Source organism: Ostrea edulis, chromosome 2 (assembly GCF_947568905.1).
Source record: "Ostrea edulis chromosome 2, xbOstEdul1.1, whole genome shotgun sequence".
Taxonomy (NCBI): domain Eukaryota; kingdom Metazoa; phylum Mollusca; class Bivalvia; order Ostreida; family Ostreidae; genus Ostrea; species Ostrea edulis.
Window position 1 is genome coordinate 55,518,880 of NC_079165.1, and position 131,728 is coordinate 55,650,607.

Sequence of the window (131,728 nt, forward strand, 5' to 3'; positions counted from 1 at the left end):
TTCAGTGAATGCTGTGAGTATAATGTTCTTTCACTTTTTTTTTTTTTTAATGCTTTCAAACAATGACAATTTGATGTGTGACTAGGTGGGTCCAGCAAATTCCAATGTGAAGTTTATATAAATTCTTTCTTGTGACACAAATGCCGATAGAACTTACAATACAATGTGACTGTGATATATTTGTTTATAGTACCAAAATTTGTTTGATACTCAATATTCTATTTGTTTTAAAAATGTATATCTATATATTTTGTGTTATTATATATATACTGAAAATCTATAATCAGTTACTGTAATCATATATGTTTATATCAGGTTTTTTTCCTTGTTCGTATTTTGTTTCATAATCAACATTTGATTGAGGAATTATGGAAAAGCAGATGATATAGAGTTGTTACCTACATATATGTTTCTGTTAATTATTTTGTATCTTATTATTTATGCTTTTGTCATTCCTGGGGAGTTTATATGAAGTTCATTTTTCTGTGTTCATAAGAACTTTTATTACATGTACATGTATTCTGTAATGTAAGGGAGGTGATATGCAAGCAAGTCCCTATAAAACAAGAAAATACATGCAAAGAGAACAAAATTCACATGCATTCCTGTTCAGGAGCATAGGAAGCAATTTGAGAAAAAGGGCAACAAAAATTGTAAGGGGTAGGGGCAAAACATATCAGTACTCCTGGACAAATTCTTCTGTGTGAATTTTAAAAATTAAAAAAAGGGAGGCAAGGGACCCCAATCTTAGAAGAAATTATTTGCAGCTATTGGTTTGGTCTTTTTTAAAACAGAAATTTCATTTATTTCTCTAGTTTCGATGCTTTGTTGAATCTCTACATAGATTCTGTCAATTTTACCTCATCTTAAGGTAGCTCCATCCTCATGTGAATTATCAATACTAATGGTTAAAAGTGGAAAAACTTGATTAATTTCCACTCAATATAGTTTAATTTAATTAATAACCAAAGAAAATGTATATGTTGCCACCTTTTTAAAGATGTCAGATGTACAAAAACAGAAGTACACATTAACATAATAAAATCACACATTTTCGTTAAACAGAATAATATAAATTGATAAAAACTTGTTGAAATGACAAGATTTAAATATCAACAGTTTTAAAAAAAACTGCTAATTCATAAATATGTATAGATTGATTGTGGATATTAGGGAAACCAATAATAGACATCCAGTAAAGAAAATTCCAGCATAGGAGTTATTGCCCTTGACAATATTTTTAAAATCATAATTAATTGATTATCAATGGGAAATATAAACTTTTTCAGTATTAATGGTTTATCAGATTTTTTTATTATATCCAGTGAATGAAATTCCTCAGAAAGATATATTTCTATCATGCGCAAAGTTTAATAAATTAAGATTTTTGCAAAAACCTATGACATCACATGAGGATCGATCAATCTTAAGTTAAAGGAATGAATTTGAAATAGAACCATGCTTTGTGAGTGATATTTTGCCTCATGTTAGTCAGTTTTGTCTTGTTTGGATTTCATTTTTCCGGTGACGGAACATAAACATATACTAACCCTGGTGGTATATGTTTATGCTTTGATTGACAGTTTATGGCAATAATTTCAGAGATCATTTGTTTTAAATCAAATACATACATACAGTGCTCGTTTTTCACCCTGTAAAAGTGACATTCAGTGTATACAGGTATAACAAATTTGATTAATAAATAAAACATGTTATAAAAAATTCTTACTTTTGTTTGTATTTCAAATCCTGATATTATATTCTATCATAGAGCTGTATCCATGCAAGGTTGTGCCATTTTTATGACTGTTTTACACGAAGATTTCGAGTAAGTGTTTTGGATAAGTTAGCAAGTAAACTTTAGCTTGCTATGAAGTTTTATGCATGTAGTTGGATAACAATGTAATTAAAGTTAGATCCCCATGCAGACTTGCTTACTACTGACCTTGTATAGAGCAGATCAAAGTATCTTCATCTCATTGACAAGACAATAATTGGTTACATCTGGAAAAACTGAAACATCCAGCAATTGATAATGAATTGGAATGTTCCGTGTGAATTGCAAGAATTGCACATGCTAATTATGAAAGTCATCTTTCTTACTGTTACAAATACAGATAGTTTATTATCAAATAATTACAAATTAACATACAATGAAAAGGTGATGATAACAAACAGTGATCAATCTATTAAATACCATAAAGAATGCAAAATTGATAGAAGGGCAAGATCTACTGCTGGCACTGGCTAGGCTACTTGTAGGTGAATGGGAAAGTTGAGTGCGTAAATCTTGCCCTGCCAGTACAAAACCTCTACACTACCAAGTCTCATTCAATACCTTCCCGTGGAAATGCACGTTATCTTGGATCTAGCATCACAGGCTGAATTGCAGGGGATCTCAAAGTAGCAAAGACCCTTAAAAGGTGCAGAGTGCAGGCCCACCGATGTGTGGACATGCCCTAGCTCTCACTATCCTTGCCCTGGCTATGGGTCAAATAGCCCCACTGTCTTAAAGACGACTTTGGATAATCAATGGGTATGGAAGTAAATCCAGACAGAAAATCTGGGTAGATGGAACTCTTTAGCAGAATCTACAGAAAAACCGCTGACCCTTCAAGCCCAGGGGGTTAAGTGTAGGGTTCTCACCCTGCCTTGGAAAAAAATATATAGATTACAGAACCGATCACAAAAAATAAGAAGGAAATGGACTGGGTTTGAAAAAGAACACCAATGTGACGCGTTATGCTTTGGACTATAGCCCTCAAGGTCACCAAAAGAGAGGCAGGCCAAAAAACACCTGGCGAAGAAATTTGACCTCTTATTGGCCTTTAATCTGAAATACAGAAAATGGGAAAGACGTGGGGAGATATAAAGACATTGGCCAAAGACAGAAAAAAAATACTGGAAAACAAATCGTCTTCCCCCTTGAATTTTTGAAATTATTGGATAAGGCATTGGTATGAGAAATGGTACTCGCAATAATTCGACTGGACATCTCTCTCTCTTGATTGTATTAGGGGGTACCAGTGTTACCAAGTTTGATGTATGTCAAGCAATATGGAGCGCCAAATTAACATAAACTCAAATAATTGAAGATATCTTTAATTATTTGAAGATATCATCAATTCAATTGAGATCATTAATTCAATTGAAGCGCGCATCAATTCAGTTGAAGAAATAATGCTATCATCAATTCAATTAATGCGCGCAATAATTCAGAATTGAAGATATCATTAATTATTTGAAGAGATCTTTAATTCAATTGTTGCGCGCATCAAATGAATTGATGATATCTTCAAATAATTGAAGATATCTTCAATTATTTGAGTTTATGTTAATTTGGCGCTCCATAAAGCAAAGAGTTCTGAGATAATGATCAGACAATATCTCATGTCCAGAGTAGTTTGATAGGGGTTGTCTATTTTTAGGTAGAGGCAAGTGTACCAAGTTTGATGTCAGTCAAGAAAGGAGTTCTTGAGATAAAGAGCACACAATATCTTACTATGTACAGTTTTACCTTTGACCTTGTAATCTCAAAGTCAATACGGGGCATCTATTTCCTAACGGTAACCAGTTTGACCCTTGAACTTTGACCTTCTGATCTCAAAATCGTGAGTGGTAATATACAATTATGGACTGTTTAGCAGGGAGACATCACAAATTATCAGGTCTTAGTAGGGTTATCACCCAAGGGCGCCTGTGCGCCCGAAGGTGATAACCCTACTAAGACCTGATAATCTGTGATGTCTCCCTGCTAAACAGTCCATAATAGTTTTATTATCCTGAAGAATCTGAACGTTAAAAAAACTATCATTTATTTATTGACTTGTATCATGTACCTTTTTTTTAAATTTAAAACGTGAACAAATTCGTAATAACTTTCTCTGCAGAAAATTCTGATAACTTTTCAATAGTTTTCGAAGGGTGAGATAAATATTACCCTTAACTACATGCATTATTTTGTTTTACACTCAATGTCATACATTTATTAGATATACATATGTTAATGATATACAATTATTGCTGTTTTTGAGGTCAATACGATGATTTAGACACCTGATGAGTACAATATTCATCAAGCCCGAAGAGCGAGGTGAATATTGTACTTCGAAGGTGGCTAAATCATCGTATTGACCTCAAAAACAGCAATAATTGTTTTATTACATGATTAACTGATTAAAAACAACTTCAAGATTGTTCTTTGCTTTAATTGTAAGTTTCTTAGCCGAACCCAGTGAGAAACGCGGAATTTCATTGGACGGCAAAAATAAGTATAATCGATCGCGTCAAATTGGAAGTTCCCGACCTATTTTTGGTCCTATGTGGAAAAAATAATTCCTTATGTTCACCTGGAAGGAAGTTAAAATTAGTGTGCCAAGAACAGCCTAGCAATCGGTATGAAACAAGTCAGACACCATTTGGCCCAATGATAGGTTGTATTGGCAAACTAGATTGTTATAACGACCATAGAATTTGCGAAATGCTGACTTTAAAGGAGACTATTCAAACCCCTGCACAATCAACTTGTTTGTCAGTAGCCTGCCTCGATTTAAAAACTGATCATACGCAGAACAAGCTCTTGCGTATCTAATCAGTTGAGAGATGTAAGCAACATATGCAGGTGATAATGGAATATTTTTTTGCTACATAGATATGAGAAGTTGACGATGGAGAAGCTGAAATCATCCTGTTTATCATAAAACTGAGTTGTTAGTTTGCCGTTAATATCTAGTATATTGTACATTGTCACAAGAAGTGACGCCCATCTTGTATATTATCTAGAAAAATCTATTAGCCACCGCAGTAACATATCGTGTGTGTTTTCAGAATTATTACGCAATTTGGTATGTCCAGCTAGAAACATTACACCAATTCTTGTCCCATACAACAAACGTGTTTAACAATTTAATAATAAAGAGTCCCAGACACGTATCGCGTTCACATTGTATCTATGGTAAGCTAGGGAGCTTCCATCCAAATTTCCCGTGTAATGCCGGTGTTGTATAGCAGTCTTCCCACATAGTAACACCACCACCGACCCCTACCGGAAAAATGGCTATATAGCAGCCTTTCCACGTAGGGGGAGGGACTACTATATCTTCGATTTCGATCTTCCCCATAGCACAGTTAATTGCCCTCTCACGTTTTTGCAACATACAATGGAACGTCATTCAGGCTTTGTACAACAAATACTGATGTTTTTGCAACATACAATGGAACGTCATTCAGGCTTTGTACAACAAATACTGATGTTTTTGCAACATACAATGGAACGTCATTCAGGCTCTGTACAACAAATACTGATATTACATAGATCTGAGTACCGAAAAGTGTATATTGTCGATAATTTGAATGTAGATACATGTATTGTAATAGAGACAAGTTTTTAGATGAATACTTTGTACGAAATTATTTTTAAAAAATGAAATTTATTACAACATTAAAGCCCCATGGGTTGGTGAGTAGTGGCATTTTTTGGTCCCCTCATACAGATGCTACATATCAAAAGTGGTAAAAATTAGCTCAGCATTTTTTGAAGTTGTTGACGGACGATGGACGACGACGGACACAGACAAATAACAATAGGTCACCTAAGTGACCCAGGTGACCTAAAAACCAATCTAATTATTATTCTTTATTGCTGAAGACATACGTCTTATGGCATACATGTTTACAAAAATAATAAACAAGTTAACAATTGTATAGTATGGCATGGCATGACATTATATGGTATGTTACACAATACTGATGTGAATTTATAGACAGAGAATGCTACATAAGTAAATCATTACGTAAATTAAAGGCACAGTAAAGATATTTCCCCAAATTACACAACTCTTTGAAATTTTTTACACTTAATAATTGTATAAGTTTAAAAACAGATGGGTTTTTCCAATAATACTTCTTGATATATTTCCTGCGTAATTCAATAAAGTAAGGGCATTTTAAAATGAAATGAAATTCATCCTCAATATCTAAATTACAAAGTTTACAATAGCGGTTATTTCTTGCTACATTAAAATGACGTCCACTCTCAATGGCAAGATTATGCGAAGACATTTTAATTCTACTAATATGTTTTTTATAAACATGTGGTATAGCCTTCATCAAGTAAAATTGCAATGAAAAATAGTCATAAATGTACATATAAATTTTACATCTTGGTGAGGAGTTGATTTGTTCAACAATACTCTGCACAAAAATATCAGAAATTCTTTGCTTAATTATTGGGAAATAAGTATTACAATATACGCCATTATATTCTTGATTACACCAAATATGACCCAAACCTATATCAAATAGTTTGTTTTTTATATGGATAGCCCAATTAATCACACGATTTCCACCCTTGTCTGCTTCTTCACGTAAATTTTTGTAACATGTTTTCAAAATACAATTTTCACTTTGTAATAATTTAAACCAAAATTTAAAAATTCTAAACCAGCGAACAATGTTCATGGGCAGTCTGCCTGTTTCTATATACACCATACCATTATTTGTATTTTTCCTGACACCCAGTACAGACTTCAAATATTCCAAGTGCACTTTTTCAACATCTTTTGCACTATGGCTACCCCAAACTTCACAACTGTAATTAAGTATACTTGCAACATATGTATCAAATAAGGATAACATTGTTTCTGTGTTTAAATACATTTGGCTGACTTTAGATTTCAAGGAAAACATTGCTTTTCTGCCCTGGCTGGCCAATTGCTTTTGTGTGGTGCTAAACTTTCCATTGTAATTCATTAAAACACCCAGGTATGTGAATTTATCAACAATTTCTATAGGCTCCCCATTCAGATGCCACCTTTCATTACTGCTAATTTTACTCCCATTTCTGAAAATAAGTATTTTTGTTTTTTCTACATTCACTGAAAGATCCCACTTTGTGGTATAGGTAATAAGTGTATCCAGCATGCTCTGCAAATCATTAGCACTTTCGGAAAAAATAACCATGTCGTCTGCATACATCAAGACAAACAGATTTAATTCTTGTATTTGTACAGGGATCATCCCTTTTGTTAAGAATTCGATCTCAAAATCATTAACATATAATGAAAAAAGTATGGGTGACAATACTTCCCCCTGTAATAAACCGATATCATTTTTGAAAACCTCAGACAACATTTAAAATCAGTCTTCTTGGATCCGTTTCGTATATATGCATGTACTTACGCAGAGTATACGGTACAGATCTAAGAAGTCTAATTTTAATTAGACTTACCTAAAATATTTATTATAAATGGTGTTTATAAGATGTTATACTGAGTTAATTTATTGGAGAACAGTTACGTAATTTATGTTCAGAAAACGGCTCGTTTTACAAGACAAATTAGAAAGAAAATTTGTGAAACTCTTATATTCACCTTCAGATGATTATTTTTAGGATTTCCAGTTGTATTTTAGAAACATTTAAGAATAGTCGCTTTTTCATTTTACCAAAATAAAATCCACAAATCAGAGAGAAACGCATATGGATGCAAGTGCAGCACTTGAATGATTTTATCACAGGATTAAAAAAAAAAAATGCTTATATGAAACTAACAAGAGGCCCATGGGTCACATCACTCACATGGGTAGGAGTTCCTAGCAATAAACAAGCTTGGGCAAAACTATCAATGTACCAGCACTTTGATTCATAAAAAAAAATCAAATGCAACATATTGAAGATCTCTTTAATTCAATTGAAGATATCTTTAAATAATATTCTATACTGCTTTTGTACAAGGAATTAACGAGCGCAGCAGATGAATTAGTGGTATCAAGAATAGTTGGGGAGGGGGGGGGGGGTGTCACTCATTATATCTTTATATTCGCATATGAAAATAACAAATCATGATCATTCAGACACCCCTCTGCTGTGCCATAGTTACGAAGGAGTAGGTTTATGTACATCACAAAATTCATGGGGCGCCACCTGACGACTGTTTACGCGTTCGTTATTAGGTCTCGCGCGTTTACGCACCTTGATTTCTATGGAGCGCCAAATTAACATAAACTCAAATAATTGAAGATATCTTCAATCATTTGAAGATATCATCAATTCATTTGATGCGCGCAACAATTTAATTAAAGATCTCTTCAAATAATTAATGATATCTTCAATTCTGAATTATTGCGCGCATTAAATGAATTGGTGATAGCATTAATTCTTCTGCTGAATTGATGCGCGCTTTAATTGAATTAATGAGCTCTTCAAATGAATTAATGATATCAACAATTGAATTGATGCGCGCTACAATTCAATTGAAGAGAGCAATAATTGATATAATGCGCGCATTAAATCAATTGATGAGAGCATTAATTGAATTGATGCGCGCATTAATTCATTTGATGAGAGCAATAATGGATTTAATGCGCGCATTAATTCAATTATTGCTCTCTTCAATTGAATTAATGATATATTTAATTCATTTGAAGAGAGCAATAATTCTTTTAGAGAGAGCAACTAAATAATTAAAGATATCTTCAATTCAACATATCCACAATTGAATTAATGATCTCTTTAATTGAATTGTTGCTCTCTTTAAAAGAATTGATGCGCGCATTAATTCCTTATACAAAAGCATTGTAAATAATTAAAGATATCTTCAATTGAATTAAAAGAGATCATCAAATTATTTATACCGAGCACTAAATCAATTATTGCGAGCAATATTTCTACGAAATTAATGCTCTCATCAATTGAATTGAAGAGAGCAATAATTGAATTAATGCGCGCATCAAATCTATTATTGCTCTCATTAATTCAATTGATGCTCTCATCAATTGAATTGAAGAGAGCAATAATTGAATTAATACGCGCATTAAATCAATTATTGCTCTCATTAATTCAATTGATGCGCGCATTAATTCAATTGATGAGAGCAATAATTGAATTGAAGCGAGCATTAATTCATTTGATGAGAGCAATAATTGATTTAATGCGCGCATTAATTCAATAAAAGAGAGCAATAATTGAATTGATGATATCTTCAAATAATTGAAGATATCTTCAATTATTTGAGTTTATGTTAATTTGGCGCTCCATAGATTTCATTATTTGTATTTGTGGTTAGAAACCGTTTATTTTGATTTTATTGTATTTCATTTCCAAAATGACAGTTTGTTGTGCATATAAAATGACTTGCTGTGTATGAAGTGGTTTGTTTTGTTTTTATGTATTTTTCGTTTTGCAAAGAAAACCGTTTGTTTTGCAATTAAGTCTGTTCGTTACGCGCCATATCGTTAATAATTTTTATGGTCACTGAAATTATATCAAGTGTTTGTTTTCTCTTATGGGGTATTTTTGGCCCTTTCTACTGCCCATAGACACCGACAATCGTCTCCCAAAAGATGAGTTAGCTACTGCATAAAGTGTAAGAGTTCTGGAAACCTGTAACGCCATTACTCGTGGGCCCAAATCGGTTGGATAAATATTCTAATTCTAATTATTGGCCCCTACGGTGAAAATGAAAATTCTAATAACTTCTTGTACATCTACAGGTCACCAATTATCTTCCCAAAGAGGATTTGGCTACTGCGTAAAATCTAATAGTTTTTGTAGCCCTCCACCCACATTTTGCCCCAAGATCAAATTGAAAGTTCCAAACCTGCAGGAAATCACCTACATGTATCATATTCCAAAAGATGAATTGGCTACTGATTAAAATAAAAGAGGGGGTTAAGGAAGACGAAAGTGTGACAGGTCCAGGGTAACAACAATATGTACCCGAACTTTCTTTAGAAAAAAAAAAACCACGTGAGTTTCAGGCGGCGTGACAATCCTAATTTTTGTGTTTAATTGACACTGACAGCAGTGTGGTTTGTCCCTTGTGTTAGAAATTCAGCGCTATCGCCGCACTTTGTATTTTCTTACCCGTGATACAATTTACAGATTCACATTTTACTGTTTACTGAGGCATTGAATATAAACGTTACGCATCTTTACTGTTTACTGAGGTATTGAAAATAAACGTCACACATTTTTAATGTTTACTGAGCACACTCCCCGTCGAGGCCTCATTACGTCACCTACGAATAGACCTCTCCTATGTGACGCAGCACAATATACAGATTTGTATATTGTGAGTCCGCGATTATCACGCAGGCAAATAACATTAAAGAAGTAGTTCGCAGTTAAAAGTTTGAAGATATTGATATTAAGAGCATTAATATAAAAGTGTGGATTTTATTTTAAACATAAAATGATCAAAAAGATCATTAAAAGGTAGGGAGACTCTGTTCAAATTATTGTGTAAAGTAATGAACTTGATGTTTACGTTCTTGTTTTGAAAGTTGTTTACGTTTGACGTTATGTTTTTTCGTCATTCTACAGTGACATTACAGTATACGCGGGCTAAGAAATTGCTATCCCATAATGCCTAAGTGGAAGAGTTTGGTTTGTGAGCAAACGAACTCTGGTGGAAGTTTGGTTTACTGAGGTATAGAATATAAACGTCACACATTTTTAATGTTTACTGAGGTATATAATATAAACGTCACACATTTTTAATGTTTACTGAGGCATTGAATATAAACGTCACACATTTTTAATGTTTACTGAGGTATAGAACATAAACGTCACACATTTTTAATGTTTACTGAAGTATTGAATAAAAACGTCACAGTTTTAATGTTTACTGAGGTATTGAATAAAAACATCACGCATTTTTACTGTTTACTGAGGTATTGAATAAAAACGTCACACATCTTTACTGTTTACTGAGGTGTTGAATATAAACGTCACACATTTTTACTGTTTACTGAGATATAGAATATAAACGTCACACATTTTTAATGTTTACTGAGGCATTGAATATAAACGTCACACATTTTTACTGTTTACTGAGGTATAGAATATAAACGTCACACATTTTTACTGTTTACTGAGGTATATAATATAAACGTCACACGTTTGAAACGTGTTTGTTGTTGATTTGCTTTTTTTATTGAGCACACATATCAAACCTTCGCCACGAGTTAAGTCCCCTGTCTGCTATTGTGCGTCTGCTATTGTGAGGTGAAAAGACGTTGACCTTTGAAGATTTCCAATCTTTGTTACGTTTTCATCAGTCAGTTTTTCATTCAGGCAAGTCAACGTGGGCAAGTGAGATAAAAGGTTAATGTCTATCCCTGGTGTGTTATATGATACAAATGAAAATTATGGGTAATATAAATGGCGTAATATAGAAATGGACAATTCTAGAATACTAATGAGAAATATACATTGCAATGGTTAGTTATGAATATACACTGTAAATTATGAAATATACAATACAAATGGGTAATGATAATAAAAAGGGAGAAAATGCAACGGATCAGACCGAGATTCGAACCTGGGCCCCCTGTCAGGTGCTCTACCAACTGAGCTATCTGGCCACCGGCGATCGAACCCGGCTGACCGCTACACATATAATATAAATAAAGATTATAGAAAGTAAACTATGAAATATACAATACAAATGGACAATTACAGAATAAAAATAAAGATTATAGAAAGTAAATTATGAAATATACAATACAAATGGACAATTACGGAACGATAGAATATTGCAACATTTCATATACCATACAAAATTGTGTTTTACATTAGCCAGGTGTAGAACCCCATACAATGTAAACAAAAGCATAAAACATTCGTATCAAAAACGAACATATAAAAGAAGATCGTTAACTCTAGCGACTCTCTGAGGGATGAAAATTCAGTAACTTGAAAAGTATAAAACGGAAAGAATATTCCAAGCCTCTTTTTACGTCCCCCATGCAAACATAATGTTTAAACAACACTTGATTGATTGTATGGGCCATCATTAAGTCAGCTGAAAGAGTTCAAAAGGGCGGACCATCTATATTCCATGGCACATTGGAGCTCAGGCATATAAATGGAGAAAAGAAAGCCCGATTTATGCGCACTCAGATTGGTGCATCCCTCTCTTGAACAGACTGTTGAATGGGGTGGATTAAGCGCGATCTCACGCATGTGATGGCAGCGATCCTTTCAGCGGCCTTTGTGGCGGTAAAGACTCACTGGCCATTCACCGTATTGTTGTCATCAACATGACAATAAAATTGGGTATTTTCACCTGAATTACCAATAGATAACATTTTCGTTCGATTTATGGAGTTTTCACCTTTGAGGGATATATATCGAGGATCGGTGATCACTCTTGTTTCGCCTTAATAGCAGCACATTGCAAATATCACGACGAGAATGTTTCAAGTACAGGATTCGCAGGTATTTGACATGGGACAGCCAAAAGATTCTACAAGTTCTTTGTTGGATTTTGTGGATAACGCATCTAGTAATATCAAAATCGCACTGGACAGACAACCGAAGTCCAAACGGAGAGTTAACCACCGGAAGTACCTGCAAAAACAACTAAAAAGCTGTGGAAGTGTTCGACAAGACGATACTTCTCGAAGAGCAATGCCAGGAACTCAACAGATTAGATTCGTTAGAAGGGGAAATACACAGTCCGGACTTCAGATGAAATCCTTGCAAGCTTTATTTGACCCAAGAACCCTTCATGAGAAATGTTGTGCCGATCCTTGTAGTAAAAGTCAAGGGTCAAAAGTACCCTTACGGAAACGAAACCTTCCGCCATCTTTCTTCTTGGAGCCATCAAAGCTCGAAAACAAGGATAATTTGTTTGAGTCTTTTGCGTCAGTTTTACCGGATGAATTATTAAATTCGCTGAATCGTGCCCCAGATTTAGATACCCTCTCATCTGATACATTGGACTCAATTCTCGGGAATAATGACATGCAGGACCTGCTGAATATCGGGCAGTGGAGCGATTCTAGTAGGGACAGTTCAGAGAGTGGACCATATTCCCCGAACCCGGATTATGGTGTCTTAAATAACACTGTCAATTTCTCTGAAATTTCGAACCCCGAATACACATCCGAGCACTGGTCGTCTGCTAGTTCCAACTCTCCACAACTAACGTTTATTGAGAATGTTTGTCACCAGACATGCTATCCACCACAACCTGTTGTATTTGAACATACATTATCGACAGACCCCAGTTTAACGCCTTATAGGGAGCCTTCCAAACTCCCTACATTTCCACAAGCCTTCTTGGGTAAAACAGACTGCTTGAATTCAAACTCAGGACACTGGAGGGAAACATCTTTTCATCCATGTTATACATATCTTTGACTAATGTACAGTTTGTTTTCTTTTTCATATTATCTGTACATGTATCTCTTTCTGTTATTGTTTATTTTGATAATAAGGACCAGTTAACATTACTGTTGTAGTTCGTAGTCCACTAAGTCAATATATTGTTTTATTAACAGTCAGTAATATTCAGGTCAAATGACCAGAGCGCTTGCCTTATTCGATGTTTGAACTTAACTAATAAAACAAATTTCTTAAAGCGAATTCATTTTCGAGACTTCTTGTTGGTAGCGTATGCACATTGTTGACTTGTGAAGTAAATCGGTCACAAACAACATGTCTGGAGTTTGATTGAACCTTACCCGAGTCTGTAGACATTCAAAAACTAGACTGTACATGTAGCATAGCAGTGCAAAGTGTTGTCCTTTATCAACGATATATCTTTGTCTTTGAAAGATACATTTAAACTCGGAAAAATATTTCAAAAGTCACATTTTAAAGTAAAAAATATATCCAATACGCCAAAGGAGGGCAGCCGGCGCCCCCATTTTCAAATTCAAGGTAAATCGCGGTCTCTTGTTTAAAAAAATGTAGACGATAGAAGAAGCTATAATTTCGTCCACTCTCGGAGAAATAAATGACAAAATCTTTTAATTTATTGAATTACTTTTATTGAGAGAACTTACATTTTTTCCCAAAACTCTTAAAATTTGCGCCATTTTATCAATTTCACCTTATCAAAAATGACAAAAAATGATAAAAATGACTGCATAGGAGACATACTTTAAGCCCTATAAAATCTATAAAATCCACGAGCCTCCGGGGCCTTCGCCCCCTCGACCCACTGGGGGCCACAAGGCGGCCCCCAAACCCCCTGCCTAAAAAAGTTGCGCCCCCCCCCCCCCAACCGCAATTCCTGAACCAGCCCCTGCTATTTAAAACAACATGAGGTGTGCCAAACACTAGAAACTATTTAATTGTGTTCAGAATTAACTTGTAAATTGAAAAAAGTATGCTTTAAACGAAACTTTTACCAGTATATTTACCTAAGTAAACAAAAACATGGCACGAGCCTTGTTTACATAACAAAGAATTGTGAGTCCTGTATCTTCCAAGTACCTTGACAACTGATATTCAAATTTTTGCTAACAATAAGATATACTTTATTCTAAACAGTAAAAATGAAAAAATAAAATTTGAAAATTTTCAGCTCAAATCGTGTACATGTCCCTTTAAAAGAAAATGTAATGTTGCTTCATTCAGAGCCCCCGAATAGATTTTCTAACACAAATATCAATTAGAAAAGATTATAAACCTTTTTTTTTCTTTCATTGAAATAGTAAATCACAATTTTACAACAAATTTTCGACACCAACATGACAGCTAGTATTGCTTTAATAAAAAGATGCCTATAAATTGAATTGATATCTAATTTGGGGAAAATGAACAGTATAATGGCTTGTCGTAATCCTGAGTTTCCGAGATACTATAAGACGAAATGTTTTCCCGACTTTCTTATGATTTTGATATATACCGTGACACGGTAAATATCAAAACCATCAAAAAGCCAGGAAAACGTCAGATACTTCGGACTATGTGGATACAAGGTCAAATATATAATATCAGCAGCTTTATGTGAAGTGTCGCATATTTTGTGTTAGATCTGTTAATTTCACTTCGCTAGGTCTGACGCGACATCTCCCCCAGGGATCGAAAATCAAACACCACCCACCCCCACCCCCACCCCACCCCACCCCAATGCAAAATGAACGCCCTAACCAGCAGGGGACTGCAATCGGTAATAAATAATAGAGAGTGGTATGTTTCTGTTTGATAAACAAATAATAGAGAATTGTGTGTCTCTGTTTGATAAATAAATAATAGAAACTGGTTTGTTTCTGTTTTTGGATTGTAGAAAAGTTAGGACTCTATTATTTGAGTTGTACTTTTCTAAGAGCCTAAGGTTTCCTGTGAATTTTTGTGTTATTTGAATTGTACTAAGAGTCTAGAATTTCCTGTAGATCTTTGTGATATATTTACATTCCACTCTACTTGGAAGTAGATTTACTAAACAGTCAAAAATCTAGAATAAAAAGGCAGAGAAAACTTAAACAGGACTCAAAACAGAATTTTATTCAAGTTCGTACCTCAACGCAATTAGGCTTTTGGCAAAGGCAGTCTTGACAAAAGTGAAAATCAAAGTGCAAGCAATGTCCATAAAAATATAAAACAATCCTTATGTAATTTCCAATTCTATTTGTGTTTGTCGTCAATTCTCAATGCAGTGCGTTTGTGAATCTTCTCTTTTCCGCAGGTGTCATGTAATTTTAACATAATACCCTCGTTTCTCGTTCCAACAAAATATGAAACGTTGGTTCTTGTACTCAATCTTAAGACTTGATAGTTTGTATCTGTCAGGATTGAAAAATGGGCCTTTAAATTCAAATTTATTCACGAATTAAGATGCATAAACTGACTCTTGGTGGTATCAAAGACCTTGGACCGGTATTTTTTAATCGATAGAATCTCGGGGCACTTAAGTAGACACTAAATCTCAAACGAAAAGTCTTTAAAAGTTTGCACAAATCTTCTTATTCGTGAGAAACTCGACCCTTTGGTAGTTGATTACAGACTTTAAATAAACCTAATGAATAAAATTGCGTTAATTGCATCTATAGATTTTAAAAAGTGAAGCAAAATAAATTAATAGTAAGGACTTGCTGACTACCATATATTGCTTTACAGCGATTTGATCAAATAGTTTAAACAGAATTAGAGAATTTCAATGCAGCTTTTCTGAATGATCAATATAACAATATTCCGAATAATGACAGCTTGATAAGGAATATTCCTCAACATCATTCTAATGCAGAAGGTTCCCATTTCTTTCTTCTTTTTTTTTTTTTTTATCTTTTGAGAGGGTGGGTTGATTCCCAGTGAATCTGTTATGGTTGATTGATTGATTGTATCTTGTTTAACGTCTCTCTCGCGAATTATTCACTCATATGGAGACGTCACCAAGACCGGTGAGGGGCTTAAAATTTAGGCCTTTGCTCGGCGCTTACGGCCATTGAGCAGTGAGGGTGCTTTAGGGATCGGTCAATATTTTTGGGGGTTTGGACCGGTGCAACACGCAATAGGACACGCATTCATTTTGACTTACATACTGATAGGACTCCAGCTTTTTAACACTGATAGGACAGCTATATGTGTGACCGGTCGACAGGTGACGCTTACTCCTCCTAGACACCTGATCCCACCTCTGGTATATCCAGACTTATATTCCCCAGCTTTCTAATCTGTATTGGTTATAGGAGTTATGAGATTGGTCACTGTTCGTTATCTTCACCTTTCATAGAGAATACTGAGATGTGAAAAATACTTGTAAGTACATGAGACAACAATTCAGTAAAACAGTAATTAAAAAATATGCAAAATATAGCACTTTAAACAACACTTTTAAAATTTAACAAAGAAAAAAGAAAGAAATAAGATGAAAATAATGAGATTTGTAACTTCACTAGACAAATTACCGAACAAACATGACAAAGTAAACAAACGTTTATCAGGAGCTTGAATCCCACAGCTGATATAACTGGAGAGACAATTATGAAGAACTCCAGAGTTTTTAAAATGAAGTAAAGATGGTGTTTAATCATACATATATGTACATTAATTAGATAGGATACACACTTTTTAATTACGCATCTGATATAGGACAGCAACTTTTTTTTTGCATTTTTAGAAGATAGGACATAGGGTTTTTTAAAAAAAAAAATGGAGATATGGAATGCACCGGTCCCAACCCCCCAATAAATATTGACCGGTTCCTTAGCGTGCCATACCCACTGTGACACGGGGCACCTGTTTTTAGGGTTATCTCCGAGGACCCATGACATTCACACCTGATGCCGAGCGTATGGCGATGGAACTGTCACTACCCGTTCGGTGTGTCGCGGCCGGGATTCGAACCCCGACTTTACGCATGCGGGGCGAACGCTCTAACTTCTAGACCACCACGGCGGTTTATCTGTTATGGAGCGCTAAATTAACATAAACTCAAACAATTTAAAATATCTTTTAAGTATTTGAAGATATCACTAATTCAATGCGCGCGTCAATTCATGAGAGCAATAACTAATTTGATGCGCGCATCAATTGAATCATTGCGTGCATAATTGATTTGATGCGCGCATTAATTAAATTGATGCGTGCATCAAATCAATTATTATTCTCAACGTATCAATGTGATTGGAATGCGCGTATCAAAGCGGTGGGAATATTGTTTGCAAAAATTGATGTAGAGGTCGGCATGAATAATCTGATGATCTCCTCAATTTCATTGGAGACATCTTTAAAAATTTACAACGATATTGTGTCGGGAAGTAATGCGCGCACCCAGTACAGTTAAAGAGAACAACAACTCAGTTAAAGAGATCATTAATTCAATTGCGGATATGTTGAATAGAAGATATGTCTAATTAGATAACTGTTTTCTTTGAAGAATTATCGTGCGCATCGATTGAATTAATGATATCACCAAGTCAATTGTAGAGTGCAACAATTAAACTATTTCGCGCAGTGCACAATAATTCAATTGAAGAGAGCAATAGAACCGTGCATCAATTCAATTGTTGATATCATTGACATTAATTTGTTTGAAGAGAGCTAAATTACAATCAATGCACACATCAATTCAGCAGATTAATTCATGTTATCAATAATTCAATTAATGTGCTCAATAATTCAGAATTAAAAATATCATTAAATATTTGAAGAGACTACAATGCGCATCAAACGAATTGATGTTATCTTCACATAAAGATATATTCAATTATTTGAGTTTGTGTTAATTTGGCACTCCATATTCCGTAGCAATTAAAGTGGATCACTGCACATTTAAAGCATCTCACATATGAAGTATAATTCTACCACCGAAGGAGTGATAAAAGCTTTCAATTATTTAAAAAAACAAACCAAAAACGTTATTTTTAAAATAAAAATATATTTATGAAAATACACATATATTGTAAAAATGAAATGGCTAGACATCAATTTAGAAATATTGCAATTTTTCCTGACCTGGGATATACTTATTTTTTCTGACCTGGGATATACTTATTTTTTCTGACCTGGGATATACTTTTTTTTTTTTTACTTATGTTTTGTAAATATGCATTACAGATCACCCAAAACTGTCATTTGTCGTCTCTGTCACGAATTAGTAAAAATCACGTTATCAGTGATTATAAGAAGTTATCTTCTCAAATAATCGCTGATAACGTGATTCAATGCTTGAAATCCATACTCCATGCAAACACAGCTGAATACTTATTTTGTGATATGTTTTACCATTTTTAAAGGTTCAGTATTTTATTGCAAACTGTCAGCTTGGATATTGATATATTTAAAGCATGCATACAATTCAGTATTATTGTTTGTAAGATAGATAAATTAAGACTTGAATTAAAAGTTTGGAATACTTTTTTATATAGGCCTATTTTTTTCCATTGATACATTTGCAAAATAAAAAAAAAAAAATAATAATGCTGAACATTTCATCAGTGTTGAAAATAAACTTTACATAGTTTTAGGATTTTCGTTTATCATAAATAAAGACAGTGATGTAAAACCTTATATCAATTCTATTAAACAAAGAATTACTGGTCAATTTTTGCAAATGCAAATTTTTACTCATAACACCGACAAGTAACACTTTTCAGTAAATTGTTCACGAATAAACGACCAGACGATTTTGATAAATCAACCATGATTTGATAGGCCCATTATCTGCAAAATTAGAAATAATTCCTAAAGAAATCAAAGTACTGAAAGTACTGAAAAGCGCTAAGCTGACTTCATGAATTCTGTCTGTAATATTAATGAGCAGGAACAACAGTAAAAAAAAAAAAAAAAAAAAAAAAAAAAAAATAAATTCATGCGTTATTCTTTATTTTCGTTGAACTAAATGATACATTTCCTGTAAGGAAATAACAAATATGGATTGGAAACAATGTCCTGAAACTTTTCAATATGTTCAAATATAAACTTTATATGATGTTGCAAAAAACAATGGTCACCGTAATCATTTTGGTCCCATCCGGAACTAAAACCCTGTCCTTGGATCATGAAATTTACAATTTTGGTAAAGGACACCTGCTCTTTTTAAAAATATCTATAATCAGAATTTAGTATTAATGGCATTACCACCGCTGTGGTGGTCTAGAGGTAGAGTGTTCGCCCTGTATGCGGACGGTCGGTGTTCGAATCCCGGCCGCGACAGACCTAGGTCGTTAAAACAGGTAGTGACAGTTCCATCGCCAAACCCTCGGCATCAGGTGTGAATGTCACGGGTCCTCGGAGATGGCCTTAAAAACGGATGTCCCGTGTCACAGTAGGTGTCGAACAAAGGCCTAGATTTTGCAACCCTTCACCGGACTTGGTTACGTCTCCATATGAAATAAAATTATCGAGAGGGACGTTAAACAAGATACAATCAATCAATAGCATTAAGGCTATGCTATTCAAATATTTTACACATAAACACTTTATACCCAGTTTGGCCCCCACCCATCTTCCTAAGTCAAGGGTGTCTGATCCGCTACGCTCCGGCCTCCACCCTGGATCATGAAATGCTCTACATGACTATGCAATTTTTTTCCCTTACAGATGTGATATTGTAGAGAAGAATATTTTTGGAAATGTCAAGTTTTGGTAGAAAATGTGAAAACAGTTGTAATGGTAGTTTTCGGTAAAAAGTGTTCAATTGTTATTACGCAACTAACTTACTGTTGTGTTCCAGTTTAATAGTGTATGAAATATTTTTAGAATACAACTAAAATGAAACAAATCAATAGTTTGATACATACATGTATGTCAAATAATAATAGAAAGGAACAAACAACTGGACAGAAAAGAAAAATACACATAACCACATACACTAACTAACACGTGTCACAGATATTCATGTCAAAACACACCAATAATGCTGGTCTATGAAATATTTTACATCCATTTCATCACCTCACCAGAAATCATTTAAATACATATATAAACATGCATCTGTATGACCTGTACTACAGAATCCATTACATGATTATCTGTATATAGCAATCAAACCATGAAAGTGGAGTTATTTTTTGTAATCATTAATGAGGTTGATTTCAATTCAAAATCAGGTTGGAGAGAATGTGAATCCAAATAAGTCGGATAAATACACATATAACTGAAAACAAAATTTAGGAAGTCATTCAAAAAAGATGTTCATCATATATGTGCAATATCAATAACTTTGAAACTGAATGCTGCATTATCAACAAGAGTGGAAAGAGCTCATTTTTAACATGGAAGTTAGTGCAAGAGGAGATACTAAATCGAATATGATAAATTAGACTAACATATATGCATGGATTTATAATTACATTTAAGCATTGTAGTGATTGTTTGTTATATGTATATTTAAAAAAAAACCTCCAAGAGTTTGTACACAGGTACATTAAACACTGTACTCATTAACATGTCTGTATTACACTCCTTGTGTAAAAGCTCATATTCATATTGTAAAGGAAAGTCACCTGTTTGTCTGAATGAGACATAATACACATTGCTATTCTTTGAATTTTATAAAACATTCTTTTTATGAAAATGCAAATAACCTTAGCAAACAAGAGGCCCATGGGCACATCGCTCACCTGAGTCACCTTGGCACATATTTGAAGATTTTTTCTATATATTGGCATGTAAAACTTTGATCCCTATTGTGGTCCCAAACTACTCCCGAGGGCCATGATTTTACAAAAATGAATCTGCACTATGCCATGAAGCTTTCATATAAATGTAAACTTTTCTGGCCAGTGATTTTTCAGAGGAAGATTTTTAATGACTTTCCCTATATATATGTATGCAAAATTTTGATCCCTTACTGTGGCCCCATCTTACCCCCGGGGACCATGATTTTTACAAACTTCAATCTGCACTATATCAGGAAGCTTTTGTGCAAATGTAAACTTCTTTAGCCCAATGGTTCTTAAGGAGAATGGTTTTTTTTAAAATGTTTCTATTTATTAGTTATGTAAAACTTTGATCCCCTATTATGACCTCATCCTAACCCCAGGGGTTATGAATTTAACAAACTTGAATCTCACTATGTCAGGAAGCTTTCATGTAAATGTCAGCTTTTCTGGCTCAGTAGTTTTTGAGAAGATTTTAAAAGATTTTCCCTATATATTTGTATGTAAAACTTTGATCCACTATTGTCGCCTGATCTTACCCCAGGGGGCCATGATTTTAACAAATTTGAATCTTAGCGCTTTAAAAAGAAGATATTCGAAAACATCCCAAGATGCAGTCGTTTTTGCAATGCCTGCAAAACCTAATTCATTGAAGATGAAGAACATTTTTATTACACTGTACAGCATATACAGAGATACGAGCTAAATTGTTAAAAGAACTGAAATCTCATATCAAAAACATAAACTTAATTGATATAAATGCTAAACTTCAAATATTGTTTAATATAGATAGATACACAGATACAGTAAATGGCAACAAATATCCGAAATAAATAAATGAACACTTCCTTACAACTGCAGCCGACACAGGACTAGCACAAGTAGTAGACTTTCCGACAGGTGAGGACTCAATTTTGGACATATTTTTCACTAACCGATCCAACTTGATCCAGAGATGTACTGGTACTCCGGGAATAAGTGACCATGATACTATCCCATTATTGAAACACCGACGAAAGCTAAATACCAGAAACCATCTAGACATAAAATTTATTTGTGGAAAAAAGCAGACATTAAATCACTTCACAGCAACATGGCAGTTTTTGCTGAGGAATTCAATAAAAACTATACAGAGTCAATTGATGTCAAGAACCTATGGAATAAATTTACTGAACAATGCAGCCAACTTATGGAGAAGTTCATACCATCAAAATACACAAGTCAAAGATACAACCAACCTTGGATAACTGGAGAAATCAAGCGTCTTACTAAGAACAAACAACGTGCATACAACAGAGCAAGCAAATCAGGCAAGAAGAAAGACCGGGGAAAATACAGGAAAATGAAGAAGCATGTTCAATCCAAATGCAGAAAAACATACAATTCCTACATATCAAACATGCTAACTGACGATCATTCCAACAACCCAAAACGATTCTATGGATTTATCAAGAGTAGACGCACAGAATCTTCAGGTGTAGCACCATTACGGAAGGAATGTATACTTCACAGTGACACCGGAAGTAAAGCCAACATACTGAATGACCAATTTTCCTCAGTATTCACAACAGAGAATGAAGACCATATACCAACCAAAGGAGATAGTCCATACCCCAAAGTACCAGACATCTCAGTACACCATGGAGTCTACAAACTGCTCCGGAATATTAACCCACATAAAGCCACTGGACCAGACTGCATTTCAGGCAGACTTTTAAAAGAACTATCAAAGGAAATTACACCTATCCTGACTACCATATTCAATGCCTCAATACATCAAGGTAGAATACCAGAACAGTGGAAAGAAGCACACGTCACACCCTTATTCAAAAAGGGAGACAGAGGGAAGGCTTGCAACTATCGCCCTGTCTTGTTGACTTCAATTTGTTGAAAACTCATGGAGCACATAATATACAGTAACATCATATCACATCTTGAAAAGAATAACATTTTGTCCACGTACCAACACGGATTTAGAAAGAAGAGATAATGTCAGTCACAGCTGATCATCACTATCCAAGAGCTAGCAGATGCACTCAACTCCGGAGAACAAATGGATTGCATCCTACTAGACTTCCTCAAGGCATCTGATAAAGTGCCTCACCAACGCCTGCTCAACAAATGCCAATACTACGAAATCCGAGGAAACACACTTAATTGGATTACCAGCTTCCTACAAGGCAGAACACAACAGGTACTTCTGGATGGGAAGAAGTCAGAAACATCTAAAGTCACCTCAGGCGTGCCCCAAGGAACTATGATGGGACCGCTACTCTTCCTGATATACATCAATGACTTACCTGAATCAGTATCATCAAGAGCCAGATTATTTGCAGACGACTGTCTACTGTACAGAAAGATCAGTACAACAGAGGATGCAAGACTACTCCAGGAAGATCTAGACAATCTGCAATAACGGGAAGACACTTGGCTGATGAAATTCAACCCAGACAAATGTGAGATACTGAGAGTTATCAACAAGAGAAAACCCTTCATTACTGACTACACCATCCATGGAAAACCACTAGCTATAGTAAAATCAGCAAAGTATTTAGGTCTTAACATCAGCAACAACCTATCATGGAACACCCACATAGGAACAGTAATTCAGAAGTCAAACAACATCAATGATTCCTTAGAAGAAACATCAACACATGTCCTAGTAAGATCAAGGAGCAATGCTACATCACCCTAGTGAGACCAGTGATGGAATATGCATCAGTGATCTGGGACCCAGTGACACAGTCAAATATCAATAGACTAGAAATGGTGCAAAGAAGAGCTGCACGTTTTGTCACTGGAGACTACAGAATCACCAGTAGTGTATGATGGAACGATTGCATTGGGAGACGTTACAACAACGAAGATATACAGCAAAAGTCATCATGCTATAGGATCGTACACCAACTCATAGAGATACCAACAACTCATCTCATTACTAGAGTGGCCACAGTAACAACCCGTGGACATGACATCCGTTTCCTCGTACCCTACTCTAGGATAAAGGGCCACCAGCAGTCATTCTGACCATCTACCATCCGTCTTTGGAATGACCTACCAACAAGAGCTGTCACCGCTTCCACACTGGATGGATTCAAAGACAGCCTCCAGATGACCGCCCTTCCATAATACCATAATGTTTTAGCTGTACATACTACCACACCAGCTATGGCTTTTAACCACACCTGCACCTGATGTAAATATTCACTGTACAGTTTGCTAGCACGGTGGTTCCCATGGGCATTTGTAAATAGTCATCTGCGACAATACACCAGACGTGGTATGCAGATTATTGGAAGAAGAAGAATAACTCATTGGTTTGAAAATCCCGAAATTGCCTTCATCATTTAGACCTATTTTTTTAAAATTGTCTTAAAGTAATTCCACCCTCCTGTGATGTCATCAGATTTTGCAAAATCAATGATTTATTTAGATTGATGCATCATAAGAACATAAATTTTGTAGGAGTCTTTTCCGATAGTTGTTGTAAAAAATCTTGTTAAAAATAAACTACTTTAAAAGTCTAAGTTATAGATGAATAAACAACGATAAGTTTCAAAATATTGATTTCTTTATCAAGTCTATTACGGGATGATTTCCTTTATTTTTTACAGACATTTTGTATATTTTTGTGAAGATACTGTTTCATGAAATTATGAATGTTACTATATCGTCATAACCAGTTTGTATAAAATTTTGATAACGCTGTTTAAGGAAAATTGCAAATTTCTGACGGTTATATATGATTCTGTATATGTATGTCTCACATCTTGAAAAATGTGATGACCTATGCATTTTATTTGATAATTTGTTAGTTTTAACTCTAATGAATGGAAATAAATACACTTTTTAAACTTGTATCAGATAAAACTGCGAGTATGGAGTTACCTTAACCCCAGAAAATCCCTTATACATGTGGGGTAAAATGCTATCTGCCAAAAAACTACTATATTTATCATTGAGAATATGATATGACAGAGTTTGAGTACATATGTAAGTATGACTGTGCAATATTGACGCAACCACCCATTTTTTATTGCACAGTTTACTCCCTTGCATGAGGTCTTCAGCTAAACCGGGAAATGAAATCAAGAATAGACTTGTTTTCATCGAAATCTCGTAAACGCTTGTTTTGGACGTTAAGTTTTCCTTTGAATCATTAAAGCACATGTTTTACACAGATGCAAAACCACCCGGATAATAACAAACTTAAATAAAATGACAACTTAGTTTGTGAAAGACAAGGTTTATACCCCTCCCCCTTTTAGCCCATAGCAATAACGGTAGAATGTTATGGTAGAAAAATGGCGGCAATTGATTTATCTAAAACGTTTGATGAAATGGAATCTGACGAATTTAGTCTGGAAACGTCAGTTCCCACAGACATGACCCTATCTCCAGACAGAGAAAATGGACATGTAGAAGATCGCAGGAATCGGAAATCAAAAGTAACAAAACAATTAATAGAACGAAAACAACTAATGCATGACATGCAATTGTTAAGAATTGAATTGTCACAGAAGAATTTGACATTAGAAAACATGAAAGCAGAATCCCTTAATAAAGTAGAAGAACTGGAGGAGAAACTCAATGATGCATTGCATCAGAAGCAAATTCTTGCTGCTCGTCTTGAATCTCAGCTAGCCATTCAAGAGCAGGAGTCAAAAAGACGACAGGATGTTATCAGAGATGAGCTGGAAGAAGTTCGTCAAAGACAGAAGCATTTAGAAACAACTAATGAACGACTGGAAGAAAAAGCAGGAAATGTCCGAAGAACATTGAGAGATCTACATCTGACAGAAGATAAATATTATGAACTGAGAGGGAATAGTGAAGAGGATTTATCATTACGAGATTATGTTGCAGTAAGAATTGCAATAGCATATATATGCACACGTGTACTGACTACTGAATATTGTCCTTCAGAATTATTCTATTTTATCTTGACTGGTCACTGATATTCAAATCAAATTGGTGGTTAATACAAATTTATTTTAGAACACACTATTTTTTTAACATTGATGAATGATTCACCATTTGATATCAATAATCTTTTAAGGCTTGTAGCCTTTGTGCAGAATTCAATTTCTTTGTTTATATATACACGTGGTAAAATATTGATTGGGAAATTCTTGTCTGTGTATAGGTCTGCATGTTATCGTTTTTAGATGAAATTGTTTGAGGCAATCCATCCACTGGAAACTGAGATTGACCAGATGCGACTGAGAAATAAAACATTAGAAGATCAAAATAAATCATTTTCAAAAGAAGTATTAGAGTTGCAGGAGGTATGACATGCCATTTCTTTTTTTTACCAATCATCAGTAAAAAAAATGTTAATCTTGCTGCAAAAGTATTGAAGTTTGTGTGTTCAAATGTTTTCTTCCTGCCAGATTGCAATGAGTTTGTAAATAGCTTATATTTTTTACTGTTCTTAGAAATTAGATGCTGAGCGACAAGAACATGGTGAATTACGCATAAAATACCAAAAAATGATAATAGATTTCACAGACACAAAATCTCAAGTCAAACATGATAACTTCAAGGTTGAAAACTATGACAGAGTCAAATGGTATGTATAAAAAATTTGAATATTGATATTTTAAGAATAGGAAATATGTAAAACAACTCAGCAACTGAATATTTAATTATTCACTTATGTGCTTGTCTGTTTTAAATAGTGAAAAAGATGGATTGGAGCATGATCGTTTGGATATTCAGAGACAATTCACAGTACTGGAAGGATCACATCAGACTTTAACAAAAGAAAGAGATGATCTACACAGTGAGGTAATGAAAATGTATGGTGCCCACAAAATTAACTGAAAATCAAATGGTAGATCAACACTTGAGAATGCAGAACTTTAATTTGTAAAATTGTGCTCTTTTCAAATAGTTATACAATCTGTTTTGTTTCAATTTTATAGTCTAGGGTTGGTGTACATAATATTTTCAATACCATGAGGTATCCAATCATGGCAAGCTATAGCTCTATAGTTTTAACAAAGTCAGGGCCCCATATTGGAAATTTGAGAACCCTATAAAAATCACTGTTCTTCCATCCGTCTGTCCGTTAACACTTTTGTTGTGACAATAGCAAGTTTTCACTATAACATTTTCAAATTTTGTACAGAAATACTTTAAAATGAGAGAAACACACCTATAAATTTTGGGTTCATGTAACTTTGTATGTATTGTATATCTGTTGTGACAGGGTAATTCAAACAGTTTTCATATTAACAATCTCAATTTTATACAGAAGGAGTCGACCATAAAAGAAATAAAATTAGAGCCCCATATAGAAAATGTGGAAGCTCTTTAGGAATTGCATTGTCCATCCATCCGTTTGTTCATCGTCCCTTTTTTTGTGACACAATATCTAGAATAATTTTCAATTAAAGCTTTCATATTTTATACAAAATTAGTTGACCAATAAAGGAAGAAACCTATAAATTTTGATCATAAGGTCAAGGTAACAGTAGACCATCTTTCTAAATTAAATGCTTAGAGCTTTTATATTTTATACAAATGTAGTTGATTCTGCAGTTGAACATGGAAATGCAGATCTGGGAAAACAACATAATCACTCCTCTCTGTCTTTACAACCATTAATGAATTCTCTGCCATTAACATTAGGACATGTAATACATGAATGAAGTTCTTGACGGAATCTATTCTTGTCAAGTCAGTTTTCTGTTTGTATTAGTTGCCATTTTGTTTCTTTTAAATGATTACAAGTGTGTCCACAATATTTACTAAACTATTCTAAAACAACATGATACACTGTACTGCAAGTTATTATGATTGAAAATGGTGTTTACAAGCATTACATGTAATTTGGAAAAAAAATATTTTGTGAGAAAATGATATGATATATGTTGTCTGAAGTTGTTACTTTTCCCCCAGCTCTCTGCAGCTAAACAGTCCCTATCCTTGTTGAAACAAGACAAAGAGTACCTGACAAAGCAGGTGTCTGACCTGGCTAATAGGTGTAGTTACGCAGAGGAGAAGGTGCAACAATCTGGTCATGAGCTGGAGGATGCCAAAAGAGCAAGGGAAGAGATGTATGAGAAGTATGTCTCTTCAAGGTAAGAAAAAATGAGGGTGTCAACATAGAGGACAATTCATAAAAATCAAACCCTAGTTATAATTTTGTGCAAGATGTAAATGCAACCCTATACTAAAGGTAATTTTTTAGCTACTTATAATTTTAGGGACCAATATAAAACAGAGTATGAAGATAAACTAAGAGAGGAACTTGAACAAATAAGACTGAAAACTAATGGAGAGATTGACAGACTTCGTACCAGCACAAAAGAGATGTATGAAAGAGAAAACAGGTAAAAAATTTTAAATATTTACAGTCATATGATTAATTTTAGTATGCTCTTCAATCAATACATACATTAATGAATAATACATTGTAAAACATTTTTTTACTTGAATTCTTTTTTGTTATAAATGGGTGTTGCTTTGACTTTCATTAAGGAAGCAAATAGTAGAAGTTTATTTACATTCAAAATCTACTAAAGTTCTGAACATTCCCTACAAATTCTCCAAGAACTTGGTGTTATGAAATTGATTTGTAGAAATTTACGAGAGGCAAGAGACATGGCTATTTCTGAAAAAGACAGAGCAGTAGCTACAGAGAGGGAGACGTCCACAAAATACGAACAGCTGCTCACAGAGTATGTACAAATAATTACTCACAGAGTATGTACAAATAATTAATCAGAGTATGTACAAATAATTACTCACAGAGTATGTACAAATAATTACTCACAGAGTATGTACAAATAATTACTCACAGAGTATGTACAAATAATCAGAGTATGTACAAATAATAGCTCACAGAGTATGTACAAATAATTACTCACAGAGTATGTACAAATAATTACTCACAGAGTATGTACAAATAATTACTCACAGAGTATGTACAAATAATTACTCGGGTCACATTTAGAACAACTACTCACAGAGTATGTACAAATAATTAATCAGGTCACATTTAGAACAGCTACTCACAGAGTATGTACAAATAATTACTCACGAGTATGTACAAATAATTACTCACAGAGTATGTACAAATAATTAATCAGGTCACATTTAGAACAGCTACTCACAGAGTATGTACAAATAATTACTCTACTCACAGAGTATGTACTGTTCTACTCACAGAGTATGTAGAAATAATTACTCAGGTCACATTTAGAACAGCTACTCATAGAGTATGTACAAATAATTACTCAGGTCACATTTAACATAGGTATTGGTGTAAAGAAATATGATTTGGTTTAAATGCATGCCATTTGAGGTGAAGAAAACTGAATTAGAGTTTACAGTGTTTGCAAAATTTATTGCAACCATGAGATAGATGCTTTTCAGTCTGTCCATCTGTTTAAAAACTGTCAAGAAATGACCAGTTATAAAAAATCTTATGCTCTAGAACTGCATATGTGTAAGAAAAACTAAAGAGATAGTGATGTAGAACAGGAATGCCTCTACCAAAATTGTAAATTTCATGATCCCAAGGGTAGAGGTTCTGACTCTAGGGTTGGGCCAAATCAAATTTACATGAAAGTTTCCTGATATAAAGTAGATTCAAGTTTGTTCAAATCATAGGCCCCAGGGGTAGGGTCAGGCTACAATAATGGCCAGTCAATGTTTTACATGTGGATATGATTACCGGTATAGGAAAAATCTTTAAAATTCATCTCGGCTGTGATTAGTCATATAATATGTAAGCATGCCCAGGTAGTACAGATTCAAGTTTATTCAAATTGTGGGCCCCGGGGGTAGGGTAGGACCACAATAAGGAATCAAAGGGTGTCGGCCTCGGCTTATATATTTCAAAACAACATTTCGAGATGGAGGCAACTGCAAGCACAATAGAAAAAAAAGGCCGGAATCTGATAATTCACGCAATTTTTCTAAGTCCAAGGGCCATAACTTAGTGAAAAATCAATGGACTGAGACAGAATTTGAATTTGATCTGTAAATTATTATGGCAAAGCAATATACCAAATATCAAATGAATATTTGCAAAAACAGAGGAAAAAAGTGTGGAAAATTTATAATTTATGTGATTTTTCTAAATCTAATAACTTAGTGAAAAATCAATGGACTGAAACCAAATTCAAACTTGATCTGTAACTTATTATCTAGTACATTGCTCTGATATAACATGTTACAAATCAAGTTTGAATTTTGTATTTTTCGCAAGTCACGTCCTTGGACTTCCAAAAAAATTGTGTGAATTGTAAGTTTTTCAGACTTTTTAGCTCACCTGAGCTGAGAGCTCAAGTGAGTTTTTCTGATTGCCTGTTGTCCATTGTCTGTGCATCTGTCTGTAATTTTTTCACATTTTCGACTTCTTCTCCAGAACCACTGGGTCAATTTCAACCAAACTTAGCAAAAAACATTCTTAGGTGAAGGGCTTTCAAGTTTCTTTAAATGAAGAGCCTTGTCCCCTTCAAAGGGGAGATAATCACAAAAATGCAAAAATATGGTGGGGTCATTTAAAAATCTTCTCAAGAACCACTGGGCCAGAAGAGCTGAAATTTACATGAAAGCTGTCTGACATAGTGCAGATTTAAGTTTTTGTTAAAATCATGACCCCCAGGGGTAGGATGGGGCCACAATAGGGGATCACAGTTTTACACACAAATATATAGGTAAAATCTTTGAGAATCTTCTTCTCAAGAACCACTCGGCCAGGAAAGTGCAAATTTACTTTATAGCTTCCTGACATAATGCAGATTCAAATTTGTTGAAATCATGGCTCCCAGGGATAGGGTGGGGACACAATAGGGGGATCAAAGTTTTACATACAAATATATAGGGAAAATCATTTAAAATCTTCCTCTGAAGAATCACTGGGCCAGAAAAGTCATAATAATAAATAATTGGTACATTTTTAGTTTGCCTCTACAAAGTTGATAAGAACTAGTGTAGTCACATCCACACCAGCTTAAAGTTTACATCCAAGTTTCTTGTTTCTATAGATAAGAGTACTACACTCATTAAAACTTCTAACATAGTAATACAACAATGTAGCTAAATTATTCATTTCACACCATCTTTTCACAGTTCATTGACTTGGTTAAAGACCTAAACCTAATTATAAATTTGTCTTTTTTCCTGGTCTATTCTTTGTACCTGAATAGTAGTTGATTTCCAACCATTCCTATCCTGGTTTCCCAATTTTCTCCTTTACCATAACCTACATAGTGAACATCGAATATTGTTGCGGTTCGGTAATTTTTGCGACCGGTAGGGTTCTTACTGAGATTGATTGTACCTTGCTTAATGTCCCTCTCGAGAATTTTCCACTCATATGGAGACGTCACCAATACCGGTGAAGGGCTTTAAATTTAGGGCTATGCTCGGTGCTTATGGCCATTGAGCAGTGAGGGTTCTTTAGCGTGCCACACTTACTGTGACATGGGACATCTGTTTTTAAGGTAATCTCTGAGGACCCATGACATTCACACCTGATGCCGATGGTTTGGCGATGGAGCTGACTGAGAGTATTGGATGGCGATACATAGTTGGACTATGTATTGCTATGCAATATTCTCAAAATGCTTGTTTTATTAAATGTGGTACAGTTGTATCATTGGCTTGGAGTGTACAACGTATTGCCATAATTTATGTTTGTATTAACATTTTCTTCAGTATAATGAGTAAAGATTGGGATCGGTTTTACAATGTTAATGACTCTAAACTGTCACATGTATTTAACTTGTAATACATCTAAGATCTAGCTAATAAAAATTTCGTATTTTGATACTTGATTTTGAATTAGTGCATCTGCACAGTGCCAAAATATACTGCTACAAGGACACTTACAATATATTAAAACCTGTCTAATCTGACATGCACTGGGAGACAAAGTTTTGTCAGAAAACACAGTGTGTGGGAATAAACAGTATAAAACACAATGAAAACATGAAACTAAGAATGAAAATAAAGGTCGGAATGCCCAGTGACATGGATTACACAGGTGTTGGATGAGGCAGTTTTCTCTGTATGTTGATAAAAAAGAATAAGAATATTGCTGGTATAAATGACTGTTAGGTGAATATGTTTCATTAGGTTTCGTCAGGTGCAGATGCACGGAGACAGCAGGACAGCTGGGTTACAGAATGAGCTGAAGCTGAAGAGTTTTGAGATGGAGAGATTACAGATGGTACATGAAGACACACTACGAAACTCAAGCCAGGCCAAACTGGACATTGAGAAGCTGGAAAAGAAGGCTGAGGTAGGTGTATTCACAACTATTGCACCATAGAGGACAAGAAGGTAATTAGTCCCCTACCGATGAAGTCGAAGGGGACTTTAAGTTTGCACTCATCAGTCTGTCTCTGTCTGTCTGTCAGTCCTGCAAATCAGTTTTCCACAATTTTTGCTCTGTTTGTTCAGATATTTGTTTGATTACTTTGCCATGACAAGTTACAGATCAAGTTCACATTTCGTCTCTGTGCATTTTTTTCCTCCCACAAAGTTGTGGCCCTTGGACTTAGAAAAATAGCATGAATTATCAGTTTTCCAAACTTTTTTTGTTGTGCTTGCAGATATTCATGTGATACATGTATTTGGTACATTGCTTTGCCACAACAAGTTACAGATCAAGTTTGAATTCATCTTGTTCCGTTGATTTTTCACCAAGTTATTGCCCTTGGACTTAGAAAAATAGCATGGATTATCAGTTCACATCCAAGTTTCTTATTTCTGTAGATAAGAGTACTGCACTCATTAAACATTGATGATTGTAAATGCTTTAAAGTAGAAATAAACAGATGTACTTGTATGTAGTTTGTATGATGGAGAAAGAAACAGACACATGTACTTGTATGTAGTTTGTATGATGGAGGAAGAGAGAGTACTGTAATTCCTTTAATGGCTATGTTGCATTTTTCAGGTTCTAACAAAAGAATACTACACCCTCCAGGCTGGGATGGATAAGAAAGTTGCAGAACTGGAGGCTCACTTGTCAGAGAAAAATGCCAAGATCCAGATGTATGAACGTGTGGAAAAAGAATTGGATGAGGTTGTTCTACAGGCAGCACAAGGTCAGATAAATATTGGCAGTTTGAGTGATTATGTGTATTTTTAGGATCTTTTCATTCCATGGTCATGATTAGCAGGATGTGGACTCGAGCAAGCATTTTTGTCTTGCTGTTGCTCCTTTTTGTCTTGCTGTTGAAAGTTGCTGCACAAGTGACTAGTCTTTTCCAGTTTTTAGACCAATTTAAGATGTTATCATCTTTTCCAGCATATAAAGTTGTATGGTCTGAATTTCAACAAATTTTGTCCACCTTGTAAAAACTATTAAATCATTGTATGTACATATTTATGAAGCTGTACGACATGTCATACATTATTTCATTTGTTTTAATCAGAATTATTTGGTTTTGAATTGGTGTTTACAAATAACTGTCACTTGACCATTTCTAATACATATTCAGAAGATAAATCAAGTGACAGTCATGTGTCTAGTTCACACTTCCAGAGGTAAAATCATTGGTGGTCTATGTAAAGCTGTATAATTTGTTACTACAGTACTGTGCCATAAGTTTAAGAGAAATAAAAATATCATATGCCTCTTTAATAGTAATTCATTATTTTATGCTCTTTCAAACCTAAATATAGACAGTTGTGTCCGAGTTATATATACATCATGTTGGATTGATTGTATATTGTTTAACGTCCCTCTCGAGAATCTTTCACTCACACGGAAACGTGACCATTGCCGATGAAGGGCTGCAAAATTTAGGCCTATGCTTTTGCCTTTTAGCAGGGAGGAATCTTTATCGTGCCACACCTGTTGTGACACGGGACCTCGGTCTTTGCAGTCTCATCGGAAGAACTGCCCCATTTAGTCGCCTCTTATGACAAGCAAGGGGTACTGAGGACCTATTCCAACTTGGATCCCCACGGGATTACATCATTTTGGGATTCCCCTCTTGCACATGGGGCTATTTATAGATGTCTAACAGACATAATGAGCAGCAAATGTATTTATGAGTTACAATATTTACTTTTTAAATAATCTTCTCAGTTTTCTTTTACATACAAATGTTTTCAAGCATGTAATTAAGGGAAAGTTATACATGTAACTTTAAAACTAATTCATCTGCTTAAAAGTAATCCTGTACAAAAAGTAGTAGATGAACATCAGACCATGCAGCTTTAGATGATCAGCTTGAAATAACTTTATACAAATTATTTACAAGGACTTAAGATATTACTATCTTTAGAATAGTGGAGTAATTTTTGTTGATTTTATGGTCATGCCCACATCCTCAAAGAATGAAAACAAATGAATTACAATTAAAAAAGATATCAACTGTTTAACTTAAATTTATGTCTTATAAAACATGGTTATTTTTAGCCGAGTTGCAACGAAGTTGAACTCGGCTATTGGTTTGGTGATGCGGGCGGGCGGTTGGGCGTCAACAATTGGTTTCCGGATGATAACTCGAAAAGTTTACAATTTAATCAAATGAAACTTTGATATATTGTTGGGTACCAGGTAAGGAAGACCCCTATTGATTTTGGAGAAAAATTATCAAAGGTCAAGGTCACAGTGACCGAAAATAGAATGAAAATTTCAGGAAAATTTGGTTTCCGGATGATAACTCTGAAAGTTCAAATCCAAATCAAATGAAACTTTGATATATTGTTGGGTAACAGGTAGGGAAGACCCCTATTGATTTTGGAGAACAAAGGTCACGGTCACAGTGACCGAATATAAAATGAAAATTTCAGAAATATTTGGTTTCCGGATGATAACTCAGAAAGTTTAAATCCGAATCAAATGATACTTAAAGATATTGTTATGTACCAGGTAAGGAAGACCCCCTATTGATTTTGGAGAAAATGGGTCAAAGGTCAAGGTCACAGTGACCGAAAATAGATTTAAAATTCCAAAAGGATTTTGGTTTCCGGAGGATAACTCGAACATTTTTAATTTGAATCAAACGAAACTTGGATATATTGTTGGATACCAGCAAAGCAAGGCCCCTATTGATTTTGGAGAACAAAGGTCAAGGTCACAGTGACCGAATATAGATTGAAAACTTCAGACAAATATGGTTTCTGGACAGTAACTCGAAAAGTTTAAAACTGAAATTAGTTCTTCACAATTATAAATATACCACGTCATTCCTGGCTTTACAATGTATCCCATGCAACTCGGCTCATGCACCCCTGGGTGCATATACTGATTTTTTTATATATCAAACCATGAAAACTTGATCCTACTAAAAAGTGAATGTACAGTATACTTGAAGTGATCTCTTATATCAGAGATTGTACCATGAATATAAAATGTCTTCATTTCCAGTCATTATTCATTGTAGTTGATGACGATCAAGAAGCGGAAAAAGTACTTTTTTCTTATGGTTATGGTGCTAATGTTCCTACCACCTCAAAAAGAAGATTACAGCAAAGGTAAATTTCTAGTGATAGTCTCCATATCTATCAGAGAATATGAATTACAGAAGTATCAATTTTAATGTTTATTTGATCTTTTAAATACTCTGATTGTGTCTTTTAGATACTGAGATTGTGTCTTTTAAATACTGAGATTGTGTCTTTTACAGTGTTCATTTAGCTAGACGAGTTTTGGCCCTAGAAAAAATAAACACTCAACTTCGTCAAGATTTAGACAGAGAAAAATCCAAACTCAAGCAGCTAGCAGATGAAGTATGTTTAAGAAATAACACAGTATTTTTACCAGTGCAAGTGATACATTTGTGGTACAGTGCCCCAAACCAAGTTCAATCATTTAAAGAACTAGTGATAACAGCCTTTTGAAACCCCTGTAAATCTTGAAGAAAGGCTATATCTTCCTTTATTTGATAAATGAGATCATGTCCAATACATTTTCACTCTTTGTCTCTGATATATACAGTTATTTGGAGTACATAACAAAAAGTGAAACAATTTCTCCATTTCATTCAAATTTCTTTAAAATGCCAGTTTTATAAATGTTTTTTTCCAGAAAACATAGAGCATAGATTTTGACAAGCAAAAGTTTACTGTTCATGTGTACTGAAAAGATAAATCTATGATATGAATTCTGTAAACTTTGATATGGCCATATGTTAATTCTGCACATTTCCTTTGCAAACCTTATGCATAGCATTTAATTATGTGATGTCAATATAATCAAGTAAGAAATATTACACTTGGGGGTAATTTACATGAATATGAAATTTATATTATAGGCTTATGATAGGAATGCCTAATGAGTGATGTTAATAAAAATTGCTGAATGAAATTGACGTGTTCAAGAATTTACTTGCAAGATAAGCTCAAGTATTTGTCTTTAACATTTTCAGTTTTCAATGAAATGTGTTGAAATCTAAGTTGCAGATATATTTTAGAACTTTTGTATGGTCACTTACTAGCACATGCAAACACATGTACTGAATTTTGATCAGTGCTCCCACTGGACCAAAATTCCCTTTCGCCACTTTTTCGGGGTGCAGCGCAGCGCAAATAATCTCATGCTTTACAATTATTTAGATCATATTATTTTATTCATTACACTGATTTTAGCATTTTGAATCAGTTACATTACTTAATCATATCCAGCTATCATACCTAAACACTTCTTTCTGAAATAATAAGTTGATTTATTTGATAAATTCTATTATGGAAATCAAAACTCAGATAATAAATCATATATAAACTTCATGATGCTACACCCCTCAGTGAAAACATTGTGTACATTGCCCGAAATGCAGATGTCACAAAACATCAAGCCCAATTTAGAGTCGTATCTCAACCATTCCCTATTAAATTTCCGTTTTGGTATGGAAGATTTTGCAATTTGGACAGAATCGGATGTTTGAGCAGGTGGGGTTGACTGTAAAGCCAATCATAGATATCTTTTGAAATTTAGACTGACTAGGGTCAGAAGCTACAAGTTTAGTGTCAAAATAGAATGGGGTGCATAGTCTTATGAGATAGCATTTTTATACTGTTGCGCACTGAACTTCAAAGAAAATTATTTATTAAAATTGCTATGTCCATATCAATGGTGACCGACCGCATTGTTTATGAAATATTCGAACTAAAATCAAACACATCAAAATCAAAATCTTGTAATCAACGAGCTTGGCCGCAAAAACAAACAATTGATGTATATACATTATACACAATAATACGGCCAATTTAATTACTGGTCGGTTCTTGACATTAATGTGGAAACGATAACACAATAATGAATAAGACTTTAAATGTTAAACAATTGACCACAGCAGGGTACATTGCTGTCCAATGTACTTTATTACATAATCACCGACTTTTTTGCAGCCATACATTACCTGAGGCTATTATCTGGCCTTGTGACCAGCTCTGTGTGCACTGGAGCGACGCGAGATTTCCGGTCGCACGCGTTGACTGAATAAACAAATTTTGACTGCATAAACAAACTGGCGATAATGTGTCACTGACAGAGGAAATCACAAGATAGATTTTAAAATACAATTTATTGCAAAAAGGGATTTTCGCCACTTTGAATTTTTTTTCGCCAATTTTGAAAAAAATTCACCATTGGCGAAAATGGCGAAGCCCAGCTCGAGCACTGATTTTGATTGGATAATACTTAAACATCAGTAACTGAATTCTTTCAATATGAAATGGAATGGAAGTCATAATATAGGGGGCGAGATCAAAAATTCAATGTCTGACAAAAAACTAAATTGACATAGTTTTCATCAAGACCCCCCACCCTCCCCCCTTTAAAACTAAATATGATAAATGTTGAACCTAATCGATTAACAAGTAAAATTATACGATTATAAATAACACTCTGCATACCTTTTCTACTGTTTATTCACAAATGAAAGTGTACATTAAAACTATTAAATGCTCATTAAAATGTAATATTATCATGTGGTTTTTAACAGTCGCTTATCTTTTTTTCTTTTTCCACTAAAGTGTAATCGATGTCAGATGACAGAAATTTACAGGAGATTTTATCCCCCCTCCCCCTAACTATTTGAATTTAGATTTTTATCCGACATCGATCTTTTGATCCCCCCTAAGCAAATGTTAAGACACTTAGTTTATTGGCATGGTGAAAATCACTTGTATCAATGCAGATCCCCTTAATTTTGATTGGATAAGTCTTAATTATCTCCAACTTTCTTGTTTTTCAATAATTATACTGTAGATATCTATTGAGACTTTTAACAGATTGACATGGTTAGTTAAATGCATGCATGTTTAATTGATTTTGATTGCATAATGCTTTAACTTACATCTCAAGGAAATAAGTCAAAGCTTTACTGTTGTTAATTAAAGTGTATATTGAGCAATTCAGGGGAACATAATCAAACAAAATGGCACCACTTTGTAAATGTGGGGGCGGGGGGTGTTTGGGAAACATATGTAACTGTTCCCATTACAATTAGCACGAGTTAGTAGTTTTTCGTTCCCGTTACAATTAGCACTATTTTTCATCCCTGTTACAACTAGCACTAGTTAGTACTGTTTTCTTTCATGATTATCCATGAAAGTATGACTTTGACCATGAGAATCTTCTTCTCACCATAGGCAATATGTGTATATCCATCCTTTAATCCTGTCCACAGGGTGCTGATGGATGAGCAGACAGACAAATACACTACACCATACCTTAGTGCAACCCTTCTATTGTGTATAAAGTCTGACTGTCCTAGTCTTATTGGTACTGTTTCTACATGTATTTTGTTTTGTACCTACAAAATACAAAATGGGCATTGTCTGTCATCTTTGTTTACAGTTAGAAACTAAAGTGCAAGACCTAGTTGAAAGTGATTAGAAACACAATTTTTTCGTTGATTATAGATTTGAATTATTTAAAGCACTGAAATCGAAACTGGCTACTAAAGCTTACTGAATGATACCTGATCTATCCTCTTTATTCATAGTAAGAGTGCAAGATATAGTCAAAAGTCATTCATTCATTAGGCGATCAAAAAATAATCAATCGTATAAATTGGAAATTTCCAATCTAAGTTTGGTCTGATGTCAGAAAAATCAAATGTTATATTCACCTCTACGGCACATTAGGATGAACAGGATATTTAATTTTTTCTAGTTTGTTTGGTCAGTCGATCAGAAAGTTTGGAATTATTCTCTTAAATTAAATTGATCGAGGCAAAGCCAACATTAAAATGTTTCTTGGATAGATAATTCCCAATATTAACTAGATCTAAAGTTATTATTTTATTTTATATGTCAATATTTACATTCCTAAATTTTCTGTTTGATTAAAATGTAAAACTAGAAAATGTTCCGATTGGGTGGTCACTTTGCCCAATGATAACCAAGTTGACATTATCTGAAATTAAACTTTAATAAATTTATAATTTTACACTGGTGCACAAGACAGAGTTGTACATCTATTGTTAAGACTGGTATATTTACTGTAATACTGTGGTTTACATACTAATTTTCAAAGCTGTATAGTTCATATACTTACTTGCAAGTTTGATTTATTTTCAGCTTAAAAACAGTAATGCAATACTGGACCAAGCACAGCAGCCATATAATTACTTAATCGAAAGAATACGTCAAAGAGATGATGAAATGAATAAGCAGAAGGAACACATTTCTAATCTCGAGGCAGATGTACAGTGAGTAGACACAGAATTTAAGCAGGTCTATTTTGTTGTTAAAGATGTTGTTATGTACATGTTGTAAAAAATAATAATTCTATCATAAATGGCTTCTTTTCATCCATTATTGGAAATTCAGAATTTTTATAAAAGGAAGTGCTTAGTTAAAATTATATAACCAACATCAGATTAAGAAGTGATGCCAACTTTTGGAGAGGTTTTAAAATGTATATTTTCTGATTTATACATTTTTGTTTTCCTTAGACAACTTGAAAAGGAGAGAAATGATCTAGTCAGAACAAAGAATGATATGTCCCTAGATTTAGAACGCTTGCTAAACCAAAAAGAGGTTAGTCTATGATATAGTTGTGAATTTCAAAATCAAAGAACTTAATATTGTTTAGACTTACTAGTAAGGTATTTATATATATTATACACGTATCAACGCTTCACCACAAGTTATATCCCTTGTAAGCTATCTTGCGGTGAAAAAAATCTTACTTCCCTACATTGACCTTCGAAATTTTCTGATCTTTAACTTTGACATTTGTTATTTTTTCATGCAGTCAACTGCAATAATGCCCCAGAGTGGGGGTAATCCATTAACTTGTATGAATAATAATAATTAACTATAATTCACTTTTGTGACCTCTTACATTTGGTAGAGTAAAGATGGAAAATTTATCTATTCACCAATTGACCTTTGGCTGACCCCACAAAGGGGGATGATTAAAATTACTAGTTGATAGGTGTATTGTACTTTAATACTAATAAGATGTTTTATATATATATATATAATGTATGTATTATGATGTATTTTGGTATGGCGATCGTGTCTGTCTGTCTGTCCGTCCCACTTCATGTCCAGATTGTAACTTAAATACTATGAAACTTAGAATCATCAAACTTTTCCAGCAGATACATCATGGGTAGAGGGTGGGTCGCACTTTAAAGTTAGGTCCCTGTGACCTTTGATTAACACGATATGTCCAAATATGACAAAATCCTCTCCGACTCGTAACGGGACAATTATTTGGTCTAGAATCATCAAATTTGGTCAGTTAATGCATCTTAAGAAGAAGGTGTGTCGCGGCCTTAATCAAGGTCACTGGTACCTATAATTAAGATGATTTGACCATATATGGCATAACCCTTTTTAGGGCTCATGTAGATATGAGTACTAGCATCAACAACTTTGTCAATTTGTGCATCTGTATAGAAATGTAAATTATAGCTTAAAATCAGGCCATTAAAACTTTTCAAATGGCAAATATTTTTTTTTTTTTTAAAACCAATGTGTTAAGGGAGGTAATCCCTACATATGTTAGAGAGTATTGCATTTAAGGAGGTACTCTAAACATGGATGAAAATATAAATATCAGCAATATTTGCCTATTCATTTAAAAAAATCATCGCCTAGCTGAGTAGCTCAGTAGGTTAGCACATGGACTACTGAATTGTAGATCGCAAGTTCGAGTCCAGCAGGGTTTTTTAATTTTTTTCAGATTGCTTTCTACTAAAACTGCATTTTTTGACTAAATAAAGTAAATTTGAAAGTTTTTAATTTCAAAATATCATTGTACATATCCTCCACTGTTCATCCATATCAAATTTCTCTGGTGTAGCATACCTTCATAGCCCTGTTCAATAATCATTACATCAGGAAATACACTTTTTTCATAAAATATTGCTACATAACAATTAATATGAATACTTATTTTGTTTCTAACATTAATGACATAAATATATGCAGTATTGTACTACAAAATTTGCAAAGACTTCACAAGCATGTTACAGAATAGATAGAGGAATTGTCTCATAGGAATGATTATCTAAGCTGATGGTGTTTCATGTCTGTCCAATATTAAAGGGACTGATTCATGATTTCCCCCAAAATTTTGTTTTTCACTTTTAATGATCAAAATCTACTGTCTAATGTGTTTGTAAGATTTCACATGAAAATTAAGGTTATACATTATCACAGAAGCTCATTTTAGAGAGTTTATTATTTGTTTTGTAAACAAAAATTGCGGTATGCTATTGTTTACGAAATTTTCAAAAGAAATGGATAACGATCTAAGTTTATTATATCTTTCACATTTTAAAAGCCTTATTGGGGTAAATTGTGTCATCTAAAAGTTAGAATTTGTGACTATGCAAAATTAAGATGCTTTATATTTCACCTGTTTGTTTGTTTACATAAAAAGACCCCGAGTCTTTGTTTACATAACACAGATTTAAGACTAAAATATTGCTTTTATTCTTGCATTCAGAAGGTCAAAAGTTTGGCTGTCAACATTAAATGAGTTATATTTTTAATGTTTAACATCAAAAATAAAAAATATTTTTATCAAAAATCGTGAACCAGTCCCTTTAAGATTCCATTAGTCCCTTGGGAGTAAGCCATGGTGTTTCAGAGTTCAGCTGGAGATTCAAAGATAATTTTGATAAGAGCTAAATTACATCTGTCCAGATAAAGATTAATTAATGAGTATAATCTTTGTGAAACCCAAAATAAGTAATTCATACCATGTGAATTTTTTTAATCTAAACATATGTAATAAAATGAAAATATGTCTTGGAATATTTCTGTAGTTATTTGAACAATTCAAGGGATATATTGACAAGTCAATTACAATGTGCAATAGACACATTACAAAGAATAATCTGGATTTTACCTCAGACCTAAAAGCAAAGATATTGGTGCAATCTTTGCACCAATTAAGGTTGACATGATTTTGTGTCATGAACTTTTTTATCTGTTTATAATGAATAAACATCTTACAGGCATACCATGTGCCGTGGCGGTCAACTTTCTTATTTTTTTAAAATCTGAAGTACACTACATCGCGTCATACAATAACATCACACGGGCTGCAAATATTGAATTAACACTAATTTGATCTAGTGCAAGGGTATGCCCTCAGAATTTTTTGCATATGGTAAGGTGGAATTCAGTATACATTGATGTTATTGCAGCACAAATCCCATTCATGAACTTGTTCGATCATTATTTGAAGAAAATGATACCGGTCTGTGCATCAACGATCATTACACTTGAAAAATTTGAATCTTTGTTTACTGTATGCGATGAACTGAAAACATTTGTGCAGTAACAGTGATATTGTGCAGAGAATTCAGCATAGTATAGCATTCTCTAGTTATATTGTCTTAATTCATCTAGTGTATGTCCTTGTTCTGAAGCCGTTTTATAGATATTGCTTGTTTTCCTCTGTAGTAAGCAATAGATAGTCATGGTGTGATGTCATAATCAAACCTACACAGTGCATGTTATGTACAATTAATACTTATGTGAACACGCTCAGAATATGAACAAGGAAAGATTTAATGGATGATATGTATTTCAATCTTCTGATTTGCCTAGTAATACCCTGTATCTTTTAGTAGTGAACTGATGTGAGGTGGTGATGTAGTATGAACAATTTGTGAATATGGTATTATACATTTTTGAATACTTCCAAGCTCCCAAGCAATAATAGCTTAGCATAAGAAAATGCAAAATGACTCATTTATGAACCAACCAGTTTCTGTCTGTCTAATGAGTTGGTACAATAATTATTTATTGACTTTTCAGGAGATGTCTGTTATGAAGCAGGTGGTGATGAACTTGTCCAATCGTCAGTATGGCGAGAAAAAAACAAAGTCGAATGACCTCGCCAGACCAAAAAGTCCATCCTTATACAAACCATTTGGATCCTTTGAGCCACACAATGAACCAGAAGTAGTGAAACCTGGATTTATAACTGTTGTAAGTGTTCTCTGTTTTTGTTTTCACAGGTAACAATTGTAAATGAATACAGTATTACTTATCCCCTGGCAATGGGGTCAACAAGTGAACAGGTATTTAAAAAAGACATCAAACTTATACATGTAGTAAGAGTAATATTACTTTGTTCTTTCATATTCTCAGATCCACCATGAATTTTCTCATTACAAGTCTAAAAAATGCTTTTAGATTTGAAAGGAGGACATGCTTATGAAATGAAATATTTCAAAGAAATCATTGATCAACATATTGTACAATGGAAGACCTTGAATCTTTGTTGAATACACTTTTCTGTCACTTTTTTTTTTTAAATTTCAGACAAATGACAAATCCCATTGGTCCAAGAAACTTAAACAAAAGAACAAAGAACAGTCCACAAAGTTTTCTAAAGTGTATGCCACTGCTAAATCCTGACTTCAACATATGATGAATAAATATATCTTATTTTTATCAAGGGTTTTTGTTTTCAGTATTTAGAGACAAGGATTTTATTGATTAGAGTATTAGTAATGAACTGAATGTACTAGTTGCATCAAGATGCAAAACAAGGGGGCCCACCTGCTTAAGATCTGGAAAGCTTTAATGTGTTGGATGGAGTGAATGTCACACATATTTGTGGGATTTTGTGTAGATTAATTATGAATTTAGGAGTCAGAACAAAATCATGTTTCGAAACATTACTTTAATGACTTTGTCAAATATTCATGTATAGCTTAATATAATGTAACTATTCTTGTACATGTATTTAAGAACATTAAATTTGTTAAATTTAGTTGTGTGGCTTCTTTTTTTTTTTTTTTTTTTTAAATAACATACAAATCATTCATACATGTTCATGATATGTTGTACTATACAGAACAACTATTTCAACTTTGATCAAGGAAAATTGGCACAATTGGACAATTGCTTGTAAAATGGGTAATTCATTTGTGATGCATATATATATTATTAGATAAATTACAAGATAACTGAGATCATAGATAGTACAAACATTCGAAACGTGTGTTTAACATGTTCACCAAAATAAACACGATTGAAGAAACCATTTTTAATGGTTGAACAGATATATAAAATATTGACTAGAATAAAATGGTAAGTTATCTAGGAAGTTTCACAATCACGCGCTTCTTGAATATGGACGAGATCGAGTCAAGGTGAAATGGCATCATTTACAGTGGCAGATTTCACAGGCTTGGAATTGCTGATATCGCGTGCAGGTCTGTGTTTAAGGGTTGGTGTTAAAAATCTGTAAAAATCTTTATATTCCACTTGCTGGGCTTTATTTCTTCTTTCATCTTCAAAGGCTATGTATCGAATTTCTCTCTCGATCACTGGAAAGAATGAAGCTCCATGAAATGAACTTTCATAACATTAATATTATTTTTTTTTTAGATATATAGTAAAAATGACATTTAATTTGTAAGTAACTACAAGATCATTGTAATGTAACATTAAATGAATTAAACTGTTAATCTATAAATATCACCGACTGTTTAGTGCAACACTTTCGAAAACGCCTCGAAACTCTTGAAATTATAGCAACAAGATTATGACATATAGGTAGATTTAATCTCTCTAAATTAGACCGAATCTCGCCTACACTAGACCAAAGAGACTGGTTATCGATTTGAAAATGTCCTTTTCTACGTTTCTCTCCTTGTTTAAAAGCATTCCATATCTGCCCTTCGACAGTGTAGGAAATCTATGAATTTAATTGTATTACTCATGTATTCGTCTTGCATTTCTTTTTGTTGCGCGTGAATGTCGTCTGAAGACACTGAGATGGACTACAGAACTGGTGTTTTGAAATGAACCCGGTTGAGCTTTTAGATATCTATAGACATCCCAAAGAACTCGTGAATAAAACCAGGGACCTATATACTAAGTATATAGGTCCCTGATAAAACCTTTCAAATGTTTCCAACTCACGGGTGGAAAAACATGGTATAACACAGTATATTCCAATCCCCCCCCCCTAAGAGAAGTAGTTTTGCAGTTAATTAAATTTTAATTTATTTTTTGTGATTTCCTAAAAGATATTTTAAAAGAATTAATATCCATAGATCATTGAGGAAACCTAAACTGCTAACGTAACACCAGACTCGGTACATGAAGACAACATGCACATATTTCAAGTATATGTGTCAAGACTTGGTGAGATAAAAGAAAACCTCTGATCTTTGATCGTTTAAAACAATGCTATCTATAAATCAAATACGGGTAACCTTACAACTGTGTTGAATATCGTGATAAAAGATTAAATCGACCTCTGCATGATGATTTTGTGTTGAAACTAGTCACATCAGTAAACCAGTAATTAAAAATCTTGCAATTCTCCACCTTTTAACAAGATTCACATGTAACCCCCCCCCTTTTCTCTCTCTCTCTCTCTCTCTCTCTGAAACTCACGTTCCGGAGAAGGAAGCGTGTTGTGGATTTCCGTGTTAGATTTCCGAAGGTTACCATAGAGATTAAATTTTCTGACTTCTACTTGAACACTTGGTGGTCGGAATATTCCCGGAATAATTAATGTCTCCTCTGTCCGTGGGCGCAGCCTGTGCCTGGTCTCAAGGCGGGCCCGAGTTCTGTCTGTAAATAATAAATTTTACAATATTTATATTTCCATGCAAACCATCAGAACAGCTTATAGTGAATTGTTTAAAACAACTGAAACACCGAGACGCGCCGAAAATACAGCGCATCCTTAAGAATAAGCAGTAGATAAAATACAGTACGTGGTGCATTCATGTGTGGTTATGGATTGTTTCAAATGCACAGAACATGCACAAAATGTAAGGCAACAAAAACATAATCAAAGATTAAAAGCAGAATCTACTTACCTCTGAATATGTCTGGAAATTTTATGACCATTTCAACTCCAATTATTAAAATGTTTGCTTTTGTAACTTTATCCACGAGTTCTGTAGATTAAAAACATTGTCATTTCAAACTCTGGCAAAGTACTTAACGTATTACATTTCTGAAACTAAAGATTATAAACTGACACAGAATTAAAAATCTCCGCTTAATCCTTAATGCTTTTCATTGCCAACACATGAAGCCGGGATTTTTAAACTGAACTGCTTGTCCGTCGTCACTGGTGGGTTATAATATATCATAAGCGGCGACTAAATCAAACAATGGTGCTAAATGATTCTGGCCTTAAAAGATTTATGGCTTGTTAAAATTTTTCTCATTGTACACTTCGACAAACAAGTAAATACAATGTCTGAAAAACAAAACTTGTATGTGGCTTTTATGAAAGCCACGGAAAATATAGATGTAGTCAGAGGTTTTTAATTCATTTCGAGGAAACCTCACCAGCCCTACTATGAAAAGCTCTTTTAATTTGTCTTTGTATTGAACACACATTTAGAACAAAAAACTTTTACTGGTGTATTTCCTGGCCAGTCATTGATTAGAGTTGTAGTCTAGAATAAAAAGAAATCCGTGTCAATATTTTTCCTTCTGTTACTTCAATTTACATGGGCTTAAAGCAAATACTGTTAAATCCGTTCTAGAAATAAAATGTTCTGGTCTATATCGGAGATTCAATCACCCTTTGGATAAAACCGATCCGCGTCGTTGTTAATTGACAGAAGCATTTTTTAAAATGCGATGTTCCCCAGGAAGATTTTGCAATGCAAGTACATAACATAAAATAATGATTTTAAGTTTAGTTAAAGCAACTCTGCGAGAAGCTCGTTACCAACAAATAAAGAGTGGGGAGGGGGGGTGTCCCCAATATTTTTCGCATGGAAAAAAAAGAAGTTGGTTTACAATAATCCATTTACCGTTCGCATTCCACACTGAATGACCTTTGCTTTCCAATACCTACATCAAACACGTATATCCAGTGCTCTACAAGAATACAAATTAGATTCCTAAACTACATCATTAATCCTAAATCACACTATTTCAATGAGGTTTTAAGAGTGTCTTCCTGTTGGGATTGATGGCAATGTATCAAAAGAAAACAAATCATCTACCGAATTGTACTCAATTTAATATTATCAGATTCTGCAACAGTCATTTGTAGTGGCTTACAAATTTTATAACCTTTCATCCATCAATACATTAGCAAATAGGCCTACTCATTTGGTGTCACAGGGCAAATAATATACCTCTTTATGACAATGTTTCCTACAGTGAAACCTCTATTACTTGGATGTTGTGCAGTTTGAAATGTTGTGTAAACCGTACATGAGGCAGCAGATTTTGAGTTAGAAATTACCCTGTATTTTGGGTGTTGTCTTATCTGAATTCTTTTTCTGATACCAAGGTAGTTGGAATTAGACATTTCACTGATTTAGAAACATACAGACACACAGATATACACACATGCATACTGTAGATTCCTTATTCTATGGAGTACTTACTATCGTAAAATGACGGGCAAGAATACAAATTTACCAGTGGACTGTTGATCAAGAAATTTTACAAGCATTTCAGCAACATACAAGAATAAAAGCATGTAATCAATTTTTGAATTGGTGATACTATGCTATGATAAATTCCTCGCATATATTTGGGAATCTACAGTATATATACACACAGATATATACATACACACACACATATAAAAGTATATATATAAACAAAGTATTTAAATAAAATATGCCAGCAAGCATATTGTGTTAAATCAATACTTAGCGTTTTGTGACTGTCAGTATCACAAGGTACTTCCACATTTGAATCACTTGGAATGTTGATAAAAAGAAGATAATAAAAATCCTTTTAACCATGGCAAGTTAAACATAAATTCAGCCTTCATAGCTCAACAACAACGGCCACGTGATCACTACAAAGCAATATTCAAATATGAGACAGTTTTCATACCCTGAGCCAAAATTGCTTTTAGGATAGCAAGAAATTGATTAGACACGCTTTCAAAAACATATGTAGTAAAAGGTACCAAATACACATAGTTCTTACACCATAACACTGTCAAACACTTTTAATATGGAACACAAGGTTTTTTCATGATAAGCTTCTCTTTTCTTTATCAATATTGTTTTGAATTACAAGCATTGCACAGAAATATTAGTGAAAAAGATAATTCATGATGGACAAAATTATGACTGACAGAGCTGGGGTGGAAGGCTCTTCATAACATGTACTGTAATTGTACAAAGATAAAATAAATTTGACACTGTATTACTTAACAAACAAGAAAACACACAGAATGTAAAAAATAACCTTAACAGGAATTTGCATAAAAAATACAATGACAAAGATACAATGCATCAAATTGAAAATGGTGATTCTTTGTGAAATTGTGCATACTTAAAAAGCTATTTAGGTAACCTTATAAAGCATTAATACATCAGTGAAAGCTTGGTGCAATGGATTGGCATGGCTTCAGTAGCCAATCGCTGGGAAGATTATCATATAATATTCAGATGAGACCAAACTCATATCAATCACACTGCACCGGGACCCTTAACAATCACAAAGAAAACAGCAATATAGGAATTGGCAAAATCCTCAAACATAGTAAGTGAAGAAAATCCTACATAATACAGGTCTTGGGCCACAAAAATTCCTCCTTTTTCCCACACAAAACTTCAGAAGAGTGATTGATATTCTACATTGGAGAGGGTTAATAATACGCATCCTGGATTTTTGCCGCTTCCTGAATTATAGCACCTTCATTTCCAAACAACTTGACATTTGGCAGTACTTCCTTCCAAGTGGTCCCATTTTCCTGAATAAAAAATAAAACACCCCTAAATTTAACACTGCACATCTAACATGCATCTGCATTCAAACTATCAAACTGTGAAGCTGAGTTCCAACACTTATTTGATGTTGTATGCTGGGAAAGGCACTCTCAATCTCCCCAGCTGGGGGATGGGTACCACCTGTTCCATCAAGAGGGGTGTACAAATTAACTTCAATGTTAACTTGTGTATTGGCCTTTCAAAATTAGAAATTGGGTTTACGACTTTCACTGGAATCCAATTTTACTGTTTACATTAAGAATATGTACATGTATTATGAATGTACCATCTTTACAGGTATCTAATCAAACATTTCTACTGTACAGATTTAAATAAAAGCATTTTGCAATTTTACCTCTGACATCCTTAACTCAAAATTATCGCCCAAGTCATAATGGAAGTTCCAGACTTCTGCTTCCATCCAGGCATTATCCGTATTCCGTGGATCATCCAGATAACCCTTATATAACAAGGAGGCTGAAAATCCTTGAGAGTCTGCATCTGTTCTGAGACTGGTATGAGAACTGGTGCGGGAGCTGGCAACACAAGCCAATATCTGAGAATTTGAATGCTCTGGACTTCCCATGGACAAAGAAGATTTAGTGTTGACATTCTGTGTTGAAAACTGAGCAAAAAACTGCAAAAGAAATGTAAAGTTTCTGCTTTAGATAAACACAATATGGCCAACTCAACACATATACCTCTTTATCCCCCCCCCCCCCCCCCCCCCCCCCCCCCGAGATCAAAGCTTGTCATGATGTTATAGTTTTAGGTCTCTTTGTTTGTCTTTGCAAAATTTAACTTTGGACAAAACTCTTTAAGGACACATCGCATGTTTCTAAACTTTTTAATTTTTTCAGCAAAATTAATTCATTTCATACCTAAAACTACTTTACACGTGTTTTAACAATATGCATATTAACTTCGATATTTTACGCACCATTATGTGTGATATCATATGCTACCTTGAGCGAGAAGATTTGAAAACAGTTGTTAACCATTTCATAAACGGGTTAGATTTAATGGACAATAGAGCCAATTATCACATTAACGGCTTGTTAATAACACTGCATTGGGGAGTTTTGTGCCGTTTAATGGTGTACTAGCTGTCAGTAGAAAGAATTTAGAAAGAGTTTTTTTTTCAATTTTCGAAGGAAGGTATGAGAGAAAAGGCGTGGATATTTTTTTGTCGGTGCAAGGACTTTGCCATAAGAAATCCCAGTAGCATTTGTCCCTGTACTTTTACAGAAAAGCATTTGGACAGAGACGTAGATAAACTGTGAGAAAATGGTTCTACCAAAGCTAAGCACTGTTACTTGTAGGCATACAGCATATGCATTCCGTTCTGGTATTCAAATTCAATACACACCCGAACCAACTGACCTTCACTATGTAATAACATATAGGTATAACTTGTGCTCCTAGTTTCTACCAGCTGGTAGATTTACAAAAATTTTAAAGATAAAAAATATTTAAACTTTAAAATATGAATAATGAAATATATTGTATTTCCTAACTTTGAATTGAATAATAATGCTTTTATTTTTTTTAAATAATGCGTAACAACAATATGTGAAGTACATATTTAGCTTAAGTTATAAACACCATGCTCCCACTTCCTAACAACGTGTAGATTAAAAAAATGATGATAAATTATTGTAAATTCCACTACAAATTTGATCATTTTTATTTTAAATAATTTTTTTGTGACAGTAGGCCTAGTTGTCAATGATATATCGTATCATAATTTATCTAATCCAAAAATAAATCTGATTATAATTGCACTGATTATTTAAAAAAACAAACAATGCTAATTACAGATACTTAAAGAAATAATATTACCAAGTAGTGTTTAGACAACGACCCCATGTAAACATTATTTACTCTGCAAATACTTGGTTTAATTGCTACATTTGGGTCGCTATTTGTATGCACTGGTGGTTAAAACATATAAGACTCGGGGAAATTTGTCAACATCAAAATAAATGTTGTCCATGGTGAATAAATTAGGCCCCTAAAACCCAAGTTTTAAAAAATATCTAACACTACTTTTACAATGAGTTGATCGACGAAGGTCGCATATGATGTCACTGTACCACATGACTACCCAACTAATTAACTAGACTTCTTGAAATTGGAGCTTAGATTTAAGTCCGTATTGTGATTAATTATCGCAATATTTTGGGGAATGAAAAATTAGAATTTAAAATTACTATAAGCATAAGGAAGACAAAATACAAATAATTTTGTATACTCTGAAAACATGAGATGGGTCCTTTAAGCATTCTTAGATGACATGTACACTCTACAAATGAAAGAATCTGATAGGTGAATGTTTTTAATGAACATGTCCCTCTCTTGGATTTCCACAAGAATTGGCTTCTCTAACCATTTCCTACCTGAATCATATCTCCCTGGTCCAGATTTGGTTTAGACTCCATTTCGCTTTCATCAAACACACTTTTTAGGAAGGACTCGCAGACAACAGAATATGGAGAAGCTAGTCCATGGAGAACTCCCTACAACAACATAAAGCATTCTCACCATTAGAGTATAAGTTTTCTAAGAGTAATGCTCTAAATACATATAGTTCTATTACTGGTATTATACCTATGTTGTTAGAAAGTCCACTGATATGAACACTGAAGCAAAAATATTTAAACTAGTGCTAATTATAATGGGAACCGTTACAGATGTTCTCCAAACATCCTCCATTTCCAAAGTGCCATTTTGTTTGAGTAAGGTCCATTGAAATGTTCAGTATACTCTTTTATTAAAAACAGTATAAATTTCACTTTATTTCCTCGAGTTATGTGAGAAGTACAGAAGGATTATCCTATCAAAAACAGTATAAATTTCACTTTATTTCCTCGAGTTATGTGAGAAGTACAGAAGGATTATCCAATCAAAATCAGTTGAATCTCATCCACTTTCTAGTCAGTAATTTTGACCATGTCAATTTGTTCAGTGTCTCAATAGATCTCTACAGTATAATCATTGAAAAACAAAGAAAGTTAGAGATATTGAACCATTATCCAATCAGTTTAGCATCTCAATATGTACCTATTTTATAACTTTCAGTCCATTTTATAATGAAACAAATCAATTATAGATGTTTAAGTATTATCCAATCAAAATTCAGCACAAATGCATGTGCATGGGTAATTTTCACTAAGTCAATGATATACAACAAGTTTTTAAGAAATAAGGTATCATTTAAAAATATTTATCGGGATATAAATATGGGTTGGTCACGTGATCAAATTCCATAAAGCCCTTTGGGCTTTATGGAAAATTTGATCATGTACCAACCCGTATTTATATCCCAATAAATATTTTTAAATGATACCTTATTACTTATATTTACATTTTTGGTCGGTAACATTGCTGAATTGTGTTAACAACACGTTTCCATACATTTCAAATTGTTGACGTCCACAATGAAGCGTCATAGATGTTCAAAATGACGACAACACAAAACAAAGTTCTATAAAATGAAGAACTGTTTTAATTATTAAGACGCTAGAAAGCAAGTATATCAACATATACTTATACATTAACTCGGGAGTATATAATGGAAAACTCTTCCATATGTCTAATTTTAGGGGGTGGGGGAATTATGATTTAAACGGGGATGCGCAGTGTTACACTTAGAGTTGTGATACGCTTTGATTTTTGAAAAGTGAAGACGTTGAAGACCGACTTTGAAAGATATTGTGTGGATATTACGGAGTTAACAGAAGACTGAGATGGAGGAACATGAAGAACAGGGCAGCAGTCGTCAGGTGTAGGCAAATCATTTATAGACAGGACAGAGGACGCAGCTCAGATGAATCTCCAGAAAGAACTGAATATCGCAGAGAATGTGGAACTGCACGAAGGTAAGGGACGTGGATATGTAATTGTTGATAAACATGAGCTCACTGAACGCTTCTTTTGACTCGATAATTTTTTGTAATAGGTTTTTAACGACGCCTCGCTTCGATGTCCCGACATAAACTTGGAAACCGACATCAAGCACTATGGCTGCTGTGGCACGGAAGCAGTGTGGTGTGTAGGTCTTAATGCACTTTGACGACTTATCGGCCATACATCCTGTGAATGACCTTTTTGCTAAAGCCTAATGTCATAGTCTAGCAGTAGGTACAATTCCGCATCACCGATGACCAGGGTGAAATTGTAGCAGACGAAATTTTAGACATACATTAGGCCTAGTAGGCTAGTAACTAAAGACATTGTTTACAGAAATGCTTTTATCAATTATTGATGAAAGTCCACTGCTTGGAATACAAATAAAACCGTAACTACATTTTGTGATGTTGATTTCATCTATTGAAAGATTTCTGTAGTAAGTGAGAGCGATTGCTAGATGTGTATTGCCTTAGTAAAAGTAGTACCTGTTACCTACTTTTAACAAATGTTCATACGCACAGCCGTGACCTCTGTTGACCTCGTAATAGATTTATCCAGAAATAAATACGTATTGCTCGTAATAGTGTTATGTAGGAGAAAACAGTTGCAAATGTAAATATTAATATATAACTACAACATAAATTTCAGTGAAAACAAAGAAATAAATCAAAGTACTGAAAGTAATGAAAGCTGGGCTCATGTCAGGGAATGTTTCAAAGGAAAGAAAATATTAAATGCTTTATAAATCTTGTAAATATAATCAATTTCATGTAAGATTCTATTATATATGTTGTCTTGTTATGTTAATTTTGCGCTTCATGAAGTATGCTGGCATGAAGTGGCGCAGTTCATGCTCTCATATTTTCTACAATGATAAATTTATTTCTTAACTATTTACATTTCCAAAGTTTTTGCCTTTGATATCTTTACAAATTGTAATGATAACTATTTCCTCATGAACATGTTATGATCCATGCTCATATGAATCATAATAAATATAGTATGTCTACTTTAACGGCTGAGAATGGAGACAGAAATGAAAGTAGAATGTAAATTTATATAAAAAAAATAAATTTCATTTTTGAAAATATATGAGGGTATGAACTGCAACACTGGTATGAAGAGTTGTAATTCATACCCTCAAGTATTTTCATAAAGACATTTACTTCATAGGTGTACTTTTAAAAATCTAGCACAATTGGAATTTGTGTAATAGTTGGTGGACTCGTAAATTAATGTTAAGTGTTGGGCAATAATGGTGAAAGAGAGAATTTCATTCATGTATTTAATGCAAATCACAAATCATTGTGAAGTGTATAAATTAACACCTACTGCATTCTTTCTCCTAAAATACACGAATGAGATTAACGCGTGTTTGAATGAAAAGACAACTTACTCCAGGTAATTCATACATGGTCTCCAGATTGTTGCCATCTCTCTGTGTGGCTATGAACTCCAGGACCCGCTTGCCCTCCACATACAGATAACCACTGGGCTGGTTCTCCTGATTGTATTTCTTCCTCCATCTGGTACACACCGCCTTGATCAAATGGTTTGGTCCCCAGCGCCATAGGTTACCTTTGCCTCTGATTCCAGTTCGTCCCATAGGATTCCTGAAACAGAACAGTGAAATAACAAGTAAATGTACTTGGGGTCTGTATTAACAAGAGGCCCACAGGTCTTATTGATCACCTGAGTACTATAGTTAATACATGTAGTATTGCTAGCACAAAGGACTACAAAATCTATGATGATTTTTCCTGTTCTGAATATCAAAGCTTAAATCTAATATTCAGCAGCAATATAAAACACGATGGGTTATTATACCCCCCCCCCCCCAACCCCCCCCCCCAACCCCCCGAATGCCCATACTGATGAAATGATTGAAATTGCTCTCAAATCTATGTGACGTTACTCATCGTTTGTAAACAAAAATACAGTATAGTATGGAAAACCGTACCTGTAGCAAACTAGAAAACTGACACGATCAGCAAGGGCCCCGCCGAGGGTAATATCAGAGGAAAGTGACATCTGTATTTGATATAGCAATGTTTGGAGCTGGTATATATGTTAGAATTAATAATACATAAAGATACATTGGAATGCCAATTTGTGAAAAAGGCATCATGAGGCATATTTGTGAGAGACTTATGCAATTTAAATTACTTCTGTTTGACACACACTCATGACATCCACTCAAACACAACAGAGTGCAACAAAATCCCATTCTAATAGAGGATTCAAAATGGATAACTGGTACAAAATATGGTACATCCTATTCGAAAAGGATTATGAATTTGACATATTGATGTCTTGGAAAAGGAAATTCTGAAATCAGGGCTCTAAGCGTTTTCAAACACATTGTCATTCGATAAAAGTGTTCTACATTTTTAAAAATAGAGATTAATATGTCTTTACATACATAAGTGAGAAAGTTTCCATTATTCCTAGCCGAGACATACCATGTGTGCGCAAAAAATTCATGAGCAAATATAAAAATACTCACGTAGAAAATGTGGACCTTACCGTCAACAAGCGCAGTGAAACACGCCATTTCGAGATTTTCGCCGACGAAAGCTCAGTAACAGTAATGAATAAGGTACACTCATTTTGTATCTATTTTGTGACTTTCTTTATTAAAAGGAACAGTTCACTAATGTGTAACATGCAATTACTACATAATTCAACAACTTGAAGCATGAAGCAGTTTCACTTTGCAACCGGATATAAGAAATTTTATTTCGCATTCCGATCCCGATCGAAAGTTGTTGACTGGGAAATATACATGTAACATCAAACATTTTTTATATCACATTAAAAAAAAACCAAATATATACACATACACAATGTTGTAGAGTTATTTCTTGTAAATTTTCTATATATCAATACAATTCATATCATAATTCAAATTGAATTATCTCCCTTAGACAGTGGTAAATAAATACGGTCATAATAAGAAAGATGATGACATTCAAACAGACAGACAAAGTGACATGACTTCAAAATCTATAGGTATCTTCCTCTTATTGTAAAGTATTTCTGTACAAAATTTGAAAACTGTACAATGAAAACTGTTTGAGTTATCGTGTCACAAAGAAAGTGTTCATAATAACAAAGATAATGACACACATACAGACAGACAGACAGACAAAGTGACATGACCCCAAAATCTATAGGTGTCTTCCTCTTATTGTAAAGTATTTTTGTACAAAATTTGAAAACTGTACGATAAAAACTGTTTGAGTTATCGTGTTACAAAGAAAGTGTTGACGGACAGACGAACGGACGGACGGACAATGTGATTACTATAGGGCTTCCCGCATTTCATGCGGGGCCCTAATTAAGACTTGATGTTATAGTCATTATAGTTGCTGTTCAATTCATTACTTTTTTAACATTAGATTTAATGATCAGTAAAATGGTGTCTAATTTGGGAACATTAAGCATCATTATCAATACTTTACTCTATCTTAACAGAATTGTATTTTTCATTTGAAAACAATTATTGCAATATATGATTTTTTATGAAATATTTGCAAAATAACAAGCAATAAAATAAAAGGAAAAATTAAAAAAAATTAATATCTTAAATTTTTTTTCTTTATAATTCATTTGGAACATAATGGAGATCATGCCTATTCTTTAGAGGTCATTAGACAAATATCTGCAGATATCATAGTAATTTAAAAGTATATCATTAAATCTGCACAATAATTCATTTTTTCCCTAAATAATTACAAAGTTCTATTCATTTCCTCCAAAGTAAATGAACGATATCATTAAATAAATTTTAGCAAGTTAATGCTTTGATAATTTCATGTGGACTGACGATACCATCATTAAATCATTTGCATTAATTCAGCATCCAAATATAATTAATCAAATCTTATGAGTCAAAATGCATAAAAAGGCATGTATTCAAGGAAATAATCTTTTTAATGATTCATATGTTTAAATGTTTCTAAGACATCAATACAGTAAACACACTTATAGCAAACACGCTTACAATGAATTCACACTTATTGCGAAGTGATATTTTGTTCCCCCCAAGAGAGGAATATAGCAATGACAATTTGATTGGATATAATGGTATTATTTATGCAGAACCCAGGGTCTTGGTCTTTGTACCACCTGACTTATGTACAGTGCATGTATATGCTGTATCAATTTACATGTATGCCTGATGACAATCATATAACATTTCATGATCACGTAGAGGAAATATAAAAAGAAGTTTTGGAAGATATGTTGGATAATGGCCCATGTCTCCTTAATTAAATTCTTTTACTGTGAATTTACAGTAAGTGTGAACGACTCAGCTTCTCAAGTTCATTCGTGGTCTCGGATAGTTGATTTCAAAACAAATCTGTCAATGATGACGCATCAAGGAAAGAACAATCACTGCGATTGGACCAATATTTAAAGGGGTGGGAATAAAAATAATTTTAGATGGGCACACGTGTCTTTACACTAGCGTGTCATTACATAATCTTTTAGCACGATGGAAGAGACTCTGCAAAAAGGGGAAACCAATACCAACTAAAACAATGACGTTGATTTTAAAATTACATGCCGAGGGTTTATTTTATGGTAAAATCAGTAAGAAATTATGCGTCGCAAAGGCCACGTTATAAAATTGTCAATCATGCATGGGAACTCTTGCACCGAAAGTGTCGCCAACAAAGCTCACACCGGATGTACTTCTGTTTATCGAGTATGAAATTAAAAAGAAATCGAGTGTATATAATAGAGAAATCAGACAAAATTTATTAAGAAGAAATATTTGTACCCCTGACAATGTACCATCGGTGTCTTTAATTTGTAGAGCTGCGAGAAATTTTTTGGGGAATTACTTTCAAGAAACTGCAAACAAAATCCAAGAGAAGCATATTTCGTCTGGACAAAGGGGCTTGTCACGAAATTTTTGTCTTTTTAAAATTTGACATCGTCTATTCTATATTTACAAATAAAAGTAAATAAGGAATAGAGAGGGTCAATTCGTGACGAGCCCCTGTGGTCTGAACACGGACGAAGTGTTGAAAACTTCTTTGCTACTGATTTTATTGCAATTTAGGCCGAGTCAGTTATATATATATATATATTATTGACGAAGCGAGTGTCGCGTTTGTACAATGGGTAATCGCAATCATGGACATGCAGTTAGGGGTGGACCAGCGATATAGGTTCAAAGGTATGCCAGTAACGCAACATTAACAATCAACCTTTGCTGTGGTTTATTTATGACATTATAGAAGGCGCATCTAATGCTAACGAAATGCTGAATTTCTTTGATAATGTGTTACAGGAGAGGGATGGTATGGTGAATTTAGTTTTTGCTAGAATTCACAGAACTTGCAGTTGTTCATTCAATTAACAGTATCTAGCGATGGTTACTTCCGAATTTCTTACAAAAATGTGGGTATATATAACAGTAAAAGACATCAAAGCATCCAATTGCCTTGTGCTGAAAATAAATTTTTTTCTCCAAGTAGAATATCTATTGATCTTATTACTTAATCTGACAAATTATTTTAGGGGCGAGATCAAATATTTGAGAAAACAGTTCCTATAATTCTCACAAAGACACCCCCCCCCCCCCAATACAAAACTAAATATGAAGTATGTTGAAACTAATCGATTAACAAGTAAAACAAATGAAAGTGTACATTGAAACTATTAAATGTTTATTAAAATGTATTATTATGTGATTTTAAAGTCAGTTGTCTTTTTTTTCCACTAAAGTGTAATCATGTCGGATGACAGAAACTTACGAGTTTTTACCCCCTCTTCCCCCTAACTATTTGAATTTAGAAAATTTTCCGACATCGATCTTTTGATCTCGCCCTTATCCAATGCTTTGTAAGATTTTGAAAATATCCTCTGAGAGATTTATCTAAAAATAACGATATGGAAACAGCGAATGTGAAAGAGACGCATTGTTCTTAAACGGACAAATTCGCCTATAGAAAAATGTACTGAAATTTCTGATCACTTAAAACTGACAAGTATCTACAGGAATTTAAGGGAGTAACCTTTCAATTTTTATTGGGATATAGAGGCAACTGCGGATCCTGCCTTTTCCCGCAGTATTTTCGATCCCGTCTTTTTTTTTTCAATATTCAACACAATTTGAATTCTGGGATATTGCTATCCTGCCTTTTTTTTTTTACATATCGGAGCCCGCCTTTTTCACCCTGTATCCCGCCTTTTTATTTCAAATTCCTTTCATGCCCCCCCCCCCCCCCCATACCTATTGATACTGCAATGGATTATATTAGTATGGCACGTTTATTCCCGTTTAAAAGATAAAATTTATAAGGTATCTGATAAAAGTTATATCTTCTAAAGTTTACGAGATATCTTGTATCTTTTATAAGACATCTTATATTTTTTTCTTTATAAGATATCCCATTACTTTTATACATGTAGATATCTAGTATATATAAGATAAACTTTACAAGACATTTTATTAACGTGATCTCACATCCCCGTTGTCAAATCAAAACCGATATTGAATCTCACGCTACGTACGGTGCAACTTACATTGAAATCAAATAGTGAAACTTACACTTGTTAAGCACGAGATAATATAATGCCAAATACTTGGGAACACCTACCTATAATTTAACAGACCAATCAAAAGTGCTCTTTAAAATCACTCGGGGACTTTCCAATGAACTATCTGGAGCACGTCATGTACTTGCCGATATGTGTCGTTCACACTTACTGTAAATCCACAGTAAATACTTGCCACATTTCCTGTTAACTGTTTTGTATAAGAGTCATTGTTTACATGTTGTAAATCACTATGTGTGGGCTTATGTGATTGTCAAAATTAAAGTACTATACATTGTGTGGTGACAGTAATGTAAATATTGTTTCGTAAAAGCTTGTTCCCATGGCAAGGTGATGGTTGAAACAATCTAATATATATTGTTTTTGTAACTGGTGTACCTAAACACTTACCATGGTAAATATAGACATTTTTTGAATGGGGGCCAAAAATGGACCTTATCATATATAGTCCTTTAAGCACTTTTCCATATCTTTAAGCTGTTTATGCATTTAAGGACTGGGTCAAAATTCAAGCACTTTTCATGGTCTGTATGAACCCCAGGACTTAATTTTCAAGAGTCACCTGTAGTATGATTCCATCCTATAGTTCAATCTTGATTGCAAACCTTTCTTTGCTAATTAGCCATTGTAAGTGATTTATTCTGGTAGCTTTATACTGTGGAATCATCGTTGTTCGTGGGGAATTGATGTTCGTGGATTTCGTGCGTCACTCTTACCCAAGAAATCACGTGTCCTCGAACATTTTTTAAACCAAGTAGAATTATCTCTCCTAGTGACATCGTATCGCTTACCCACAAAATTGCGTCCCCACGAACCTGCAAAATTTTGCTTATCCACGAACATTGGACCCCACGAATTAGAAATTGTTCGTGATTTATTCTGGTAGCTTTATAATTAGAATTGGACTTCTCTTTTTCTTTTTAAAAGAATTCTTAAACAACATAGGTAAAAAACAACACAATCTAAGACATCATTCAATTGTAAGCATGATTATCATCCCCCCCCCCCCCCCCCCCCCCCAAAAAAAACCGTACATTGTTAAACCTTAAATTGTCTGGCTGAAAAGTTTAGAGAATTCATATTATGACCCTAAATTCCTAAAATTATAGCCAAAATCTTACAGAGGAAGTCCGTTGGGGTCCAGGTGGTATCTGCAAGGTTGGTCATCCATGGATATCCAAGATCTGCGGTCAATAACCTGTGTCTTTCCTGCTCCCATGTGTTGAACAACAGTAAGGATGGAATTCCACTTCATGTTGGGGATTGGCGGTAAGGGAGGAAGACCTAACAACTCCTCTTCCGCCATTTTGGCACGTTCATCCCTCATTTTCTTCAACCTTACAGTACAGAGTAACAGGGTATAAAGAGGAATTTAACAGCAGTTTTAAGCAAAAGACCTTACTTCCTGTATATTTTCTTATTCTATTTCATTGTCATAGAATATCATGAATTGATTAAACAAGATATATTTTCGAGGCACTATCTCCTTGGTCATAGACACTATTCCCCGCTTCTTGTAGGATCCACCAAATCAAATGTTGAATTCCCATCACTTTTATAGTGCAAATTTACAGTTTGAAAAATTCAGACATTGAAGTTATAGTAAAAAGTGATGTAACTTTTCCTCACTTTGCATTGCAATTTGTTTGGTGAAAAATATTGAAATTGCAAAATAATACCTGCACATAGGGATTGTTCTGTGAATTCACATGAAAACTGACAAGAAAATTCTGTAGAATCATCACATATTTCTCAACACTTGACATCTCTATCTAATTCAAACAAGCAATGCTTATCAAACAAGCAATGCTTAAGGTGCCTACATACTCTATAATATCAAAAGGTGCCTACATACTCTATAATATCAAAAGGTGCCTACATACTCTATAATATCCAGATCCACATATATTAAAAGGTGCCTACATACTCTATAATATCAGAAGGTGCCTACATACTCTGTAATATCAAAAGGTGCCTACATACTCTGTAATATCAAAAGGTGCCTACATACTCTGTAATATCAAAAGGTGCCTACATACTCTGTAATATCAAAAGGTGCCTACATACTCTATAATATCAGAAGGTGCCTACATACTCAATAATATCAGAAGGTGCCTACATACTCTGTAATATCAAGAGGTGCCTACATACTCTATAATATCAGAAGGTGCCTACATACTCTATAATATCAAAAGGTGCCTACATACTCTATAATATCAAAAGGTGCCTACATACTCTATAATATCCAGATCCACATATATCAATTCTTCATCAGAAAACTTTTCTGCCGGTGAGGTGTAAATCTTTGGATCGTACACATCATAGGTTGTCTGCAAGGGAAGAAATTGGAATTAAAAGTACATATATGACTACACTGTATAAACATAAGGGTAACACTTATCTTCAGATAGACACCTAACTCATACTTTAATGGAACAACTTTTTACCTGTAGTAATCATATAAATATTCCTCTGTGAGATTAGGTTAATTGAAAATCTGGTGAAGAAAATTCACAATGAGCAGTTACCTCCCATGGTACATATTTATCAAATACTGGGAACCTGGCTATGGAAGTAGTTGGGTAAGGTGACAGACGAGCCGCTACATGAATTATTTGCCCCTTCCTGTTAGCCATTCCGTGGACATCTATAAAGAGTACATGTCAGTGTTAAAAATTGCAGGTGTGTTAAACTTGATGTACGTTGGTGAGGTTACATTTTTCCATATAATTTGTCCTTCTATATCTTATGATTAGATGACAGTGAATTTCTACTCATCATTACAAGCTGGGTACCAGTATTTATCTTATGATTAGATAACATCCAGAATACACAGGATTTTTTCAATCATAGAATTCAATTTTTGTTGCCAAAATGCATGTACATAGGCAAATGTACCTCATTTGATTTCATGTGAATTTCACGTCAATAATTCATATGAATCTCATGTAAAAGTCACATGAAAAGTGATTCACATGAGACACATTTTCCAGTGCATATTTTGGCACCAAACACTGAATTCTATGATAAAATAAAAGTTGTCAGATGACAACAAAGCTCACCAGGAAGCATGACTTTACTTAACCTATATCCTTTAGTTCAAAAGGTTAATGTTTCTGAAAAGTAGGTCAAAGTCCAAGGTCACTAGGTTAAAAGTTTTTATATCATATGAAAGGCCTGGTCATGAGGCATCTAAATATAAAATATCAAAGCCATATCCCCCTTGGTTCAAAAGATATAGCCCAGGTTAAAGTCTTTTAACAAGAGTACTGCCAACGATACAGGGTATTTTTCTTGCACCATGATTTGTAGAACTTGGCTTCAGGTAGTATCAGTAATCATCAGGGTGTGACATACTTTCTTTGCATCGTAAAAACAGACAAATCATGTACTGTTTATGTAATATTTTCACTTGGCATAAGATGTATGTGTACCAAGTTTGATGGTCCTTGCCCCAACGAATCGGTCTGCATCTTGTTACTACGAACTTGACCTTTGACCTTAAGAAACAATAGGCATCCTCCACTTGGCATAAAGTGTATGTGTACAAAGTTTGACAGTCCTAGCCCCAACAGTTCGGTTTATATACTGCTTACAAGGTTTTCCTACTAAGTGATACTGTGACCTTGACCTTTGACCTTGAAAAATAATAGGCATCTTCCTCTCATCATGGTGATCAAATGTACCAAGTTTCAATATCCTGGAGCTTACAATTTGGTTTGTATCCTGCCTACAAGGAGTTTTCCTACTAAGTAATACTACGACCTTAACATTTGACTTTTGACCTTGAAAAACAATAAGCATCTTCCTCTTATCATGGTGATCAAATGTACCAAGTTGCAATATTCTGGAGCTTACGGTTTGGTTTGTATCCTGCCTACAAAGTTTTCATACTAAGTAATATTATGACCTTGACCTTTGACCTTGAAAAACAATAGACATCTTCCTCTCATCATGATGATCAAATGTACCAAGATGTAATATCCTGGAGCTTACAGTTGGGTTTGTATCCTGCCCACAAGGATTTTCTACTAGGTTTTCCTACTAAGTGATACTACGACCTTGACCTTTGACCTTCAAAAACAAAAGGCATCTTCCTCTCATCATGGTGATCAAATGTACTAAGTTGTAAAATCCTGGAGCTTACGTACGGTTCGGTCTGTATCCTGCCCACAAGGTCTGGACAAACGGACAATGCCATACCATAATACGTCCCGTCAAAGTTCGACGGGCACATAAAAATCATGGTACTCAAATTCATATTTAATTCATGTGTATGCCTAAGAGTAGATAGTTTCTATATAAAACAGATATTTCATATATGTTCTCACCTTGTTTGTCGAGTTTGTGGTAGATATTTTCCAGGTACATCCTACTAGACCCCAGAGTTCGCTCCAGTTCAACAATTCTGTCACTCATCCTTTTCATATTCTTTTTCTGCAATCTCATGTCCTCCTGAAGATTGGTGATTCTGTACATACATTTGTATATATTCATCCATTAATGAAATAATCAATAATTGACTAAACAAATTCTCTATAGAATTGTTTTGAATTGCCAAAGCAATAGTAGATAAAGCAGGTCAAGCATTCACAGGTCATTGCCCTGTATAGATTGATACCATATATTTAAAGAATTCCTTAAATAAAAAAATCCAAATCTGAGCAAAATTCACATACCAGTACACTTTACATAACCAGTACTCTTACATAATATAGGGATTACCCCCTTTAAAATATGGTGGGTTTTTTTGTCTTCTTTTTTAAATTGCTCTATCTTTAAAGTTTTAATCACCTGATTTTAAGCTGCAATTTTTATATTTCTCTACAGATGCACCAATTGACAAAGTTGGCTGATTCCAGGAGTTAAATCTACATGAGCCTAAAAAGGATTATGACATATACGACCATATCATCTTCATTAAAGGTCACAGTGACCTTGATGTAGGGTGTGATACGCCTTCTACACACGATGCATTAACTGACAAAGTTTGATGATTCTCATAATTGTCCAGTTGTAAGTTGGACAGGGTTTTACCATATTTAGCCATATCATCTTGAATAAAGGTCACAGTGACCTAATTCTAAAGTGCAACCCAACCTCTACCTAAGATGTATCAGCTGACAAAGTTTGATGATTCTATGTCTCATAGTATTTTAAAAGTTATGAGCCGAACATGAAAAAGCTAATGGAGAGACAAATGTATGCGTGTGTGTATATGTACGAGTAACCAAGCAAACCTAGCAAAACCCTGTCCAACTCTTATAAGGTATACTGGTGTACAAAAACAAACCAAGATCTCTCCCCTCCCCATCTCAAATGAACTCAATGTCAACATCAACATTCATGTAATGTAATTGGTAACCTAGGAGTGTTGCAAAGTTATAGCTCATATATAATCTACTAATATCTAGTATACCTTTGAAACACAACCTTGCTTGAAGATAATGACATACCTATAGGTCACAGACAATGACGAACTTAAGTTTGGAGTCAATTCAAGTAAGCAAATCAAACTTTAGCCCTTTAATATTTTATTGTTGTGTGACCTTCACTTTGATGACATGACCTTGACTCAAGGAAGAAAACTGGAACTATCCTGTAACCTTGACCTTGGTGACATGTACTTTATCATGATGCACCTTTAATACCTAAAATGGACAATAACACACCAAAGTTTCCTGTCACACCAAGCACGGCGATCAGTGACATAATCCTGATTCACAATAGGACAGACAGACACTGTTCCAAAACAAACACAGTGTATATCTTCATTTAATTGGGTGGGTGGTTGCAAAATAAGGTAGCTGTAGGTTTCATTTTGCACAAGAATTAGATGCATTACATTTCAGCATGTACTGCTGCCATTTTCTCTTTCTCCTCCTCGAGTTCTTGAGTCCGTAGATAGTCAATGGAGCATTTCTTCCAGTAGTTGTAGTCTTCAGATCGTCGGTTCATCTTCACTCTGTGACTCATCTCTTCATCTGTCTATAAAATAAAACAGCCATTTCTGATAGTTTTAAATATTGAGACTGATATTAGGTTTGGTATTACTGATCTCTAGATACAACATAAGAAGATGATTAAGGCCAGTTGTTATTGTGAGACTAATACAACCACAAAATTAGAGTGGATATTTCATAAATAACGAGTCAAAACTTTTTACACTCAAATATCTAGCATCAGCAGTACTAGCCAAAAATGACTGCTGAGATTCATATTCTAGTTTAACTTAAGGAATGAAGAGAAGAGCATACCATTTTATCCGCGTATATATTGTTTTATCCAGGTATATATTAGTTTGGGGTCATGGTAGTTTATACATCATAAATCATGAAACATTTTTTGCTCGCATTTTCAAAACTGCAGCAATGCATCATGCATTTCCAGACAATGCTTTCATGTGTGAACCTTGTTATTGAAAATTTTTAAATATATAAATAAATCTTCTAAACTAGTCAAATTTCACATTATGGTAGAACTGAAATCAAACTATTCTGTCATAGCTCTAACATTACGAGTATTTCAGGAAACACAGTGTTTCCTCTAATCACCAATAGTAATCACTCCAAAAGTGTGCAAACAATAAAAACTGAACACAGCTTTAGATGTATAGAAGGAAGGAGCTGCAATACAGAAAGACTATTAATACCATAAACAACAAGAATATCAGTAAAACTGATGGATGCTCGCCGAACTGTATCTAACCAATGAACAAATGACATATGACGAATGACTCGCACAATGATCAATAACTGTTGAAATATTGTTGAAATAAAGGTTTTTTTCATATATAAGGTATATGTTCTGAGTGACCCTGACCTTTACAAAATGACCTTGAGTGACTTTTGTCTGATAGTCATTTGCCTGTTACTTGTTTGTGTGATATGTGATTAATATCTGTTCAAAAACTGTTGAAATAAGGAACTTTTTCCTTATATAAAGTGTATGTTTAGTGACCTTGACCATTCCAAAATGACCTTGGTCCAAAATTCCCTGTCCCAAGGAATATTTGTCATCAATTATGATCAATTTCTGATGAAATGTTTAAGAGTCACTCTGGCCCTGCTGTTTTTTTTTCTTTTGTGATTTTTTGTTCCAATATTCATTCCAATTAAAAATAATTTGACCCCACATTGCCCCAACCTAGCTCCAAAGGGTCAAGACATGATCAAACTTAAATTCACACAACATTGGAATGTCTTAATACCAATACAACTAACATGTCCTTGCTATTCTGGAGAGGAAGACTTTTTAAAAGATTTTCTTTCCTGTATACATGCATTATGTACAATTTGATCCACCTTAATCACAGGGTTAATAGTTTGAAGAAAAAAACTTGAATCAATACACCTTAGGAATGTTTGCATCATATGATTTAGTGTGGCCCTTTTACTCCTGAAAATAATTTGTTTCCGTTAATTTTCTGTATTTCTGATTTAAGAATTTGGTTCCTATTCCTATTGTGTCCCCACCCTACCCCAGGGCCCCTGAACTGAACAAACTTGAATCTGCACTACCTGGGAATGCTTGCATATCAATATAACTAATTATGCCCCTGCTGTTCCCAAGAAGATTTTCTTCTATATATTTCTATGTAAAACTATGACCTTATATTGTGGACCCACTCAACCCCCATGGACTATGAACAAACTTGAATCTACACTATGTCAGGAAGCTTTCATGTAAATTTCAACTTTTTGGCCCAGATGTCCTCGAGAAGATTTTTAAATGACCCACCCTATTTTTGCCTTTCTTGCTTATCTCCCTTTAAAGGCGGTATGTCCCTTCATTTGGACATACATGATTCACCCTTAACCAAGAATAATTTGTGCCGAGTTTGATTGTTATTGGCCCCGCAGTTCTGGAGAAGCTGAAAAGGTAAACAAGTTAACAGACAACAGGTGATCATTGGTACCAAAAGAAAGGTCTTGTCACGAGGAATGTACTTATGAAATTTGGTTCGAACTCCTGAGGTCAAGGTCAAAGATCATGGTACAAATTGAAAAGTCTTGCCTTAAGAAAGCTATACACAAAATGTGAAAGCCCTACCCTACATAGTTCAGGAGACATTGAATAAGTTAGGTTTTCTTAAAATCAGGTGAAACTCCAAGATCAAGGCTACAAGGTTGTAAGAAAGTTCTGTCACAAGGAATGCACATTTATATGAAATATGAAAGCCCAATCACTCCATTCAAAAGTAATGAAAAAGGTTAAGTTCTGGACAGACAGACAGGACAAAAACAATACGCCCTCTGACCATAGTCGCATTGGCATAAAAAAACTTGAATCCACACAACTTAGGAACTAAGAATTTTGATATGATTTTGTGTCGCCATGCTACTGTTCAAAAAATTGTTTTAATCAATTTCCTGTACAGTCCCATATAAAACTTTGATCTCCTATCTACCCCTGGGACCCCTGAATTGAACAAACTTGAATTTGAACCACCTGAAGATGCTGGCATATCAACATGACTAATCATAGCCCTGTGGTTCTGAGATTTTCCAAAAATTTCTGCTATATATCTACATGCACAATTTGATCCCCTATTGTGACCCCACACTACCACTGAGGGCCATGGTTTGAACATACTTGAATCTACACTATGTCAGGAACCTTTCATACAAGTTTAAACTTTTCTGGCCCAGTTGTTCTTGAGAAGATCTTTAAATGACCCCACCTTATTTTAGCCTTTTTTAAAATTATCTCCCCTTTAATGGGAGCATGGCTCACAAAGTTGAATCCCCTTTACCCAAGGATGATTTGTGCCAAGTATGATTGAAATTGGCCTAGTGGTTCTGGAGAAGAAGTCATAAATGCTAAAAGTTTGCAGATGGTCGGACAGACAGATGCTAGACAAAAAGTGATCCAAAAATAGCTCACTTGAGTTTTCAGCTCAGATGAGCTAAACATTCGTCTAGCTAGCATCTGGTGAACTTGAAGATTCATTAACTTAAATTACATTTTCATTAACAATCAAATCTGATCAAGTATCCCTAACGATTCTTTTACAGTCAAGAATGTATACTACTAAACAATTTTTCAAAATGTGTGAAATGTGACCTGTCACGACTTAAAAATCACATTACATAAGAATTTTCAAGCACATGAATATGGCAGAAAGCTGGTACCAATATTTTACAGCTTCCCTCCTCTACCCAGCACAATACACACCTACAGCTTCCCTCCTCTACCCAGCACAATACACACCTACAGCTTCCCTCCTCTACCCAGCACAATACACACCTACAGCCTCCCTCCTCTACCCAGCACAATACACACCTACAACCTCCCTCCTCTACCCAGCACAATACACACCTACAGCCTCCCTCCTCTACCCAGCACAATACACACCTACAGCCTCCCTCCTCTACCCAGCACAATACACACCTACAGCCTCCCTCCTCTACCCAGCACAATACACACTTACAGCTTCCCTCCTCTACCCAGCACAATACACACCTACAGCCTCCCTCCTCTACCCAGCACAATACACACCTACAGCTTCCCTCCTCTACCCAGCACAATACACACCTACAGCCTCCCTCCTCTACCCAGCACAATACACACCTACAACCTCTCTCCTCTACCCAGCACAATACACACCTTGGCTTTCTTTCTGCAGCTGCAGATGTTGCTGCAGTTTCTTTTGCAGCCTTGGAGCTTGTTGTAGATTTTTTTCACCAGAATGCAAATGTAGCTGATGGTGACCAGAGGTGGGGGAAGACTCAGTCGCTCCTCAAAGTCAACAATTAAAGCGTATCTCTGGAACTTCCATATCTCGCTCGCCTCATTGTCCACTTTGGTGATGGTTAGTCTGCAGCAAGAGGAATGGAGGGAAAGTGTTATCATTTATCAAAATGTGCCCCATATCTTATTCACATACAGTAGCACATTCTGCAAAAGGCTGTAAATGTTGAGTGTATGATTTATCACACAAAGTACAGGCTAATGATGTTTTTCTGATTAAGATCTTAATTCACATTTTTTGTTTTTTATTGTATGAATATTCTGCACATCATTCAACAGACAATTCAACAATTAATATTTTGCCTCTGGTTACAATAATATATGAAGTATGTTGTAATGTTCTTATGTTTCATTCAAGTCTTCACATATTAATTCCCACGCTAAGAGTTTTACCCTCACTCTCTGTTAGTTTCACCCGCATGTTTATATTGAATCTGACAGCTTTATTAGGATTTGATATTAGGGCTTGCTCATAAAAGGTTACTCTGTGGATATTTGAATTTATGTATTCTAATTATGGAGTTGTAGATTAAAGTTTGAACTGATCAGACATGTTTTTATTCTGGTGCCCAGAGCACACATCTTTATACATACTGTTAGGGACAGTACATTACATATGTCATTAGGGTTTATCAACAATGGACTTCATCACTCACTTGGACAGTTTCAAATACCTATGTAAAATCAAAAATGCTATCATGGCCCCACCATGCTCATGTGTCATGGTTGTCATTGTAACCCTGTGTTTCTTTAGAACAAGGTTTTTTGGAATTTTCCTATGTAAAACTTTAAATCTCCATTGTGACTCGCCCTGCCTCCCCTTATGGTTTTCTTGAAGATTTCAGAATTTGTTCTATCCATTCTGATATAAAAATTTCTCTCCTTTCCTGGTGTGAAAAAATTCAAATCTACACAGCCTATGTATGCTTGCACATTACTCTAAAAAACTATACCCTTGTAATAAGTTGAGAAGGTTTTTATATACTTTCCCACTCTTATTGTGACCTATACATTTGAGTCTATAGTAAATGAGGTTGCTTGCAGAATTTGAATTTGATTCTTGAGATGATTTCTAAAGATGTTACATATCTATTTCTATGTTAAACTTTGAATCCCTACTGTGTCTCCATCTTGCAGGAGGCTATGGTGTGAAGAAACTTGCAAGTTTTGGCCCATTGATGCCGTGTTAAATCAAATTTGTGATCGGTAATACAATTGCACACACTGAAATTCACATTCCAATGAAATAAAAACAAAATGAAACTTCAATGACCATATCCTACAGTGAAATCTAAGGGCTGTGAACCTGTAAATGACTAGTGCATACAAGCTTTAAAAAAATGGTGATTAAGTTACTGCCAGTGTTTTGAAAATGTATGCAATGTTTTGTGACTAGAGTGTACCTTGATTAGGTAGGAAATGTGCTACATGTGTATGACTTATTACATAATGAAAGAAAAAGTGAGCAAGCTCATATACCCCACGCTCCAACATTGCTTGTCAATGCCTCACATAATGAATGATAATGCCATGCAATACTGCAAGAATAGGACAGACGGGCTCAAAATTATAAGTTCAAAAGGGGCATAACTCCCAGAAAAATTATTGAATCATCATTTCCTGGGAATATGCACATCTAGACAGTGTCCTTATTAACTACAAAGTTTCACAAAATTCTGTTGAGTGGTCTCAGAGGAGTTGTGCTGACAAGGGACTGACGGACGGGTCAAAAACACTATTCTCTCCGCAACTTGTTGTGTGGGGTATAATAATGTGGTCCATGGACAACATCGCTCACCTGAGCAGCAGTTCCTAGCAATAAACAAGCTTGAGTAAAACTATCATTATACAAACAGCTTGCTTCAGCAAAAACTTTTCAAAGGTAACCACTAAAAATTCATTATTAAACTTGACTACAAATTCATTAATTATCATATGCCTTTGTAGACGGGTATGACCTTTCATATCAATAATTTTCATCTAAAGATGCTTTGTGCCAAGTTTGATTCCCTATACATTCACATGCAAAACTTTGATTCCCAATTATGGCCCCAACCTAACCCCAGGGGTCATGATTTTTAAAAACTTGAATCTCTACTTTGTCATGAAGCTTTCATGTAAATTTCAGCTTTTCTGGCCCAGTGATTGTTGATTATTGAGAAGATTTTTAAATGACCCCACCCTATTTTTGCATTTGCAGGGTTCTCCACAGGCCACAGTTAAATATCTTAGTGCCACAGTTCAAAAACTCCCACCAGAGGATAATTTTAGCATCACAGTTAGATTCACCAAATGTAGGAGTAAGCAAAGGGCTGTAACTCTACATGCTTACACTGGAGATAGCTGCCATATTGTGGCTGTAGGGGAAAGTAATTACTGCTCATGGAGGGATCACTAACCACAGTTGTTCAGCTGTGATCATTGTTTAAGTATGAAGTATAAACTGGTTTCAATTTTACTTCCACATTACAATTTGGTGGATTTTATTAATACAATTATCTGGCTTGTGAAATTTATCAGAAACAATTTGCAGTTGATAAAAATGAAGTGATTATACATTATATTTAATAACTTAACATGTATATATATTTTATATTCAATGGCTGCAGCTTTGTAGACAATTTTAATCTATTATAGAATCTCAATAAGCATTACCACAGCATTCTGGAAGAAGAGCTGCTGACAGTTTACATAGCATTCTCTTACAGACACATGGTTGTACCAACTTCAACAACAGGTATACTAGCTTTGTTACATTCAGTTGTAAATTAAATTGTGCTAAAATGCAATGATTACTCTACGCATTATTAATGTTTTGCAGATTGTGAGAGGATTTATCTCCATGAATAAGAATAAAGGAATCTTTAAGGAACAGGTTCAGCAATTAAGTGTTGAATTTCCTCATGCTTGTCTCTACACAAGAGCCTGGCCCTGCAAAATTTCCTTTTGAAAAACTGTCACAAGTTTGGAAGGACATGAAATCTATACTAATTAATGTTTTATTTCTACACAATTAAATAGTGTATGTGATGTTCAATACTCTTGTTATGTTTATTACTGATTTGATCCTGACAAAATGTCGTGAATACAAAAAATCAGACCTAAGTGCTTTCGTCCACAGTCAAATTTCAGTTAATGGAGAACCCTGTTATCTAAATATATTTTTTCATCAAAATCATGTCCATGCCCCTTTAACAATCACGTACATTATCAGCAAAGTCGGAGGATCGATTTATCTGCCAACTGGGATCAAACTTAGGAATTTCTCATTCTCTTGGGAACAGACTACAGAAAAAGTGGTCATATCACCAGCTGGGATTAGGCTCATGCTTTTAGGCTTACATACTGGGATCAACCCACCTGGGATAGGTCTGATGATTACGACCATAGGTCATTTTGGTTTCTTGTCTCTATGGAATCAGTCCACCCCTTTGCATCTAGTTTGCAACATTTCCAGGCTAGCTTTAAGGATAAGAATCATGTTGTACATAATATTGGAATGAGAAGCCCCCAGATGCCATCTGTGTTAGTTAGTGCCATAGTACAGTGTTTAGCAACATATTGTATATTGAGGGATTGTTAAATAATTGAAATTATAGGAAAATAACTTACACATTCACTCTCTTATGGTTGTGTATAAATTCCTATATTTGCACCACAGTGATATGATAACCAATGTATCTTGAATTGATCATGGTCAATGCATGCAGCATATACTTTCTAAACCCAAACAGCTATAAAATGATAGAAATTATTGGCCATTTGAAAGAAAGTGGTTGGAAAATCACATATTAGTGAAGTTGTATATTATTACAATTTCTTACTTGTATTATAATTTGGTTTTCATATCCCACCTTCTTTACAACATATGCAGTTACAATAACAGTTAGAAATAGGGTAAAAATAGATTGTTGCTAAACTTTGTTCCCTTGATCAGATAAGCCTTTGGTACAAGGTGGAGTGATAAACTGGTGAACTATAATTATCAAGGTGGAGTGTTTTTATCATGGTGATAGCATCACAGTGGAGTGCTAATATCATGGTGGATTGTTTATATCAAGGTGGAGTGCTAGTATGGTGGAGTGTTCATATGGTGGAGTGCTAGTATCATGGTGGATTGTTTATATCATGGTGGAGTGCTAGTATCATGGTGGATTGTTTATATCATGGTGGAGTTCAAGTATCATGGTGGAGTGTTAATATGAAGGTGGAGTGTTAGAATCACGGTGGAGTGTAAGAATCAATGTGGAGTGTTCATATCACAATGGAGTGCTGTATCACAATGGAGTGTTTATATTGTGGTAGAGTGTTTGTATTGTGGAGTGTTTGTATTGTGATGGCTATCATGGTGGAGTGTTTGTATTGTGGAGTGTTTGTATCATGGTGGAGTATTTGTATTGTGGTGGAGTGTTTGTATTGTGGAGTGTTTGTATCGTGGTGGAGTGTTTGTATCATGGTGGAGTGTTTGTATTGTGATGGAGTGCTTGTATCATGGTGGAGTGCTTGTATCGTGGTGGAGTGCTTGTATCGTGGTGGAGTGTTTGTATCGTGGTGGAGTATTTGTATTGTGATGGAGTGTTTATATCATGGTGGAGTGTTTGTATCATGGTGGAGTGTTTGTATTGTGATGGAGTGTTTGTATCGTGGTGGAGTGTTTGTATCGTGGTGGAGTGTTTGTATCGTGGTGGAGTATTTGTATTGTGATGGAGTGTTTATATCATGGTGGAGTGTTTGCATCATGATGGAGTGTTTGTATCATGGTTGAGTTCTTGTATCATAATGGAGTGTTTGTATCGTGGAGTGTTTGTATCGTGGTGGAGTGCTTGTAACGTGGTGGAGTGCTTGTATCGTGGTGGATTGTTTGTATCGTGGTGGAGTGTTTGTATCGTGGTGGAGTTTTTGCATTATGGTGGAGTCTTTGTATCATGGAGTGTTTGCATCGTGGAGTTTTTGTATTATGGTGGAGTTTTTGTATTGTGGAGTCTTTGTATCATGGAGTCTTTGTATCGTGGTGGAGTGTTTGTATTGTGATGGAGTGTTTGTATCATGGTGGAGTGTTTGTATCATGGTGGAGTATTTGTATCGTGGTGGAGTGATTGTATCACGGTGGAGTGTTTGTATTGTGATGGTGTGTTTGCATCATGGTGGAGTGCTTGTATCGTGGTGGAGTGTTTGTATCTTGGTTGAGTGCTTGTATCGTAATGGAGTGTTTGTATCGTGGTGGAGTGTTTCCATCGTGGTGGAGTGCTTGTATCACGGTGGAGTTTTTGTATCATGGTGGAGTGTTTGTATCGTGGTGGAGTGATTGTATTGTGGTGGAGTTTTTGTATTATGGTGGAGTCTTTGTATCATGGAGTGTTTGTATCGTGGTGGAGTGTTTGTATCGTGGTGGAGTGTTTGTATCATGGTGGAGTGTTTGTATCATGGTGGAGTATTTGTATCGTGGTGGAATGATTGTATCATGGTGGAGTATTTGTATTGTTATGGTGTGTTTGTATCATGGTGGAGTGTTTGTATCATGGTGGAGTGTTTGTATCATGGTGGAGTGTTTGTATCGTGGTGGAGTGTTTGTATCATGGTGGAGTGTTTGTATCATGGTGGAGTATTTGTATCGTGGTGGAATGATTGTATCATGGTGGAGTATTTGTATTGTTATGGTGTGTTTGTATCATGGTGGAGTGTTTGTATCATGGTGGAGTGTTTGTATCATGGTGGAGTGTTTGTATCATGGTGGAGTGTTTGTAATGTGGTGAAGTGATTGTATCACGGTGGAGTGTTTGTATCATGATGGAGTGTTTGTATTGTGGTGGAGTGATTGTATCATGGTGGAGTGTTTGTATCATGATGGAGTGTTTATATTATGGTGGTGTGTTAGTATCATAATGGGGTGTTAGTACCTTACCTGCTCTCTAATCATTCAGTCTAACAATTTAAATTGCTTTTTAAAAGTTATCATGCCTTGTGACATTTGTAGACAAGATTTTAGAGATCTTTACTTTCTACAACACATAGTACAGATATAAATATGCACAGCACACTAACTCTTTTTCAACGAGAATATCAGTAAAACTGATAGATGATCCCTGAACTGCATCTAACCAATGAACAACTCCATATGACAAATGACTTGCACAATGATCAATAACTGTGGAAATGAAGGGTTTCTTTTTATAAATAAGGCATATGTTGATTATCTTGACATTTACAAAAAGACCTTGAGTGACCTTTGTCTGAAAGTTATTTGCATATTACTTGTGTGATATATGATCAATACCTGTTCAGAAAACTGTAACAGTTTTCTGAACATTGTGAATGAAGTTGTTGAAATAAGAAACTTTTTCCTCATTAAAAGTATATGAGTGACCTTGACTTTCCAATATGACCTCGAGAGACCTTGTCCTTAAGATCAATAACTGTTGAAATATTATTGAAATTAAGCCGTTTTTTTTTTTTACATATACAAAGTATATGTTCTGAGTTACCTTAACCTTTACAAAATGACCTTGAGTGACCTTCGACTGAAAGCCATTTACCTGCTACTTATTTGTGTGATATATGATCAATACATCTGTTCAAAATACTATTGAAATAAGGAACAATTTCCTCATATAAGGTATATGTTCTGAGCGACCTTTCCCTTTCCAAAATGACCTTGACAGACCTTGGTCCACAAGTCCTTGTCTCAAGGAACACTTGCGATCAATTATATCACTTTCCAATAAAAGGTTTCGGAGATATGAGCTTGAACGGACGGAAGGACATACAGACACGATAGCGACTTTAAATCTTCATTTCATAAGATAACTAACACATCATATTCTCTTATACACTTACGCAAACATGGCAAATAGCAGTGTGACAAGAACCAGTTTACAGATGAGCAGATACTGTATCGTAATAAGGTAACCAAACAAACTGGAATATGGACACTTCTGTATGGGAAGTATTACAGTTTCTGCAATAAAGACATACAGAAGAATCACAAGTTTCATTTCATTTTCAATGTACAGTGTATCTCACATATGACATTAATTCATTGTTATTACCTGGATTTGCATAGTGTGATCCTCTGAAATTGACATCTGAAAGATATTAGTACATGTATTTTCTTTAAGTCAGGTTAAAATGGGTCATTATTACACATATTAAGTGATTTTAATATCAGAAAAATTTGGCAGATATTTTAACAATGCATAGCTTGAAATGTTGGTGCTGTCTCTTTTGGAGGATTCTCATTTGTAAGATTAATGCTTATGTTAAGGACCAAATTCATTAATAGTATGATTTGGCCCTTAATTTGAAAGGAATTTTAAAAATCTACATAAATAGCAGAAGTTATACATATATTTTTTGTTAAATAGGTTAGGTGTAGAAAACTACATACAATTTAGCAGTGAATCCTTCATCACAAACAAAAATTCTCAGTGTGCCAAGATTCCCAATATACGTAGTGTTTGTAATGTGTTTTTTCATTTCCGATATACGTAGTGTTTGTAATGTGTTTTTTCATTCCTGATATACGTAGTGTTTGTAATGTGTTTTTTCATTCCCGATATACGTAGTGTTTGTAATGTGTTTTTTCATTCCCGATATACGTAGTGTTTGTAATGTGTTTTTTCATTCCTGATATACGTAGTGTTTGTAATGTGTTTTTTCATTCCTGATATACGTAGTGTTTGTAATGTGTTTTTTCATTCCTGATATACGTAGTGTTTGTAATGTGTTTTTTCATTCCCGATATACGTAGTGTTTGTAATGTGTTTTTTCATTACCGATATACGTAGTGTTTGTAATGTGTTTTTTCATTCCCGATATACGTAGTGTTTGTAATGTGTTTTTTCATTACCGATATACGTAGTGTTTGTAATGTGTTTTTTCATTCCTGATATACGTAGTGTTTGTAATGTGTTTTTTCATTCCTGATATACGTAGTGTTTGTAATGTGTTTTTTCATTCCTGATATACGTAGTGTTTGTAATGTGTTTTTTCATTCCTGATATACGTAGTGTTTGTAATGTGTTTTTTCATACAAATTCATGAATAATTGGTGGGCATTCAATATGGCTAAAATAACTGTACTATAGATGTTGATGTATAAATCAAGACCTACAGGTATACAGTTGTCAGTCCTCAGATCTACAGGTATGTAGTTGTCAGATCTACAGGTATACAGATGTCAGTCCTACAGGTATACAGATGTCAGTCCTACAGGTATACAGTTGTCAGTCCTACAGGTATACAGTTGTCAGTCCTACAGGTATACAGTTGTCAGTCCTACAGGTAATACAGGTATACAGTTGTCAGTCCTACAGGTAATACAAGTATACAGTTGTCAGATCTACAGGTATACAGTTGTCAGTCATACAGGTAATACAGGTATATAGTTGTCAGATCTACAGGTATACAGATGTCAGTCATACAGGTATACAGTTGTCAGATCTACAGGTAATACAGGTATACAGTTGTCAGACCTACAGTATACAGTTGTCAGATCTACAGGTATACAGATGTCAGTCATACAGGTATACAGATGTCAGATCTACAGGTATACAGATGTCAGTCATACAGGTATACAGTTGTCAGATCTACAGGTATACAGATGTCAGTCATACAGGTATACAGTTGTCAGATCTACAGGTAATACAGGTATACAGTTGTCAGACCTACAGGTATACAGTTGTCAGATCTACAGGTAATACAGGTATACAGTTGTCAGTCCTACAGGTATACAGATGTCAGATCTACAGGTATACAGATGTCAGTCATACAGGTAATACAGGTATACAGTTGTCAGATCTACAGGTATACAGATGTCAGTCATACAGGTATACAGTTGTCAGATCTACAGGTAATACAGGTATACAGTTGTCAGTCCTACAGGTATACAGATGTCAGATCTACAGGTATACAGATGTCAGTCATACAGGTAATACAGGTATACAGTTGTCAGATCTACAGGTATACAGATGTCAGTCATACAGGTATACAGTTGTCAGATCTACAGGTAATACAGGTATACAGATGTCAGTCATACAGGTATACAGTTGTCAGATCTACAGGTAATACAGGTATACAGTTGTCAGATCTACAGGTATACAGTTGTCAGTCCTACAGGTATACAGTTGTCAGATCTACAGGTAATACAGGTATACAGTTGTCAGACCTACAGGTATACAGTTGTCAGTCCTACAGGTATACAGATGTCAGATCTAAAGGTATACAGTTGTCAGATGACTGGAATGGATCAATTTGATGCCTTCCTCTACTTGCTTTCATCAAAAAGACAGGCATTGCCAAAGATTCTAACCCTTGATCCAAGAATAAAATCATTATGATGCACCTCTAGATCAGTGAAAAATCATTTGTCAAGAGAAATTAACCCCCAAATAGTCAGATAATTACCTGCTGTACAAAAGCCTGCAGACACATTCTGGTAATGATCAGAACAGCTGGTATCACCTGTTAAAAATTCGCAAAACATTTGTAAAATTCATATCGATGGAAAATATTTGTATTTTCATGAATTGAGTAACATACATGCAAATGAGTGGAATTCCTGCCTCACCATCAAGATCCCCAATCTGTGTGAGGAACATGGCAAAAAGTGGGCGTGTCAGGACCCTTTTGATTAGATCTATTCCCATTGGATAATTGGGATATAATATGGCCTGAATAGTCACTCCTCCAGATATCATGAACACCAGAAACATCCGAATAAAATCCACAAAGTCATACTTAATCTGAAAACAGAATTTTATTCAGCATATGTAGATGCAAGTAAACTGCAGATTTTTTCTACAAAAAACAAGATCATATGCATTGCATCTTTGAATTTATCAATGAACTTGGAGAACAACTAGAAAACCGAGGAGTTAGAAAGGCCCCACAACATACAGTATCCGAAAATCAAAAGGTCTTCCTCTGGCTAATCCAAAAATTAAGTACCGTATAAGTGGATTTTAGTGAGACACAAATTTCATGATTTTTCCATAAAAATGGGTACATAAATATATATTTAGCGAGAGCTAATTTTAGTAACTTTATAATTCCAAGAAAAATAAATATTACCTACAATATGGAATAGCGATCTCAATACCCTAGCTAACAAAGCCAAAATCAAATTCCCACTAAAAATTCTGCTTAAATTGTATAAAATTTATGAAAATATTCCCAAGATAACTTATCACATGCTATCGAAAGTGCTGACAAGTGGATGGACAGAGAGAGTGATTACTTTAAGATTTCAATCATTACCTTTAAAGTCTATGAAAATACTTTCAACTAATCTCAAGTTATTGCAGCCACAGAAATGATGTAATTTCCTTATTAATATTTTAACAAGAGGCCCACAGGCCTTAACAGACACCTGAGTATCATAGCCCAGGGAATCTCATATTTGCACATCAGCCTAAATATAGAGACTTTCGTGTACATGTTTATAATTTTTCAAAAATACATACAATACCTATTCAATAACAGAAGAAGGAAAAATGGAAGTTTGAAGCATATAATACAATTCATTTTAATTTTTTTGTGGTACACTTTTTCATTATGTGGCCATATTAATAGCCCATACCTTAGGGCTTGAACCAATGACTCTGGAGCCATGAATTTTACAGTTTAGGAAGAGATCTTCATGGACATTATAATTTAATTATCCATTATAGTTTTTCTCAAATATATATGAGAGTAGAGAATATTTTCTAAGATTTAATATATTTTTATGATATGGCCATATTACTTACAAATATTTTTTAAGATTAGCAATACATACCATTCGATTCATTCTGACTAGCATTGGTCCCAGAGTTGGAGAGATGGGAAGGTATATGCCCAGGAGACGGTAGAAGAAGAAAATGAGTGCTACACTGAGTACAACCTTGCTGGTGAGAATGTCAGCCGAATGAAACCAGTGAGGAATGATTCTCAGTACCAGGTACAACATCAGGAAAACCATGATCAAAATAATCTCACAACAACTACCCAGCAAGGACACTGCTTTGCGTTGCTACAAAATGAAATTCATGTGATATTTATTTGTGTACATACTAATGTACACTTTCTACTGCTGTTTTGTTTCACACAGTATCAATGCATATCTAATCCTTCCATCTAGTAAACCAAAAAATCTTCACCAATTTATTTTTGCCCACTTTGTCTTCATCCTGAATGAGTGAACTTTAAAAAATATTTACTGAATTACCGTTTAGTATTAGAATAATGGTTTTTGGTGAATTCAACATAATGAACTCATTTTTCAGTGTGTATGAGTGAAAATTTACTTAAATCCAAAAGTCAGTACACTAATTAAGGTATGAAAGACTTTCTGACATACAATATGTCAAAAGTCGGTATACTAATTAAGGTATGAAAGACTTTCTGACATACAATATGCCAAAAGTCAGTAAACTAATTAAGGCATGAAAGACTTTCTGACATACAATATGTCAAAAGTCGATAAACTAATTAAGGTATGAAAGATTTTCTGACATACAATATGCTTTGTGTAAGACTTTCTGACATACAATATGCTTTGTGCAAGACTTTCTGACATACAATATGCTTTGTGTAAGACTTTCTGACATACAATATGCTTTGTGTATGTCCGTTGAACCAGGTCAATCAGTATAACAGAGGTCCACAGCCACAAAGTCAAGTCCAGGTAGAAGTTTCCACAGGTTGGCCACAGCAAAACTACACAAAACAGACCCAGGAAACAGAAGTACATTGTCTGAAAAGTAAGGAATTAATATTAACTTTTGATTGAATTTTTTAGAATCCAATAAAAACAAGATGTACTGTGAGCAATGCTCACTAAGAATACCCCCCGCTTACCCCAATCTCCCAAAAGGTGTTGTTAATAGGTATAAATTACCTCTTTCCTGAGTGTAAAAATATGGTATGCCTTTGTAGAAGAAAATGGAAGATATAGTCCGAACACAAATCCATGGCATAAACCTATAATTTTGACCTTGAGATCAAAGGTCAAGGTCATAAAGAGGTCATGAATGTACATGACACATAGTCTCATGGTGATACACCCATGTCTTATGGTATGACTATGTCAAAACCCTATAATCAATTTTGACCTTGAGGTCAAAGTTCAAGGTCATATAGAGGTCATGAAGGTACTTGACACATCTGCCTATGTCAAAGAACAAAGAAGTCATGGCCCTGACACAAATCCATTGTAAAAACCTTTAATTTTTTACCTTGAGGTCAAGGTCATATGGAGGTCATGAAGGTACATGACACATCATCTCATGGTGATACACTCATTTGTCAAATATGGTATGCCTATGTCAAAGAAGAATCCATTGTGAAAAAAACCTTTGATTTTGACCTTGAGGTCAAGGGTCAAGGTCATATAGAGGTCATGAAGGTACTCGACACATTGTCTCATGGTGATCTACCTGTGTGCCAAATATGGTATGCCTAAGTCAAAGAACAAAGAAGTTATGGCCCGGACACGAATCTACACAGACAGACGGACGGACGGACGGACGGACAGACAGACAAACAGACAGTGATTCCTATATACCCCCCAGAACTTCGTTCTGGGGGGTATAATTACAACATTCCTCTTTTTTCAGTAACTTGAACAAGTGCAGTGTAACAAAACGAGTGGAATTTACCCGAGTCACCCAGAATGTAGAATTTACCCGAGTCACCCAGAATGTAGAATTTGCCCGAGTCACCCAGAATGTAGAATTTACCCGAGTCACCCAGAATGTAGAATTTACCCGAGTCACCCAGAATGTAGAATTTACCCAACTCACCCTGAATGTAGAATTTACCCGAGTCACCCAGAATGTAGAATTTACCTGAATCACCCAGAATGTAGAATTTACCTGAATCACCTAAAATGTAGAATTTACCCGAGTCACCCAGAATGTAGAATTTACCCGAGTCACCCAGAATGTAGAATTTACCCGAGTCACCCAGAATGTAGAATTTACCCAACTCACCCTGAATGTAGAATTTACCCGAGTCACCCAGAATGTAGAATTTACCTGAATCACCCAGAATGTAGAATTTACCTGAATCACCTAAAATGTAGAATTTACCCGAGTCATCCAGAATGTAGAATTTACCCGAGTCACACCCAGAATGTCGAATTTACCCGAGTCATCCACAATGTAGAATTTACCTGAGTCACCCAGAATGTAGAATTTACCCGAGTCACTCAGAATGTCGAATTTACCCTAGTCACTCACAATGCAGAATTTACCTGAATCACCTAGAATGTAGAATTTACCCGAGTCATCCAGAATGTAGAATTTACCCAAGTCACCCAGAATGTAGAATTTACCCGATTCACCCACAATGTAAAATTTACACGTGTCACCCAGAATGTAGAATTTATGTGAGTCAACCAGAATGTAGAATTTACCTGAGTCACCCAGAATGTAGTTATGGGAGCACTCCACAACAAGTATATTTTCTTCCACAAAGGCAACTCCTTTTCCACTGGTAATTGAAAAGCACTCCGTATTCTTCTTCTAACAGTAAGCTTCTTCCTTTTCTTAAACTATGACAAAAAATGAATTGATAATATATGTAGGAGTTTATTGCAACACACAAAGCCATACAGCATAATCTGACAATACGAATGCTCATCACAAACTAGTCTTACACTTTCTAGCTCATTTTGCAGGAGAGATTTTGATGTTGGTAGATTTTCCTCATCTTCCTCATCAGTCTCTGACTCATTATTATCCACAACTTTGGAATCTGAAAGAAATATTCCAGTCCTGATTAACTTGGTGTAAATATGGCTTCATATAGTGGACTCTCAGATATCTGGACACTTCAACTTCCCTACAATATTTTTGGGGAATGGATTTTCTAAATGTTATCTAGTCTCCAGAATTCCGTGTTCTGGATCGGTACGGTACTTTTATCCCCCCAAAATTCATTTTCCATTATGTTTTGTTTATCTAGATGGCAATTTTAACTGGTCTGTATTCTTGAATCAGCTTTCCCGAGCTGGGTGTTAATTGTTATAAAATAAAAAGATGTCCAACTGTGAGCGGTTATGAAAGACTCGCTGCAAGATTAATTACTTATGTGGGCACGAGATTCTCGCCTCTCTGACAATTTGAATTGCACTACTGTACTGCCAAGGGAATATAATTTCCATATCAATAGGTTAAAGCTGTATGATCCGATGTTCATGTATTATTTTTGTACATAATTACTTTCAAGCAGATTAATTAGTGTTTAAAGTTATTGACTTTCCCTTAAATACATGCTTGAAAACATTTGCATGTAGAAGAAAACAGTGAAAAGATTATTTAAAAAGCAAATATAGTGTGGTGCGCATAAATCATTCGGAACACCTTGGGACTTTCACTGAAAACAGTGTTTTTCGGTGGAAGACCCGAGGTGTTCCGGATGACGCATAAATTATTGTTTGTTAGATGTCTATAACTAGCCCCACGCGCGTCAGGGGAATCCCAACATGATGTATTAACTCGGACGCAACTGTCTAATTTTAAGGCTGAAAGAGCATAAAACAACGAATTATTAAGAGGCATTTGAAATTTTTATTTGTATTAAACTTATGGCACGGTACTGTTGTAACAAAAGTACACAGCTTTACACAGATAAGACCATCAATGATCTGAAAGTTTGAACTGCACACATGACTGTCACTTGAAATGGCCGAGAGACGGTTATTAGTAAACACCGATTTGAAATCAAGTAATTCTGGTTCAAACAAGTGAAATAATGTATGACATGTTGTACAGCCTCTTAATTACGTACGTGTGATGATTTAAGAGCAGTTTTACAAGGTGGAAAAAAATTGTCGAAATTCGGACCATACAACTTTAAATGTTATCAGCAAAATATATACTGTTAAAGAGTAATTACATTGATAATATTGGTTACTATTAATTTTATAGAATGACTTCGGAGTTATGTAGCCATTATTCTCTATATATGTACAATATTTTACATATAGATCAATATTTCTTTACCTTAAATTTGTACATTGATAACATTATAAAACTACATTCAATCAACAACTTGAATCAAATTTACACATGCACTTAGTATAATGTGATCTGACTGGGAATGATTAGCAGTTAATGTCAGCATGGATATCAAAAGGAGATTTACTGATGGCTCACCCGTGTAAATTCAGAATTGAATCTCCTATGATTGCTTATCAATTGACTTGTGTGGGTGAGGGTGGGGTAGGGGTTTAGTCATTAGAAATCAGCTTGGGCAATTATTAATACAACCATATAAACAGCAAGGTATCCATGTTGGTCATCACATGTTCTTGACTCACAATCATGTCTACATCACCGACCAAGTTTTAGAAGAGTTTATCTCATTTGAATGAGTGTTATGTAGTATTGCTTAAGCATATTATTGCATTTAATACAATAGACATATTAACACAATGAAACATTCCTAATTATTGTCATTCATATCAAAGGCCATTTACAAGTACAGTTTGGAAATATAGGCAGTTTAGACATCTGGACAATATGACTAGGAACCACATCATCTGGATAAATGAGGTCCCTGGATATTCTTTCTTTTGGACAGAGTGTCTGATCCATATCATACACCCCCACCCCCCTGGACTTTTACACTTCTAAGTAAATGGAAAAATGTAATACAAGATCACATGATACTTCTTAGTGGCTTACCAGAATCCCCTTTGAATATGATTCCCCTTTTCTTCTTCCAGCTTAAGGCTTTGGGTACAAACCCAATCCAGATGTAAATAGGAAAGATGAGGAACACACTCGCGAGAATCTGTAAGAACAATAGAAAGGAACGACCATTAAACAAGCTCAATATCTTCCAGGCCTCTCTTCAAGAATTCTAAAATATCAACAAATCTCTATTATACGAAATTAGGGGCGAGATCGAGACCTATGTTGGATAAAAATTAAAATTTTTGAGGGAGGGGGTAAAAACTTATGCAAGTTTTGGTCATTGAACATCAATTTTATAATAATACACGAATTATTTTGGTTCGAATGAACCTTTTTAAATGTTCCAATTCTTTGTTGGTAAAGCGATTTTTGTTTTGCGAAACTCTACCTGAACAATATTTTTTAAATCCATATAATACACCTCAAAAAATCTGTAGAATTTTATTTGTAAATGCGGCCATTGTACACTGGCAGTGTCAGAAACTCAAAAACGCAAACATGGCGAATATAACCATTATTCAGCAGAGCAAAGATACAAAATAGCAAAATATGCTGTAGAAAACAGTTTTATGAAAGCTTCCAAACATTTTAGTACAGTAATGGGAAAACAAATCAACAAAATTGGCATCAGGGCAATGAAAAAATCCTACATTTTAAAAAGGGCTACATCAGGATGTGAAGAACTTATTGATGGACTTCAGTGTGACAAAGGGCTACATCATAATGTGAAAAATTCGTTGACGGACTTCAGTGTAAAAAAAGGGCTACATCAGAATGTGAAGAACTCCTTGACGGACATCAGTGTGACAAACGTGGTAGATTGACTATGTTCGGCACATTTGAAGAGGATATTTTTTACTACATCAAAAATCTTCAAATTTCTGCAGAAAATTTGTGATCATGTACTTTGTGTAAATTAATCCCATGCGGAAACAAGATGTGTTTGTGAAACACCAATGCCCCAGATAATGGCCAATTCTTAAGATGGTCAAGGTCTCAAGGACAAATATCTTGGTACCAGTAGAAAGATCTTGTCACAAGGAATGCTCATGTGTAATATGAAAGTTCTAATATTTACCATTTAGAACTTATGACCAATGTCAAATTTTTTAAAAGTAGGTCAAATGCCAATGTCAAAATGTTTAGTACCAACGGAAAGGTCTTGTCACAAGGAATACACATGTGAAATATCAAAGCTCTAGCACTTACTGTTCAAAAGTTATTGGCAAGGTTAAAGTTTTCAAAAAGTAGGTCAAACTCCAAGGTCAAGGTCACAGTGTCAAAAATGTTGGTACCCACAGAAAAGTCTTGTCACAAGGAATACGCATGTGAAATGTCAAAGCTCTAGCACTTGCTGTTCAAAAGCTATTAGCAAGGTTAAAAGTTTTCAAAAAGTAGATCAAACTCCAAGGTCAAGGTCACAGGGTCAAAATGTTGGTACCCATGGAAAAGTCTTGTCACAAGGAATACTCATGTGAAATATGAAAGCTCTAGCACTTACTGTTCAAAAGCTATTAGCAAGGTTAAAAGTTTTCAAAAAGTAGATCAAACTCCAAGGTCAAGGTCACAGGGTCAAAAATGTTGGTACCCACGGAAAAGTCTTGTCACAAGGAATACTTATGTGAAATATGAAAGCTCTAGCACTTACTGTTCAAAAGTTATTAACAAGATTAAAGTTTTAGACAGAATGACAGACAGGACAAAAAAACCAAACAAGAGTACCGCAAACGGTACATAATACGCCCGTGAAATGCTTACATAGGGTGTTTTTCTTGTGCTATGATTTGTATAACTTTGCTTCAGGTAGTATCAGCCATCATGAGGCTGTGACAAACTTTCATATGAACAAAGGGTCTTAGCTTAAAAATCGAGATTTCCTCAAAATGGACCAAGTTCAACAACCTGTAATTTTTTCAAAAATGGAAGAAAATCAAAATCCTTCCCCAGATGCTCATCTTCAATACCCTTACAAACACTCCACAAAATAAGATGGTCCTCACTTGAAAACTGTGGGAGGAGTTGGGCAGACAAATTATGTACCCTCCATAGAATATTAATTTCCAAATAGACTAAGTTCAACAACCTGTAATTTTCTCAAAAATTGTAGAAAATCAAATTCCATCCCACATGCACATCTTCAATACCCATACAAACACTCCACAAAATAAGATGGTCCTCACTTGAAAACTGTGGGAGGAGTTGGGCAGACAAATTATGTACCCTCCATAGAATATTAATTTCCAAATAGACTAAGTTCAACAACCTGTAATTTTCTCAAAAATTGTAGAAAATCAAATTCCATCACACATGCACATCTTCAATACTCATACAAACACTCCACAAAATAAGAAGGCTCCTACTTGAAAACAAAATTGCAGTATGATCTAGAGTGACCCACAAAGAAGCTACACAGCAAGTTTCAGCATGATATGTGAAAGGGAAATGAAATTATAAAGAGAAAACCCCGAACGGACGGACGAACATACAGACATCGCTGTACCATAATATGTCCCGTCTAAAGACGGGCGTATAAAAACCATATGCCCCCCCCCCCCCCCCTGTCTTGGGGGGCATAAAGACTATGTCTACAGTATTTGAAGGAGACTCAAACTTGATCTGTAACCCATTGATATAAGTTCAATTCAGTAGCTGTAGGGATATCCAAAAATTGTCTGGAAAACTTTCAAATCCCTGAAATTTGTTAAATTCAAGGTCCATAACTTTTTAAAAAATAGGTCAAAAAATACATTTTCAGTTCAATAGCTGCAGTGGTGGCCAAAAAATGTACAGAAGAGTGTTTTTAATGTATCACATAACTTCTAAAATCTTCATGAAGAGAATGTTTTTAAAAACTGCTAATATTTATATACAGGCAAAAGAATTGATCAGCACCAACAGAGAATTAAATTCTTCAATTCTTTTTATTTTCACACAAAAAATGATGAATAGGCAAGGATTGTGAGAAGTCTAATTAATCATTTAAATGAGACAGAAAGGTGAACCAACAGAATCAGTGGGTCAATTACTGAATACAGAGGACAGTAAAATAACGATGTAAAACCCATTAAATCACCAAGCATTCATTGACTTACCTTGAACCAGTTTGGCAGTGTAAGAAAACCTAAATCCAGTTCCTTGACATGAATGGCACCAAACAATTTTCTGGTTAGCCACTTCTGGCAACAAGGGTGTGCAATGAAACCAATGTAGCCCGCATCATGAGCAATCTCCATGGAAGTCTTGTTGTTGAAGTCTTTGAGAGGTGCACTTAACATACTGTAGGTCTGTTCACTCGAGTCCATGTAGCCAATGTCCAAAACGCCCAAGGCTTTATCTCCAAACTCCCTAATTTCATTTAGAAATGATTTTCATCAACTTGTACTTCCGAGACTGTTTTGTTTTTATGCTCGAAACTTGACCAATTTACAGATCTAGGCATCTAGTGCTTTTAAATATTTTGGCTATATTAACTCACATTGTATTCATGCATCATATGAAAATATAATCAGTTTTGGACTTATTTGAAAATCTTTAACACAGAATTGGAAAATTACTTGGCATTCCTTTCCATCTCTGTTCGCATATAGAGTTCCGTGCAATACTTGGCCAGTTCCTTGTAAAGATTACTGCAAATAAGAGCCAATGCTATTGGTTCATCACAGCGGTTCCATAGCACCTTAGCCAGTTTGTGGCGGTTCATCAGTACAGCCCAAACTGTCAACCAGTTCAAAGCCTGAAATTAATTTTTTTTACAACTTTTAACAGTACATCTCAAAGTCTGAAATCAATCCACAGAGTTTGGTTTTCTTTTTTTTTAACAAATTTTAGCAACATCTCACAAAGTCTGAACAACTGTAAGAATATGTTGCTAATAATAATTATCATTGATGCTAAAATCATAACAAATCCCCATTCAGGATATCCATCATTTGATTTCTTAGCATATAACGATATCAAATATATGTCTCTACTGAGTAATATACATGGTTTACTGACTCCTTCATAAATTCATATGAAGGCAAACCGCTTTCAATCTTCCTTTTATCGTCATAACTCAAGAAAACAGACTCCTTCAAATCATAATACATACAATGTTGTATGTCAGGTAAATGCTCTTCCACAAGTGTTACTGCAATATTTATAAGTGAGAACACGACTCATTTTGAATCTATACAAAACAATTACATAGAAAAACGACATTTTCACAATGGAATGAAGCATCATTGTGGATGTTGCAAATATCCTTAGCAGACAAGATTATAAGACTCCCTTATGAGAAACCATGAATTATAAGGTGATTCCACCCAAGGGTTCAACCCCGAAGGTGGAATCACCTTAATATTTCATGGCAACTCATAAGAGTATTTTTCTCTCATATTATTAGAAGTTTTCCGTTTTCCTTGTGCCTAGTGACGCCATTTTGAGAATTTTCCAATTAATTAATTTTTTGCTGTACATTAAAAATAACACCAGAATCGAATTCTACGACCTTCATTTTGGCAACTACGTTGCTGACAAAAATCGGCTGACGAGTGTATTAGTGAATTGTATTAGAGTTATTCCTCTTTGAATAAGTACACAATAAATCAATAATCAGAGGTGATGCGTGACGTCACTCGGCAGTCCATCAGCGCGAAACATTTTGACAGACCTAATCAGAATCTGAATCCACAACTGCACGCTTTCTTCTTAAAGGAGCATTGATATTGATATTAACTGAGCAGTTATTTAATGATGAGTGTGTGAAGAGAGATTCCAAGTGGATTTTGTTGGTGGATATGGGCATGGCTAGACTTTTGTTTTCCACACGTGAAAGGACTCGAGTCTCATGGACATTGGAGGCACTTGTTTCACCTGAGACACGGACAGTAGACGTTGGCAGAGTGAATGTGGAGGTAGGCCTAGAACTAGTAGACCGTGTGGGCTGGGTTTCTGTGAACTGGCATAATGCACCGGATGACATAGATGTACTCGACAGCATTTTCGATATGAGGAATTTGTGACTGTTGTTGAGTGTGCAGAGTTGTTCAAGGAATGTGTATTTTTGTGTCCGGTCACATATATTTTGTACACCTGGAGATTATCATGGACATTACAATCTGTCATTTTTTATACAAGAACTTTGCGAAGTTGCAGGCTAGTTGTGTATTGATTATTACATCACGTGATATGAAAGATAGAAATATCTTTCATACCTTTCTTTCATAGAATATCTGTATCTTACATACGTAGATATGAAAGATTATAAGACTCTCTTATGAGTAGCCATGAAATATAAGGTGATTCCACCCGAGGGTTGCAAAAAAGCTGTGAAACCCGAGGCTTTGCCGAGGGTTTTACCGCTTTTTTGCAACCCTGAGGGTGGAATCACCTTAATATTTCATGGCAACTCATAAGAGAGTATTTTTCTCTCATATTTCTAGAGTTTTCCGTTTTCCTTGTGCCAAGCGACGCCATTTTGAGAATTTTCCAATTAATTAATTTTTAGCTGTACATCAAAAATAACACCAGAATTGAATTCTACGACCTTCATTTTGGCAACTACGTTGCCGACAAAAAATCTGCGACGAGTGTATAAGTGAATGATATTAGAGTTATTCCTCTTTGAATAAATCAATAATCAGGGTGATGCGTGACGTAACTCGACAGTCCATCAGCGCGAAACATTTTGACAGACCTAATCAGAATATGAATCCACAACTGCACATTTTTTTTCTTAGAGGAGCATTGATATTGATATTAATTGAGCAGTTATTTAATGACGAGTGTGTGAAGAGAGATTCCAAGTGGTTTTTGTTGGTGAATATGGGCATGGCTCGACTTTCGTTTTCCACGCGTGCAAGGACTCGAGTCTCATAGACATTGGAGGCACTTATTTCACCTGAGACACGGACAGTAGACATTGACAGAGTGAATGTGGAGGTAGGCCTAGAACTAATAGACCGTGTGGGCTGGGTTTCTGTGAACTGGCATAATGCACCGGATGACATAGGTGTATGAGGAATTTGTGACTGTTGTTGAGTGTGCGGTAGTTGTTCAAGGAATGTGTATTTTTGTGTCCGGTCACATACACCCGGAGATTATCAGGGACATTACAATCTGTCATTTTTTGTACAAGAGCTTTGCAGACGCTAGTGTTCGTCAATCGAGGCGAGGTAAGTTGCAAGCTAGTTGTGTATTGATTATGACGTCAAGGGATATGTAAGATAAACGTCACGTGATATGAAAGATAGAAATATCTTACATACCTTTCTTTCATAGAATATCTGTATCTTACATACGTAGATATGAGAGAAAAGTCATATTCTTTACCTTTCTTTCAGCGACTGCTGGATCCAGTACGTAGAGTCCTACTGAATTCATGGACATTTCATATGGCTGCACAAAATCACTAAGACCAAGCAGTTTAAAGATGAGACGATTAAGGTCATTCACCAGAAAGTTGACATTCAATGCTTGATCTGTGTACTGTAAAAATACAAACTAGATGTCACTGTTATGGCAAGCATTACTACAGGATCCCCCACTTCTGGCATTATTTGCTATGTTCAAGGTCCATAACTCTTTCAAAAATAGACCAACAAGGTCCAAACTCACACTTGTTTAAATTTTCAAATCAATAGCTGCAAAGATAGATAAACAAGAGGCCCATGGGCCACATTACTCACCTGAGTCACCTTGGCCCATATTTGAGATTTTCCCTACATATTTGCATATAAAACTTATTGTGGCCCCAACCTATCCCCTGGGGCCATGATTTATACAAACTTGAATCTGCACTATGTCAGGGAGCTTTTATGCAAATATAAACTTCTCTGGCTCAATGGTTCTTGAGAAGAAGATTTTTAAAGATTTTCCTTATATATTTGTATGTAAAAATTTGATTCCCTATAGTGGCCCCACCCTACCCCCGGGGAGCATGGTTTTAACAAATTTGAATCTGCACTATATCAGGAAGCTTCTATGCACATGTAAACTTTTTTGGCCCAATGATTCTTGAGGAGAAGATTTTTAAAGATTTCCCCATTATATTTCTATGTAAAACTTGGATCCCCTATTGTGGCCCCATCCTACCCGTGGGGGCCATGATCTAAACAAAGTTGAATCTACTTTATACCAGGAAGCTTTCAGGTAAATCTCCACTTTTCTAGCTTGGTGGTTCTTGAGAAGAAGACTTTTAAAGATTTTTCCTATATATTTGTATGTAAAACTTTGATCCCCTATAGAGGCCCCACCCTACCCTCGGGGACCATGGTTTTAACAAACTTAAATTTGCACTATGTCAAGAAGCTATCATGCAAATGTAAACTTTTCTGGCTCGGTGGTTCTTGAGAAAAAGATTTTTAAATATTTCCCCATATATTTGTATGTAAAACTTTGATCCCCTATAGTGGCCCCACCCTACTACCGGTGACCATGGTTTTAACAAACTTGAATCTCCACTATGTCAGGAACCTATCATGCAAATGTAAACTTTTCTGGCTCGGTGGTACTTGTTGAGATTTTTTAATGATTTCACCTATATATTTCTATGTAAAACTTTGATTCCCTATTGTGACCCCATCCTACCCCTGGAGGGGGGGGGGGGGGCATGGTCTAAACAAACTTGAATTTACTTTATACCAGTAAGCTTTCATATAAATCTCCACTCTTATGGCCTAATGGTTCTTGAGAAGAAGACTTTTAAAGATTTTTCTCTATATATTCGCATGTAAAACTTTGATCCCCTATAGTGGTCCCACCCTACCCCTGGGGGTCATAATTTTAACAAACTTGAATCTCCACTATGTAAAGAAGCTTCCGTGTAAATTTCAGCTTTTCTAACCCAGTGGTTTTTGAGAAGAAGATTCTTAAATGATTCTACCCTATTTTTGTGATTATCTCCTCTCTGAAGGGGGCATGGCCATTCATTTTATTAAACTTGAATCCCCTTCACCCAAGGATGATTTGTACAAAGTTTGGTTGAAATTGGCCCAGTGGTTCTGGAGAAGATGGTTTTCCTATATATCAGCATGTAAAACTTTGATCCCCTACTGTAGCCCCACCCTATCCCAGTGAGCCATGATCTGAACAAAGTTGAACCTAATTTATACCAAGAAGCTCCACTCTTATGGCCCAGTTGTTCTTGAGAAGACTTTTAAAGATTTTCTCAATATATTTGCATGTAAAAAAATTGATCCCTATTGTGGCCCCACCCTAACCCTGAGGGTCATGATTTTGACAAACTTAAATCTTCACAATGTCAAGAAGCTTTCATGTAAATTGCAGCTTTTCTGGCTCAGTGGTTCTTGAGAAGATTTTTAAATGATCCCATCCTATTTTGCATTTTAGTGATTATCTCCCCTTTGAAGGGGACATGGTCCTTCATTTGAACAAACTTGAATCCCCTTCACCCAAGAATGATTTGTACCAAGTTTGGTTGAAATTGGCCCAGTCGTTCTGGAGAAGAAGTCGAAAGTATGAAAAGTTTACAGACAGATGGAGAGACAACGGGTGATAAGAAAAGCTCACTTGAGCTTTCAGCTCAGGTGAGCTAAAAAAAAAAGGACAACAAACCCAAACTTGATCTGTAACCCATCGATATAAGTTCATATATAAATTTTGAAATTGATAGCTGCAGAGATAGCCAAAAAAGTCCTAAAAACTATCAATGCATGAATGCAAAGGTGGATCACTATACGTCAGCTCCAACCTATAATCAGGGCCCTATGCATGAATGACACACACATTGAAAGACACTAGACATATTGATCCTGGAAAATGGAGTTATGTCGCCAAAATCAGTGTGTAAAGAACAGCTTAATGTAGCTCACTACATTAAAGCTTATACTCTTTATGACACTACATCACAAGATAGCGATTTAAATGTTTTGTGAAATTATTTGTATCGATCGATTCGTTTGTCTATCATTGTAGCTCAGTGGTTAAAGCATTGGGTCGGTGAACCGCAGATCTCGAGTTCAAATCCGACAGAGTCTTTTGTTCATATGTGTTGAAATAATTTCTTTGAAAATCATGTTTTTATCCAAATTTGCATATTTTCTGCCTTTTGGCATATATACTTATCATAGATCATCATATCTTTTATGATTAAATCAATTCGTACTGATTTGAGAAACTATTTCTGGATGTAGTGTGCCACCTTAACAATTAGTATGAAACACTTCAGACAGAATTCATCCCAATGATAAGTTGTACTAGCAAATAAGATCATTATAACGACACCATAGAATATGTGAAAATGCTGACGTTAAATGAGATGTCTGAAACCCCTGTAACATCAACTTATTTATCAGCAGCCTGCCTTGGTTTAATAAATTGATCATATACAAAACATGCTCTTTTGTATCAAATCAGTTGAGAGACATAAATATGCAGGTGATAATGGAATACTGCTACATAAATTTGGGAAGTTGACCATGAAGAAGCTGAAGTCATCCCATTTGTCATAAAGTGAGTTGTTAGTTTGCCGCTAATGTCTATGTTCAGTAAAATATCCAAATATGAAGCAGATGTGGAAGACTCTATAGCGTCTTTTATCTAAAGTTTTCTGGGATATATCAAATTGACAAATGAATGAAAGTGATTATTAACAGGTGAAACATCTTCAATGTATCTAAATTTCGAGTTGAAGGCCACAGCAAGAGATTTTTTTCTTTTCATGTAAAAGCTTCTGAATAAATTCTGTCTCACAAGAATACAAAACCAGGTCAGTTAATATAAGGAGCACCATTCATGCCCATGGTAATTCCAACCATCTGTTGGAAGACCTGGTCTCCCAAAACTACATAGACATTGTTTATGAGGAACTTCAAGTATATTTTCATATCAACTTCAGAGTACTTGTGCATCCTATCAAGGAGGTGTTTATGACTCTCATCTGCTTAGCACCACACTAACCAGGAATATAAGCCTGGTGTTATCTATCTCCAATACTCTCAATGGATATCAAAGGAATTCAATGTGAACTTTTTTATTTTCATTCAGCTTACCACAATCTGTCCTAGGACTTTCTCTAGACAAATGCTGACAAAGAATTCCCTGTCCTCAGCCTTTTCATACAGAAATTTATATTTTTTATGATTGAGGTATTTGTGAATCTGGAAGCCTTGGTCTAGAAAAATTTCAACAAACTCCTCTCTACCCAACTTCAGAAGAGCTTGTTCAAATAATGATTTGTCCACCTGAAAAAAAAATATTAAGAAATCTTACTTTACTGCCTTCATATTCAAACTTCAAAGGTCACATTTTGCAGCACTATAAAAGATTTATTAAATGTAACAATTATTGCAAAGGAGTAAATGCACATCTAAACTCCTGAAAATTAGGACTTTCCTTCACTTTTCTATTCCCCTTTTTACCTACCAGAAATATTCCAATGGATAAGTACCAGTATTAGCATTTCTAAAATCAACCCAAAATGAAAATGAGTAACATCCTCAATAAAAGTACATAATGTACTCCTGGGATTGCAACTTTTCGAACAATGTAATTCTGGGCTTTTTGATATTGATTTATTTTCATTAAAATCACACATACCCATTTACAGTTAATCCTCAAATTATCGCCACTCAATTCATTGCCATTTTCATTATAACGCCACATTTTTATAAGAACGTTTTTCCTATTACTTAAAATTCTTGTTAAAACGCCAAATTCGCTATCGCCATTTGCCACGGTGTTTTTATTGCAAAAGTCTATGCCGAAGTGTTAATAATCTCAATAAACCGCCATGGGTGCACGTGATCAGTGATGTGGAAAATTGGTCAATATCGATCTCCAGCGTACACCTGGCGGAAGGAACCCAGTATTAAATAAACAAGATAATTACTTATTAATATGAACCGTAGTCTTGTTGTTTTTACCTATCGAAAAATATTTCAGTTTAGCTATGGCTTCCCCACGAAAGAGGTTTCTGTTGACTTTCAAAGAAAATAAGCAAATAATTACATACCACGGAAACCATCCGAAATGTACACAACAAGAAATCACCAATCATTCTACCGTTTTATGGGAAAAGTCCATAAAAAGGAAGACAATAGGTTATATTTTGGCTGCAAAGGATGAAATACTCATTGATATTCATTGACAGCTCACTTTCCAGGAAACAGCCGTGCAGTGTGCTAAATACCAACACTGGACAAAGTTTTTAAATAACTTGGAACATACTGTCTATATGTGTCTTGTATGTGTATTGTTTTGAAATGAATCCTTATTATCGATAGAACTATTTTAATCATGTTAGAAAATTTGGGGGGAAAAATTACAAGATATTTCTACATTAAGCTTGTACGTAAAGGCAAGATAACTCTTACATATACAAGAATAGCAAGTCTTTCTCCCCAAGATGGTGGAAATTCAATTCATCACCAAATTCGTTATAACACCATAAATCTATCGAGAGTTGACTGTATTTACTATATGCAGAAACTCGGGCATGTAATGTAGCATATCTTAACTATCAACGCCTCTAATCAGGGATAAGTTCATCCATATAGTGCCTAGCATGCAAATTAGAATAATGACAGCATTTCATGAAAATAAAACCTGAATATTATCTTATCTATAAATGCACAATAAATTGGGGGGAAAAACATATCTCTGTTTCATATGATGTAGTTTAGATTTAACACTTTTTGCTGCATTGGAATTGAGTTTATATATAATAGAATTATCTTTTAGTGAATGTTTTCTATCATATCTACTATGTATCAAAGAAAAGTGAGTGCCTCGCTCAAAAACCCCTTCCAATATCCATGTGGGCTGTAACCAATGATTAAGGGTTACAAAACACATGGTTATCAAATATGGCATTGTTGGAAAGCCATTGTTACAAAGATTACATCTACTATGAAATGGACAAGCTCTCTTAATTACAGATTTTGATAAGTGAGTCAAAAGACATATAAAAAACTCTCTAATAGCATACTTGATTCTAATGATCTGGTGCACTCTGACAGGTTAACCGGCAATGACCAGCGACACACTTGATTGTGAGCCGGAATTGCGCATGCATCCCGCCGAGTAAGCCGATTGAGCTGGAAAATTTTAAAAGGAGAAGGCGGATTCAAGCTGGCATCCTTGGAGACAGTAGTATCGAGTGTGGCTTACTCTAAGATGCTTTTAATACAGGTACACTGGTGAAATAAACATGATTTGTAAATATGTTGGTTATTTCTATGTCAGGTCATCACTTTCATTACTGTACTGTAGCCGGATCACTTGATTCTTAGCGTGTTGCCGGGTATACCCAGCTTAGTTCGATTCGGCCGGATTTTATCAGAATCAAGTATGCTACAACATATAGTTTAAATTAATATAATCAGTATAGGATGTTTTTTGCCACTGATGGACAGGCAGTCAGAAGGACAAGGCAAAATTCAGAGTTGAAAAAAAAATAACACAAGTTTAAATCGATCCAATCCTGTATTAACAACCTATATGACTTCTGCACTTCTGCAAACTTGCAAAGTATAATTAACAGGGGGAGGTAACTCAAAATACAATATATGTATCATACAAAAATTGAAAATCCTTTCTGATCCTTCTTTTTTTTCATCATCCAATACATGTATTAAGCATTAAAACAGGAAATATTCTGATAAGTGGAAATTGGGTGATACTTTTCAAAATGAATAGCACATCATATAAAATCACTATTTTCAGAGGGAGGGGAGATCAAATTGCTTGTATTGTTTAATATACTCATGAATTCAACTCCTCCATGAACAAAAAAAGAGTGAATTATTTTGAAGATTTCATGGTTCAAAAATTGCTGTTTAAGACCTTACAAACTTGTAATATCTTTTTTCAAAGGACAAAGACATAAAAATACAAGATTAGTTTAATAAGGGCAAGGATAGTTAGAAACTAGAACAATATACCTTGACTTTTCCCCAATCATCTCTGTGAAATATCATGGACAAAGCCATGTCTGGGCGATTCCAGTCCAGTATCAGCTGTAAATCCTTAAAGATTTTTTCCCTCCACTTCATTTTGGTCTGTCTTTCACCTAGTTCATAAAATACATTATAGATCCAAATTTCCCTGTTAAATCCTTGAACACAAATCCACATTCATTACTTTAAATTCTTTTGAATTAAACAAAGCACATCCAATTTTTATAATTAAAGATAAAATAACACCAACAATTAAATAATGCCTTCAGCAGGTATTTATCTAGGTCTTTCAAATTTGCATCCCATCCTTGTGTATTCACAATCGTAAGGAAAGTCTGCTCATCCTAAAAAATAAATGTAAACTTTCAAAAGTCACTTAAATAGAAGGGTTTGAACCATAACCGATTTATTGAAAATTTCTTTAAGGACCTCTGCTACCCTCTGAATTAGAGGCCCAAAGGCCTGAGTAGCGCAAACAAAACCCTTGCATTTGAATAGGAAGTGTTGAATGTTGATGGTGCAATGAATGCTGCTTTCAAACCCAGAGAACGGAATGTGTTTCAGATTTTGTGATTGACCATTAGCGATCATCCAGTCTGAGGACACCTTTGTGCCAAGTGTGAGCTTCTGATGTCTCAGTCTCATGTACGTGTGAGCTTCTGATGTCTCAGTCTGATGTGAGTGTAAGCTTCTGATGTCTCAGTCTGATGTGAGTGTAAGCTTCTGATGTCTCAGTCTCATGTAAGTGTGAGCTTCTGATGTCTCAGTCTCATGTAAGTGGGAGCTTCTGATGTCTCAGTCTCATGTAAGTGTGAGCTTCTGATGTTTCAGTCTGGTGTATGTGTGGGCTTCTAATGTCTCAGTCTGATGTAAGTGTGAGCTTCTGATGTTTCAGTCTGGTGTATGTGTGGGCTTCTAATGTCTCAGTCTGATGTAAGTGTGAGCTTCTGATGTCTCAGTCTGGCATAAGTGTGAGCTTCTGATGTCTCAGTCTGATGTAAGTGTGAGCTTCTGATGTCTCAGTCTCATGTAAGTGTGAGCTTCTGATGTCTCAGTCTCATGTAAGTGTGAGCTTCTGATGTTTCAGTCTCATGTAAGTGTGAGCTTCTGATGTCTCAGTCTCATGTAAGTGTGAGCTTCTGATGTCTCAGTCTCATGTAAGTGTGAGCTTCTGATGTCTCAGTCTCATGTAAGTGTGAGCTTCTGATGTCTCAGTCTGATGTGAGTGTAAGCTTCTGATGTCTCAGTCTCATGTAAGTGTGAGCTTCTGATGTCTCAGTCTGATGTAAGTGTGAGCTTCTATGTTTCAGTCTGATGTAAGTGTGAGCTTCTGATGTCTCAGTCTGATGTAAGTGTGAGCTTCTAATGTCTCAGTCTGATGTAAGTGTGAGCTTCTAATGTTTCAGTCTGATGTAAGTGTGAGCTTCTAATGTTTCAGTCTGATGTAAGTGTGAGCTTCTGATGTCTCAGTCTGATGTAAGTGTGAGCTTCTAATGTTTCAGTCTGATGTAAGTGTGAACTTCTAATGTTTCAGTCTGATGTAAGTGTGAGCTTCTGATGTCTCAGTCTCATGTAAGTGTGAGCTTCTGATGTCTCAGTCTGATGTAAGTGTGAGCTTCTGATGTCTCAGTCTGATGTAAGTGTGAGCTTCTAATGTTTAAGTCTGATGTAAGTGTGAGCTTCTAATGTTTCAGTCTGATGTAAGTGTGAGCTTCTAATGTTTCAGTCTGATGTAAGTGTGAGCTTCTGATGTAAGTGTGAGCTTCTGATGTCTCAGTCTGATGTAAGTGTGAGCTTCTGATGTCTCAGTCTGGCATAAGTGTGAGCTTCTGATGTCTCAGTCTGATGTGAGTGTGAGCTTCTGATGTCTCAGTCTGATGTAAGTGGGAGACAGACATGGGTATTTCTCTATAACATTGTTAGCAAGGGTTATACCAATGAGATTAATTCATTTGCTATACATTCAAAAGTAAAGGATAGAATCCTTAATAATCCGATGGTTTTTTTCCACTGAATACTTCATACAGTTCTTTCCTGGGGCCTTAACTCTGGATCCAAGGACCAGAAATTTCAGTTTTGGTTGATGCCTCCAACCCATTATAACTATGCAATTGAAATTTCATAACTATGCAATCGGAGTTTTATAACTGTGCAATTGGAGTTTATGTTAAGTTTAGCTGTTTGGAGTCCAGACTTTAGAAGAAGAATTGATTATATGAACAATAGAGCCTAACATTAACATTAAAGCCCCCTGCTAGGGGACATGCACAGTATAGGCTTCTCTCCTCCATCATTACTATTTCACAGAAATAATGCATTTTCACTATAATAGCCATTATAAGAGCCCCACCCTACTACCCAAGGACCATAATTTCATAAACTCTAACCCAAGGACCATACATTTCATCATCTCTAACCCAAGGCCCATACATTTCATAGTCAGATCTCTAACCCAAGGACCATACATTTCATCATCTCTAACCCAAGGACCATACATTTCATCATCTCCAACCCAAGGACCATACATTTCATAATTAACATAGATGCTTCTCTCCTTATTGGATGTCCAGAGTCAAAAAGATTTTTAAAGAAATATTACCTTCACTAGATGGGCCATAGAGCCTCACCGTAGTACCAGAACCCTTACCCAGGAACCATGAACTCAGTTTAGTAGTACCAGAACCCTTACCCAGGAACCATGAACTCAGTTTAGTAGTACCAGAACCTTTACCCAAGAACCATGAACTCAGTTTAGTAGTACCAGAACCCTTACCCAGGAACCATGAACTCAGTTTAGTAGTACCAGAACCCTTACCCAGGAACCATGAACTCAGTTTAGTAGTACCAGAACCCTTACCCAGGAACCATGAACTCAGTTTAGTAGTACCAGAACCCTTACCCAGGAACCATGAACTCAGTTTAGTAGTACCAGAACCCTTACCCAGGAACCATGAACTCAGTTTAGTAGTACCAGAACCCTTACCCAGGAACCATGAACTCAGTTTAGTAGTACCAGAACCCTTACCCAGGAACCATGAACTCAGTTTAGTAGTACCAGAACCCTTACCCAGGAACCATGAACTCAGTTTAGAGATGTTGAGCATGTCCCAATGTTGATGAACTGATTAACTCAACTGGAAATATGAAGCCATTAACCTAATCACCATGCCATTTTTCCTTGCCAATCTGCTGCATAGTGGCATATTCATAAATCAGTGTATAGTAGTCTTGATGTGTATTGTTGTCTATGAGCATATGTGTTTATAAACATTTTTAAAAACATTAATCATGTATAAAGCCAAAATGAAAAGCCTTTAATGGAGTGCATTTACAGTAAACAAGGCTATAGAGCTTTGCTAATGGAACTAAATACATCCCACAAAATAAATTTCAAATTGAGGCATTTTCTTTTGAACCATTCATCCATCATGTGCACCATCCCATACATGTTTCCTATTTGTCATTCTAAGATGCTACACATTTGGTTCATGTCACTTTTGTAATACCACAGTACAGTGATCCCCTGCTATATTGCCCCCCGTTATAATGCCACCTCCACATATTGCCAAAATAGTTCAAAGTCCCGTTTTCCTCACTATGTAAAACCCCGTTATAATGCCATCCCCTGCATACCGCCATCCGCCGACCTATTTACAGGTACAATTTGGTCAATTACCATTATAATCACTCCCACTAATTATCGCCAATCAACGGCAGGATAACTTCAGTGAGCAGACTTAACCAATTATCTGCTGTTAGTCCTCAAGGTATCAAAGTTTAGAGCAGATAATAAGTTATGTAAATTATAATCAACAGAGTTCAAATACGCAGTATTGTTTTTGAAATCGGAGTATGGCGGATACACCGAAGTCTAGCGTGTTGGACATAAAACAAAAACCGGAAATCATTAAATACCCTACCATTACTAGTCATTTACGACCACTGGATGCCGGGATTATCCAGGCATTCAAAGCACGATGTAGTAGATAAATTTGTTTGATTTCTTATGACACCTGTACACATACCCCCTCCCCCGATATAATGCCACCCCCGTTATAATGCCAAAATTGCCGAGGTACAAATGTTGGCATTATAACGGGGGATCACTGTATATAATATGGCAAAAGTAGAGTAGTAAGTTGAAAGGATAGTTTCCTAATCATATTGATAAATCTAAGTGTTAAGAGTTATATTGATGAGAACGCGTACATACTTCAATGGCAAGATGACAACACTGTAGAATTTTGTCCCTGAACTCTGTACGAGCCATGTCGTTGTCTTTGAAATCTTCAGGATAAACTTTACAGATCATTCTTGTTAGCTCTGGTTTAAGGAAGTGTTCTTCAAAGTCAGGATCAGTCCTACAACATTTCAAAGTCAGGATCAGTCCTACAACATTTCAAAGTCAGGATTAGTCCTACAACATTTCAAAGTCAGAATCAGTCCTACAACATTTGAAATGTAACTTCATGCTGGCAGTCAAACAAATTTCTGATGTAATTTTTCTTCATAATGTCATTATGTGTCAGTGACAATTGCCATCATATCATATTTTAAATTCTGTGACAGTTCAAAGACACTACATCTCCTAACATTGACAATATACATGTGCAAAAGCCATTCAAATGATATGAATATATAAAAGAAGCACCTCAGTGTTAATGACCATTTGAATATCATACATTTTATGATACTTGTCAAACTATAACCACTGGCTGTCATTTTGTAACTGGGATTGTGAGGTCAAGCTTCACTCATACCACGTCAAACCTAAATTGTAAATATACGTAGTGACTGCTCTGGCCAGTTTAATAAATCCTGTTCACAAATTACGACCCGACACTAATGTGGAGACGATAATATAAACGAGCGAGAATTTAATTGTAAAACCACAGCACCCATCCAGTGTACTGCATTACACAATTATCAATTTCTGCAGCCCTAAATTGCTTGAGGGTATGGTTTGGCCACTGTAAGCACTGATTTCTGATTGAACTGAATTAACAGAGTCTGACTGAATAAACAAACAAGTGACAAAGGAAAACACAAGACTTGTATCCTCACATTCATTTAATTGCAAAGGGGGATTTTTGCCAATTCCGAAAAAAATTCACCAAGAAACCTACCATGAAGCCTAGATCAAGCACTGTTTATATCAAACCCAATCTTAAAAGACGTTATATTCTAGAGTATCATATTTGGCTAACAAATGTTCAGCAGCTTTACAGATGTTGAAATGAATCTGAGTTAGTAATTAATTCATGACATATGAAAAAGTCATGATACAGTTCACTTTAGTACAGAAGACATTTTGTGAACTCTTCAGCCTCACCTTTCTACCAGCTCCTCAAAAGCATATGCCAAAAGATCTGCAATCCCTCCACTTCCTTTCAAAATGACAATGGGCATTTTGTCATTTAAGTATGTCAAAACATGGTTTACTCCCCTTGGCGACCCTTGGACTAGCAATCCGACCACAGGCACCACATTTTTTATGATCGGTTCAGACCGTTCTGTTATATCATTCTGATCATCTGAACCTGTTGGTGGAAATGAGTACATGTAAATGAATAAAGAAATGTTTCCCTTTTTCTTGATAGATGACAAGTTTAACGGGTAATCATAAATTCTGAATTTTTAAATACAGGGGACTTTTTTTCAAATCATGAATTTTTGGATACATGCAATATAGCTACGATGTTCTATAATATTTACACACCCCAGCTGAACAGTCTCCTTAAATGTCGTTTTCTGCCTACACCATACTGGAATTGCTGCTCTAGCTGACATCTAATGTTTGTGAAGAACATACGGTCTCTGTCCTCCTCATCCACAATGATGAAGTGGGTGTGGTCAGGATTTAGTTCATATAGGTCACTGTTGGGTCTAATGCCTTGGTTTTTGATATTGATACCCATTTCCTTTAAAAACAGGACCAAAAATAGGATATTTTATCATGAACACTACAAAGGAAGAGCATAACATATACGGTATTTCTGATATTTCATGAATGACATTTTACATATCCATACTTCTGAACATTAGACAATTCCATACTTTGTTTTGAACTATATAATACCATTGATATAAAATGTTACAAGAAATGTTTCAAATTTAAACCATAAAAGTATAGCTATTTCAAGTTTTGAAAAAAATGTGTCTAAGATTCACAGAACACTCACAGTTCCCTCAAACTGCTGTGAATATGTGATGACATTCTTGGGAACAATGCCGATGACAATCAGTTTCTGAAATCGCTGAACCTTATTCTGACCTAGGTGACTGAGCTGCAGCTGTTTGCATTCTCTCCGTGCTCGTTCCTCCCGAATGGCTTCCCCTATCATCTTAGACACAGCTGTGTCCACCCCGTCTGTTATTATCCACATTTCTGTCGTGTTGGCAGCCTAGCAACAAAAACCATTCAGGGCCGTCACTCAAAGTTAGATCAAATTAATATTGTCATATCTTAAATGTATTGCTAAACAACTTTTGTATCAGAATTTGTAAATTAAAAATTATTTACGTTCGACAAAAGTACATTAGCAGCCAAACTTATTGTCCAATCAATTCTGGATTTTTTTAAATGATATTTGAAATGGTAAATGCCATGTATATGGTCTATAGACAGTGCAAATTTGGAAAGATGAACAAATCTATCATCAGATAAAACAAGAATTGTGATTATGTTAGAAATGAACACTTGTAGTTATTTCACCAATAATTCAAAAATACTGAATTACATGAATTTCATACTACAACTCATTCCCATTCTTTGGTTGAACTCTACTTCTTTTCTATGAAAACATTTCTTTATTCACTGTGATTAACAAATATTGATAACAGCATATCAAAAGAATAAAGATGCAGACCAAAAGGATCAACATTATGTGTTTTGCATTTCCTGTTCTATAAACATTATTTCCATGTAAAACTATAAACACTGCGACAACCCCCCTCTCCTCCCGGGAGATGATAACATGAACAGGGAGATGATAATATGAACAGGGAGATGATAATATGAACAGGGAGATGATAATATGAACAGGGAGATGATAACATGAACAGGGAGATGATAATATGAACAGGGAGATGGGATGATAACATGAACAGGGAGATGATAATATGAACAGGGAGATGATAATATGAACAGGGAGATGATAACATGAACAGGGAGATGATAATATGAACAGGGAGATGATAATATGAACAGGGAGATGATAATATGAACAGGGAGATGATAATATGAACAGGGAGATGGAGATGATAACATGAACAGGGAGATGATAATTTGAACAGGGAGATGATAATATGAACAGGGAGATGATAACATGAACAGGGAAATGATAATATGAACAGGGAGATGATAATTTGAACAGGGAGATGATAATATGAATAGGGAGATGATAATTTGAACAATCTTGAATCTATAATGCAAGTTTTAACTTTTCTGGTTTAACAGCGGTTCCTGAGAAATATTTTTTAAATATCCAACAATGTTTCCATTATTTCTCCACTTGGAGAAGGAAAGGTCCTTCATTTGAACAAACTTGAACTAGAGATTATTTTTATGAAAAACAAATGTCTTCCCAGCTCCCCAAATTGGAAGCGCTCCAAATGAAACCTCCTCCCCTTAATGTACTGCATGGTATGGAGGAGAAAGCATGAGCAGGAACACATACATTATGAACTCCCATAAGCCACATAGGAGAAGTGTTTACAAACTATTTTACATCCTCCACCCCTCAGATCCACTATAACTTTAAGGAAAACAATTGAATCCTCCTGTACTTACAATATGTACATCTGCAAATGGCATTGAAGTATTGAACAACATTTCAAGTCTATCGGATAAGCCATATAGGAGGAGAGGTGTTCACAAGCTATTCTAACATCCTCCACCCCTCTTAGATCCACTACAACTTTTACGAAAATAATTGGATCCTCCTGTCCCAACAATATGCACATTTACAAATGGTAACGAAGCATTGTACAAAGTTTCAAATCGATCAGATAAGCCATATAGGAGAAGTATTCACAAACTATTTTACATCCTCCATCCCTCTTAGATCCACTATAACTTTTATGAAAATAATTGGATCCTCCTGTCCCTACAATATGCACGTTTACAAATGGGGAAGTGTTCACAATATGCACATCTACAAATGGCAATGAAGCATTGTACAATGTTTCAAGTCTATCCAAACCCATATAGGAGGAGAAGTGTTCACAAACTATTTTACATTCACCACCCCTCATAGATCCACTATAACTTTTATGAAAATAATTGGATCCTCCTGTCCCTACAATATGCACATCTACAAATGGCAATGAAGCATTGTACAAAGTTTCAAGTTTCTCCAATAACCCATATAGGAGGAGAAGCGTTCACAAGATTTTGTGAGAAAGACGGACAGACGGAAGTACAAAAACAATATGTCTCCCCCTGAAAGAGGGGAGACTTAATTCCCTTTACCTAAAAATGCTTTGAGAAAATATTGAAAATGTGTAAAGTTTGCAGTCAACAGAAAGTGAACAAACTTTAATTTGAAAAGCTAACTTTAACTTTCAGCTCAGGTGAGTTAAAAAAGTTTATATGAGAGCATGCAAATGTGAGACAGGTATCGCTTTTGGGGTACTGACTTTTTGGGGTACTGACTTTTTGGGGTATTGACTTTTTTGAGTACATACTGTAAAATAAGGAATCAGCATTCAAAATCATACCTTAGTAATTCCTTTCTGAAACTGTTCCTTTAGTCTATTATTTTTCCATGGTCTGAAATGCTTGACTCCAGAGATGACAGATAGTACAATTTTTGGAGTCCTCATTTTCCAGTACGTCCCCATAAAACGGGCCACTTCTTCACTGGGAGTGTCAGCAGACACTGTCACATAATGTTTCTTGAACTGAAAAATATTCAACCTTACCCATATGTACAATTCGCATTTAATGATGGTATAATGGAGTATACATATGTACAATTCACATTTAATGATGGTATAATGGAGTATACATACAATTCACATTTAATGATGGTATAATGGAGTATACATATGTACAATTCACATTTAATGATGGTATAATGGAGTATACATACAATTCACATTTAATGATGGTATAATGGAGTATACATATGTATCCCTATCTGCTCTAGCATAAATATAATTAAACAACACATTGAGGTGTCAAATTGGTTGCAATCATTATTTGATCATTTAACAGTCACAGAATGATATTTATGATTCCAATCTTTTTGGTTTTGATATCTTTGAAAATTGTGATGATAACCATTTCCTCAGGAATGTGATGCAGTTGTAAACAATATGCGTATGAATCTTGATAAATGTAGAACGCCTATCTTAATGGCAGGAAATTCGGACAGAAATGAAAGTAGAATGTAAATTTCTTTTTTGAAAATACACGAGGACATGCACTGCAGGGGACCTTGGAAATCATTCGTTGTATCCGTGATTACCAATTATCACAGGTATATTTTGGAACTATATTTTGACGTGGTGAATCTATAAACATGTCGTACAGAGTTAACATATATGAAAATGTTTGTAATGATCTTTTATCAATAGTGATATTTTAGTTAATTAGACAAAGTTGAAGTAGATCTATAGGGAAACGCTTTCAACTTCTTTCTTAGTAATATATAGATCACAAATTTTCTACTGTATCAGAGAATAAAAACAGAGACACAGGATGGGAGTTAAGACACAGGATGGGAGTTAAGACACAGGATGGGAGTTAAGGTGAGAGCAACAGCTGAAGCCAAGCTCTGTATTTCTGATAAAGTAGGAAACTTGGATTGTGACATGAACTCAGCAAAAATTCTGTGTTTTGATAAGTTTCTAACAAATCAAGCAATCATATTGAAGCTGCTTGGATTTTCTGCAAGTTGACAGAAATCAAGGAAAACTTGAAGACAATTAATGGATGAGTTAAGCATTGAGCTAGTAAAACTAAGATGCGGAATGCTTTAATATGGATATTTATTCTCAACGAAATAGATGATGTGATATTGTTGCAACAAAACAAAAGGTGAAAAACATACACATTTTGAAGTAAAAATGTTTTTGGACATATCATTCTGACAAATGATTGATTTCTTAATGCCAAAATTGAACCTACTATTAATTAACACAGTCTTATCATTAATAAGACACTGTGTCTGTAAAATTGTGTAATTTATACATGTATAGATATATATTGCTTGCTTGTGTATAGTGCTATGACATTTATGCATCGGGTGCTTTTGGATATAACTATTTGCATCAAAACTAATTTTTTTGGATGTTTTACTTTAATCAAATACATAAGATTGCTCCATAATATTGATGCTCTTTCACAACCAATAAAATATGTTTCAAAAGATGTATATAATGTTATATGGTATCAGATATCTTCTAAAATATGTTTCAAAATTCAAAACAGTGCCTCGTAAAAGTTATATATATAACAAAAAATTATTATTCCATACGTTTTGGTATTTTTGCTCTAAAGACATATATATGTACATATATGGATATCGTTGGTTTTACAAGATAAATAAACAAGTTCTAATGATAAATTGGGGGTCATGGTATGCACACACCTGACAGTGCACCACATGAATGAAAGACCTTCACATAGTATTCTTCAAATGGACTTAACCCCTAATCTCCCGCTTTTTCTTAATGGATTTGCATCAATTTCAAGAACGACCAAATCGGCTGTGGAATTGGTGGAAATCTGCCAATTGGTGCAAGATTTTCATTTCTGCCAAATATAACCCATATTAAACTTTCAATCCCTATTGTGGCCATGTTAAGTACAAATCTATGTAAATTTTCAGCACACTTATAGGAATATTTCACAGAATTTTCAGCTTTTCTGCTTTCTTGGGCCTCAGAGGATTTTTAAACACCTCACCACCTCCCCTTGGAGTGGGGCATCACCCTTATTTGAACAAAACTTGAAACCCCTTTACCTACATGTAAGGATGCTTTGTGACAAATTTGGTTGAAATTGACCCAGTGGTTCTTGAGAAGAAGTCAAAAATGTGAAAAGTTTACAGATAATAGATGCCATACAAAATTCTATCAGAAAAGTTCACTTGAGTGAACTAAAAAGTTATTAATGTTTATGAATCGAAACCTAGACCTTACAGCGTGGGACATAATTAAATATCAAAGAGGGATAAATCAAGTTCTTCATCAAAAATACAATTTTAACACAAATCTGTGTATCATACCGTGGTCTCTTCCATATTATGCGGTCCACTCCAAAAGTGGATGTTGCCACATGGGAATGGAGCATCATCGTACCGGGCACTGTCTTGTGTGTCAGTGGATAATCCCCCAAGGGATGTGACAGTTCTCTGTGCACTGTCATGATAGTACTCTAAACAATCTTCAACAGTTGTATCAGAGCTTGCACCATCCTGAACAAAACCAATGTCAATGATCAATAAAGAAATTAGTTTTATCAATCGTTAAATATCCTTGTATCATATAGCGGGTTTTTTCCGTGGTTTTCTGGTATACATATAATTTTAGCAAAATATATTTTGGCATACACATAAAAATTGATAAGCAATGTAGCGTTAATAACTTATCTGTGAAACATTTTATTGTCTTTGGAAACAACTGACATAAAAATAACAGTAGTTTATTTACCTCCAAAACTGAAGAGTGCTACATGTACATGTACCTTTGACAAAAAAAAACCCCACTGCTATACAGAGTTATCTTTCTTACAAAATATGTTTCATGATTGTAGACAAACTTGGGTGCAAATTTCGCTATCAACAATTTAGCAGCATGATACCAAACAGCTAAAATAAGATAAAATTATCATCCTGCAAAAAAAAGCTATACTGTATTTGAAATACCAGAGTCTTTTAATATCTTTCATTTCAAAGGTACACAAGATGTAAAGAATATGATAACATGTTACTACACTTTCATGTAAAATATTCAAATTTGATTTGCCAAGAAATGTTTGGAAAATAAGTTTCTCTGTGGGAGAAAAACCATACCCACCAAGATGAAAGCATTATTGACAACTGGTGGTACATGTATCACAAAAATACCACAAACATTAAATTGGTGAGCATATTAAAGGTCTGTTGTTTATTTTTTTAAACAAGTTTATCAAGCATTTGAAACAGATGCAGTTTTTAGTGTGCTACAGCAACATGTTGAATGAAAGCATTGATAAAAAAAAAGACACACGTTGCCAGCATTACTTAGGAAATAAGATATAATTTTTTAGTGTTATTGGGATATGACATGAAGTTGGTCACATGATCAAATCCTATAACACCCAAAGGGCATTATAGTAGATTTGACCAACTACCAACTGCATGTCATATCCCAATAATACTCAACAAGAGGCCCACAGGCCTTATCGGTCACCTGAATACTAGTGAAAAAGTATCACTAATTCCATGGGCTATGACATCTAGAAAAAATTTCCTGTTCTGAATATCTAAGCTAAATTATAATGTTCAGCAACAGTATACAACAAGATGTGTTCTTAAAACTTCATTGCCTTCAAAAGTGCATACACTGATGAAAGGCTTTAAATAATAGGTGTATTAACATTAAAACATCAAAAGATATGACTAATTTGGACTCATCCTAAAGTCATAACCCTGGGTTTTGATTGAAATTCACCATTTTTTGTACATCCTTTTCTGCTATTCCTAAGTATGCATTTAGATTTTATACAGTATCAGCAAACTTACACATAAATGCTATATACTAGGTTTGGCCCCATCCTGGGGTCAGAACCCTTACTCTGGGGATTGTCAAATTTACAATTTTGGTAAAAGACTACCTGCTCTATCCATTTTGTTTCATTTTAGTATCAACAGCACTAAAGAAGATGTTATTTAAGTGTTTTACACATAAACACTATGTAACAAGTTTGGCCCCACCCTGGGGTCAGAACCCCTACCCCGGGGATCATGAAATTTACAATTTTGGTAGAGGCCTTCCTGCTCTCAATCACCACGCATTTAGTTTTCTTACACATGTGCGGTTCTTGAGAAGAAGTTTTTGAAAATTGGTCAATTTTGGGCAGTTTTTGCCCCAACCCTAGGGCCCCAGGGTTGCTGGAGTCCTGAAATTTATAATTTATGTCCCCCTTGTCCCAAAGATGCTTCATGCCAAATATGAAAACAATTGGACTAGTAGTGAACAAGAAGTTAAAAATGTTCAATTGTTAACGCACGACGACGGACGACAACCAATTGCAATAGGTCACCTGAGTTTACTCAAAATATTAGGACAGATCAGAGAGCTACAGATCCACCCCTTATAAAAAAGATTTACGACGTAGAAAATAATGTGCATGGTTGAGCCTTATATCGTAGTATTCTCTCATCATCATCACATAGATTTAATGTAAAAAAAAAATTCTAATATTTTCCTACTATACTTGTGTCCAAACATACCTTCAAATATCCATTAAAACCCCATACGACCCGAAAACTCACAGCTTCAAAGGATTTCGTTTGTTGAAATAACCATATTAGGTAGCCAGTCATTTAGAACCCTGGTTCATTTCCATATTCATAATAATTATTCAAAATGGTTTTACATGTACTATCGAACTAAATTCACGGCGTTCATTTTACACTTCACTATTGAAATGGAGTGCAAGAAACCAGATTAGGCTTTCGTAGCATTTTCAATACTTATGAGCTTATTTTACCTTTAGAAAAGTTATATATTTTTTTAATTTCTATCAATTATTCGTGTTTACAATAAATGAATACTGAATGCATCACTCGTATCGAATATTATGAATAGATACAAATAGCAACAGGGTTCAAATTGACTGCCTATCTAACATGGCTACGTCAACATATGAAATCATTTGAAGCTGTGAGTTTTCGGGTTGCAGGTTTAATGAATATTTGAGGGTATGTTTGGACACAAGTATAGTATGAAAATATGTTAAGAATTTTTTGATATTAGATTTATGAGACTGCAAGAATACAACAATATAAGACCTCAACCATGTACATTTTTTTCTGTGCCATAAACTGAAGGCTTTTATAAGGGGTGGATCTGTAGCTCTCTGATCTGTCCTAATATTTTTTCAGAGAGCTACAGTTCTGCAGCTAATAAGGAAGTGCATTGGCAAATGTAAATATAGGTATATATATGTATATACTTTAACCCCAAGCAAACCATGCCAACTAAGGCACGATCCTTAACTACATATATCATAGGAGTATTAAACACTTTATGTTACATACATTGCTTTCATCTATTTTGTCCCGAATTTCCTCTGGTTCAACAGCATTCATTTGTATAGGACTGCGTCTAGTAGGAGTATTCTGGTTATCTCCACTGGCAACTGAGGTCCGAGTAAAACGACCTGACACAATGGACTGCTGGGAGGTCATGATCTGCCGTGGGGAGGGGACAGGGCTCCGAGGGGAAGACTCCGAGTGCTGGATGTCCAGGGGAGGGGTGTACAGCATGGAGGTGTTTGTATTGTGTACAAATTGCTCACTGCTGTACTCTCCAGTAGACCTGTTTGAGCTGTGGGCTTCCTCATCTTTAGTATCTGGAGTATCCAAGTGCTCTTGCACTATTTCATCTATTTCTCTTCCCTGATAAGAAAATTTAATCATACATATAATAACATACATGTACATTAACTGTCTGAATTATGTGTAGTTTCACTTAGTAAACTACAGCTAAGGCAACCTGAAAATTAAGTAACCTTTGAAAATTCTACAACTTTGCGCATTCATGTGTAACCTCCTCCTAACTACATGGCTAAACATTGAAACCTGCCCTAATACACTGGTATGCTTTTGTAAAGGGGTTTGGTGTATGGCATGTCATGAGTGTTTCATGTAATAATATTACATTCACTGAATCTTTTCTCCCAATCTTTTCTCTTATATTTCTATTGAAATTGACATTGCTTTCATCTGCAACAATGAATGCATGTTTGTTATAAGCTAGTTTGATCTGGTTTTTTAGTACCACCTGTCTGTGTAATCATCACCAAATATGGAGGGCCATCAAGGTGAAAGGGTGCATTGGCATTTAACGTAACAAATGAATTAACCATATGATAATTTAGTACTTTAATTCTAGTTTATATTTTCAAATAATAGACAAAAATATAAATATAAACAACAAAAAACTTTTCTTTGTTGTTTCATCGGGTGATGAAGGTAGCATGCAATCATTGCAGAATTTTTTTTACATAACCTGTTTACATGGGTTATGAATTTTTTTTGTAATGCCATCACCCGATGAAACAACAAAGAAAGCATTTTATCGTTAATACATATAAATACATGTTTGTTGCAAACTAGTTCGATCTGGTTTTCTAGTAACAACTGTCTACAAAATCATTACCAAATATGGAGTGTTCTTGAGAAGAAGATTTTCCCTATATATGTATGTAAAATTTTGATCCCTTATTACGGCCCCATCCTACCCCTGGGGGCCATGACTTTAACAAGCTTGAATTTGCACTATGTCAGGAAACTTTCATATAAATTTGTACTTTCCTGGCCCAGTGGTTTTTGTGAAGATTTTCAAAGATGTTACCTATATATTCGCATGTAAAACTTTGATCCCTTATTGTGACCCCAAACTACCCTTGGGGGTCATGGTTTTAACAGACTTGAATTTCCACTATATCAGACAGTGCTTTCATGTAAATTTCAGCTTTTCTGGCCCAGTGGTTCTTGAGAGGAAGATTTTTAAATGACCCCACCCTAACTTTTACATTTTTGTGATTATCTCCCCAATATAGGGAACATCTTTAAAAATCTTCTTCTCAAGAACCACAGGGCCAGAAAAGTTTACATGTAATACATGAAAGCTTCCTGACATAGTGCAGATTCAAGTTTGTAAAAATCATGGCCCCCAGGGGTAGGGTAGGGCCACAATAGGGGATCAAAGTTTTAAATACAAATATATATAGGGAAAAATCATTAAAAGTCTTCTTATGAAGAATCATTGGGTCTGAAAAGTTTAATTAAGAAATGAACATCACTTTTGAGGTGTTCATGGTCAGTATGAATTTGCCTCAAATCTAAATCCGTTCATATTGACCATGAGCACCTCAAAAGTGATGTTCATTTCTTATATTTATATTCATTTACTAAATCCACGTAAGTTCACAATCTTAATCTGAGGTGTGACTTTGCAAGATCTTTGTAGGCTCAACACATGTTGTGTTTTTTCAAATCATTACACTCTCTCAGTCACATGCTTTAAACTAGTTCATAATCCGATCAGTCAATATGAACAGATTGTGTCACATGCTGAAATTGGTTGGTTCATAGAGGAAAATGCGATTTGTAATATAAATATATTTCGATGAAAGCTTCCTGACATACATGTAGTGCAGATTAGTGATGTACTGATTATCGCCGACTTTCGATTGTCGGTCGCTATAACTGAAACGATGTGAATAATCGATTGTCATTTTGAAAATCGAAAATCGCCGACGTCGATATTTTTTTTAATAATACGAATATTCCTGCCGAGACTTAACTAAAATCAAAATGGCTGACGAAACTGAATCATCCGATAAGATTGAATTTGAATATTGTTTAATGTCCCGCTCGAGAATATTTCACTCATATGGAGATGTCACCATTGCTGGTGAAGGGCTGCAAAATTTAGGCCTATGCTCGGTGCTTACAGTCTTTGAGCAGGGAGGGATCTTTATCTTGCTGTGACACGGGGCCTCGGATTTTGCCTCTTACAATAAGCAAGAGCTATCCCTATCCCGGGAAAACCAAATCGAAAGTAACGGATTATTAACTTCAAATTCCTAATGATTTTAGACGTCTCCATAAGTGAAAAATTCTCGAGAGAGAGACGTTAAACAAGATACGATCAATCAATCTAATGATTTTATTCTATTTAGGGTAAAAAATAAAGTAAATTAATATATTTATGCCATAAATTTGAAATGAATAAAATTCGATTATTTTTCGATTAATCAATTGAAAAGGTGGATCCAATCAATCCGATCATCGATTAATTTTTTATTCCCGATTGCCCATCACTAGTGCAGATTTAAGTTTGTTAAAATCATGCCCCCCGGGGGTAGGATGGGGCCATAAAAGGGAATCGAATTTTTGCATACAAATATATATAGAGAAAATCTTTAAAAATAGAAGTTTACATTTACATAGTGCAGATTCAAGTTTGTAAAAGTCATGGTCCCTGGGGGTAGGTTGGGGCTACAATGGGGAGATGAAACAAATGGCAGAATACGACAAATAAAGCAGATGGCATGGGATTTAGCTGAAAGACATAAGTAGAACAACATTAGCCTGATGAGATATTCGCAGAAATTCCTTTGATAAAGTTGGTTTACACCCCGGAAATTGGTCTCGAAGCAGGTAGCCCCTGTTTGTTTACATGACTTGTTACACACCTTTACATATATTAGTATCTCACAAGTGGTCATCTCAAAAGCTTACAGAGGGTAGAAACTGATTATTCAGAACAACTTATGAGGGTGATCGATGGGGAAATAACATATTTTGGATAAATTATTGGTTCTTAATATAAAAATAATTTCATTCTAGAAGGGGGAGGAAGTTATGTACATATGATCTATACAAGCTATCAACACTTCAGGTGCCTGCATGTGTGCTCTGTTGCACATGTCCATTGACCCCACAATATTTAGTTTTTAAAATGACAAGTTATGTCAGTCAGCGAAAGTTAGTTATTTGTAATGTTTTGGAATTCCTTTAAAATTAAAGATGCCAATCCTGCATTTGCAATATTTTGTTGCAATCCAGTAAATGGGGTGTGCCAAACCAAGACTTGACATTTTCATCCTTCGTCTAACAGTCTAAATTAATAAATAAATCTGACATGAAAGCTAAATGGCCTGCTGGTGTTAGTTAGTATCCCCGGATTAGAGCAGAGTACGTTTTACCTGTATATTGTCCGGAAGATAAAGTTCTTTCCAATCTGAGCCTTTGTCATCCATCTAATTCCATTATGTATGACATGCTAGGTATTCGAAACTGCAGTGATCATCATCACTGTGATGTTCATCATAAAGTGAATTATCATGCCGAATCTTGATCCCGATCGAAAAATTCCTTCGAACTCGAGTAAGAGCCCCATTCACATGCATCTTTTTACATGCTGTCTTTACAAAGTTAGAATAGTTATGACGGATTTACCCTTATTGGTTAGGCCAAATTTTGTAGAATTGTAATGTCAATATTCAAAAAATGACATTCCTTCCACTAGCAACCTGATTACCTGTTTGTTTAGTTTCTGTGGAAACGAGGGGCTTATTTATATTCGGTCTTAGGCTTTTGTTTGTACTTTCATGCCTCATGTGAGGTCCAAAAGTGAAATAAAAGTTTCAAAGTCTGTAAATTTTACATGTATGCAAATTTCGCACCCAGGTATACTTTGGGACGTTGAAGGGGCAAAGTGTGATATTTGTACTCATAGCGCAAAATTTACATACGAAACAAATCAACAAAAAATAAATAAATAAATAAAAATTTAAAATAATAATCTTTTTTTTTTAAGCTCGGACCACACTGACAATATGCATTTTTGTACATGCCTTCAGGATGAAGGGTGAAGAAGTCATACCGGGCTTTAAAAAATTAAGATATCTTATTGCTTTGGTAACAAAATTAGTTAGTATAGAAACAATTTTATGCAGAAGGATAACGATTTTAAAGGGCATGTAAATTATATTATATTTGGAGTTTGAACTCCACACAATACTATAAACCTTTTTCGTATATGTACATTCACTTTTTAAAACTGTTCGTAAGCACCTTACGCGTGGATCTTATGTATATACCCCCCCCCTCCCCGTTTTTTTTTTTTTATATTCAATAAAAAATATAGATATAGAACCAATGATTTATCCACTTGTTCACCTTTTTAAATCTCCTTGACAATGTCATTGGTGGTCAAAATAAGTTGGCTCTCGCAGGAACTTCTTTTGCGGAGCCCAGATTGTTGGTCAGATAGTATGTTATTTCTATCTAGGTGATCTATCACCTAGCTATGGGTGACATGTTCCAGGATTTTACAACATACAGCTGTTAGCGATATAGGATGGAGTTAAATCCTGTTGCCTTCCTTGGAGATCGGCGCAACTAGAGTCTGCTTCCAATCACCAGGTACCCTAGCCTGCCGAAGTGAGCTATTCTATAGGAGGCTGGGGGTCAGGACCATTTCATGAACTAGATTCTTGAGGAATCTTGTAGGGGTGTTGTCAGGATAGGTCTAGGCTCTGCGGGAGCTGCCAGTGCTGATAACGCTAAATGTATTCATTGGTTGTGATGGTTCAATACTCATTGATGGTAGATAAGACATGTTCTCAGATGTAAAAAAAAAAAAAAAAAAAAAAAAAAAAAAAAAAAATAACGCTGCAGAATTGGTCGTTCATTATTCTTGCCTTGATCTTTGGTAGGGGGACTCCACTACTGTCACTGTTCTGGTTGCTGGTGTGAGAGTGGAGCTTTGCTGGTGAAGATGTCCTTGATATATAGTCGTTGTGGGAGTCTCTACATTCTCGTTGTGTTCTCTTTGTATGGAGTTGTATCTAACCAGGTCTTTTGGAGTTTCCCCATCTCCCTTGGTTTAACAAATGCTCGTTGTTTTTTGTTTTGTTTGTTGTTGCTTTTGTGGGGGGAGGGGGGTGAAGGTGGTGGTGGTGGGGGATAATCTATTTATCTTACACAAGACCCATAGTTGGCTGAATCACACCGAGGTAGTCTTGCTTAGTACCTTTTCGTTAATGACGAATAAACATGATGTCTTTTAAAATGCGTCCCATAAGTTGTTAACACCTCCTTTACAGATTTTGTTGGAGACGAAGCTGTCTGAGAATCTGGTCACTTCTGCTTCGAGTTCAGCAATGTTGACATTTTTCCAGAGTAGGATTTTTCTTGACATTGGCCTTTTCATAGCTTTAGTAAGAGCCTAAATAAAAATGATGCTTTGGTCAATGAATCTGGGAATTGGTTGATTTTTGGTGACAAGGGTTGGTCTGTTCGTAATAATAAGTATTAATATTGAGAAGTCCACAGTGTGTAAGATCCAAGATCTGCTAATTGACCGTATTGGCTAGAGGTTTTTGGTTATATTGGCTAGAGGTTTTAGTTGTGTTGGCTAGCAGTTTTGGTTGTGTTGGCAAGCAGTTTTGGTTTTATTAGCAAGAGGCTTTGGTTGTGTTGCCTAGAAGTTTTGGTTGTGTTGCTTGGAAGTTTTGGTTGTATTGCCTAGAAATTTTGGCTGTGTTGGCTAGAAGTTTTGACTGTATTGGCTAGATAGAGGCTTTTTATTGTGTTGGCTAGAAATTTTGGTTGTGTTGGCTATAGAGGGTTTGGTTGTATTGGGTAGAGGCTTTGGTTGTGTGTTTTGTTTTTTGTTTGTTTTTTTTTTATTGTTTTTATCATTTTCAACAAATACATGTACACCTTTTACTCACACTCTCATACAGATTAAAGAAAGCGATATAGACAATTACATGTATATTCTAGTACTTATTGTTCAAAAAAAGAAGAAGAAATGCTGTTATCATTAATTGAAAAGACATTTCCATTTTGACCATTTTTTTGGGTAAAATATTTGTTCTGTAAGTTTTTCTTCCAAAATGTAGTAATCATATAAACATTTCAAAACATCATCAAAAACAATATTGACATTCTTTCTTGAATATTGGAATATGTATCTCTTTACTAAGAGGATTATAAAGTTTAAAACCATGTGTTCTTTTTCTGGAAAACCAAAAATAACAGTTTGTACACTAAATCCCATTCTTTTACCAGATTTTTGAAAAATCCAATCTGATAATTTTGTCCATAGTGTAGAGACAGAGGGACAATAAAAAGAGATATGCTTAATTGTTTCTGGTTCTAGTGCACATATTGAACAAAGTGGAGAGTTTTTAATTTTTGATATATGTAGGAGTTTGTTAGTACCTAATATTCTATGAATGATTCTATAGTTGAACCATATCGGTCCTGAATCTTTTGTTACAGATTTGATGTTTGTATATACATGTTTCCAATTTAAATCTAATTGCAAATTTAAATCATTATCCCATTTGTTTTCACAAATAGGTCGATGCTGTGATTTTGATATTAAATAGTCATAAATATTCCTAGAACCTTTTTTGTATTTGCATAGAATTTTAATGAATTCAGGTTGATATGGTTGAAAAGTTGTATCATGTATAAGTAGTTTGATATTAGGCCATGAGTGCATAATAGCTTGTTTTAATCCCTCATATGTAGTAAATGGAATCTGAATTGAGTAATCATTTGTGATACTCTGGTAGCTGATAAAGTTACCATGCTTATCTAATAAATCAGATATTATATGAAACCCCTTGTCATATAATTGCTTGCAAAATATAAATTTATTTTGAATCTTTATTTTATCATTATACCACAGGGGTTCCAAAAAAATGTGAAAATCATTCATTTCAAAACTTTCCAAAAATTCTGCGAAGTAAAATAAAGTTTCTTTCCAAAAAGAGTTTCTAGTGGAATTTGCTTTTTGTTTACAGTAAACAGGTCCAAAATTACACAATTTTGTAATGTTACAACCAGCAATTTCAGAAAATAAGTTTATCCAGCTACATGTAGAATTAGTTGTAAAAAGTCTCCTAAACCAAGTTAGTTTGAGAGACTTGATAAATGTTTCTATATTGGTCATTCTACACCCACCATTTTCAAAATCTAATTCTAGTGTTTTTCTAGAAATTTTCTCTATTTTGTTCCCCCATATAAATTTGTAAAAAGCTTTTATAAGTTGCTTTATCCACTGTAAACTTGGTTTGGGAAGCGAAATGAACAAGTGCGTAAATTTTGATAGAAACAAACTTTTCACCACTGTAATTTTTCCTATGGGAGAAATATTTCTTTTTGACCATTGGGTTATTTCTTTCTGGATAGCTGTAAGCCTGTTATCAAAATTAAGCTTTTCCATGTTCTTACGGTTTACAGTATATGTAATGCCTAAAACTGTGAATGGTCCTGTTGTCCATTGTAATCCAGTATCACTATAAAAAGTATCTTTAGTATTAATCTTAGAACCAATCCAAATTGATTTGGTTTTGGAAATATTGGGTTTTAAACCTGAAAATTTTGAAAATTGAAAAAGGAGATCAAGAGCACTTTTTAGACTTTTTTCTGATCCATCCAAAAATAAAACTGTGTCATCTGCATATTGTATTAAACAAATTCTTTCTTTATTTATTTTAATGCCCCTGATGTTTTTGTTTTGTCGTATCATATGGCCTAAAATTTCGACACAAAGGTTGAATAAATAAGGAGATATTGGATCACCTTGACGACAACCCCTGCCAATTTCAAAAAATTTTGAAAAAACACCATTTTGAATAACACATAATTTGGCCTTATTGTATAACACTGATACCCATTTGATAAGATCATGACCGAAATTAAAAAATTTTAAGGTTTCGTACATAAATTTCCATGATATAGAGTCAAATGCTTTTTCAAAATCCACAAGTAAAAGCATACCTGGGATGTGTTTTTCATGTACAGAATCTATTACATCGTAAATAAGTCGTGTATTTTCCCCAATAAACCTATCTTTGAGGAAGCCCTTTTGATTGTCATGTATTAGAAAATCAAGAACATTTTTTATTCTATTTGCTATACATGCAGAAGCAATTTTGTACGTTACATTAAGAAGTGATATTGGTCGCCAATTTGTAAGTAATTCCCTGGGTTTGTCTCCTTTTGGTAATATAGATATAATGCCTTGTTTCTGTGTTACAGACAGTTCTCCCACATTAAATCCAAAGTTTATTGACCTAATTAAAAAACATCCAAGATCTTTCCAAAAAAATTTGAAAAATTCTGCTGTGAATCCGTCACTTCCAGGACTTTTACCATTAGACATATTTTTAAGTGCTAAAAGGGGTTCTTCATTGTTTATATATCCCTCTAATGTTTTTGACATGTTGTCATCAAGTATTCCAACATCATTCTTATCAATAATGGTATCAATGTTTACATCATGTAATTTATTATCATAACTAGAATAAAGATTTTTGTAGAATTTCTCAATTTCTGTTAAAATATCTGTCTGTGAAGAAATAGTATTACCATTGCTGAGCATAAGTTTGTTTACAGTTTTATTTATATAATTTCTTTTTTCTAGGCTGAGGAAATATTTCGTTGGTTTTTCTCCCTGCTCAATCCATTTAAGTTTTGTTCTGACAAAAAGGCCCTTAATATAGTCTTTTCTGAGTTCCTCTAAACTTTTTTGAGCAGCATTTAATTTTTGTACAATTTCTGTGGAGTCATCATTGTTCCTTAGTAATTCTAAATGCTTTATTTCTTCTTCAATTGAATGTATTTTTTCGTTTTTTAATTTCTTTTTTATGGAACAATAACGAATAGTAGCACCTCTTATGCTCAGCAAGAGTTGTTCAAAAAACAACTGATCATCTATGAGTAGTTGTAATTCATCGTTCTCGATCATATGTATGTAAACAGGATTATATGGCAAGACGGCATATTGTTCTTTGACCTTATGTATAATACTTTTGATATTGTTTACATAGGTCTGATCCTTGAGTAGTGAACTATTAAACTTCCAGAAGCCTTTACCCTTTTCAAATTTAGTTAACTTAATTTCCATATGAACCATCGAATGGTCAGATTTATATCCTGGATTGATATCAATTTTGTCTAGCAAAGCCATTAATTCATTTGATACTAAGAAAAAATCAAGTCTAGCCTTTTTGATAGGATTAGTTTTAAACCATGTGTATCTTTTCCTTTGATCATATTTCACTCTCCAAGGATCCTTCAAACAATGTATATCCTTCATACTCAAAACTTTTTCTCTTGCCTTTTTGTTATTAACATTATTGTAGTTAAAGTAATCTAAATTTACATCTTGAACAAGATTAAAGTCTCCGGCCATAATAATGAATTCACCTTGAAAGTTTGAGATGATGTCTGATATAGATTGAAAGAAATGTGGATCATCATTGTTTGGCCCATATACATTTACTAATAAGATATCATACTTTTTAAAAATGTTAATCTTTAAAACAAGTAAATTACCCTCTTTATCTTTATGTTCATTTAACACCATGTATTCAAAATTGTTATTGAACAAAATTGCAGTGCCTCTTGCATTTGATTGGCCGGGAGACATGTAAACATCATAGCCCCAAAAAGATCTTTGGTTGTGTTGCCTAGAAGTTTTGGCTGTGTTGGCTAGAAGCGTTGGTTGTGTTGGCTAGAAGTTTTGGTTGTGTTGGCTAGAGGCTTTGGTTGGCTAGAAGTTTTGGTTGTGTTGGCTAGAGGCTTTGGTTGTATTGGCTAGAAGTTTTGGTTGTATTGGCTAGAGGCTTTGGTTGTATTGGCTAGAAGTTTTGGCTGTGTTGGGAGGAAGCTCTGGTTGTGTTGCCTAGACGTTTTGGTTGTGTTGCCTAGAAGTTTTGGTTGTGCTGCCTGGAAGTTTTGGTTCTATTGGCTAGAGGCTTTGGTTGTGTTGGCTAGAATCTTTAGCTGTGTTGGCTAGAAGTTTTGGTTGTGTTGGCTAGAGGCTTTGGTTGTATTGGCTAGAAGTTTTGACTGTGTTGGGAGGAAGCTCTGGTTGTGTTGCCTAGACGTTTTGGTTGTGTTGCCTGGAAGTTTTGGTTCTATTGGCTAGAGGCTTTGGTTGTGTTGGCTAGAATCTTTATCTGTGTTGGCTAGAAGTTTTGGTTGTGTTGGCTAGAAGCTTTGGTTGTGTTGGCTAGAGGCTTTGATTGTGTTGGCTAGAAGTTTAGGCTGTGTTGACTAGACGTTTTGGCTGTGTTGGTTAGAAGCTTTGGTTGTTTTGGCTAGAAGTGTTTGTTTTGTTGGCTAGAGGCTTTGGTTGTGTTTGCTAGAAGTTTTGGTTGTATTGGCTAGAAGTTTTGGTTGTGTTGGGTAGAAGTTTTGGTTGGTTGGGTAGAGGCTTTGGTTGTGTTGGCTAGAGGCTTTGGTTGTGTTGGCTAGAAGTTTTGACTGTATTGGCTAGATGTGGTAGAGCTGGGGCTCCAATCTTTATCTCCAGCAATCCATATGATAGCCTTAGAATTTTGTCGGTGTATGCCTTTAATGCACTCTCCCATATCTGTCACTTATTCTAAGCTGGTGTTTAGTGGTCGTATCTGTCACGTATTCTAATCTGGTGTTTAGTGATCGTATCTCTCATGTATTCTAAGCTGTATCTGTCACGTATTCTAAGCTGGTGTTCAATGGTCGTGTATGTCACGTATTCTAAGCTGCTGTTTAGTGGTCGTGTCTGTCACGTATTCTAAGCTGCTGTTTATCGGTCGTATCTGTCACGTATTCTAAGCTGCTGTTTATCGGTCGTTTCTGTCACGTATTCTAAGCTGCTGTTTATCGGTCGTTTCTGTCACGTATTCTAAGCTGGTGTTTAGTGGTTGTATCTGTCACGTATTCTAAGCTGGTGTTTAGTGGTCGTATTCTAAGCTGGTGTTTAGTGGTTGTATCTGTCACGTATTCTAAGCTGGTGTTTAGTGGTTGTATCTGTCATGTATTCTAAGCTGTATCTGTCGCGTATTCTAAGCTGTATCTGTCGCGTATTCTAAGCTGCTGTTTAGTGGTCGTATTCTAATCTGGTGTTTAGTGATCGTATCTCTCATGTATTCTAAGCTGTATCTGTCACGTATTCTAAGCTGCTGTTTATCGGTCGTATCTGTCACGTATTCTAAGCTGTATTTGTCACGTATTCTAAGCTGTATCTGTCACGTATTCTAAGCTGCTGTTTATCGGTCGTATCTGTCACGTATTCTAAGCTGTATTTGTCACGTATTCTAAGCTGTATCTGTCATGTATTCTAAGCTGTATCTGTCGCGTATTATAAGCTGGTGTTTAGTGGTCGTATCTGTCATGTATTCTAAGCTGTATCTGTCACGTATTCTAAGCTGTATTTGTCACGTATTCTAAGCTGTATCTGTCACGTATCTGTCACGTATTCTAAGCTGGTGTTTAGTGGTCGTATCTGTCATGTATTCTAAGCTGCTGTTTATCGGTCGTATCTGTCACATATTCTAAGCTGGTGTTTATTGGTTGTATCTGTCACGTATTCTAAGCTGGTGTTTATTGGTTGTATCTGTCACGTATTCTAAGCTGTATCTGTCACGTATTCTAAGCTGGTGTTTAGTGGTCGTATCTGTCACGTATTCTAAGCTGTATTTGTCACGTATTCTAAGCTGTATCTGTCACGTATTCTAAGCTGTATCTGTCACGTATTCTAATCTGGTGTTTAGTGATCGTATATCTCATGTATTCTAAGCTGTATCTGTCACGTATTCTAAGCTGGTGTTTAGTGGTCGTATCTGTCATGTATTCTAAGCTGCTGTTTATCGGTCGTATCTGTCACGTATTCTAAGCTGCTGTATATCGGTCGTATCTGTCACGTATTCTAAGCTGGTGTTTAGTGGTCGTATTCTAAGCTGCTGTTTAGTGGTCGTATCTGTCACGTATTATAAGCTGCTGTTTAGTGGTCGTATATGTCACGTATTCTAAGCTGTATCTGTCACGTATTATAAGCTGGTGTTTAGTGGTCGTATCTGTCACGTATTCTAAGCTGTATCTGTCACGTATTCTAAGCTAATGTTTAGTGGTCGTATATGTCACGTATTCTAAGCTGGTGTTTAGTGGTCGTATCTGTCACGTATTGTGAAATAATAACCCGTGGTTTGCGACGATGGCTTACACGAAGACAATTATTTCATTTCATATATTCAAAACGTCGAGTGTCTGTGTGGTATATCTACATACCAAATATCAGAGGCCTATGTCAAAAGACAGAAAGGTTATGGCACGGAAAAACTTTGTATGAGAAGCGGAGGAAGAAGATGAAGAATTCGCACGTAAACAATACTTCCCCCTTCTTGAAAAGGGGGGGGGGCATAGTTACCGGTCAAGACATCATCACAGCTGTAATATTCCAGTGTCAAGATGGCCAACAACCCTCTATAGACCACTAAACAGCAGCTTAGAATACGTGACAAATACAACCACTAAACAGCAGCTTAGAATACGTGACAGATACGACCACTAAACAGCAGCTTAGAATACATGACAGATACGACCACTAAACACCAGCTTAGAATACGTGACAGATACGACCACTAAACACCAGCTTAGAATACGTGACAGATACGACCACTAAACACCAGCTTAGAATACGTGACAGATACGACCACTAAACACCAGCTTGTGAAATAGAATGAAACAATAACCCGTGGTTTGCGACGATGGTACTATTTTTACTAAGGCAATACACATCTAGCAATCGCCCTCACTTACTACAGAAATCTATCAATAGATGAAATCAACACCACAAAATGTATTTACAGTTTTATTTATATTCAAAGCAGTGGACTTTCATCAATAATTGATAAAATCATTTCTGTAAACAATATTTTACTATTGTAGGCCTATGTCTAAAATTTCGTCTGCTACAACTTCACCCTGGTCATCGGTGATGCGGAATTGTACCTACTGCTAGACGATGACATTAGGCTTTAGCAAAAGGGTCATTCACAGGATGTATGGCCGATAAGTCGTCAAAGTACATTGTGAAATAGAATGAAACAATAACCCGTGGTCTGCGACGGGGTGTGTAAACAAACTATCCACTTTCAACCAAACTGCGATGTAAAAATACTTTCCGTTTTCCATTGATTCCTATAGTGAATTACGTGATTTTAACCCAAACTATAGAGTTGCCTTTCGTTTTGTCAAATAAGTAAACTTTTGTGAAAACATCTATATTGACATTAGCAAGAGGCTCATGGGCCACATCGCTCACATGAGTCAGCTTGGCCTTTATCTGAAGACTTTCCATATATATTTGCATGTAAATCTCGATCCTCCTAGGGCAATGATTTTTACAAACTTGAATCTGCGCTATGTCAGAAAGCTTTCATGTAAATGTCAACTTCTTTGGCCCAATGGTTCTTGAGAAGAAAAGAAGATTTTCTCTATATATTTCCATTTAAAACTTTGATCTCCTATTGTGGCCCCATCCTACCCCCGTGGGCCATAATTTGAACAAACTTGAATCAGCACTATGTCAGGAAGCTTTCATGTAAATCTCAGCTCTTCTGGCCCGTTGGTTGTGGAGAAGAAGAGTTTTAAAGATTTTCTCTATGCAAGGTGAAGATAACGAACAGTGACCAATCTCATAACTCCTACAAGCAATACAAAATAGATAGTTGGGCAAACACGGACCCCTGGATACACCAGAGGTGGGATCAGGTGCCTAGGAGGAGTAAGCATCCCCTGTTGACCGGTCACACCCGCCGTGAGCCCCATATCCTGATCAGGTAAACGGAGTTATCCGCAGTCAAAATCAGTGTGTCAAGAACGGCTTAACAATCGGTATGAAACACGTCAGACAGCATTTGATCCAATGCGAGGTTGTATTGACGAACTAGATCGTTATAACGACCATAGAATTTGCGAAATGCTGACTTCAATCGAGACTGTTGAAATCCCTGTACCATCAACTTATTTGTCAGTAGCTTACCTCGATTTAAAAACTGACTATACCCAGAACAAGCTCTTACATATCGAATCAGTTGAGATATATAAACACCATATGCAGGTGATAATGGAATATTGCTACATAAATGTGGGAAGTTGACGATGGAGAAGCTGAAATCATCCCGTTTGTCATACAGTTGAGTTGTCAGTTTGCCGTTAATGTCTACTTTCAATAAAATATTAAGTATGAAGCAGAAGTGGACGACTCTGTGGTGTGCTTTATTTCGAGCTCACAGGGATATATCAAATCGACATATGAATGAAAGCTATCATTGTTAATAGACAAAACGTCATCGATATATCTAAAAGTCGAATTGAAGGTCACAGCGAGAGATTTTTTCTTCTCACGTAGAAGTTTTTGAATAAATTCTGCTTCATATGAATATAAAAACAGGTCAGCTAACAAAGGAACACAATTCGTGCCCATGGGAATTCCAACAGACTGTTGGAAGACCTGATCACCAAAGACCACGAAGATATTGTCAATGAGGAACTCTAGCATATTTTTTATTTCAAATTCAGAGTACTTGTGCGTGGAATCAGAGTGGTGTTTAACAAAGTAAGTTTTTGAATGACTGATCACTAGATATGAATATTTCCGTTTTCCGTTTTTGTTGAAGAAGCAACTGTCTATGATGTCAAAAAGTCTAGTCTTTAATTTATCGTGAGGAATGGTCGTGTATAGTGTTGAACAGTCATAGGTTTTAATGCTGTTGATTTGGGAAAAATTCTGTGATTTCAAGTTTACTAAAAGTTCTTAAGAATTTTTTAGAATCCACATTTGATTAACACCACTTCTGGCATATGTAGTCGCACAGTAAGTTTGAAGTTTCTCCTTCACAGCTGTTAACATTTTCGTGAGGAGCAAAGATAGGGGCTTGGTAGAGCACTTACTGGATCCAGCAATGTATCTTTGTTTGTAAGGGTTTTTATGTAGTTTAGGAATCCAGTATAGGTACGGTAACTCATATTCATTCGACCCATTGACTGGAATATTAAATGTGTCTAAAACTGAAGCATGGTTTTGAAGAATTTCGTCTTTTGAAAGGGCAGTTGGAGTATAAGTATGATTACCAAAAGTGGAATTAATGCCAAGTTCGTTTAAAATACAGTTGTAATAATGAGCCTTACAAACAAAGACAATGTTGTTACTAGCTTTGTCAGTTGGAACCACAATCTAATTAAAATTAGATCCTTTGAGCGGATCAAAGGATCTAATTTTAATTAGATTGTTGGAACCAAAACATATTCCTCATGTAACCTATCTAATTCTTTTATCACTTCTGGTTTACTAAACACAGAAGGATAGATGGTACGTACTTTTGTTTTCATGTGTCTAATGCGGGATTTTAATATCCCTCTTATGCTTTTAACCCATTCTGACAATGTATCAAGTTCTTCTTTTTCATATTTAGCCCATCGTCTGGCATAATCTTCGACAGAACTCATAAAAGAGATGAAGTTCTGTCGCCAATTAAAAGACCGAAGTTCTCTGTATTTAGGACCTTTAAGAATAAGTGATTTGAGGTCCTCATTTTCAACTATATCAACATCACCAGTAATGACATGTCCAGCTGGACTGTAGTTGGAAGAAGATGAAGAACAAGAACATGTTGGTGGATTACGTATAAGATAGTCTATATCTAAGCACTGCAAAGTTTGTTTATAATTAAAAAGTTTGGATGCAATAGTAAAAGTATAGCTGTAGGAAATACAGGGTGTAGACTTGAACTTGAAATAAGTTGGAATACACGACTGAACCCTTTTATGACGAAGAATGTTGCTTATGTTGACGGCATCTATTCCTTTGTTTGTAATTTGAGCTTACATGTAAGGAACTGACGGCATGATTTGGAAGGAATATCATCCATGGTCCGTGCTGGTTTATAGAGCCTGTGGTAGGCAACATCCATATAATCATAGAGTTCAGTCTATATTCAGATGTTGAAAAATCCAGGTATAGACTAGCCATAGTTTCTTCAAATAACGTGTGTATATTACGGTGGTATGTTTAGGACATGCAAATATTTTTTTCCATCTTATGTTGGAAAATATTATCTCGTTCGAACGACTTATTATCTCGTTCGCACGAGATATTATCTCGTTTAAACGACTTATTGTCTCGTTCGAATGAGATATTATCTCGTTCGAACGACTTATTATCTCGTTCGCACGAGAATTCAGGGCCGTAAATTACATGGAGGCGGAGGAGGCAGCTGCCTCCTCCAACTTTTGAGCCAAAAAAAAATTAAAATTTGTAGTTCATTAGAATTTATGTTGTTTCCAATAACTAAGAACATGATACCTCCCTTAAAAAGCATTCCAAATCTTTCTTTTAGAATGAGTTAGTCAAGTAACATCTTAGAAGGCCCTAGAATCGAGGATTTTGCACGAAACGTGTTCAGTGTGCACAAAATGTGCTCAGCGTCTGGGGGCCGCCCAGGCCCCCAGACCCCCGCCTAATTTCCTGCCTCCTCCAAATTGAAGGTTAATTTACGGCCCTGGAGATATTATCTCGTTCACACGAGATATTATCTCGTTCGCACGACATAATATCTCGTTCGAACGAGATAATATCTCGTTAACACGACTTATTATCTCGTTCGCACGAGATATTATCTCGTTCGCACGACTTATTATCTCGTTCGCACGACATAATATCTCGTTCGCACGACTTATTTTCTCGTTCGCACGACATAATTTCCTTATTTTTTTAAAACTTTTATTTTGTGTAGTCATTTCTAAATGCCAATCAGGACTGTATATTTCTTTAATATGAAATTCCACTGTGTGATCATGAAAACTCAAACTTAAATGATAATAAAGAGGGTTTTAATTCATTCAACAGCTATAGCAACATTTAACTTTCTATAATTGTGTTTTGAATTGAATATTTACATAGGTTTTGTAGTAGGTGCTATATGCTTTCTGGATGACTGATACATTTTTTTTTATGTTATCACGTATCATTGGTTTAAAGTCTCCAATACCCAATGCCTCTACCAATCAGGGCCGTAAATTAACCTTCAATTTGGAGGAGGCAGGAAATTAGGCGGGGGTCTGGGGGCCGCCCAGGCCCCCAGACGCTGAGCACATTTTGTGCACACTGAACACGTTTCGTGCAAAATCCTCGATTCTAGGGCCTTCTAAGATGTTACTTGACTAACTCATTCTAAAAGAAAGATTTGGAATGCTTTTTAAGGGAGGTATCATGTTCTTAGTTATTGGAAACAACATAAATTCTAATGAACTTTAAATTTTAATTTTTTTTGGCTCAAAAGTTGGAGGAGGCAGCTGCCTCCTCCGCCTCCATGTAATTTACGGCCCTGACCAATACGTAGAAAGCCCTAACTTGGGGAATTTTACATTGCGGGGGGGGGGGGGGGGGGGGGGTAATTTCATATTCAAACAAGGTTAAGTTTAACCATGAGTGAGGGGTGCAAAAACCCAAGCGAGACTCATTTTAAATTAGTTACCAAGGTATATATTCCTGTTTTGTTGGCTTCCAAAATACATGTATAAAATACAGAAAATATGTTGTTTTGTCTGAAATAATCTTATAAGGGACATAAACTATAACCAATCAATTGGTCAATTATAAATGATGTTCACCACGAAAGTTCAAGTGAATTCATGAACATCTTTTATGTAGAGAATGAATAATTTATGGATAATTCAAGTTGCAGAAGTTACACTCTCATGACATTTGTTTTTTAACTTTGACGCCACCACCCTCGCTCAAAGAAATCAAATAACGTATTTTTTATAAATGTGTACATGTTGTTCATTTCTTTTATTTTGCAACGATCCTTTTGTTTTTCGAAGAAATAACTAGTTAATTCCATTTACACAAAGAGTACTATTACTATTAGAGGCACATGAATAAAATTTCCAACGTTTCCCTCATCCATATTAAATACTGAAGTCAACTTCTGAATACCATAGACTTTGGTCAGTTAAATATATAGTAAGTATAAAGTAAAAAAAAAAATACAAAAACTTATCTCGTGCGAACAACATAATAATTCGTGCGAAGGAGATATGATGTCGTGCGAACGAGATATTATTTCGTGCGAACGAGATATTATGTCGTGCGAACGAGATAATAAGTCGTTCGAACGATATATTATGTCGTGTGAACGAAATATTATCTCGTTCGAACGAGATATTATCTCGTGCGAACGAGATATTATGTCGTGCTAACGAGATAATAAGTCGTTCGAACGAGATATTATGTCGTGCGAACGAGATAATAAGTCGTTCGAACGAGATATTATGTCGTGCGAACGAGATAATAAGTCGTGCGAACGAAATAATATCTCGTTCGAACGACATAAAATTTTCCAAAATACGAAGGAAAAAGATATTTGCATGTCCTAAATATACCACCGTAATATATTTCTATGTAAAACTTTGATTCTCTATTGTGGCTCCAACCTACCCCCGGGGGCCATGATTTTAACAAACTTGAAACTGCAGTATGTCAGGAAGCTTTCATGTAAATCTCAGCTCTTCTGGTCTATTGGTTGTGGAGAAGAATTTCCTTATATATTTCTATTTAAAAATTTGATCCCCATATGTGGCCCTATCCTACCCCCGTGGGCCATGATGTGAACAAACTCTCGAATCAGCACTGTCAGGAAGCGGGGGGGGGGGGATGATTTAAACAAACTTGAATCTATGTCAGCTCCTCTGGCCCAGTGATTCTTGAGAAGATTTTTAAATGACCCTATCCTAATTTTGCATTTTTGTGTGATCTTGGGATCCTGGTAGTTTGACCTATTTTGAATAACAAGAGGCCCACAGGCCTTATCGGTCACCTGAATACTAGTGAAAAAAATTCCTGTTCTGAATATCTAAGATAAATTCTAATGTTCAGCAACAGTATTTAAACAAGATGTGTTCTTAAAACTTTACTGCCTTCAAAAGTGCATACACTGATGAAAGACTTTAAATGATAAGTGTATTAACATTAAAACATCAAAATATATGACTAATTTGGACTCATCCTCAAGTCATAACCCTGGGTTTTGATTGAAATTCACCATTTTTTTGTACATCCTTTTCTGCTATTCCTAAGTATGCATTTATATTTTATACAGTATCAGCAAACTTACACATAAGTACTATATACTAGGTTTGGCCCCACCCTGGGGTCAGAACCCTTACTCTGGGGATCATCATATTTACAATTTTGGTAAAAGACTACCTGCTCTATCCATTTAGTTTCAATTTAGTATCAACAGCACTAAAGATGTTATCTAAGTGTTTTACACATAAACACTATATAACAAGTTTGGCCTCGCCCTGGGGTCAGAACCCCTACCCCGGAGATCATGAAATTTACAATTTTGGTA

General features: G+C 35.2%; 5 protein-coding genes across 18 annotated transcripts in view; 3 read left to right on the plus strand and 2 right to left on the minus strand.

Annotated features, from left to right (window-relative positions):
- The window catches only part of LOC125678112 (uncharacterized), an 83,197-nt gene extending 81,475 nt beyond the window's left edge, over window positions 1-1,722 (plus strand). For all 12 annotated transcript variants that reach the window (XM_056154477.1, XM_048916254.2, XM_056154481.1 and 9 more), the window contains one exon: window positions 1-1,722. This exon is cut by the window's left edge and continues 2,046 nt beyond it. The gene's annotated coding sequence lies outside the window, so the exon portion shown is untranslated.
- A 10,223-nt stretch (window positions 1,723-11,945) lies between these two features.
- LOC125681206 (uncharacterized) lies at window positions 11,946-13,372 on the plus strand. Its single transcript, XM_048921189.2, has one exon. It carries the CDS (start codon window positions 12,197-12,199, stop codon window positions 13,145-13,147), a length of 951 nt encoding a protein of 316 aa, XP_048777146.1. The 5' UTR covers window positions 11,946-12,196; the 3' UTR covers window positions 13,148-13,372.
- Window positions 13,373-24,962: 11,590 nt separating this feature from the next.
- LOC125678975 (progesterone-induced-blocking factor 1-like) lies at window positions 24,963-44,017 on the plus strand. The gene is made up of 15 exons (XM_048917801.2): window positions 24,963-25,703; window positions 26,007-26,126; window positions 26,277-26,410; window positions 26,520-26,628; window positions 27,745-27,926; window positions 28,053-28,178; window positions 28,428-28,526; window positions 31,936-32,101; window positions 32,762-32,912; window positions 35,205-35,295; window positions 35,448-35,550; window positions 39,346-39,476; window positions 39,723-39,807; window positions 43,054-43,227; window positions 43,564-44,017. The coding sequence occupies exons 1-15, from the start codon at window positions 25,143-25,145 to the stop codon at window positions 43,657-43,659; spliced, it is 2,328 nt and encodes a 775-aa protein (XP_048773758.1). The 5' UTR covers window positions 24,963-25,142; the 3' UTR covers window positions 43,660-44,017.
- Window positions 44,018-44,278: 261 nt separating this feature from the next.
- LOC125678976 (uncharacterized) lies at window positions 44,279-47,178 on the minus strand. Of its 3 annotated transcripts, none has more exons than XM_048917803.1 (4): window positions 47,040-47,178; window positions 46,086-46,166; window positions 45,655-45,834; window positions 44,279-44,576 (listed from the first exon to the last, which is right to left on the minus strand). In XM_048917803.1, the coding sequence occupies exons 2-4, from the start codon at window positions 46,114-46,116 to the stop codon at window positions 44,395-44,397; spliced, it is 393 nt and encodes a 130-aa protein (XP_048773760.1). In that variant the 5' UTR covers window positions 46,117-46,166; window positions 47,040-47,178; the 3' UTR covers window positions 44,279-44,394. The 3 variants fall into 3 exon arrangements, with proteins under 3 accessions (XP_048773760.1, XP_048773762.1, XP_048773763.1); XM_048917805.2 differs by lacking the exon at window positions 47,040-47,178 and adding an exon at window positions 46,251-46,986; XM_048917806.1 differs by lacking the exons at window positions 46,086-46,166; window positions 47,040-47,178 and adding an exon at window positions 45,981-46,019.
- Window positions 47,179-47,236: 58 nt separating this feature from the next.
- LOC125678974 (transient receptor potential cation channel subfamily M member 2-like) lies at window positions 47,237-115,873 on the minus strand. The gene is made up of 33 exons (XM_048917800.2): window positions 115,724-115,873; window positions 112,044-112,403; window positions 109,026-109,214; window positions 106,510-106,692; window positions 103,971-104,192; window positions 103,508-103,709; window positions 103,121-103,328; window positions 102,002-102,149; window positions 98,039-98,132; window positions 97,774-97,901; window positions 94,882-95,073; window positions 91,202-91,357; window positions 88,444-88,622; window positions 87,982-88,234; window positions 84,878-84,986; window positions 82,846-82,943; window positions 82,603-82,740; window positions 80,797-80,940; window positions 79,984-80,217; window positions 78,775-78,949; window positions 78,612-78,668; window positions 76,256-76,291; window positions 76,044-76,164; window positions 69,066-69,276; window positions 65,302-65,444; window positions 63,788-63,927; window positions 61,985-62,103; window positions 61,692-61,786; window positions 60,578-60,793; window positions 54,277-54,493; window positions 51,368-51,487; window positions 49,324-49,605; window positions 47,237-48,952 (listed from the first exon to the last, which is right to left on the minus strand). The coding sequence occupies exons 1-33, from the start codon at window positions 115,775-115,777 to the stop codon at window positions 48,848-48,850; spliced, it is 5,328 nt and encodes a 1,775-aa protein (XP_048773757.1). The 5' UTR covers window positions 115,778-115,873; the 3' UTR covers window positions 47,237-48,847.
- Between the last annotated feature and the right edge of the window lie 15,855 nt (window positions 115,874-131,728).

Bases quoted from the DNA above. Each gene is read 5' to 3' on its own strand.
- LOC125681206 (XM_048921189.2), top strand. From the start codon at position 12,197: ATGTTTCAAGTACAGGATTCGCAGGTATTTGACATGGGACAGCCAAAA.
- LOC125678975 (XM_048917801.2), top strand. From the start codon at position 25,143: ATGGCGGCAATTGATTTATCTAAAACGTTTGATGAAATGGAATCTGAC. The intron at 26,629-27,744 runs GTAATGAAAATG...CTTTTCCCCCAG, and splicing joins GAGATGATCTACACAGTGAG to CTCTCTGCAGCTAAACAGTC. The intron at 28,527-31,935 runs GTATGTACAAAT...ATGTTTCATTAG, and splicing joins TACGAACAGCTGCTCACAGA to GTTTCGTCAGGTGCAGATGC.
- LOC125678976 (XM_048917803.1), bottom strand. From the start codon at position 46,116: ATGGTCATAAAATTTCCAGACATATTCAGAG. The intron at 45,835-46,085 runs GTAAGTAGATTC...TATTATTTACAG, and splicing joins ATTTCCAGACATATTCAGAG to ACAGAACTCGGGCCCGCCTT. The intron at 44,577-45,654 runs GTGAGTTTCAGA...CATTCTTTCCAG, and splicing joins CACGCTTCCTTCTCCGGAAC to TGATCGAGAGAGAAATTCGA.
- LOC125678974 (XM_048917800.2), bottom strand. From the start codon at position 115,777: ATGGATGACAAAGGCTCAGATTGGAAAGAACTTTATCTTCCGGACAAT. The intron at 97,902-98,038 runs GTTGGTGTTATT...TTTATGAACTAG, and splicing joins GCTGAAGGCATTATTTAATT to GTGAAAGACAGACCAAAATG. The intron at 63,928-65,301 runs GTAATGCATCTA...ATGTATGTACAG, and splicing joins GCAGCAGTACATGCTGAAAT to AATCACCAATCTTCAGGAGG.